Source organism: Leptodactylus fuscus, chromosome 6 (assembly GCF_031893055.1).
Source record: "Leptodactylus fuscus isolate aLepFus1 chromosome 6, aLepFus1.hap2, whole genome shotgun sequence".
NCBI classification, from domain to species: domain Eukaryota; kingdom Metazoa; phylum Chordata; class Amphibia; order Anura; family Leptodactylidae; genus Leptodactylus; species Leptodactylus fuscus.
The window spans coordinates 146,943,547-147,071,430 of record NC_134270.1 but is presented as its reverse complement, the minus strand read 5'-3'; the positions used below and the strand labels follow the sequence as shown (position 1 = coordinate 147,071,430).

Genomic DNA, 127,884 nt, shown 5'->3' with positions numbered 1-127,884 from the left:
TTGTCTCAGAGATTTAACCTGTCAGTTTCCACTGTGAGGAACATAGTAAGGAAATGGAAGACCACAGGGACAGTTCTTGTTAAGCCCAGAAGTGGCAGGCCAAGAAAAATATCAGAAAGGCAGAGAAGAAGAATGGTGAGAACAGTCAAGGACAATCCACAGACCACCTCCAAAGAGCTGCAGCATCATCTTGCTGCAGATGGTGTCACTGTGCATCGGTCAACTATACAGCGCACTTTGCACAAATAGAAGCTGTATGGGAGAGTGATGAGAAAGAAGCCGTTTCTGCATGTACGCCACAAATAGAGTTGCCTGAGGTATGAAAAAGCACATGTGGACAAGGCAGCTTCATTTTGGAAACAAAAATTGAGTTGTTTGGTTATAAAAAAAAGGCGTTATGCATGGCGTCCAAAAAGAAACAGCATTCCAAGAAAAACACATGCTACCCACTGTAAAATTTGGTGGAGGTTCCATCATGCTTTGGGGCTGTGTGGCCAATGCCGGCATCGGGAATCTTGTTAAAGTTGAGGGTCCCATGGATTCCACTCAGTATCAGCAGATTCTTGAGAATAATGTTCAAGAATCAGTGACGAAGTTGAAGTTACGCCGGGGATGGATATTTCAGCAAGACAATGATCCAAAACACCGCTCCAAATCCTCAGGCATTCATGCAGAGGAACAATTACAATGTTCTGGAATGGCCATCCCAGTCCCCAGACCTGAATATCATTGAACATCTGTGGGATGATTTGAAGCGGGCTGTCCATGCTCGGCCACCATCAAACTTAACTGAACTTGAATTGTTTGTCCAAAATCCCTTCATCCAGGATCCAGGAACTGATTAAAAGCTACAGGAAGCGACTAGAGGCTGTTATCTTTGCAAAAGGAAGATCTACTAAATATTAATGTCACTTTTCTGTTGAGGTGCCCATACTTTTGCACCGGTCAAATTTTGGTTTAATGCATATTGCGCATTTTCTGTTAGTACAATAAACCTCATTTCAATCCTGAAATATTACTGTGTCCATCAGTTATTAGATATATCAAACTGAAATGGCTGTTGCAAACACCAAAATATTTAGAACTAAAAATGATTAAGATTAATAGAGGTGCCCAAACTTTTTCATAGGACTCTATTTATCTATCTATCTATCTATCTATCTATCTATCTATCTATCTATCTATCTATCTATCTATCATCTCATATCATATCTATCTATTTCTTTCCTTATTTATCTCTCAAGCAATTGATCCCTTTCTATCCATTTATCCCTCTATCTATCCATCTCTTTCTTTCTATCTATCGATCCCCCTCTCTTTCTATCCAACCCTCCTTTCCTATCCATTTTTCTTTGCATTTCTATTTCTATCCATCTCTTTCTAGTTATCCCTCCCTCTTTCTATCAATTTTTATTTACATCTTTCTATCCATCTCTATCTATCCATCTCTATCTATCCACCTCTCTTTCTATCCATCAATCAATCTCTCTATCTTTTTCTATCCGTCTTTCTCTCTCTCTCTCTCTCTCTCTCTCTCTCTCTCTCTCTCTCTCTCTCTCTCTCTCTCTCTCTCCCTCTCTCCCCTCTCTCCCCTCTCTCCCCTCTCTCCCCTCTCTCCCCTCTCTCCCCTCTCTCCCCTCTCTCCCCTCTCTCCCCTCTCTCCCCTCTCTCCCCTCTCTCCCCTCTCTCCCCTCTCTCCCCTCTCTCCCCTCTCTCCCCTCTCTCCCCTCTCTCCCCTCTCTCCCCTCTCTCCCCTCTCTCCCCTCTCTCTCCCTCTCTCCCTCTCTCCCCTCTCTCCCCTCTCTCCCCTCTCTCCCTCTCTCCCTCTCTCCCCTCTCTCCCCTCTCTCCCCTCTCTCCCCTCTCTCTCCCCTCTCTCTCCCCTCTCTCTCCCCTCTCTCTCCCCTCTCTCTCCCCTCTCTCTCCCCTCTCTCTCCCTCTCTCCCCTCTCTCCCCTCTCTCCCCTCTCTCCCCTCTCTCCCCTCTCTCCCCTCTCTCCCCTCTCTCCCCTCTCTCCCCTCTCTCCCCTCTCTCCCCTCTCTCTCTCTCTCTCTCTCTCTCTCTCTCTTCCCCCCCCTCCCTTCCATGTATACGGTACTTTGTCTATGATCACCTATATGGTAATTTAACTCTTCTATCTGTAATACTTCCTTATACCTCTGCTTCAATTGAAAACAAAAACAAAACTATCCTATCTATCTAATCTGCTATCCTCACATCTATCTCTATCCATCCACCCATCTATGTATTCCTTCATTCACATTGTAAACTATTTTCCTCTTGCCTCCATTGCTCACTTGCTGCCATCCATTTTGAATGAACGCTGATGTCGGACATTTTGTCCCCTGTAATGTCAGCAGTACTTGTCATTTGGCGTCACACTCCCTCCCTCCGAAACTCCGTGGTGCGTTATGACCAGAGGGTTTCTAAAACGTTGCTGGAATAGTCTGTCGTGCTCGCCGCCTAGATTAGCTTCTCTGCTTCCAAGCCATTCAGCCATGGAAATGATGCCTCCGTTATCAGCAACGTGCAGGCCTCGCAGTTGCCAGGCAACCCAGATTGGTCCATTGCTGAGCCTATCCGAAATAACTGCGCCCTCCCCAAAAATAGCTTAGCCTTTCATGAGAAGCTGCGAGTTATAATAATGACGGGGGGGTCTGGAGATAGGAAGCCTTCTTCCTTATTGGGGAGGGGGAGCTCGGCCATGATTATAGGACTGTTTTTAGTCAGAAGGAATCTGTGCACGTCGTAGTCTGCCTGGAAGGAATATTGTAAGCCCGCTCGGCTCTCCCTATCCCTTCTGTTGTATAGTATTAACTACTTACATGGCTCTTCTATACTAGTTCAGAGCTGCTTTTATTTATTTTTTTTTTTTTTTGCAAAAATAAAAAAATCTAGTCGTTTTTCTCCTGTATTTTCAGACATCTGTGTTTGGGGAAAAAAAAAACCACTACAGTCAGATGTTTGCTTAGTTGCTTTTTGTGCATTGTTACGTTTTTGTTTTTTTTTTAAAAAAATATTTTTAAAATATTTCAAGCTTCGGATATTTTTTTCCACACATTTCTCTATAAACTTTAGGCCAAAACTTATGCAATGGAAGCATAAGGTTATGTTCACACGGTGGAATTTGGTGCTGAATTTGAGACGGATGTTGCTTCATGTTGACTCCACAATGGCAGGCAAATGCCTATCTATCTATCTATCTATCTATCTATCTATCTATCTATCTATCTATCTATCCGTCTATCTAGTCTATCTATCCCGTCTATCTATCTATCTATCTATCTATCTATCTATCTATCTATCTATCTATCTATCTATCCCGTCTATCTATCTATCCCGTCTATCTATCTATCCCGTCTATCTAGTCTATCCCGTCTATCTATCTATCTATCTATCTATCTATCTATCTATCTATCTATCTATCTATCTATCTATCTATCTATCCCGTCTATCTAGTCTATCCCGTCTATCTAGTCTATCTATCTCTCTATCTCTCTATCTATCATCTATCTATCTATCTATCTATCTCTCTATCTATCTATCTTTTTCAGCTAGATACAATTCTGCTGTGTGAACATACCCTTAACCCTTGACACTTTGGAATCTACCCGATTTCGAGACAGATCATGCCCCCAAATCAGCTGTAAATTCTCCCCTGATTCTTCTATTGCTTTCAATGGGAAGCAGAGAATGGAGCAGGATGTTGAAGAAAAAAAAAAAAAGCATCCTGCTCAATCTGGCCTCGGATTGTGCCTTGAAATTCCTCTTCATTTTCCGATGTGTGAATGGGGCCTTACTGTTCTTTCCTGTAGCATTGGATCTGTGGGTACCTCCGCAGTGGGACCTTGGTTGCAATTTCAGTGTTGCCATACTATGGTTACTGTTTATTAATTCTTCCAAATCCTGGGCAGGGTATTCACTGGCAGCAGACACACCTTGGACCTGGCACCTGAGTGAGTTTTAAGAGGACCTTTTGCTACCTCTGCCAAGTCCATCTCTTTGCATCATTAAATGGCTTCTGCTCCACTGTTTCAAAGCAGTTAGATTTTTTTCTCTCACCCCCACCGTTCCTGAGCAATCAATGCAGTTAGTTTTGGTGCCCGATAGACTATTTAGGCTCTGTACTGTCAGGAGGGTGGTGTCAGGCAGGAGCAGACAAGGAGTGTGTCTCTGAGCTCTGACACTGGCTGCCTCTGATTGGAGCTCTGAATCACACCCCCTGCCTGACACCGCCCACCCAACAGCACAAAGCCTAGCTGGTATATCATTCACCAAAACTAACTGCACTGCTTGCTCTGGAATGGTGGGGGCTAGAGAGAAAATTCCAGCTGTGTCAATCAGTGGCATGGCAACTCTTAACAGATGTGAAGAGGTGGTGAAAGGTCCTTTTTAAAGCCCCTATAGTAGACTGAAATGGATTACACCATTATAAATGACCCCTGCTATGATATTGAAGCCTAGAGAGCTTTGAATCATTCCAAATATATTCACCCAATAATGTCAATCATATCCAATGGATAGGAGCATGAATTCTGGAACTATTATTTGGCACTTGTTACAAACCATCTTTGGTGCAAGAAAGGGCCATGTTCCTCATTTACACCAGAATACTAACATAGGGGGAAGTTTATGAACCCATCTATGTCCTTTGTACCCCAAAAATATTATTCTAGGACTCCATTGGGATTCAGTGAAGTGAACATTTTCCCAATTTTCTGATCAGACTTTAGTGTATTATTTGGTCTCGCTGTCTGTTACTGGGGGATACACCAGCCTCTTATTGGGGAGGTTTTGCGTCACCTGCCAGTATGCCCCCACCTCTGTGCTCCCATGTAATAATGGCCTCCCCCTCCGCTCCTCTCCCCCTCTCACTCTGATTGTACATAAGTATAGAAAATTGTTCCATTACAGGGAAAATTGCAGCTTTGAAATCTGTAAAGAAAGTGGAGCAGAGCGAGCAGGGGGTGGGGAGAGCGTGTAAACAGGCAGGCGACTACCATTGTAGGACTGTGCCAGTAGTAAATTATAGGGAGATCTGATCATTATCTCTGTGGCTCTCTATCACATTGAATATGCATAATCCGCTTGTGCTACATACATAGTGCATGTGGTTAGTAGCACCTTATATTTCCAGGTGAACAAAGGAACGGGTTAGATGAAGTCATGGTCTCCGCAACATTCCTCTGTTCTCTAGTTTTCTCTCTTCTCCTGTTAAGTATAGGAGTATTAAGAAGTATATACGTAGCATACAGTCGTGCAAATACTGTATATGTGTTAGGAAAAGGGGAACATAGCCTGAGTCTCCTGGGCCCCTGCCATGCTGTATATTGGGTCCGTTTACCCAATGTGTAGTGCAGAGGGATCACAGCAAGGAAGGGCAAAGGCAGCACAATAGTCAAGTGTTCTGTAGCTATAATATAGGGAGACTATCACCTTTCCCAAGCTTATTCAGCTGCCCCCACCATGTTGAAGAGCACATCTTCATTTTCTGGATTTCCCACATGACCACATTTGGCTTCCTACTACTCATATCTCCTACCGACAAACTGACGAAGGTCTTCTAGACCGAAACGTTTTTTGTTAAAATAAATTTTCACCTTTGGAAGCATACCAATTGAGTGCCGGAAATTTCTTTGGTTATACTAATATGGCGGTGAGAGGCCATTTCCGAGCACCAGCATAACACCGAGTGACGGTTCATTATCTGTAGAATCTACATGTTGAAGAGCACATTACACTGATCGCCATCATACATCTGTTATGTATATAGCTTTTGTAGATTTGGAAGTGCACTGGGGGCGGGCCTTCAGCTCCCTGGAGCCCTGCTCTTGCCACTCAGACTACCACAATCTACAGCATGCACCACCATGTACTGTCCAAGTTAGTCTTCCCACGGCTATGACATCACCCATCCTACTTGAAGGGTAAGAGCAGTGTGTCCATAGTCCTTGTTCTGACCATACACACATAAAACACAGTTCACATTTAGCAAGTCTCAGATATAAAGGAACAAACAACAAGAATTGTGTTTACTCTGGTAGGGGTCTTATCCATACTTTATAGTCCTTTACGTGTAGGGTTAAAATCTAGTGAAGTACTGTCTCAGCATGGAAAACTATAGTTTAGGTTAGACTTACAGTAAAATGATAAGCTAGCCCATACACAATAGATGTGCACTGGCTAAACCCCCCCGACCGCGAATGTAGTCATATTGGGCAGTTTGATTTCACCAGACCCAATCCTTTTATCCTTGGGTAGATAGGCTTCCTTTCTCCCGCTTTAGTATACATGCATACCACTTGGCTGAGTCGAGCATGCACCTTGATGGATGTACTGGTCAAGGTAGTTGTCTGCTATCTAAAGTGTATGAGTAGCTTTACCCTTTGTTCACTCTGCGTTGGTATTCCGTCCGGAGGAGTCCACATGGAGAACCCCGAACGGAATACCGAATGCAACTGCAAGCGCTGTGCAGTGAAAGCACACGGACCCCATAGACTATAATAGGGTCCATGTGCTTTCTGCATGCTGCCCGCACAAATCATGTGGACAGGAAAGTGGATTGCTAACTACTTTCCTGTCCGCATGATCCCTGCGTAGATCTGGTAGCAAGCACACGGACCCCATTATAGTCTATAGGGTTCATGTGCTTTCACTGGCACACCACTTGCAGTTGCATTTGGCGGGGTCCTCATGTGGACTCCCCTGGACGGAATACCAACGCAGATGTGAACCAGGCCTTAGGCTGCCTTTGTAGGTGTGGATGGTTGTAGAGTAACAGGACGCTCAAGGCAGGGAATTCTAGAGATGGTCAAGAAATCCTGGAGGTGAATGTCAAGGGGGGCCGCGGATGGTTAGGTGTTTTTTTTTAGACTAAGGAAAACAATTTAGGACCTAGTCATATCGGGTAGAGCTCTGTAAGTAACAGTGTCATGGGTGAAAACAAGACCGTCTGTCGAAAAATCTCAAATATTTGTAGAGAAAATTTAGATGGTGGATGTCATGGGGGGCAAGGTCTGAGTAAGATTGTTTTCTGTACATCTCTATGGAATATTTTGCAATGTCTCGGAAATGACTCCTATATGTACGACATATTACAATAGATGCCCATACTCTGCCTGCTACCTCCTAGATCACTTTACAGTATCATCTGACTTTACACCACAATCCCATTTCATTGCATATATGTTCATTTTGCTGCCAGCTCCAGCCTACCCATTGCACTAAGCTCACATCTCCCCTTCTTCCTGCAGCGGAGTGTCTCTGTGCAGCGGGAGATAACGCCTCAACAATGCCCAGGACGCTTGTGATATGTGTAAATCCCCCAGTGCTGTCAGATAAGAGCATCCCAGCATCACACAGGGCCGAGACTAGAGCCCAGCGAGAATCCTGTCATCTGAATGTGTGTCTATTACCGCTTGTCACATGAAACACACTGTACAATACATCTACACGCCGCTCGCCATGGAATACATCCAAATACTATGTCTACATAAATACTCCAAGCATGGTATAAGTTATAAAACACGTGTTCCTTACCCGATATTGATTTTACTTAATGGCTATGGACACACTGGGGGGAGATGTATTAAGACCGGCGTTCTATACTGTAATCTTGATGAAGTCTATGCTGGCGGTATAATAATTCAGTCGCATTCCTGTGCACCACAATGGAAATCTGCGCAATCCTACGAGTTTTCAGGTGTTAGTTATAGTGTCCGCGACCCACCCTGCTATGTTTGTAAGGCGAAGAAAGATGGAAATGGTGCAAAGATGCACCGCAACTCTTCTGTAGAGCAAATAGTAAATTCTACCTTTTATCATGATCAAATACTACACATATAGAATCCCCTACCTAATACTACTAGTATACATCGAGCCCATAGAGGGTGCAGTGATTCCGGTTCCCTCTTCCCCATTGTGAGGAGACCTGCACTGTAAATGATTTTGGGGACTCAAGTCTAGGTGTATTATTGGGACCTTGATGCTTCAGGTTACCCCTCTGAGCCCAGATCACTTGCAGTATTATTAGCAGACCGGCAGGATATTTGTACATACAGTATATGCGTGATATTTGCCATATATGTGTGATCATAGCTACAGTCCTATGAAAAAGTTTGGACACCCCTATTAATCTTAATCATTTTTAGTTCTAAATATTTTGGTGTTTATAACAGCCATTTCAGTTTGATATATCTAATAACTGATGGACACAGTAATATTTCAGGATTGAAATGAGGTTTATTGTACTAACAGAAAATGTGCAATATGCATTAAACCAAAATTTGACCGGTGCAAAAGTATGGGCACCTCAACAGAAAAGTGACATTAATATTTAGTAGATCCTCCTTTTACAAAGATAACAGCCTCTAGTCGCTTCCTGTAGCTTTTAATCAGTTCCTGGATCCTGGATAAAGGTATTTTGGACCATTCCTCTTTACAAAACAATTCAAGTTCAGTTAAGTTAGATGGTCGCCGAGCATGGACAGCCCGCTCCCAATCATCCCACAGATGTTCAATGATATTCAGGTCTGGGGACTGGGATGGCCATTCCAGAACATTGTAATTGTTCCTCTGCATGAATGCCTGAGGATTTGGAGCGGTGTTTTGGATCATTGTCTTGCTGAAATATCCATCCCCGGCGTAACTTCAACTTCGTCACTGATTCTTGAACATTATTCTCAAGAATCTGCGGATGCTGAGTGGAATCCATGCGACCCTCAACTTTAACAAGATTCCCGGTGCCAGCATTGGCTACACAGCCCCAAAGCATGATGGAACCTCCACCAAATTTTACAGTGGGTAGCAAGTGTTTTTCTTGGAATGCTGTTTTTTTGGACGCCATGCATAACGCCTTTTTGTATGACCAAACAACTCAATCTTTGTTTCATCAGTCCACAGGACCTTCATCCAAAATGAAGCTGGCTTGTCCAAATGTGCTTTTTCATACCTCAGGCAACTCTATTTGTGGCGTACGTGCAGAAACGGCTTCTTTCTCATCACTCTCCCATACAGCTTCTCCTTGTGCAAAGTGCGCTGTATTGTTGACCGATGCACAGTGACACCATCTGCAGCAAGATGATGCTACAGCTCTTTGGAGGTGTCTGTGGATTGTCCTTGACTGTTCTCACCATTCTTCTTCTCTGCCTTTCTGATATTTTTCTTGGCCTGCCACTTCTGGGCTTAACAAGAACTGTCCCTGTGGTCTTCCATTTCCTTACTATGTTCCTCACAGTGGAAACTGACAGGTTAAATCTCTGAGACAACTTTTTGTATCCTTTCCCTGTACAACTATGTTGAACAATCTTTGTTTTCAGATCATTTGAGAGTTGTTTTGAGTAGCCCATGATGCCACTCTTCAGAGGAGATTCAAATAGGAGATCAACTTGCAATTGGCCACCTTAAATACCTTTTCTCATGATTGGATACATCTGGCTATGAAGTTCAAAGCTCACTGAGGTTACAAAACCAATTTTGTGCTTCAGTAAGTCAGTAAAAAGTAGTTAGGGGAATTCAAATCAATAAAATGATAAGGGTGCCCATACTTTTGCACCGGTCAAATTTTGGTTTAATGCATATTGCACATTTTCTGTTAGTACAATAAACCTCATTTCAATCCTGAAATATTACTGTGTCCATCAGTTATTAGATATATCAAACTGAAATGGCTGTTGCAAACACCAAAATATTTAGAACAAAAAATGATTAAAATTAATAGGGGTGCCCAAACTTTTTCATAGGACTGTATCTATAGAGGTGATCAGATTGGAAAAAATGATGCCAGTCCCATGATGGACATGTCTTATGAATCAGGTTATCTTGACTATTTATGCATATCAATTATTGGTGTGACTCACCATTTTCAGTCAAAAGAAGATTAACGTAATAGAATCGTCTTTCTATCTAAAGTGAACCTGTCATGTTGAAAATACTGACCAATCCAATTGATTAAAACTGGCATTCTGTACGCCAATCTTAATCCATTCTCCCGTGGTTGATAACTGCTCCTGAGTCTCCGGGCTCTTAATAATTCAGACGTAGACCCGTGTGCAAAAAAATTGATATTTATGCTAGTCAGAAACTGGCATAAATTTCAGGTATAGCTCATGCCAGTTCCGTTGGCATGAGTTATAATAAATTTGTTGACCAAGGTGTCCCTGCCTGCCCTGATCGGCCTCGGTCTCGGCCCCACTCCACCCATTTTCATAAAAAGTTCCAACACATGTAATAGGTGACAAAACTTCCCATCAATCACTATATACAGAAAAGTGACTGCAGCAGCACAATAAGGCGCTGAAGGGTACACTTAGGGCTCATTCACACGAGGGAATTGGGGGTGGATTCTGATGCCGAATCCACCTCAGAATCCGCCCCCTCACAATAGAAGTCTATGTAGACCCACGGAAAAAAGAAGCAAGCTGCCCTTTCTTCAGGCGGATTCCGCAGCTGAGTCAGCCCCGGCGTCCACCTCGCAGCAGCACCCTCCGGACTAGGCCCAATCAGGACCAAAATATGCGGTCCCATGCCCCATGTCAACTAGCCCTTAGGCCTCAAGATGGATATTAAAAAATGGATGAACTTCATTGGTCTATTTTCTTCTTCAGCCCACTGATCTGCTTTTAACGTCTGTGAAACGGATATATTAGCCAATGAACAGACGGGAAAATAGACCCATAGACATATATTGGGTCCATTAGGCCAGAACTATGGACAAAAATAGGACATTATTTTAATGAATGTTATTAATTTCTTTTGAACACAGACCTAAAAACTGACGTGTGATGGATGTTATAACAACGTCTGTCACACAGAGTGTGGATGAGGTCTAAGGGGCTTAATATGAAGTTTGAGGCTATCAGTTACTGTCTATTAGAAGTCCGTTGCCCATAGACTTCAATGTAAAAAAAATAATGGACATTTTTATAAAAAAGTCCTGCATGTAGGATTTTTTTGTCTGCTGGAAAAAACGGACTTGGGTGTAAACGGACACTAAAGGACACAAAATAAAATCCCATTGAAATGAATGGAAATTTTAATGGACTACTGACGATTCAGCTAGTGTCCATTGCTAAAATCTTGTAGTGGACGATAGCTGCAGATACTGCTGACGGTCACTAACGGTAGTGTGAATACTAAGGCCCCATGTTGTGGAAATGTAGTTTTATTTGTTGCAGATTTTGCTGTGTTTTTGAGCCAAAGCTAAAAACGGCTATGAAAGGAATGGTAAATATATAGGAAGTTTGGTACTCTTCTTTTATCGGGCCAGCATCGCAGTTCAGTACCAGTATCGGGAATGACATCCGAGGACTGCTGGCCCCATGCTGGCCCGATAACAGAGCCCGATGCTTGTGCCCTGTGTCTAGTACCCAGTACATTGATGCCCCCATCCTCCCAGTGCTGCCCCCCAGCTCTCCTTACATCTGCCCCGTACCCTCCCTGCCACACAACTAGACCTCACCTCGGCGTTTGGGAGGAAGACTGTCAAACTGGAAGAAATGGCCGGTAACAAGACCAGAAGGAAACACATTGGGGCTCAAGCATTAGTATGGGACCACCGACCATAGTAATGGGGAGCTAAGGAGAGCCGGAGGGACAAACTTCCTGCAGCGTCCGGTGACTAGTAGTATTGGTCAGTATTTACGGTAAGGCCTAGTTGTGTAGCAGGGAGGGTACGGGGCAGATGTGAGGAGAGCTGGGGGGCAGCACTGGGAGGATGGGGGCATTGATGTACTGGGCACTAGAGACAGGGCACAAGCATCAGCCTCTGTTATCAGGCCAGCAGTCCTTGGATGTAATTCCCGATGCTGAACTGCTGACTGCTGTCCCGATGCTGGTGCTGAACTGTGATGATGGCCCGATAATGGAAAAGTACTGGAAGTTCTTATACTTCTCCCTTCTGCTCAATCCATCTCTGGCTTTGGCTAAAAAAACCGTAACAAAATCTGCAACAAAAAAAGCAGCGTTTCCGCAACATGGGGCTTCAGCCTCAGGCCCCTCATGCTGTGGAAATGCATCTTTTTTTGTTGCATATTTTGTTACATTTTTTTTTCTTCATTAAAAGTTTATTGAAATTTTTACAATTTTTACAAAACCAGGAAGGGGGGAAGGGGAGGGGGGCAAGACCAAAAAGGCATACGGAAATATCAATTGAAAGCACAGCTTGGAGAGAAAAAAGAGGGGTAGAGGGGTGGGATACGGGGAGTGGACAAGAAACAGATAAATGCTCTGATGCAACAGAGCTGGCAAACAAAACATCTCAAAAACCTGGGACATTCGGGTGTCAATTGTCAAGTAAAATTAAAGACAAAGTTTACGATCAAAACACATAGGGAGACATCACACAGGGGACACCGAAGGAAACTGGATGCGGAAATCAGCGGAGTAGTAAAAGTGATTCCAAAGGAGCCACGTCTGTCAGTGCTTGTCATCAGTCTGGTGGCGCACAGCTACCAGGGTTTCCATAGTACGTAAGGCAAGAACCTCGTTCAACCAAGAAACGAGCGAGGGGGCCGCCACTAACAAAAACCCGAGGGTTTACGAAACTTCCGGGGAAATATAGAAAGAAGCAGTGGAGCAGGATCATCTTCCAAATCGATCCCTGTCACTTGTAGAATAACCTGCCTGACCCCAGTCCAGAAGGGACGCAAAAAGGTATAAGAACTTCCTATATACTTCCCATTCCTTTTGTAGCCAGTCCTGGCTTTGGCTCAAAAAACTGCAACAAAAAAAGCTGTTTTCTCAACTTGGGGCCTTAGCCTCAAACTAAGTTTCACTGACAACCATATATCAGTATCCATTACTGTCCCACTGATCACCGAGGACCCTAGCAATGAGTGTTTTTTCTTAAATAACAACTGCTGATCAGACAACATCGCCTGTAGCTCCGTCTACAAATCGTGGGTTCAATGTCCGTGTAGGGATTTTTATCGTGGTGCTCCATAAAATATGGCATTCTGGTTAATCCCATCCACACATTGCAGAAAAAAAATTTGCAGCGGAAATGCTACGATCTCCGAAAACTGTTGCGTTTTTGTAAATCACAGCATGTCAATTATACCCACATAAAAACTGGAGTTTTACGTATAAGTATAATAGGGGAAGAAAGTCTGCAGAGAGTCCACAGTGCACGGCAAGCACACGGACCCCATTGTAGTCTATGGGATCCGTGTGCTTTAACTGAACAGTGCTTGCAGTTGCAATTGTATTCCATCCGAGGACTTCCCTGGACGTTATACATAAGCTAATATGAACCAGGGGTCAGATTGGAAAACTCAAAAACGACCTTTGCGTATTATGCTGGTGACACAATTCCCAATTCTTTGGCCAGGGTCATATTCTCTTAGTATAGTGGCGTATGGTACCAATAACAGCAGTATTCATCTCTCTTTGGACTGCTCTTATTCCCTCCAGGCATCTCCAATCCAACAAAAAGCTAGAGCGGAGCTATTTTTGTGGCCCGCCATAGAAGGCCGATGGCTGTGAAGGCCTAAAGCTAGAGCTCCATTCCAGATGGGGAATAATTGGAGTATGCGCTTATTTATTAGCTTAGGGGAAATTAGGAACATTTTCTCAAGACGCATGAGATCTTAAGGAGCTAGTTTGTGGTTATTAGGACAATATAATGGTAATTGGTGACAACTTTTTGAAAAAAAAAAAAATTACATTTTTTTTTAGTAGAATATGGAAAATGAAAGCAAGCATCTGATTGGTTGTTAAAAATTAAAGCATTATTTCCCCCCGTTTGTAGTTTTCATAGAAATCCCCAAGTACATGTCTCATCTGCTATGGCTGTCCTTGTGTTTCTCCCTGAACTGATTTTTTTCTGCCCTGGGGCTGTGAAAGACTCAGTACGAAAAGCCAAATTCATTATCCTATTGATGTGTGTAACCCTTTCTATGTCAGGGATATGGCCCATCATAGCCAAGTGTGGCGAGGACAGAGTTAACGAGTCTCGCCGTTGACAGACGGAGGGGGGGAGAGTATAATTAGAGTCATTATCTGCTTCTGATTTTAGGCTCTATTTGATGGGTATGAGCTGGCACAAACGTAGCCCCTGCCTTCTTCTAATTTATCATCCATTTCAGTCTTTGGTTCCACTCTCTCCTCTCCTCCCTCCTCCCCACACCCCTCCTCTTATGTCCGTCGCTCTCCCACCCACCGCCAATCATCTTCTCACCGGGGAGCTTTGAAAATAGCAGCTTGCCTATTTAAAAATAAAATGAAAATTTAATGCCAACAAAATGCCACACACATTTTCAGATGGAGTGTGAAAAGAGGAGGGGGATTTGCCCGAAGCTATGTGTGTACAATATAGAATTCCCTCCTTGTAAACACAAATGACTTCTGTCACTTTCGGCTCCGTCACCTCGGGGCAATAACAGGTAGAGGAAGTGACATAATCTAGAATTGTTATTTTGAGTGGAAAAAAAAAAGACTTTTCTAAATCTGTATCCTGTGCTTATAGCAATGCGAGGATTATACCGAAGCTTCAGCCTGAACTTCAAAGTAGACTTCAATAGTCCGAAATATATTACTACTGTACCAACACAGAGTTATAGTCAGAGGAGAAAATATGATGACAATATTCATGATTTGTAGACAATTAAAATGTAATCATTTTGCAAATATAAAGAAATAAAAAAAGTCAAGCCAAAAGTTAAGGATTAACCATCTTAGTGGTGGCATCTTTGGTCTCAATAGGTTGCCAATGGACATGACCATGAATACAGGAACTTTCTATGATCTGGGACTTGTCAGAAACTCACAATATGGACATCATGGCTGGTTATCAGGAGGACACTACATGTATGAGAAGATACCCTGACCACAATAAGGACATCATGGCTGGTTATCAGGAGGACACTACATGTATGAGAAGATAACCCGGACACTACAAGGACATCATGGCTGGTTATCAGGAGGACACTACATGTATGTGAAGGTAACCCGGACACAATACGGACATCATGGCTGGTTATCAGGAGGACACTACATGTATGAGATGATAATCTGGCCACAATAAGGACATCATGGCTGGTTATCAGGAGGACACTACATGTATGAGAAGATAACCCTGACCACAATAAGGACATCATGGCTGGTTATCAGGAGGACACTACATGTATGAGAAGATAACCCTGACACTATAAGGACATCATGGCTGGTTATCAGGAGGACACTACATGTATGAGAAGATAACCTGGCCACAATAAGGACATCATGGCTGGTTATCAGGAGGACACTACATGTATGAGAAGATAACCCTGACACTATAAGCACATCATGGCTGGTTATCAGGAGGACACTACATGTATGAAAAGATACCCGGACACAATAAGGACATCATGGCTGGGTTACTGACAAGTCCCAGATCATAGAAAGTTGCTACATTCATGGTCATATCCACTGGTAACCGATCGAGACAAGAGATGTCACCACTAAAATGGTTAGAGAAAATCTTTAACTCTCTGCAAAATTTGTAATTACTTAAATTAGCAAAAATGTTTTAAAGATTTTAATTGTTTGCAAATTTAATTATATTTATGTTCATTGGAAAATCTCTTTAAGTCCTATGTCCATCTCAGAGTGGACATCGGTGAGTTCCTTGAAGGAGTTGTGCTGTTACAGACACTTATCTGTATCCAGAGGACAGGTGGACAAGAGTTCGATTGCTTTGAGGCCCGAACACTGGGTCCCCCAATGATCAGAATGATGGAGGAATGAAAGTCCCATTAAATCTTCCTTGTGAATGGAGCTCCAGTGCACTGATATGACTTGCACTCCATTCACTTCAATGTGGCTGTGGGTACTTCTGGAGAATACAGTACTGGCAGCCCTATCGAAATGAATGGATCACCAGTCATACAAGAACACTGGAGCTCAGTTCACAAGGAGGCTTTAGGGGCACTTTCGCTCTTCTTGATCATTGGAGGACCCAGAGTTTGGGCCCTTAGCTATGGGACACTTGTCCCCTGTCCTGCGTATATGGTATAAGTGTCCATAATGACACGACCCTTCAATAACTTTCTCACCCTTCCATATATGTGCACACTTGACTCAAATGAGTGCATCTGTGTAATAAGCAGACCGAGCAAAGAAAGTTACTACCAGACTCCCCTGTAGGTGGTAAATCTCCCTAAGAACAAATCTGATCCTTCTCTCCTAATATTTGCTATTGGGGGGAAGGTCAAGATGCCTCATACACATAGATATCCAGCTGGTCCCTCCAAAATAAGCCTCATCAGTATCAAAACTGGTCCCAAGTTTGGTTGATACCAACATCTAAGGTGGTAAAAATTTAGTAGTAATGTTCCTGAAGTCCAAGGTCATGGAAGGGTTAACAACTTATGGTTTATAATATTAAAGGGATTCTTGCCCACTTCTTTGGTAGCCTGGGGTAGTTACAAAGTTAATGTTATCCTTCCTTGTGGTCTAGAGGGCTGAAGTTACCAAAATCCTTTTGTTTAAAGGGGTTTTCTTGACTCTAACCTATCTATCTTGATAAACTGATTGATATACTGGGTTCTGGAGACCCTAACCTATCTATGTGCAGGTCTGGGTTGATATGCTGGTTCTGGTGACCCTAACCTATCTATCTGCAATTCTGGGGTGATATGCTGGAGTCTGGTGACCCTAACCTATCTATCTGCAGGGCTGGGGTGATCTGCTGGGTTCTGGTGATACTAACCTATCTATCTGCACGGTTGGGTTGATATTCTTGACTCTAGTGACCCTAACCTATCTATCTGCAGGGCTGGGGTGATCTGCTGGGTTCTGGTGATACTAACCTATCTATCTGCACGGTTGGGTTGATATTCTGGATTCTAGTGACCTTAACCTATCTATCTGTGGGGCTGGGTTGAAATGCTGGGGTCTGCTGACTCCCTTGAAAGATCAATTGTCCTTCAGGTGTCCTCAACCTAAAAAGGGCAAGGAGGAAAAAATAAATCTTTTGCATTTTTCCAGACTTCCATTTTCTATATCACCACTTAAGGAATAGCGTCTCACTATTACGAATGACTTTAAGATAGGCTATTGTTTATGCAGCAGGAGAAGTTGATGAATATGGAAATAATTCTCGGTGGACAATTTATCTGGAGAGGGCGAGAATCATTACAGACACTTCCAATACACACTTAGCACAAGCTGCCACATCTATGAAATCTCTCCAGAAATTCTATTAATATAATATGATAATGTCGCTCAGCGCCGGCATTCATCAAAGCCCATGGAACAATATTAACTTCCTATCTCTCTCAGTATAACCAACCTTCAACCATTATGTGTCCAATAGATTTAAAGAGCACTTACATGCCAAACCCAAGTGTGAGTACCGTAGGTACCAGAGCAACTACTATTGATATTCTGGGTAACGGCATAAGCTGCACATCAGACTTAGCTCAGGAAGGTTTCTTATAGAAGAGACACAGTGGTGTAGGGAGACTTAGAAACATAGAAGATTGACGGCAGCAAAACCCCTCCTTGGTCCAGCTTGTCTCCTATTATATTATTACCAGACATGGCAGACTTGTTTCTCCCCGCCATGCTTACATTTACTTACTGGAGATTTCCCAACTACATCTGCTTAAGTTTGTTCCAAGGCTCAACTACTCATTCAGGGCTCGTTCACATCTGCACCTGGGACTCCGTTCTGCAGGTTTCCGTTTCCTGCACAAAACAGGGGCTGGAGACGGAAACCTGCCGACATCTTTCAAACCCATTTATTTGAATGGGTTTGAAAAGTGTCCGGCCGTGAGCGGCGGTGAGCGTTTTATGCTCTCCGCGGCGAAACCGTTTTTTTTAAACCGGCCACAGAGACGGACATGCAGTACTCTGTGTCCGGTTTAAAAAGACCGGTTTCGCCACGGAGAGCTTAAAACGCTCACCGCCGCTCACGGCCAGATTCGGCATGACAGGTTTCCGTTTTCTGTATGCAGAAGACAGAAACCTGATAACGGAGTCCAGACGCTGGTGTGAACCCAGCGTCAGTGAAATAATATTTCCACTGATTCTACTGTTCCATCCAACTAATTTTAGATTGTGCCCCATTATGGATAAAGTTAATCTATCTATCTATCTATCTATCTATCTATCTATCTATCTATCTATCTATCTATCTATCTATCTATCCTGTATAGGTAGCGGACTAAATCAATATCTATCCATCTATCTATCTATCTATCTATCTATCTATCTATCTATCTATCTATCTATCTATCTATTTCTAAAAGGAATATGTAGACCTTGAAAGTGTCCCAAAGGTCCCCATGCCACATGAAATATACCACTATTTTAAATGCTACAAGGCAGGTAGGGGCCCCCTCCAGATTTTGCATTGGAGCCCAAGTTACGCCTCTGTTTTTGGGAAAGCAAGTATATAGTCTATGACTCTTCAATGAGAAACAGTACCCTCCGAGCTGTCGCTAAGAAATCTCATTCAGCAAACCAGTGCCCTGCTCTGCACCGATGAGGGTCAGAGAACCATAGACAGTGCTGTCAACAGATGGTGAGCTAATTTGCGTATTTCAGACATAGGAAAGACCCAGCTCAGGGTCAGCCAGTCCACTGCTTCAGTCCTTCAAGGTTCCTTATATGCTATCACTTTTACCAAAGCCATATCACAGTCAGATCCTGCATTTCATCCATAGCCCCACCACAATTGGGAGGCAGCGAGCAGCAGGACAGAGGTGAAATCATCAATCTCTTATCAAGTCTGACACAGAAAACGAGGCAATTATGTTGTAGTGTCCCAGGGGGCGTACTGGCCGAGAGCAGATAAACTGCTGGCTTTGTGAGGAGGCCTTAGGGGAGAGTAAGGTAGATGAAAAATGGTTAATATGGACAATAGTTATAGTATATGCAGAGTAGGGGGCAGGACGCAAGAAATGCATTAGATGGGACCTTATAGAAAACTGTACATAAGTTACTAAGCATTAGATTGTGTATTGTAGGGAGAAGGAGGATCAGACAGACCTAAGGAGTCAATAATTGGTGTCTACGAAGTAAAGAAAAGACATATCAGGATGCTCAGCAATGATCTGGAGGTGTCTATGTTACTTATGGGTCAATAGATATTGGTAGCTCTGAAAATATAACATATTTGCTTAGAGGTTTACTCAGCATGGGTCCAACAATCTGTGGGGGTCTGACACCCAGCACCCCATGATCAGCAATTCACAGGTATCCTTGGGTGGTGGAATTAGACAATAGACAGAAATGGTAGAATCCACTGTACTCAGTAGCAGCCACTACACAGTGGTCAGAGCTGTCTGCTTCCCGGCTCTGTCCACTGTATAGTTCTGAAGCCAGGCAGCCGCTGAGAATAATGTGACGTGTTTTTTGGCCACAATGCAGCTACTATTTAAGTCTGTACCCTTAGAATATATGTCTGAGGATGTCCACATAGCGCATACACTTTAAAATACTATTCTTGACATAATCTCCACTTTTCAAGCCATGTGATCTCACGACATGCCCTGTTCTGAGGAAATTCAACCTTGTCATCTAGATTTTGTAGGGACCCAAGTCGACCGACCACGTTCAGGCTAGTTAGCATGTAGACAATGATATCAGGGGTGATACGTGTAAAGAGAATGGCCATAACAGGTAGTAGTAGGTGTTGTCTGTAATTGCAGAAAGTTTTAAGAAACTCGGCAGGGAGGTTGTTCTCGCCATCATGGAGAACTAAGCACAGATCTTCTGTGGATGTAGGCTTGCTCCAATCCGTCTGTCTCTTTATGTAATCCAAGACAGACTGGAGGATGATGAGATCAGGGCTATATCTGAGGGGGCCGTATCATCACTTCCAGGACTCCTCCTCCAACGGGTAAAGGTCACACCAAATATTGATGGGATATAGATTTCCCTATTCTTCATTCACTTTCTTTGGCAAATTGACAAAATAAAGCATTAACCCTCTTATTTCCAAAAACATTTTTATTTTGCAGTATTTTTACATCCCTGCCTAAAACTTTGCCCAGTGCTCTATATCTACACAGTTATCAACGATGGGACTCAAAAAAGAGAGGAGACAAGCGCTCATAAAGCAATGGACTAGTCTGACGAATATGTAAAGGGTTAAACCTAGTTTACATTGCTGTAATAAACTGATAGTAATGGCTGGTAATGAAAAGTCCATTTACCTTTAATGAGTTGGCAGCGAAGCAATAAACATCATTAACCAAGGCTGGGGAAGGCTTTTAAGACGTCCATTCTACAGCTAGAAAAAAAAGGTTCCTTGCCTTCACGTCGTGCCGCTCTACATACTGTCTGCAATGTCCTCCTCATGTTAATCCACTGACTTATAGATGACTTATTAAGCGATGTCTGCAGATTCCTTCCAATTGTCTGGACTTATTATATTGAGGACACAATTGTGCCCAGTATCAGACTGGGCCCAGCCGAGAGAAGGGCTCATGTACATGGACATAACATGGCTCTATTTTGTACTGAGTTATTATAGGGGTTCCCATAGAGGTGTCTAGGACAATTTCATGCAAAAGTACTCACAGGGTTTTTTCTAAAATATTTGTATGGAATCTACACAAAAAAAACCCCAAACGGAAACCTGAACGCAGATGTGAATAGGGCCTTAGGGAACATTAACACTACCGTTATGAACGTCCTCCATCATAGGACAATGGACATTAACGGTTGTAGAGTGACGGATGTAGACAGAGCTTCTTACGTCTGTGCCCATACACATTGACTATAATGTAAAAAACATGAAGGAGATTTCCTGTGTGTATTGTCAGAAAAGTAAAAAACATGAGAACAAAAGGTACAGGCCTGTAGAAATCCGACTGCTCAATCCTTCTCTACTCCAACATTGTCCATGGTGGGGAGATAGTCGGCTTGTCCTGCTGAAACCAATTGGTCCATCCAACATTCACCTAATATATATGGCCATCTCAAAATGGTTATCTACTGTATATTTTAGAATTGATAGTAGGATTGAGCAATCGGGATCGGGAAAGATCGGATCCCAATCGGCGATCAAGCAAATTTCACAATCGCGATGGGGATCGGCTGGAAAATGATTGAAAATCGGATTTTAAAAACGATCCTGAAATCTCAAGATCGGCTCAACCCTTAAAGTCACTTTTCCCATAGAGAAAAATTGACTAGGGTTGAGTGATCGGGATTGGGAAAGATCGGATACCGATCGGTGATTGTGCAATTGTGATCGGGATCGGCTGGAAAATGATCGAAAATTGGATTTCAAAAAGGATCCTGAAATCTCAAGATCGGCTTAACCCTAATTGATAGTCAATCCTTAAAATATGCCATCAATTGCTAATGGGCGGGGGTCTGACCGTCAGGACCCTCCTGGAAAGAGTAATAGTTTATATGCTCACTCTCTGTACTTTCAGGAGCGCAGGTTTTGGTAACAACAGCTTTCCATTCAGGTCTATGGGAAACGGCTGCAGTAACCGTACCCTGTGACAGATACTATAACTGTACTGACAATGTCCTTATAACAGATTCTTTATATTTTTATACCAGGCCTGTACCATAGGGATGCCACTTATCACAGTCAATGCCAAGTCAATTACGATGCATATAATATCGAGGAAAGGGTTAAAAAGTACAAAAATGTTCTATTTCACACATGATACATTCAGTCAATCTAGACGATGCTCAGAATCTCCATCTGTAAGAAGTTGTCCACTTAATTGGTACGGATCCGCCAATCATAACCATGAGTCTGATGGGCGAGCATTGACAGGACATGACCATTTGCTGGATTTGAGCTGAACATTTCTGACTGTAGGAAAAAAAGGTGAGTTCTGCCTCTGTATACAGAATACTGAACCTGAACCAATTATTTCTATGTATTGCATTTATATTCAGCTACATCTCTTCTCATTCCAGTGCACAAGTTGGTATCTATTATTACAAATGATAGGGAATGGAAGACAAGACGAGCTGCACCACCAATAGTCCAGTTCAGTTCTGCATTTTATATCTATAAGGCCTTGTGCATATGACTGTGTGCATTCTGGCCCATAGTATCATGCCCATTAAGGAACCATATAGTGGGGAACCATATAGTGCAGCCCACAGTTTTGGGTGTGAGGTAGCATAACAGAGTTTTCCCACTAAAAGCAGATAGGCCCTTGGCAATAGAACTGTATTCGGATGTTATATGAATGCTATATGTCTCTAAGGGCAGGTTCACGTGGACAAATTTGGAGAAAATTAAGGAATTCGTCCAGTTGAGCTCTTCTTCTACTTTCCACTGCATACTACTTAGCCTCAGATATAATGGGACTTATGAGACTTGCACTGTTGTTTCTTTAAAGGGGCTCCATCTCTAGATTTACATGTTATGAGCTAAAGATATGCCTGAATAGCCTTTAAAAAGTCTCTTCAGGTGCTGCTATTAGTTTGTAAAAAGAACCCCCCCCCCCCCCCGTTTTTGTTTCTTACCGTGGAAATCGATGTGCAAATCAGATGGATCGTGCACAGCGGGCGTGCACCCCTTAGCGTCATAGCTTCTGGACGCCCACTGCTCTTCCTTGTGTCTCCACCCCCCCTCCTCCTGCTAATTCACCGCCCCCATCGTCTGCATTTTCTATTGAAATCACGCGCGTGCGCAGTAGCTCTCCCTCTGGCGCGTTACTGCGCACGCTCCTGTACCTGATGCTAAGGGGTGCACGGAACGCCCACTGTGCACGATCCAGCTCATTTGCATATAGATTTCCACAGTAAGAAACAAAAACGGGGGGGGGGGGGGGGGGGGTCTAATAGCAGCACCTGAAGAGACTTTTTAAAGGCTATCCAGGCATATCTTTAGCTCATAACACGGAAATCTAGTGATAGAGCCCCTTTAAGTGACTCAGCCGCGGAAACTGGGTTCTTTTATCAGCAAATGGCAACCAAGCAAAAAGCTTTATTTGCAATAGTGATGGAGTAAGTGTGGAATCACACATGCCAGTTTTGACGCAGTTTTGTTTTAGCCAAAGCCATGGAAAGCAATTGAAAAATAAAACAAGGACTTATACTTCTCATTCAGGAACTGGCGTGTATATTAGGTGCATAACCGTGCCTGACCTCTGGCTCAAGTTCTAATACATTTGTACGACTGATTCGTCCCCACCTTGACCCACCTCGCTTTCTGCCCTGCTTTGCCCATTTTTGCAAAAGAGGCGAGTGAGATGAAAAATTGATATGGCGTCTGAAAGAAAGGGCCGCGAGCTAAAGATGTGTCACAATTGGTACAATTGGGTTAGAAACTGTCTCCCTCCCGCCTAATGTAGGGCCAAAGGGACCATACAGTTAACAATGGCTGGTTCAGATATCTTAATAAATCCTATTGTTCCCCTACAAATGGAGACTGGAACCTGTTTTTTTTTTTTTTTTAATCATATTTACAATTAATTAATTTTTTTATTTTTCAAGGGCACATCATTAAATTTCAATACCTCCAGGTAAGACGGGGTTAATTACAGCAAAAATAGCAGTGGTTTGGGCATCCTTGTTTCTCAGCTCATCTATGGCATCATTGATCGCATTTAACGCACGGCTGCTCAAGTAGATAACGGAGTCCTTCTCCTGGACAAAGGGAAATAATATAAGACAGCGAGGTAATTACATGTCACCCCCTTCCCCCAAGGAAAAGAGAAAAACCTCTACACTTGATCTATGCTCAGTTCAATGTACCAGCTACCCTGACAAATCAAATCAGCTTCATGCGAGGAAAATATACTACCTATAAGTAAGAGTCACCGCAATGATGGAGACATGCAAAGCAAGACATCGGACGCAGTAATGAACCAAAGAATAGTTGGGTTAAATAGAAGTTTGAGGCATGGCTGTGATGGGGGAAGTTCAGAGTATGGTCAAGGGATGCATATATCTTAAAGGGGATATCCTCGGGTAAGGCTTTTATGGCTTATCCTTAATATAGGCTGTAAATACCTGATCAGTGGTGGACTGGACCGATCAGCTATATAGAGCCGCTTTCAACACCCATCACTGGTGTTAAATTGGTTGTCCGGGGTTAAGGATTTTATGGCCTATGACAATCCCCAGCACCCTTCCCGACCTGTAGGGAGCCTCTTCCTATACAAAACGGCAAGGCAAGTCTTCATAGCAATTATTGGGAGTATTCCATGACAGTCTATCCAAGGCTTGATTCACACTTACGTTGGAGTCTCTGTAGGAGACTCTGTCGCAGAATCCGCTTAAAATATAGAGAAGTATTGCAAGGAGGACTTTTCTCTCTGACGGTTTCAGTATAAAACCAGTAGAAACTTGGCGGACCACATTATAGTCTATGGGGTCCACGAGTTTCTGCATGTAACTGATTTTTAAGTGGACAGGGTCTCCATCTTTTGGGTTCCCATAGGGATCCCAAGGACAGAAACCTAAACACTAGTGTGACCTACCATAAGGATGACTGTACACGGTACATGTGTCTTGACTGCACATGCAAATTTGGACATCCCCAAGCAGCAGATATCAGAGAGGACAAGCATTGGGATGTTGTACTTTAACATGCCCATTGCTTTCATGAAATACCTGATAGCCATTTTCTCCCTACTCCCTATTCAGTACATATCCACTCTCTACCAAACCAAGCGTATATGTGACATGTGAAAAGACAGTGGTCAGCCAAACAAACTCATCGTGTGTCTGGCCGGCCTAGCTTTCGCCTTTTTGTCTATCAGTGGCTTTGGCTTCCAGTAAATAAACTTTCAGGTTACATGATCGAGACTTTCCACCCCCTCTATGAATGTGTAAATAGGCTTTGTATTGGGATTCAACTTGTCAAAAAATTTTTGTAAGAGGATTTCATATTTAGCCAAATCCTAAAATATGGATCTAGGCCATCCTTAGTTTACAACAAAATAAATTAAAAGAGCAGAAAATCTTGTTTCAATAATTAGACCACATACGGTCACGGTTTGGTTTTGTGAGCTAGTTTCTTGGTAAACTGGTATGTACTATTAGAAAGATGTAACTTAACCCATTTCTGATAAAAAAAAAAAAAAAAATGCTTTACCTTTTGCTTGCTCTGGCATTGCCATGGTAACATCAGAGTAGAAATCTACAGTTCATGAACTTCCTGTCATGTGACCTCTACTGCTGTAAAGTGTTCTAGTGAGTGGAGGTCATACATGTCTTTTTTTTACCCAGGTTTCTAGAGCACCAGGAGCTCTGTAGCCATAGCCTTTCAGCCGAAATGTACATATGTCCTTGTTACTTAGGCCTCCAGCGCCGCACCTCCCATGAGGCGACCTGAAGCGACCGTTTCAGGCGGCGCTATGCCAGGGCCCCAGGGAGGGCGGCATTTTTGCTAACCTAAGCCAGTCCAGGACAAGCTGTCCTGGACTGGCTTAGCACCGAGCGGTGGTTTGGAGAGGCCACTGGAGCAGCGCTGCTCCAGAAGCCTCCCCTCACGCTCAGGCAGAGAGCAAGCCCTCTCCGAGCCTGCTCTCTGCCGGCAAATGGCGCTAAGCTCCACTCCCTTCGATTCGCCACGCCCCCTCCGCTCAGCCACACACCCCGCTCCGCCCCCTCCTCCCAGCGGGGGTGAGGGGTGGGGTGGCGGCTTTCTGTAGTTCGCCTCGGGCGGCGAAAGGGGAAGGTTCACCCCTGCCTACATCTTAGAAGACATACAAGGATCTTACCATCTTCTACAACTGAGCATATCCCAAAAGAAGACTATAAATGAATTACAGCATCAATATATTAAATATGAAGCTTTAACAGGGTGATCTAGCTTTTCCAAAATGATGTTCTACTCATAAGTTAGGACATCAAATTTAGATTGACAGGGGTCAAAGTGATGGGAACTTCCCAGATCAACAATTTCCCCATGACAGCACAAGCTCACTGGCCGTACTTTTGATAGGGGCGGTTGTAAGCACTTCTGCGGTTGTCCTATTAAAATCTATGACACAACAACTGCAGTATTCGAAAAAGGCGTTTTTATACGAACAGCAGGTGAGCACTGCTGGGGACCCGTGGAGGTACCGCCATCTCCATCTGATGAATGCAACATCAATTTAGAAAATCTGGACAACTCCCTAAAATCCATCATAAAATAAATAATTCCCGTTCTTGAATAGCATTTACTCCACTGAGTATCAAACTAATGACAGTATCTTGTAGGGTGGTGTCTACACTTTCCAAAGATGTCTGACTTATTCTGCATTGCAGCTCCATTTTAATGAAAATCAGCATTTTATTCTTATGCAAATTATCTGATAAGGGCTTTTGGGGGGTTTTCTTCTCCTTCTAGAGCTTCAGTCTCTGCTCTAAATAATCTCCCATCATTGCCACCCATCTCTGCCCCCATTGCTTGAGGGACAACTTTGTCACATGTTGTCTGCATGTAAGGGCCGAGCAGAGAGTAAAGCCCCAGCAGCAGAGGAAACACCCCTAATGCCCTTTTACAGTTAATTTGCATAAGAATAAAATGTTGATTTTCATGAAAATGGATCTGCAATGCAGAATAAGGAAGTCATCTTTGGAAGGTGTAGAAGCCGTCCTACAAGGTACTGCCATTAGTTTGATTCCAGAATCCCTGTATTAACATGCCATGTCATACCTCCTATAAAATCAAGGTTCACACATTAAAATGTCTTATTCTTCTGCACCCCATGCCACTTTGTGATGGACAATATCTACGGTATTACGCTATTACAGTAACAAACAGGTGTGCAGCCACAGGGGATACAGCAGAATCAAGTAGCAGGGCCTGGACCCTGAGGAAACTATATAAAATATGCCACCATTTTAAATGGCATAAGTTAGGTAAGGGGCTCCATTACAGATTCTGGATTAGAGTCTAGAAGCTTCAAGTTTTGCCATGGCTCTCACATTCAGACTATCAAACCGGCTGTCACATTAGACCATCAGAGCTATAAGTCAGGATAGGAAATACTACAATGGTGACCTGCATCACACAATGATGGGCAAAGCTATTGAGTCAATGATGTAGTTCGTTTCTGTCCTTATATGCAAAAAGAGCCTGTTACCAGAACCAAGTATATAAACCCAGCCCTGCAGATAGATGGGTTAGGGTCACCAGAACCCAGGATATCAATCCAGCCTTATTGATAGATAGTTAGGGTCACCAGAACCAAAGATATCAATCCAGCCTTATTGATAGATAGTTAGGGCCACCAGAACCAAAGATATCAACCCAACATTGTTGATATATAGGTTATATCACTAGAAGCCAGAATGCAAATCCAGCCTTGCAGAAAAATAGGTTAGGGTCATCAGAACCCAGGATATCAACCCAGACTTGCTGATAGATAGGTTAGGGTCACTAGAAGCCAAGATATCAACTCAGCCTGCAGATAGATAGGTTAGTGTCACCAGAACCCAGGATATCAATCCAGCCTTGCTGATGGAAAGGTTAGTGTCATCAGAAGCCAAGATATCAACCCAGCCATGCATTACCATTGCTCCAAGGAGATCATTTGCACATATACAATTATAGCAATATCTCGGCAACTGAGTCACCGAATCACAAGGGGAAAACACTATTTGATTGAGGTGACCCTAACCTATCTATCTGCAGGGCTGGGTTGATATACTGGTGGCGGACCCTTGTGGTATCAGCTATGCTGTGGGCGTGAAGATGTGAATAGTGATTTGCACCAATCATATTATACCATGTTTTCAACTGTAATAAATTTAGCACTAATTGGAACATGTCTTTTGCTCACACATTCAGGTTTCTGACATCATTTCTGATTCCTAAAGTGTTGAGACAGAAATTTACTAAAAGAAATATATGAACAGTGGCAAAAGGGTTAATTGGGAGATCTCCGACCTCAGCAATGTGATTTTCTGGCATATATCTATGACATATCATATTTATACCACATTCCACCAGTCATTAGAGCGTAGTCAGCGACATTATTCAATACCCACATGCTTCAGCATAAAACACCGCATCTACGATCAGACTGGAATCGCAGCTTGGCCTACCAGCGCCTCAGGCTTTCATTTTATAAAGTGGTAGCACTTTGAAGTAGAAATCCCTTAGGATCTCCTACTGAAGTTAAACAGAAGCAATTCATCACCAGCCCTCAGAAAACCATACTGGAATTTACTATTAATAGTTTTTTTTAAAGGTGCATGGGTCAAATGGTATTGTAGTACTATAGTAGGTTTGGTAGTAAACAAGACTCCGAGGTTTGACATTTCCAAGCACAATATATAGTGTATGTTATTGCCAAGTTTTCTTGCACGGATGAACAATAGAAAATCATTTCCTCCTTAAAGTGTGAGGCGGGTTCACACCACATCTCCGCTTCCAGTTTCCGTCCAAGAAACTGGACAGGAGACGGAAACCGGCAGTCAGTTTTCAAACCCATTCAGTTGAATGGGTTTGCAAAGTGTCCGCCCGTGAGCGTCTTCTGGTCTCCGCGGCGAAACCGTTTTTCTTTTCTTAACCATACACAAAGTCGGACATGGAGGACTTTGTGTCCAGTTACAAAAAAATGGTTTCGCCGCAGAAACCAGAAGACGCTCATGGGCGGACACTGTCTGCCTGGTTTCCGTCTCCTGTCCCGTTTCTCGGGCAGAAGACGCAAACCCAGAAAGCATATATCGGGCGCAGGCGTGAACCCGCCCATACTAAACTTTTGGATAACTTTTGATTTTCTGGCAGGATTTGTGTCATTAATACATTTTCTAATACATTTTATTAACAAATTTTGGCTCCTTTATGTGAAACTCTGCATTTCTTTATTTTTCCCTTTGCTTCTCTATTGAGAGCTGTCCCTCGCTGTGTATGGACTTGTGCAAAATTTAGAGAAAATGAGGATGTGGGGGAGAAGGGGGCGATCACTTCAAACAGTTATGGGTGTTACATTATGAATCAAATGCGCTATATATGCATATGTATATATGCAGCTGTATAGAAATATCCTAATCCCGACTGTGTTTGCAGCCAGTGATCATTCAGGAAATAATATAGATAACACCTTAGTGTTATATGAAAGATAAGACTCTCCTCTTTCGTATGACACTGAAAGCAAGGGAAAGAGTAAAATGCAGGATTTCACAGAAAGGAGCCACAATTTGTTAATAAAGTATATTATAAATTTATTAATAACACAAATACTTGCCAGAAAATTAAAATTTTTTGAAAATTTTAGTTGTACTTTAAAGGTTGCCTCACTTTTCAAGAATGTTAGTACAAGTAAGTATAAGAAACTTTAATCTTATTAAAGAAATCTGATTCCTTCTCCACTTATTAAGCTTATCTCCCCCTCCTTATTATCACTCCAACTATTTATTTATATCTAATTAGTTTCTACAGTATATTCACCTTGCACATAGAAGTCTATGGAGAACAGAGGGGCAGGAGGGGGATGATAATGGATTTATTGTCTCATTCTGTGCAATCCTATCTTGAACAAAGCAGTGTAAAAATGGCGCCCTCGCTCATAGAGTAGCAGAGTGAAACAGCTGCAGTTATTTGTGTGCTTTTTTCCCAACAGCCTCCTCCTCTCCCCTCTCCATAGATTTCTATTTAAAATGTTACTAAGCCTGGAAGGTGTAGAAAAAAAAATCTGATTGGGGGCATTAGCACCGGGTCTCCACTGTAGGATGCTGTTAAATGAGGGGTACCGACAGAACTTAGTGGACCCCACTGAATATAATAGGGTCTTTTGGGTGTCCTTTTTTTTATCCAAAACTGCCAGACAAAAAAGTTGGACTTGGAGGACTCCAAATGGACTCTACGACAGAGTGTCCATATGGAGCCTATGATGCAGATGTGAACCCAGCCTTACTTTGTGGCATGTTCCTCAAGCCTAAAACTTATGCACAAAACAAGCACTGTTGTAGCAGTCTCTAGCGTGCTCTGATATGGCAGCCACATTCACATAGAGATCTACTTTACGTAGACGTATTACATTGACAATGAGCGGATCTTTTACCATTCTTCTAAGTATCCATTGGAATAAAATCCTGATACATTTTACATTTGATAGTGATCCATATCGGTGTGGGTCAGAACACGTCTGTGTGTCAGGCATTTCTCATTTCATGCCTGACAAAGCAGGAGAAATCCACATCATCATAAAGGGAAGGCTGCGGACACCGGGGCTGTTTGTCATCCATGTGTGACCAACACATTAACCGTATAATGGCTTCATTAGTTTACCGTCTGTGTTCATCAAGTCGCGCAGTCAACACATAGGAGCAGAGGATAAAGGGCTCTATTGTAGACCTCACAATGGCCAACCTGTCCCTGACATCATGTTGTTCTCTTACCCCAATAGATCCCGCACATGCACAAGTAATCTAAGTCAATGCACCCCACAATTCCTCCTCTGCTATAATATTCCTTCCCTTCCCAGTCTATTGCTGCCGGCATGTGATATCGCTTCCTCCAGAGAAATGGCAGGTTTGATATTTACTATTGGAAGGTCAGCATCTGTATAAATATGTGTGTGTACACGAAGATTCCCTTTCTGTTTCTATTGTGTGTACCCAGATAATGTGTCCACATGAATACATTACAATGAGGCAGCTCTGCCTTGTCTGTACACTATGGAGGGTAATGGAGTAACCTTTGGTTGGATCTAAGAGCTGTGGGGCTAAGCATTGGATAATATTTTGTATAGGGGAAGGCGTCATTGATATGCTATTACGTATTTACATAGAACAGATCTTGGTGGTGGTGATGGTGACTGCTGTATCATGTCAATTATTACACCTCACTAAATGATTTATATTATACTAGCTTTTACCCGCGACTTCGTCTGTGGTGATTTGAGAATTGGGCGGACACAGACGTGTGAAACTGTAAAAGTGCTTTAAAAAGTTTGGTGGGCTAGCAAATGTGATGTGATGTGTTGTATTGTGTATGTCGTGATACAGACAATGTGATGTGTTGTATTGTGTATGTCGTGATACAGACAATGTGATGTGTTGTATTGTGTCAGACAATGTGATGTGTTGTATTGTGTATGTCGTGATACAGACAATGTGATGTGTTGTATTGTGTATGTAGTGATACAGACAATGTGATGTGTTGTATTGTGTATGTCGTGATACAGACAATGTGATGTGTTGTATTGTGTATGTCGTGATACAGACAATGTGATGTGTTGTATTGTATCAGACAATGTGATGTGTTGTATTGTGTCAGACAATGTGATGTGTTGTATTGTGTATGTCGTGATACAATGTGATGTGTTGTATTGTGTCAGACAATGTGATGTGTTGTATTGTGTCAGACAATGTGATGTGTTGTATTGTGTATGTCGTGATACAATGTGATGTGTTGTATTGTGTCAGACAATGTGATGTGTTGTATTGTGTCAGACAATGTGATGTGTTGTATTGTGTATGTCGTGATACAGACAATGTGATGTGTTGTATTGTGTCAGACAATGTGATGTGTTGTATTGTGTCAGACAATGTGATGTGTTGTATTGTGTATGTCGTGATACAATGTGATGTGTTGTATTGTGTCAGACAATGTGATGTGTTGTATTGTGTCAGACAATGTGATGTGTTGTATTGTGTATGTCGTGATACAGACAATGTGATGTGTTGTATTGTGTCAGACAATGTGATGTGTTGTATTGTGTCAGACAATGTGATGTGTTATATTGTGTATGTAGTGATACAGACAATGTGATGTGTTATATAGTGGAAAGCTATATGTAAATGTGAGTGAGTAGAGTGAGGGCTACTCCTGAGGAGACAGTAAGGAGTGTGCAGGCAGGTTGAGGCAGGAAATGCCATGTAGTGTGTGTGAGTCTATAGCTGGGGCTAGGAGTCCTGCTTTTGTGAGTCTCCTGCTAGGAAGCCATGTTGTTTAGTGGCACCAAAAGTAGCCTGTGACTCAATCCTAAGGGAAAACTATGTTTGTGGAAAATTGCACGCAAATCCGTCCAGGCGTTTTAGCGTGATTGAGGAAAAAACATCCAAACTCACAAACATCCAAACACACAAACTTTCACACTTATAATATTAGTAGGACAAGATACTTGGCTGGTTTCGATCACATGTTGTCCATGTTACTTGTGGTCATTGACCTACTTACCCAGACCATCTTCTGGTGCACAGATTATTGGAAATGCACCGCAATTATTAAAGAGGACCTTTCTAGTCCCCAGGCACATGCGGTCGTATATACTGCTAGAAAGATGACAGTGCACTGAATTCAGCGCACTCTCAGCTTTCCCATTGTGTGCCCCGGGGCTGGAGATATCAGTGCCATTACCAATGTCTGCCCACTGTCAGAAGGGCGTTCCTGAGAGTCTAACAGGGCTGTGAGGAATGGGGCGTCCTTGACAGTACTTGTCCGTAGACAAGTACTGGAGGGCATTTCTTACAGCTTAGTGTCATCGCTGGGCAGTAAGGAACCCCCCTGACAGTACAAGGATATGGACAAGTATTATCAGGAGGGGTGTTCCTCACAGTCCAGCTAGACTATTAGGAACACCCTTCTGACAGTGGGAAGAGATCAGTAACGGCACCAAAATCTCCAGCCACAGGACACATAATGGGAAAGCCAACAGTGAGCTGATGCAAATGAGTTCTCTGGAGCAATGGGGAAGTTACCTGGGGAGGCAGCGATTCACAAGGTGGAAACACTGTTTGATTCTGGTGACCATAACCTATCTATCTGCAGGGCTGGGTTGATATGCTGGTTCTGGTGACCCTAACCCATCTATCTGTGAGGCTGGGTTGATATGTTGGGTCTGTTGACCCTAACCTATCTATCTGCAGGGCTGGGGTGATATGCTGGTTCTGGTGACCCTAACTTATCTATCTGCAGGGCTGGGTGATATGCTGGGTTCTGGTGACACTAACCTATCTATCTGCAGGGCTGGGTAATATGCTGGGTTCTGGTGACCCTAACCTAGCTATCTGCAGGGCTGGGTAATATGCTGGTATCTGGTGACACTAACCTATCTATCTGCAGGGCTGGGTAATATGCTGGGGTCTGGTGACACTAACCTATCTATCTGCAGGGCTGGGTAATATGCTGGGGTCTGGTGACCCTAACCTATCTATCTGCAGGGCTGGGTAATATGCTGGGGTCTGGTGACACTAACCTATCTATCTGCAGGGCTGGGTAATATGCTGGGGTCTGGTAATAGACTCCCTTTAAGAAGAAGCCTCCCTCATGTGGGTTGTACTGTATAGCTTAGTACTATGTACAGATCAGTAAAGATCAGGCACATGTCCAGACCTTAGTTACATATAGTACACTGCCTGGAACATGTTCACATCAGCACCATGGGCAGCGCCTCGCTGCTATTTACTACCCTCCACAACCCTCTGCTGTTCTCTTGGCAGCCATTAACCCTGTCACTCACAGTCTGGTCTCATTCCAGCAATTCAGCTAATTGCCTTTTAATAGTGTATTGTTCAGCTCTTTATTACCCTGTCATATCTCCCCCATGGGATTGCAGAAAGCAAAAAGGAGGGTGTCAACAGGACCGAATAAAAACAGGAGAGGGGGAATATTGCAGTGTATCAATGTGGCAATAATAATGCTCTTAGAATTCAAGGGTTGGGCAGGGATTGTAAGAAGCTGCACACCTGGGAGAAGAAAATAGAAAGAACTGCGAAGAGACAGAGAGAGAATATCTGAAGAGTAGCTTCACATGTGGCGGTTACACTGCAGTTTTTGTCCCAGTTTGGAGGTGGGAAAACAACAGCCTATTACAGTAGCAGCAAATCTCATCCACATGCTGTGAAAAATCCTGACTTTAATGCAGATCACCTAAATGCAAAATATCAATCCAGGTGGGCAGATAGATAGGTTACAAACAGTGTTTTCCCCTTCTGAAATACTGCCTCCTTTGCTAATAGATTTCTGTTTTCATCAATATCCAAAGGAGCTCTTTGGAGCAACCAGGGTATTACCATTGCTCCAAAGAGGTACATGGCAACACCCTCATTGCTTTAAAGAGGTACCTGACAACACCCTCATTGCTCTAAAGAAGTAAGTAGCAACACCCTCATTTCCAAATTGACAAAAACAACATTTTGGAAACACAGCCACCGATTCACAAGGAGATGCATGGTTTGATTGAGGTGACCCCCTGGGCCAATTCCACTTTCTTGTTTGCAAACAGTGCAGATTCCTACACAGGATATGACCACTCAGTACCCCAAAGGCTGAAACAAACCCCCTTTCATAGCAGTTGTATGGTTTGTCTCTGTGGTGCAGGATGGGCACCCATATCCCTGTTTTATATGGACTGGAGTAGGCTTATTATTATTACTATTGTCTGCCACATTAGTCATCACTACATATAAAGATGCCCTGAGTCATACAGACACATTGTAGTCAGAAGGACACAAAGCCTGGCTCCTAGCTAGCTATTCATGCACCTTGCAGCTGACTGCACTCATATTACAAGCCGGACAATACCTTACCTTGTGCCACACACAAGTGCCCTATAGAGATAATCCTCACCTCAATACAGCAACACATAGTCCTATTTTCTGTATGCTCCATATTATTGTTCCATATCCACAAGTCCAGTTATAATATAATATACCCAGTAAAGACTATAACAGTGTGCATACAGATTATAATCTGCAATATACTCGTACACATGATTCCCAGCCCATCATATCGCTGATAATAGTTTGACCATGTCCAGAAGATTAATTGTCAATTATGAGAACAATAAATTCTATTGCAATATAGTGGAGACTGGAGATAAGAGTGATTGATCATATAGTTTGCTGATAGTTTAGCAGGGGCTGAGGAGGAGGTGGATGTGCAGGCTATGCTGAGAGGCGGTGCTGTTAATCCTCTGGAGCTGCACCTGCCTTGTGTGTGGGGTATATAAGTGGCAGAGAGACCGGGCTGTGTGTATGCTGAGATGATGGAGGCTCAGCAGCAGAGCTCCCTGCAGGCTGAGAGTGCAGCTCAGGAGCTTCTTACTGCTGCACAGATGGACATGACACCAACTAGGTAAAGGGAGACTGCTGATTCTTCACTGTGTCTGATAGGAGCAGCACATGGCTTTACTATAACCACACTCACCTGCTCCGTGTCCTCCTCCTCTGCTTGTATATCCTCTGTCTTCCATTTCCATATGTCTATGACAGTCCTACTTACTGACTGTTCCCCTAGGTCTGTTTAGACTCCTCATCATTCATTATTTCTTCTGAGTTTTGTGTCGATCTGTCTCTATTGTGTGATCTGTCTCTTCTTTGCGGTTTCTTTTCCCTTCGTCTTCACAGTCCCTTCACTTCCAGTCTCTTTCTCATCCTCCTTCTCTTTTCTCCTCTCTTTCTCTTCACTTGTCTTCTCTGTCCTGTGCTTCTTACCACTTATTCTTACTCTCCTTCTCCGAGCATCTTCTATTCCACTTCTCTCTAGCTCTCTCTGCCATATTACTCTCTTCTTCCTTCTCCCTTCTATTTTCTTCCTCCCTTTCTTTACCCTTTCTCTCTTCATTCTTCTCTCCACTTTCTTCCCCCTCTTCTTTTTAATTTCCTTTCTGTCTTCTCTTTCTCCTTCCTTTCTTCCTCTCTCCATTCTCAGCTCTACTTTAGTTCCCTTCCATCTTTCATTTCTCTTTTCTCTCCCTTTCTTCCTTCTTATCTTCCCTCTTATTCTTTATTATATATTTTCCTTCCTTCTCTTCCCCATGTCCTTCTTTCCTCATTCTATATTACTTCTTGTTTTCCATCTTTTTTTGCTTATTTATTGTATCCCTTTATATTTTCATCCCCTCACTTCACCTTTCTCTTGTCCTTTTTCACTTTCTATCTTTCTGCCCTCTCATGTCCTTCCATTCTTCTCTTCTCTTCTCTCTGTTTGTTCTTTATTCTTTATGATTTCTTCCCTCTCTAAAATTCTTTTTTTTTTTTTTTAAATCTCTGTCCTTACTTTTTCTTTCGACCTTTCCTTCTCTCCTCTTTCTCTATCCCTTTCCTCCATATCTCAATATCCTAACCTTTTCTGTTTCTCTCTCCTATTTCAGTTGTTTCTTTCTCATCCTATCTTTGCTTCTCTCTTTCTTTCCTCTCTTTTTTAACACTCTCTCACTTTCTTTTTCCCCTCTCTGTTCTTATATCTTTCCTTTCCCTCTTACTCCCCCTACATCTCTGTTTTTCGTGTTATACTTCTTTGTTTTATACAATTTGTGCGCTCACTTTCTCAATAGACACTTTCTTATCTCTCAGAACACTTATGCCCAAAATATCTAGAACAACACAACCTGTCCTGGCTGAGGAGTCTGAGGACTGTCCTGTAGTTACTACAATCCCTGGCATAGCCTTCTCCTGGATTATCTGCTAAAACCTAACCAAATAAAATGCTAAAGTTATCAAGACAGAACATCTAATGTGGAATCAATCAGAAATGTATATTGGAAATATATGTATATATAATAGATGTATATGTAAAGAGGTAGCTAAAAATATGGATGGATAGATACTAACTGATAGATAGATAGATAGATAGATAGATAGATAGATAGATACATGGATAGATAGATAGATAGATAGATAGATAGATAGATAGATAGATATTGATTTAGTCTGCTACCTATACAGTATGTTACACTTCTTCTGAGCTGTGATTGTGGTTGAATTTACAGATATTTATTATATCATATATAAGCACACACACACTATATATATATATATATATATATATATATATATACTATATATATAGTAAACATATTTATATCTAACATGTATATACACAAACATATTATACATAGTAATTAATATTTATATCTTATATATATGCACTATATATAGTGAATATAGTAAAAATATTTATATTTATATCTAATATATATATATATATATATATATATATATATATATATATATATTCACATTCACTACACTACAGTAGAATAATCCCTAAGGTGCCATAGACAATAATATTGTTGCCCTCTCAGTTTAACCCTGCGTTCTCCTCTGTGTATTGTCTCTTATAACAGATTCACGATACAGGGCACATGTAGGAAATGTCACTGCTATTTACACAGAATCCTCTCCTGTGATCTGACTCTACATTACACAGCTCTCCTTCATTCCCGATGCATTCTTTTTCTAATTATTTATATTACATTTACAATTATGCTTTGTCCCCTTTATTTTATACACTTATTATATATTTGTTTCATGATTTCGTTCTTCTATTAATTATATAAATATTCCGAATCCTTAGTTTCATTTGGAAGGAAAAAAACTCCTTGTAACACAGCATTTACAATACATCCCCTGTAGGATCATCTGGAATTCCCTTCCCAGGAAAAATAATGTGATATTAGCAGACAAATGTTGACCTATTTGTGCAGTGAGATGTAAGCATGTGATTTGTAAAGGAGGGATCCGGCATGTCATATCTAGTTATACACGCCATATAATATAGCCCCAAACATTCCTTAGTCCTGAGCCCTCCAGATACCCCACAAACCTTATGTCACCCACATCCTCTATACCAGCCGAGGAAGAAGGAAGGTAGAGCTTCTGGAAGAAATCTTACAGAATATTCATCATCATAGTAATGAGCAATGGAGGGGAAATAATAAAGTGGAATAAAATATTGACTTTCATGTTATTTGTCCATATATCTATTTATGGATATGTCACTACCGTATGTTCCTTTATCTATCTATCTGTCTATCTATCTATCTATCTATCTATCGATCGAGATATCTCTTATCTATCTATAGAGATATCTCTCTTGATAGATTTATCTATCGATACATGTATATATCATTTGACACGTTAATATATATATATATATATATATATATATATATATATATATATATATGTTTGTGTGTAATCTATCTATATTTACCTGCTTATCTATTTCTATAGCTGTCCATATATCTGTTTAGCCATAGATAGATGACTTAATATTATTTTACACTATATATAGATGTCTATCTATAGATAGATAGATAGATAGATAGATAGATTTATCTATTTACCTACCATTCTTTTTTCCACTTATAGATACATGTATAGATACATCATATAATTTTACAATATATATATATATATATATATATATATATATATATATATATATATATATATATAGTCTATCTACTCCATCTACCTCTATCTATATTCCTACTAATCCATACATATATCTCATTCTATATATTTTCCATATATTCTGCACATATAGTGTCTATATACTGTGTTATTTCTTTCTATCGATATTCCTATTTATCCATAGATATATCTCTGACTATATATTTTCCATATATTCTGTAAATATAATGTCTATCTACTATGTTATCTCTTGCTATCGATATACCTGTTTATTCATAGATATATCACTGACTATATATTTTTCATGTATATTATCTATCTACTCCATCTACCTCTTTCTATCGATATTCTTATTTATCCCATACATATATCTTAATCTATATATTTCTCATATATTCTGCACATATAATGTCTATCTACTGGGTTATTTCTTTCTATCGATATACCTATTTCTCCATAGATGTATGTATGGATATATCTTTATATAATTTCACACATGTGTATATACACACCTATCCATATCTTATCTATCTATGTAGATGTTTATACACCTTGATATCATTTGACATAAGATGTCTGTTATATAACGTCCATTATTTCAGGACTCCTCAGTCCAGGCTTCTGCAGCATTGCAGAGAATCTCCAAGTAATTAAGTCTTAGAAGGAAATTACAAGTGATTTTCCAGTGAATAGAAACAAATTGTTGAGTATTTTGTGCTCCTTAGATCGTCAGGTTCCTCCAGTAGATGAATAGACATTGTCATTCTCCCTTTATGTAAAACATTGTCACCCCAAGCAAGGAGAGCAGAGGGTGGTGCAAATGTGGATGCACTGTGCTCTATAATACAGGGACAGGTATAGGCAGGAGGCCATTAGGGCTCCAGAGGTGATGGTTCAGCTATGGTTAAGGATGGAGAGATGGTTTAGATCACTAAAGGTCATGGATGGAGGTAAGATGATGGTGCGTTTATGGGAAATGTCACTGAGGGTGATGAATTGATGTAGGATGAAGGCTGATGACGTGGGTTTGGGACATTAGGGATTCTGGGGCATTGCTGGGAGGTGTAGTGGAATAATGGCCGAGTTTTGGTGGAAGGTTGGATTTGACTACTGCATGGGGTGACAGGATGGGAGGCTTAAAGTGTTGGAAGGCTGGGATTGTGCAATGCAATTGGTGACAAAAGGGGTGGGGGTGAACATTTAGACCCTCCCCCAGATATGCAGCAGTCATGCAGACACCCTCATTCCCTTAACCCTCCCCCCATCAAAATTTTTTCCCAATCTCCACTGGCTAGCTGTAGATATTCTTTGCCCGTGCTCAGCACAATACTAACATACTGCATTTCCCCCTCCCTATCTTAATCACACACCCACCACAGGATTTGCATTGGGCTCCTATTCCACTGAGGGAAGTCCACACAGAAGAAGAGTCTACCAAGTTTCTATTCATATCTGGAACCCAAATACACAAAGACAGAAAGATAAAGGTGCTGAACATGGCGATACCTAGGAGGTCCTAATTCCCTTTGCAGAAGGTGTCATGCTGAGGGGGGCTTTGGGGTGGAGAAGAACCAGTCTGAACAAGTGGAGGTAACAGTCTACATCAAGGAGATACCTGCAGACCAAGAAGGAGGACATTCCTGATCTCGTCGGGTCTTGACAAGCCAACATGGCTACCATGATAAGGAACAAACTGTCCAATGTGGCCACCTCGGTGTCCAACAAGTCACAGGCCAAGGTGAGTGGGATGTTTGCCAGGATGGGCTTCCAGGCGGCCACCGATGAAGAAGCTCTTGGGTTTGCTCATTGTGATGATCTGGACATGGAACACAGACAAGGTCTTCAGATGGACATCCTGAAGACGGAGGTGTCCCCTGGAGATGTCCCTGCAGAAGGAGACATCCATTACCAAAGAGATGGCACAGGTCCCCCTCCTTCTTCCTCAAAAGATGAAGGACTATGCTCTGAGTTCTCCACGGGTGGAAAACCTAGAATCACAGCATGGGAAGCTGGCTGGAATGTCACCAATGCCATCCAGGTAAGACTTCTATCATCCATCTCATCATGTCCTAAATAAGTGATCCAAGATGGTGGTGGTCATCACAGAGGGTTTGGACATACTCCATCATACCATAGCCTGTGGAGGTCATTTTTCCAAGGTCAAAAATTTCTGTTTCTATTAGTCCAGTTTTACTATAGAGTCAAATAGCCCCTCCCTGCAAAATAATGCTCTCCATCCAGCACTAAAGGGTAAATCTTACATACAAGTATGGCATTCCCTTAGGAAAGATAATCCCAATTATACATGGGTCAGGGGCTCTCAATAGGATTCATTCCATTCACGTCTCCTATCTGCAATACTTCAGTGGCAGGGATACAAACACAATATATAGGGGCAAAGGGACCCCAAATGTGAAGCCCCTAAAGAGAATCCATCTGTAGAAAATCCTATTACTAACTTAGAGAGAGATAGATAGATAGATAGATAGAGAGAGAGAGAGAGAGAGAGATAGATAGATAGATAGATAGATATGTAGAAAGATTATGAAAAGATGGAGGGATAGACACAAAGAAAAAATAATGGAATAAAAATCTATATTTTCGTTTGCCATTATTTAGATATAAATGGCAAATGTGTAAGAAAGATATATAGTTACCTGATACAGTAGAAATATCGGTATGAAAGGTAAATATCGTCAGATACAAGGCACCTCTGTCCTGTCTGTTAGCAGACATGATATATTTTTGTACAAACGAAATTTTGCACAAGAAGACATGACAGGGACATGGAAAAGTCGCATGAAGGATAGAGAGAAATTCACAAACACAAAGAATATCCTTCTGATAGATGTATACAATGTATAAGGATAGATAGATAGATAGATAGATAGATAGATAGGTTTATGAGTCAAACCCATCTATCTATCTATCTATCTATCTATCTATCTATCTATCTATCTATCTATCTATCCCTCTATCTGTATATATTTTATCGATCTCTTTTCTATGTAAAGTCTGTATTCTTTCTCTTTATCTGTAATTATTTTGTATTTGTTATAAACAAAAAAAATATAACAATTTTCTGAGTTTTATATAAATTTCCATCTAAATCCCCTCTCCTGGGTTCCAGACTCCATATTCCTGATCCTGATAACGTATTGACCACTAGTCTGGGCATGGATGAATTGCTTTTGTAGTATTCATGAAATGTAGACAAGTATCTCAATGACAATATAGAAGTGTAACTTTCTAATAAATTATTAACATATAAGGGGTATGGAGGCTTCACATAGTGAAGACCGAGACTAAGGCAGAACTGGGAAGATTGCAGTCCAGCTGTGAATACCTCTACATAGCAGAATAGGGTAGTCTGGGCACTTTTTCTTATGGATATTACCGCCCCCTAGTGGAGGAAAATTAAACTACAGGCTGCTATTATGTTGGCCTTGCAGAGATGGGCTTGTGATGGCTAGTACGATTGATATTGGAATTGGCTCCTATCTATCTATCTATCTATCTATCTATCTATCTATCTATCTATCTGTCTGTCTGTCTGTCTGTCTGTCTGTCTGTCTGTCTGTCTGTCTGTCTGTCTATCTATATATCATTTATGTATTTATCAATCCATCATCTATCTATCGTTCTTTATTTCTATAGACAATGTACTTTCTATGTACAATGTTCTTTCTTTCTTTCTTTCTTTCTTTCTTTCTTTCTTTCTTTCTTTCTTTCTTTCTTTCTTTTTCTTTATGGTATTAGGTGCAAGCCTCATGATCAGGCTACATAATGCCATTGGATTAAATTTCGATAGTTAGATAGTGAGTCAATCCCATCTCTCTCTCTCTCTCTCTCTCTCTCTCTCTCTCTCTCTCTCACCAACCCATCTATAGTATTTATTGATATATATATATATATATATATATATATATATATATATATATATATATATAGAGGCCTGGGTATTCAGTGTCACTACCATTTTGTGTGGATCTCCGACATGTCAACCTACATGCTGGAAAAGTAACTGATCTTTTGGTAACTCTTATACATCAGATTATTTGTAGATGAATGTTATTTATAGAGGATCTCAGTGCTAGGGGAACAGCAGAGAAAACTCAAGTAGATGAATCCATTTTCCATGCTTATGGGCAGTGTCCTAGATCTTAGATCTGTATTGCAATAGATTCAACCTCATTGCACTACATTTGCTGTTGAAATTTACTCATAAACTTATGGTGGACTTTATTGTAAGACCATCCAATATCATATGACGTCTCATTGCATTTTCACCTGGGTCAGTTGCCAGGGGTGTAACTTGTAGCACCTGGACCAGAATGCAAAATCTGTAATGTGGCATCTACCTACATTGTATTATTTAATATAGTAGTATATTTTATATGACAAAGTGACATTTGGGGTCCATCAGGGTCCCAGGCCCCTTACTGACTGTTACTACTTCACCCCTATATCCCTGATCTCTGCTTATGGACATTACTTAAGTATACTTACAGGTTTCGAGAGCCAGGATGATATTAGTGACATAGAACATGGGGGCAGGGTAGCACCGTTGCTTATGGAGCCATGTTCGCATTACCACCCTTTGACTACTTGACCATGCCTTCAGTGACTATATGGAAGGACGATACTGTCACGCTCTGTAGCCATACAATATAATGTATGCATGATATTTTCCAAGTGTCTTTTCCCAGACAGTGGTTCCTTTAGTAGTTCCAGTAGTTCAACTCTGTAGTTCTAATTTACCAAGAAGTGACATGAAATGAGTTGTCCTAACTCGACGAGCCCTGCCCGTATAACCTATAGGAAACATGGGCCTCATGGTGGAAGGATGTCCTTTTGCAAAGGATGAATCCAAGTCCAGGCTTTGTCTTTTTACACACAGACCAATAGAGACATAACTTGAAGATTCTTGTAAAATCCGTACTGGGACCCCCTACTTATGTGCTATCTGTGATAATGGTGTCTTCTTACATTGAAGGCTCCAAGGCCCAGTAGTGATTGCACCCTGTCTAGAGATATCCCTCAGGACATTAAACCTACATTGTCTAGGTTTCCCGGGCAGTTCAACCTCGTATATCCCTTCACTGGTTGATTTGCAATTGGAAATTTTGCAGCAAAAGTAGGAGTGGTCTTTGCAAGGTTCATGACCTTTACAACAGGGCCCAGTTCGATATGCTCAGACCCATAAAGAATATTGCACATAGATACTGGTTAAATAAAAGAAAAAATTGTGACGTTTTTATTTCCGCCACTTAGTAATCCTGAGGTTAGTAATGGTTAAGTTGACACCAAATTCATCTATGGTGCTTCCTATATTGTGAGACTGTTATTTAATAAAGCGTGTTATTAAAATGGATTTCTTGTAATTTTAGTTAATTTTTAGTTTTCTACCGTCGTGTTTTAGTAATTTATAAACTATACAGACTCCCAGGAAAGCAGGGTCACTTGACATGGCTGCCTAGTTATTTGTAATATGGCTGCCTGTCTCTAATGTGGTCTGTAACATGGCCGCCTGTCTCTAGGTGATTTTCATCCCTTAAGTACTATGATGGTGTCTATCATACACCACTATCATACACATACCATTATGATACTTAAGAGTTAATATGGCTTCCTGCATCTAGGCGAGACACTCTTCATGGCTGTCTGTCTCCAGGTGACTTGTAACAGTCGCCCTGACATCAGTTGTTTTAGAACAGGATTGTCTCCCTCTAGGTGATTTGTAACATGGCTGCCTGTCTCTAGGTACTTCAGAACATGCCTGTCTCCAGGTGATCTGTAACATGGCTGCTTTTCTCTAGATGATAGTAACATGGCTGCCTGACTGTAGGTGATAGTAACATGGCTGCCTGACTGTAGGTGATAGTAACATGGCTGCCTGACTGTAGGTGATAGTAACATGGCCACCTGACTGAAGGTGATAGTAACATGGCTGTCTGACTGTAGATGATAGTAACATGGCTGCCTGTGTGTAGGTGGTGATGTCTTCTTGTTAATAACTTCACTGTATTGTCCCGTTAGATACCTGGACAGAGGTAACTGAAGGGGTTTCGTGACACAAAGGAGGTCACATGACAAGGGCATTGCCAAGTTGCTTCCTTATTAAATAAAGGCTCGAGACCAGGATGGATTGAATTGGCCACAGCAGCCGTTTTGTTAAATAACCATAAATTACCATAAATTACAATTAAAAGTGCCAACATATTACCAAAACCCAATGTTAACTGCGTAGTCACTATAAGTGTCTACCCCCTACCCAGAATGTAAAACACTAGATCATAATGACCCAACGAAGGAGGACCTTGAAGCCCAAAACCCTCCGAAACCAAATATATAATATTCCCTTGGCACCAGTAATATTACCCCGAGTCCTTACCCACAAGCTCAAAGGCACCAACTTCGTAAAGCTCCCTGGTGCTCGTCGTCCCTTTCTGTTGACAATGAAGACAAACCCATCCAAAACTACCAAATGGCCTGACGAGTCCAGCCTCTACCACGGGGCCCTCTCCATCACAGCCATTTCCATACCCATCGTAATCCACGTCATAATCCACCCCATCACAATGGCGGTCTACATAGACCGCCAGGCTACTTATCCCGAGGCTGCCCTTTCTTTAGGCGGATTCCGCGGCTTGTTGAGCCGCGGTGCCCGCCTGGTGGCAGCAGCCTCCGGAGTCGGCCCATTCATTTGAGGCTGCTCCGGAGGGCGAAGCCGCGACTGTCAGAAGCCACGGCAGTCGTGGCAGGCGGGTTTTGACCTGAGTGTGACACAGCTCCCCGCGTCACTCTCTGTGCCAAAATCTGCCATACCGCCCCCTCTGTGAACTTAGCCTTATATAGTCCATTCCATACAAGTAATCAGAACCTGTTTGGACATCGAAAAGTAAAGAGGAATTTGAGGAAGACATCTGCCTCGGATTCTTCTTTTATATTATATGCTTCAGAGTGGACCCACACAGTATTATATGCTCTGCAGTCTCCCCCCCACACAGCATTATATGCTCCGCAGTGGCCCCATCAAAATATTATATGCTTCCCAATGGTCCCCACAGTATAACATGCTGCACAGTATTATATGCTCCCAACAGCTTCCCCCTAGAGCTAGTACTATTATTATACTCTAGGGTCACCTCAGATGCCAGAGTATAATAATCAGAGGGGAAGTGATTAAAAATAACAAACACTTATACTCCCTTACCTCACCCTTCCTGGGCATCCTTGCTCCTCTTTTGCCTTTGTGACTGAGTTCCTGCTCCCCAGACTTTACTACTGGGAACTGTGATTAGGCCTCAGCGGTTACGTGGGGTGTAATAATGTCATTAGCCCCACGTGACGCTGGGCCCAATCACAGGCCCCAGCAGTGAGGCGTAGGGAGTAGAGATGAGCGTATACTATTCGAAACTAGAGTTTCCCGCTCCCTTTCATTCCTATGGAGCGAGGTATTCGAAATTGCAGTTTCGAATACTATTCGCTCATCTCTACTAGGGAGCAAACACCGGTCAGAAGAGAGCTGGAGAGGATGCTGGGCCCAGGAGAGGTGAGTATGAGTATTTTTTTTATTTTTAATCACCTCTCCTGGGCTGGCTTTCCTTGACCGCTATCATGATGGTCCAGGATCCTGGCCATTCCCAGCTGGCCGAAGGCCCGTACCCTATGCCACAGCTGAGTGGGCCCCCTCAGGAGCTTGTGGCCCCAGCAGAATAGACTAGATCAGGAGATACTCAGAGGTGATGTCACAGCACAGCAAATACTGACATCTGAAATCTGGTTGAAAATGAACGTTTTTCTGGTGAGGGGAGTCCGATTCAGTTCTCCTATAGATACAATACATAACTGGCCATTCCATATATGTGAGCTATAGAAACAGATGGAGTCCAGCGTCACACCAGGCGATGTATAATAAAATATAGCTTTTACTCTTTATCCATTAAAAAGTCACATTGTCACCATAAAGAAGTTGAAGCAGATGTACAAGCATAAAAAGGCTACGCATTTCGGAACATGTTAAGTTCCTTCCTCATGGCGTATTCCGAAACGCGTAGCCTTTTTACGCTTGTACATCTGCTTCAACTTCTTTATGGTGACAATGTGACTTTTTAATGGATAAAAGTAAAAGCTATATTTTATTATACATCGCCTGGTGTGACGCTGGACTCCATCTGTTTCTTCTGCGAATGGTTTCAGCTGGTGCAAGTCTGCCTGTGTCCATGCTTCCCAGGAGGATGGTGTTAGGATTGGGTCCCGCAGGGTTTTCGCTCAGTGAACAGCGCCACCTGCGGATCAGTCTAACTTTTGCCCTCGGATAGTGAGGTGTCTAAATACATGCATATTAGACAATTGTATGACCTTCTATTTTCTAATTAAATAAATTATATCATAAAAACCAGAACGTCCCCTCTAACCCCTTCTGGACATCCACTGTACATGGATGCCGGAAGTAAGAACTTTCTGATTGTGGGATCTTAACTCATTAGATGCCTCAGTCAAATGCAACTAAGTCATCTAAAGAGTGGTGGCATGCAGACACCAGCATGTTGACTAGGACTGTCATCTCCAGAAGCCTATTGAAAGCTCCCAGGCAACCTGTAACAGGAGTCAATGGATTTTTCAATATAGTGGTCATCAGACCACAAAGGGTTTAAAGGAGTTCTCCAGGGCATCTATCAACCCTAACTTCCTCTTAGGTTTTATGTGCGAGGAATCAGGGGCTCCTGGCTGGTTTTGATCATGTATCACGTGACCAGGCCTTGAGCCAATTGTCTTCTCTCTTCTCCCGTGTTCATTGCTGGTTAGGCCAGGTTCACATTATCGTGCCATTTTTGGATCCAAACAGATGTACATGGGCAATTTTGCCAGCCAATTTGCATCCGTTCCATCCCATGTTTACATTTTTGATGGTTGTATTCACTTTTAATGGAATATGAATTTTATTGGTCTATCTTTTTTGACCAACCCACTGATCCCTTTCTAACAGACATTACTTTCTAACCAGATCCATTAATTTTTAATGGGTCCATGTGTCCACCGGAACGGAAAAAGATAGAGCATGTCCATTTTTTTAACTGACTTTTTTCAGTACATCAAAAAACGGACATGTGAATACACTCATTCACTTTCATGTGAATAAGGCCTTATCTGTATCATGGAGGGTGACTTCACTATTATAATAATGTATTTTGCCAAATAGTGGTGTGTATAGTGGTTTTTGCAGAGCACATTAAAATAGGAGCAGGTTGGGAGTTGAACAAGTTGGCTTTTTTCTATGAGTGAGGCCAAATGATCCAGCATACTGAAAAAAAGCCGGAATTCCCATAACTATGCCCGGTCCCCAGGTAACTATTAGTGAACATGGGAGAGCAGGGAGGAGGCAAAGCAACACAGGGGCTGGGCTAGTTCTGATCACGTGACCTGGGGTTGGAACCAGCCTGAAACCCATGGATCTGCCACTTGCAAAACTCATGAGGAGAGGGCGTTGGTAATTACAGACTCCTTGGAGAACCCCTTTGAGTCCCATAGGGAGTCCAAAAATTAAGCCAAAAATAAAATTATCACTTTTCACTCATTTTTCCATAGATCATTATAAAAAACAACCATAAAAACATTAGATATCTCCAAAAATTCTGAACTTGAATGATGGAAATATAAAAAAAGTTAACGGTGTCAAAACATGGTGACTCAAAGAATTATTTGAATTTTTGTAAAGGTATAACATAACATAAATGATATAAATTAGGTATCATTGTAATTGTAATGACCAGGACAATATAGGTAACGTCACTTTTACTGAACAATGAACTCTATACAACAAAACCATAAGCATATGGTACATCGCGGAAATGCAACATTTTTTTTTCTTGTTGAAGGTTTTGTTACATTTTTTTTTTGAGCCAAAGCCAAGAATGGTTACAAAAGGAATGGGGAATATAGAGGAAGTTCTTATACTTCTCCCTTCTGCTCAATCCACTCCTGGCTTTGGTTCAGAAATCTGCAGCAAAATCCGCAACAGAAAAAGCTGCGTTTCTGCAACATGGGGCCTTAGCCTTAAAGGAGTTTTTCAGGATTAATACAAATCCTGCTCTGAGCAGTCAGACATACACACAATTGAAAAAGGTAAGGGGTTCACATAGCGCACACAAATTACCATTAAATTTAACAATTTGATACCCAAAGGGTTCAGTGCTACATATCCCCCCCCCCTCTTCTCCAGACCGGAGGGCTAGGCATTTGTGGCCATCATACAATGCACCCTTGACTGGGCATCAGCGTTTCCCAATAATTTCCCTGGCTTGTGTTCTACATCAAACACAAGATTTTGCAGAGACAGGAACCATTGGGCAACCCTAGCATTTCTGTCCTTATTGATTTTCATCCATGTAAGAGGAGCATGGTCAGTGATCAATTTAAACTTTCTGCCCAGGAGGTAATACCTCAGGGCATCCAGTGCCCACTTAATGGCCTAGCACTCCCTTTCCACAATGGCGTAGTTTTTCTCAGCGGGGGATAGCTTCCTGCTCAGGTACATTACTGGATGCTCCTCACCATTTACAACCTGGGACAGCACCGCTCCTAGACCTGCATTTGAGGCATCTGTCTGCACTAAGAACTTTCTTAAAGTCAGGGGCTATCAGCACTGGCTGCTGGCCTAGAGCTTGCTTTAACCACTGGAACGCCGCCTCTGGTGTCCAGTGGATCATCACTGACTTCCCACCTTTCATCAGGTCAGTAAGAAGAGCTGCAATAGAGGCAAAGTTTGGCACAAACCTCCGGTAGTAGCCCGAAATGCCAAGAAATGCCCTGACTTGCTTCTTGGTCAGTGGTCTTGCCCAGTTCTGTATTACCTCCACCTTATTGATTTGGGGCTTTATTACCCCTTTGCCAATGACATAGCCCAGGTACTTGGCTTCCTCCAGCCCTAAAGCACATTTCTCAGGGTTAATAGTAAGGCCTGCCTCACTTATGGAGTCTAGTACTGCCTGCACCTTACAGAGGTGACTTCCCCAGTCTGGGCTATGAATGACCACTTCATCCAGGTAAGCCGCTGCATAGTCATGATGTGGCCACAAGATCTGATCCATCAACCTCTGAAAGGTAGCAGGTGCTCCGTGCAAACTAAATGGCATAACCCTGTACTGGAACAGACCTTCCAGAACAACAAAGGCAGTTTTCTCTTTGGCTTCCTTAAACAAAGGTATTTGCCAGTAACCTTTGGTAACGTCCAGTGTGGTTATGTACCTGGCATTACCCAACTTCTCAATCAGCTTATCAACCCTGGGCATGGGATAAGCGTCAAACTTTGAAATCTCATTCAATTTTCTAAAATCATTGCAAAACCTCCAAGTACCATTGGGCTTTGGTATCAATACAATTGGGTTAGACCACTCACTTTTGGACTCCTCAATCACTCCCAACTCTAGCATGTGTTTAACCTCAGCTGACACTACCTCCCTACTGGCCTCTGGTATTCTGTAGGGTTTGAGGTTTACTTTCCTCCCAAGTTCTGTCTCTACATGGTGCTCTATTAGGTTTGTACGCCCTGGTAGATCAGAGAACTTGCATCTATTTTTCTGCAGGAACTCTCTTGCCTCCTGTTGCTGGGGCACTGAGAGGGTCTCATTCACAAGGACTGGAGGCAACGAATCACCCACCTCTGTATTTGAGGCCACCAAGGATTCCCCTGGTTCCAGGGCTTAATCAAATTCACATGGTAGATTTGAAAAGGCTTCCTTTTCCCTGGTTGGTGAACCTTATAGTTGACTGGCCCTACTTTTTCCACAATTTCATATGGGCCTTGCCATTTCGCTAAGAACTTGCTCTCCACAGTAGGCACCAAAGTAAAAACTCTGTCCCCTGGGTTAAACTCTCGGACTCTGGCAGAACGATTGTAAATTCTGCTTTGGGCCTCTTGTGCTCTTTACAGATGTTCTTTTACAATTGGCATGACTGTTGAAATGCGATCCTGCATTTGAGCTACATGCTCTATGACACTACGGTATGGCGAAGCCTTTGTTTCCCAGGTTTCTTTGGCTATATCAAGTAAGCCCCTGGGGTGTCTACCATAGACTAATTCAAAAGGGGAAAAACCTGTAGACGCTTGTGGAACCTCTCTAATAGAGAACATCAGGTATGGCAACAGGCAATCTCAGTCACGACCATCTTTTTCTACCAGCTTTTTAAGCATATGTTTGATAGTCTTATTAAAGCGCTCCACTAACCCATCTGTCTGGGGGTGATACACAGAGGTCCGTATGTGGGTAATTTTAAACAGCTTGCATAGCTCTTTCATCACCTTTGACATGAACGGTGTGCCTTGGTCAGTCAGTATCTCTTTAGGTACGCCTGTTCTTGAAAACATATAGAATAACTCACGGGCAATACTCTTTGATGTCGTATTACGCAAGGGAACCACCTCAGGATAGCGAATAAGTAGCGTAATCTAAGACAACTAGAATATATTGGTGACCTCTAGCTGACTTGACTATTGGACCGACCAAGTCCATACCAATCCTTTCAAAAGGAACTTCAATAATGGGCAGGGGAACCAAGGGACTATGGAAATGTGGGGCTGGGGCATGTACCTGGCACGTAGGACAGGACGCACAGTAGTCCTTCACTTCCCTGTACATGCCTGGCCAATAAAATCTTTGTAGAATCCTCTCCTGTGTTTTCTCCGCCCCTAGGTGTCCCCCAAGCACATGATTATGGGCCATATCAAGCCCACACGGCGGTATGGCTTTGGTACGAGAAGCTGCTCCACAATTTCCCCATTACTTTTTGCAACCCGATACAAGAGGTCAATATTCATAGCAAAATGTGGGAATTGGTGGTCAGCATCAGGTTCCTGAGGCACATTGTTAACAACTGTCAGATTATCACGAGCATTAGCAAGAGTGGGATCTCTCAGTTGTTCAGTACTAAAATTATCTGGTGAGATTTCTAATTCAGGTATGTTAGGCTCAGGAGCTGGGGAAGAGGCATCATCCTCCTCTCCAGCTAGGACCTGTAATGGAAAGGTGTCGCTCTCCTCATGCACTTTGGGAGTAGGCAGGGTTTCTACCTTTGGCTGTGTGGTCGTACCTTTTCCCCACAAATCCCAGAACAAAGGGAAATCACGTCCCAAAATCACATTATGCATAAGGTTTTTTACAACACCCACTTCATAATAAACAGATCCTAATATAGTCTCTATGGTGACCTTGGACATGGGATAGTCCTTGACATCCCCATGGATGCAACAAACACTCATACATTTCTCTGGGATAGAGTCCCCAGCTATCAAGCTGGCATGCACCAGAGTGACCAGGCTACCAGAGTCCACTAAAGCCTGGACAGAATGGCCATTCACCACAACTTGGCAGACCTGAGGCCGTGCCGCAGCACAGACAGGTCTGGCAAATAATGATTGACGCCCACCAGCGTCACAGTCCATTGGCTCAGAGGTGAATGGGCACTGGACAGCAATATGTCCCCGTTCATGGCATCTCCAACACTGTACCAGCCCTGGTTTCTCCAGCAGAGAGCCCCTTCTTGAGCTGGTGGACTGCCTGGAAAACCCATCACAAGCTCTTTTCCCTCCACCCTCAAATATCGGAACAGTCTTACCGGGAGGTGCCCTCCACCGGGTGTTCCTGGGGGATGGTCGCGCTGTAGGGTCATCACAGAGTTCCGCCTCAGTTGTCAGGTACCTCTCCAGAAGGCTGACGAGCTGGTTGGCATCTTTGGGGTCTCCATGTCCAACCCAGCGCTGCATCGCAGGAGGAAGAGCTCTGGTAAACCGGTCTAGGGCCACCTTCTCCACCATCTTTACAGGGGTACAGGTGTCTGCTTCCAGCCACTTTTTCACCAGGTGAATCAGGTCGTACATCTGGGATCTGGCAGGCTTGTCCATCTGGTAGCTCCAGGTATGTACCTGCCGGGCACGGACAGCAGTGGTTACCCCCAGCCGAGCAAGAATTTCTGCCTTTAGTTTATCATAGTCCTGGACATCTTGCTGGCAGAGGTCATAATAGACCTTCTGGGGTTCACCGGTCAAATAGGGTGCAATGACGTCTGCCCAGTCAGCAGCTGGCAGTTTCTCCCATTCGGCCACTCTCTCAAACACAGTCAGGAAGGCCTCCACGTCATCATCTGAGGTCATCTTTTGCAAAGCTCTTTGCACGGTCCGCTTCTCATCTCTGTGCTCCAGAGGTCTTTGCGGGCTAGTGACAACAGTCTCTTTAAGGAGTGCAATTTGCTCCATCAGCAAACGATTCGTTTGTTGTTGCTGCACATTGGACTGTACAAGATGCTTCAGTATCTCCTCCATAGTCTGGGTCTGCATAGCGGCAGCAGCCTTCACCCAGGACATAAAAAAAAATTAATTTCTCCAGCAAGGAGTGGCCGTGTCGTTGCCCCAGCATAGACACACAAGTCCAGTTTCTTTAGTCCAAACAAAGGTAGAGTTTATTTTCACTCAAAACAAAACGGTGCAGCAACAAAAGGAAATAATACAAAAATAAATACCTGCCCGGCTAGGCTCTATCTGAACATAGAATAGATTACCTCACCTAGAATAACAGAAATCCAAAACCAGTTGAATAATTCAGGACACAGCTCCAAAAAAATGACCTCTCTGTTTGGCACTCCAGCCAAGCTCTGCCAAAGTATTGCTGCTGGAGCAACTTCTTAAGCCTCCTTGATGAGCAGACTCTCTGCAGCTGAGTCACTGCTGGAATATCCCCAAAGTGTGGACTGGAGGGGGTTGGAATGACAGGTCCCACTACCAACCTACCTGCCATTCCTAAAAATCCAGCCCAGTAACTGGAACTTTGAAATAACCCTCAGCAGACAATAGTTATCTGCTGAAAAATGTTCTTTCTGGAGTTTTCTCATCTCACCCACCTTAGTAGTCTGGGTGAGATGTACACCCCCTCCATTACCGGACCAGCCATCGGCTTACATTATATGTGTGTGTGTGTGTGTGAGACAAAAGAATGACAAACAAGCATAACAGTTTTAAAATTAAAGGAGACAAACATAATAAATCTAATAACTCAAAGTCCTTTTGGTTCCAAAATGTGTCCCATGTTCCAAAGCTCTTGGCTTGTACTTAGCTACACCCCCTGCCAGGGTGTCCTTCCTTCTTCTATGCCCTAAGGTGGGGGATGAGCTAATTGATCGTCAGGTGGGAAAGTAAGAATTGTATTGTTCTAGCTCTACCTTGGAAAGAGAGATACTCCAGAGATGGCCGTTCATACTCTCTTATGCCTGGCTGGCCAGGACATTGTAAAACAATAAACCTTCCATGGCAATATAACTGATCTTGATGGCAGGACATTACTTGTATACACACATACCAATGTAATATACTGTTGACACATGCATAAACACTATATTCAATAATGATATATACCTGAACAATATAATTCAGCAATGATACATATAAAAGTGGACTTCCTTCATGAAATGGGGTCCATTTGGGGTAATTTTTAAACAAACGGATGGAGGAAAAAGTCCTCTGTGCAAGGCTTGTTCCTCTTGCATAGATGTGAATGAAGCCTCAGTGTCTCTTCACCATCACTTATGATTGGTATCTTTTTTTTTTTAACAGACCCCATCATAATGGACATTCATGGTTTGTTTCATAGCAGTTATAAGATCAGTGCAAAAGTGAGAACAGGAAATTCAGCCATTTTGAATGTTTGGGTCCCAGGCACATCTTGGAAGTTCTCAAGCACACTGAAGATAACTCCTTTGGTTCTTGATGGCTTCTTGTGGCTCCATCTAGGAGAAGACACTTAAAGCTGTACATCTATGGTGTATTCCATGCTATGGGTGGGAAGTCACTTTACCTAAAGTCAAGAAAAAACTGTTTCATCATATTTTGGGAGTTCTGATAAAGTTAATGGTAATAGAATGGATGCAACGGGACAGCAAAAGAACAATGTGTGCAGTAGCAGTTTACAATGTGGTCTGTTAAAGGGGTTGTGCAGGCTTCAAAAACATGGCTGCTTTCTTCTTCTTCTCAGGAAGTGACACCATGTCCATTGGTCACATGGCAATGCCACATCTCTACAACATTAAAGAACAGAGTAGCAGCATGGTCATGTGAACAATGGACATGACGCTCCCTGAGAAGAAGAAAGAAGCCATGTTTTTGAAGTTGTGCACAACCCCATTAGTGTAAAAGAAGATATATGAGTGTATATATATATATATATATATATATATAGAGAGAGAGAGAGAGAGAGAGAGAGAGAGAGAGAGAGAGAGAGGTATAGAGTTTAGCTTATAGTTTAGTTTATAGGAGAACAGCAGGTAGTCCTACATAGTGATTGACTATAATTTCTGTCTCTGTAGTTAAAGGGATAGCCCAGTTTTTATTCTTATCATTTATTTGCCTACGGAACTGGGTATCATACAATTTTCTAATATGCATCTATGGGCTAACAGAATGGTATTAAACATGGTTCTGGTCAAGTGACTAGGTTACAAAATCAACTAAACAATCAAATAAAGGAAATGATGAGCTGATGCTGTAGTAATACTGTATGTTTTCTCCTCAATATCTTACTATTAACCAGTCTACTACACAATTAACTGAATGCCAGGGGTCACATGATCTGTGTGAGGACCACATGACTGGTGCATACCTCCCAATTTTTGAAGAACCGAAAGAGGGACAAAATGTGCGCTGTGCGTAGCCCCGCCCACTTTTGTGTTGACTCCGCCCATTCGCATTAATTTTTCATGTGCCCGTACACAGTATAATCCTCCTACAGTCACCCGTAAATTATATGTCCCCCCCCTCTATCTCTCCCCAGTTTCATATACACCCTTCATCTGCCCCTAGTTTCATGTTCCCTCCATCTCTGTTCCCAGATTCATGTCCCCCCCATTTCTGCCCCCAGATTCATGTCCCCCCCATTTCTGCCCCCAGATTCATGTCCCCACATCTCTGCCCCCAGATTCATGTCCCCCCATCTCTGCCCCCAGATTCATGTCCCTCCATCTCTGCCCCCAGATTCATGTCCCTCCATCTCTGCCCCCAGTGTCATGCCATCCTCTCCTTCATCTGCCCCCAGTTTCACATTCCACCACAGTGTACACATTACACTTACCTTCTCCTCGCTCCCCCACCGCACTCTCCGTGCCTCTCTCTCACACACAGTTGTAGATGCGATGTGACGTCATCACATCGCGTCTACACAGCCAGTAGGCGGCGTGCACCGGCGAAGCAAGAAGCTGACCTGTGACAGCTCCTTGCTTTAGCCGCGTATGTGTTAAACTCAGATCTGCGTCCTCTGGACGCAGATCTGAGTTGAAATCGGGACATACCTCCCTTCATTCGGGACCACGGGACACGTCACCGAAATCATGAATGTCCCGCGGAAATCGGGACGGTTGGGAGGTATGCGGGTGTCGTGTTTAGTCCGTTTTACTTCACCTATGGATGCATTTTATAGGACTCAAAATGGACTATGAATAATGTGTTGTGTGTCCAGCACTGCGACAGACAAATAAAACTTCACTTTTATCCCATTGCAATGCAATAGAAAAACCACTTGGACATTTGACCACATAGTTAGAAATCGACCATGTTTTTTTTTCTTTAGAGACAGAATAATGCAGGAGTGTGCGCAAAACTTTAACTACATGTATAGTAAAAAAGTATATGCTATTTTGTTTTCTGCAACACTGGTTCCCAAACTTTCTGAAAGAAGTATCTCTTTTTGCACAAGACTTTCATTCAGGACCCCATACTACTATACTTAGACCCATCTGAAGTCAGCTATATCAGGCATCCATTATGCTTTTCATACTGTCTCTGTCCTGCTTAATCTTCCTCCACACACGCCAGTTACACATAAAGGTCTACTACTTACATGTTCTCCCTCAAACATAGCTCTGCTACACCCACATTTCTTCACCCACAAACTCTAGTACATCTACTTTCTTTTCAGCTCAGCTGCATCCAAACTTCTTATCAAACAATCTTGGATCTGACGCATCCGGATTTATTCCTTCCACAAACTCAGTTCTGCTACATCCACATTTCCCCCATGACTGTGACATAACTAAAGATCCTTTTGCAGACGTGCAGTGTGTAAGAAGCTGTAAGACAGTGAGTAAGGCCCAAGGGGTTGTGATCCATGGTTTGGGAAACACTAATAAATTAAATCATGAAAACTGGAATACCTCTTTAAGCAAGAAGCCTATCAGTCACTCATAAGACCACCCACTGGACTCCTAGACTCTGAGGATGCAGGAATATAAAGAAATAATGACAAGTTATAAGACTACATGTTTAACGTGACAAGTTCCTCTTAAGATCTCTCCCCTTATGGGTGTAAATGAACAGTAAATCTATATCCCAGCAGGAACAAGTCCTCGTGTTAATTCATGTTTTGGCTGTTATTACCCCCTATATCTTCATTCACGTGAAAATGGGTGTTCTAGAGCAGGGGTGTTCTAGAGCAGGGGTGCCCAATACTTCGATCGCAATCTACCAGTCGATCGCAAAGGAAGTAACACAAAAAAATAGATGTCAGCCTATCAGACATCCTCACTATTAGACTGCTCCCCGCTCTCCGTGCCCGCCAGGTCCGCCCAGGTGACATTCTGTGGCAGCCAGAAGTGTTCATTCCAGAACCAGGCTGAGAGCGCAGACATCTTCCCTACACTCCGCCGCCAAAACACACGGGACAGAAGTAGCACGGTCACTGATACAGTGTCATTCACACATCTAGGACTTATCTCGTATACACTGTCACTTCCTAGGAAGAAAAAAGCAGCCATGTTTTCTACTCCTGGATAACCCCTTTAAATAGTGTGTAAGCATGGTATACAAGGGAATCATGGGTAAACCAATACTTCTGGAAGTATATAGATAGAAGGATTATCTAATCTCTGACTTGTGCTGTGCTTGTGTTTTACAGGGGATGTTCGTGTTGGGATTACCTTACGCAATTCTTCACGGTGGATATCTGGGACTGTTCCTCATTATTTTCGCTGCCGTTGTGTGTTGCTACACTGGAAAGATTCTTATTGCTTGCTTGTATGAAGAGAATGAAGACGGAGAGACTGTGAGAGTGAGGGACTCATATGTGGACATTGCCAATGCCTGCTGCGCACCGAGATTTCCAAAACTTGGGGGAAGGATTGTTAATGTGGCTCAGATTATCGAACTGGTCATGACGTGCATCCTTTATGTGGTGGTCAGTGGAAACTTGATGTACAACAGCTTCCCTACCCTACCAATTTCTCAGAAGTCCTGGTCAATCATAGCCACTGCTGTGCTTCTTCCATGTGCATTCCTCAAAAACCTTAAGTCTGTCTCCAAGTTCAGTTTGCTCTGCACCTTAGCTCATTTTGTCATTAACATCTTAGTGATTGCCTATTGTCTGTCCAGGGCCAGAGACTGGGCTTGGGACAAAGTGAAGTTTTACATAGATGTAAAGAAGTTCCCCATCTCCATAGGCATAATTGTCTTCAGCTACACCTCCCAGATCTTCCTGCCCTCTCTGGAAGGGAACATGCAGAACCCCAAAGAATTCCACTGCATGATGAACTGGACCCACATCGCCGCCTGCATTCTCAAGGGGCTTTTTGCTCTGGTGGCTTATCTAACCTGGGCAGACGAAACCAAGGAGGTCATAACAGACAACCTACCCTCTACTATCAGGGCAGTGGTCAATATCTTCTTGGTGGCCAAAGCCTTGCTGTCTTACCCGCTGCCCTTCTTCGCTGCAGTAGAAGTCTTAGAAAGATCTCTTTTCCAGGAAGGAACCAGGGCATTTTTCCCAAACTGTTATGGGGGAGACGGGAGACTGAAGTCTTGGGGCCTCACCCTCAGATGTGCCCTAGTTATTTTTACCTTGCTGATGGCCATCTATGTGCCCCACTTTGCTCTTTTGATGGGTCTCACTGGTAGCCTCACAGGAGCTGGGCTTTGCTTCTTGCTTCCAAGCCTCTTCCATCTTAAGCTTTTGTGGAGGAAGCTTCAGTGGCATCATGTCTTTTTTGATGTTTCCATTTTTGTCATTGGTTCTATCTGTAGCATTTCTGGATTTATACATTCACTAGAGGGTCTAATAGAAGCCTTTAGGTACAATATAGAAGATTAATGCAAAGACAGTGAAGTTTGGCATCAGCGTCACTAATAATTATGCATCAGTTTCTACTGACATCCTCATTTTGGCTATACACAGTAAGGCGTTTGCTACCTTAGATGGCGCCACCAATGCATCGCTTTGTTTTGTGTTGCTGGAACATCTGGTAGCTGAAAAGCTAGAACATGCTCGTATCATGATTTATTGACTCCATTTTCTATTCCCCCCAAGAAAAGCTTACAAAAAGATATCTGTATATGAATCAAAGGGAAATAATTTATTTTTGTTATATTTATTTAGAGGTAATCTAATTTGGATAAATTATGGTGGATATAAATATATATAGAAAAAAAAAACTTATCACAGAGGAAGTCTATAGTAAAGAGTCCCACGTAAGAAAAGCCTGCATGCAACATTATCTCACTGCCCACTCGTCCATACAGTCTGCTAGGCACACCACTGGCCCACCAGGGCATATTGCTATCATTCCTCCAAGCTGGTTTTCATATTGGTTATCACATTGTGACAGTTACTGTAAGGAGTAGAGTACGACAAAATCTCATCGGAGTCCACCAGTCGGACTCTATGAAAATGTCACTCGTGTCCTGGTTTTTCAAGCACAATTCAATCCAAGAGGTCACAGTCCACCTAGAAGCAGCAGCTGTGAATGCCTACTGAGTGTTTTCTTCCAATGTGGGGTTCACCTAGAAGAGTAAATACACACACAAGGGGTTTGTACAGGGGTGGAAATTCATCATGTGCAGTTTTTTCCAAAGTGCAAGGTTTGTTACCTGTGAGTGTGTGTGTATGTGTGACGTAACTGTGCTCACAGACAAGTGTATATCCTAAAATTCTATTGTGGTACCTTAATATATACAACAATAAAGAGAGATTCTCATGACTGCTTTGTGTCTCGGACAGCCACCTTACTCACAGTGTTGTATTGATACTTTACTCATGGCTAGTATACAGCTCCACTAACTGGTGACATGTTGGGTAAGTAACCAATGAATAAGTCTAGGGACCCATGGCCATCTACAGTCGACAAGCTAAAGCATATCAAAGCTTTCAGCAAATGTAAAGGGGTATTCTCGCCATGACAAGTCATCTCCTATCCATAGGATACCTTGCAGATCCGTGGAGGTTTGACTGCTCAGATTCCCACTGATCAGAAGAATGGGAGTGTTTTGCCTCCCGTTCTGAATGGGGCAGAGCGCACACTGTACCATTCATCTCAATGGCAGTGCCGAAGATAACTGAATGTTGTACTTGGGCACTTGAATTCGATGGATCAGTGTGCATGCTGTCCGGACCACTGGGACAACATGACCCCATTCTACTAATCAATGGTGATGTGAGTGGTCAGATAGGGGTAACTTGTTATGATGGAAATACCCCTTTAAAACAATAGTGTAATGTATATACATGAGGAATAACTCAATTACTGGCCATTATATGATAGTTAGGATGCCATAGAAAGCACACAGGAAGTAAAGAAAAATTTGCTTCATGACTCTCACACTCAAAAACTGTATCAGGATCCTATAGGAGAGTATATAGAAGTACTGATCTGTGTTGATGTGGTAAAGCACTTGGGGTGACATAGAAGCTGTCTTCTCTAGCTGCTCGCAGTCTCTTATCCACACGGATGCATTAGTTAATATGGTCCCATATATACGTGCATGTATTATCACTGATCTCTGTATGGGGATATGCACAACACTCATGACAGGTCTTATTCCTATCTGTTTTGTTGCCAGGGCTCACTGCAGGAAATTAATGGGTTCATGGAGGGCACAGACAACCCACAGGTCTTTGATGCACACGTTCATGTGTATGTAGCCTAAGTATGTCCCTACTATGTGATTCCAAAGTGTTGAGGTCTTTAAAGGATCAGTAGGCCGTGATATTATTATAGTTATAAGTAACATCATCAAAACCATTGGTCTTTTCCAGCAAAAAATGTCAAATTCATTCTATAGATCATAAAAATGAACAATATAATTTAAATGTCATTGAAAAGGGTGAAGAGTGATGACAATTATTAACATAGGATTGCACCACCTAGCAATATGCATGTCCTCCATTTGAGAGTTGGTGGAGATCTTGACTAGATGGAAGACCTCTGTATGGCTACGTTATCTGTCCGGAATAAATACTGTCACTCCTTTCTGTGGTGAAAAGCTGTAACATCCATATTTATTAAACCACAATGATATTAATTAGTATTACCACATTGCTTTAATCAAATACAAGAATAAAATACAAAGTACATTATTATTACTCTCCGACGCTAACCAACCTGAGGTTTCATAGGGTTCTTGAAGGCAGTCTCTATCACGAACATGTATATGATCCGTCATTCCACCATAACTACCCTCAGCACCTTTCTCTGACCAAAGGGTACCATACATAATTCTGTAAGGCAACTTTTTCAGGCAGGTAGATGCAGTGACTTATTTCTATGTATGATGGTATCGCTTTTAATGTATGGCAAGCTGGGGACTAGAACAAGATTTGTCTCATTTCGGGTTCACCTTCCCTCTTTCCTTTTGGGTCTCCTCGTGGTGCACAAAGTTCTCTTTTAGTCTATTCAGTGACATCATAAACCTGGAGTCACCACTGAGACCTGTGACATAACACCACTCAATAGTGACATGGGCAAGTCAAGCGTCATGATGTCATGACAGTCGGCATGCCCATGTCACCACTGTGGTCCAACTACTGTCAGGGCTCTTAACAAGCTATCTATAAAACATAGTGTAGAACACTGTCAGGGCTCCTAGGAACCTATCTATAAAACATAGTGTAGTACACTGTCAGGGCTCCTAGGAACCTATCTATAATACATAGTGTAGAACACTGTCAGGGCTCCTAGGAACCTATCTATAAAACATAGTGTAGAATACTGCCAGGGCTCCTACGAACCTATCTATAAAACATAGTGTACAACACTGTCAGGGCTCTTAGTAACCTATCTATAAAACATAGTGTAGAACACTGTCAGGACTCCTAGGAACGTATCTATATAACATAGTGTATGACACTGTCAGGGCCATTTTAGTTTTTCTGAGGTGAATCTCAATTTGTAAAAAAAGAACTTGAACAATTTGAAATATTTGGACTGAACTCGGCTTGGTACGAATGGAAAGACAATACAAGGCTCATCTCTAGTTGTGGCAGAAACAGCGGAGGGATGTTAGACAGTAAACCAGAACCTCATAAAAATGCAACATATAGGACCCCTAGGTAACAAAGTTATAGTGTTACCCCTATTCCCTTCACTATCCAAGGCTGACAACATACTACACCCTTGTGTTTTATTGGCTGACCCAATGCCATACATGCCTCATTGTACCATATAGTATCCATTTACTGATATGATCATTTACCTATCATGAAGTATCACACAATTTTCTACAAGTGCCAGAATTTGCTCATAAGTGCTATACAACACTCCAACGCACTGAACATTGGATGAATAAACAATTTTTTGGAGTTAACCTTGTAGTGTAGTTTAACTTTTGGGGTTTTATAGTTATAACTTCCCGTACCCTCTCTGTATATATCTGCAGAGGGTACAGAATGGCGACCAATATATTCTGAACATCTGCAGTAGTAACCATGCTGATGGTGATGCCTTGAATATAATTTACCTATAAGGAATAGTTCACAAATAAAAAAAATAATAAACACAACGCAAAGGTTTTTTTTTAATATCAAAAGCATAGAAAATTTATTAATATGCACAAAACTACTCAATTAAAAATCCAAAGACTAAAAGCAATCAATATAAAGGCAAGGTTACTGTGTCACCGACATGCATCACATAAAGAAAAAAAATGTGTCCATCAATGAATACTATACACTTATATTAGATAGTTCCCCATGCAATAGGTCATAGATTTGTAGTATGCACATATGTCTAGCTCACATATAATTCTAACAGAGAGCATCATATACAGACACAGATACAACTGACATAGAAGGACTATATAGAATTCTTACATATAGTGACACCGTAACCTCCACCTGCAGCCCCAATGCGCGTTTCGCCCCAGGTTTGTCAGGGAGCCACACAGTGGAGGGCACAAAAGGGAATCAATATATAAGGATTCAACACCTGAACCCACTTTACCTGACAGATAATGGCGCCATCATCCCCAGCCGTTAGCTACACTGCGTAATCTCGCAATGCTAGCCAAATCCTGCGCATGCGCAGATGCAGTCGATATACAAAACCATGAGCAGATGCAGTCAATATACATAACGGTCCCACCGAAAATGGCCACCTCCAAATGAAGACCCAGTGACGCACACGCCAAGTACATATAACCATCCAACTGCACCAATAACACCCAAAATATACTAAAGAGTATAAGGTAAGCTCACACTGGGTTTTTTGGTCCAGAACCTGAGGCAGAGGCATCCAGTCGCACACAACACTCCGGATTAGGCCCAAATGAATGGGCCTAGTCTGAAAGGAGTGTCTTCAGGCGGATGTCGCGAGGCGAATCGGCCTGAAAAATGAGCATCTCGCTTCTTTTTCCGGGAGCCAGAACAAACGGCTTCCGGAAGAAAGAACTGACCGCCTCCCATTGATTTCACTGGGAGCCATTTTTTTGGTCAGGATTTTGAGGCCGTGTCCGCCTCAAAATCCTGACCCAAAACCCCCCGTGTGAACTTACCCTAAGTGATGTGAAAAACTAATACCTAAAAAATAATTTGAAAAAGTTTTTTTATATACTATTCAGATAATATAAGTGAAGAAAAAACAAAGAAAAATAATTGAGCAAAAATGACACAAAATAACGTGCAAATTTATAATCAAGCAAAATAAAGTGCAAGTGCAAAATACTAAGTGAAATAAAAATTAATTATAAAAGTGACTATACTGAACTAAAAGAATATTATGTGCAAATACAATCAGTGAAAAGTGAAGTGCACAGAAAAGTGAAAAAATAAGTGAAAAGTGACCCACAAAAAACAAATGACAAATCTATATGTTAGGATAATAGTTAGAGATGAGCGAATATACTCGATCAAATACCTCCGTTGCATAGCTCCCGGCGCCAGGGAAGGTGGGAGAGGCGGTAAAAAAATCGAAGCCCCGGAAGTGTTTTTGCAACGGGAGGTATTTGATTGAGTATATTCGCTCATCTCTAATAATAGTGTAATTGAAAAAAAAAAAAAAAAATACACATGTATCATGCATTCGGTTACATAGATGGTGCACTATAGAGATTCCCCATTCATGTAACCAAAAATTACACATCCAATCTTCATAAATATTACATACATAAATATGATATCATATGCCATGAATAGTTTCTTTATATAGACACTGCACAGTGTCACTTCCTTTGGCCTATATAGAGACACCACACAGCACCACCTATCTCACCCTGTATATAGTATCTTGCCCTGTATATAGACATTGCAAAGTATCACCTCTAGACTATTGCCCTATTGACTGTATAGACACTGCACAGTACTACTTCTCTTGCCCTGTGTACAGACAGGAAAGGTATGTTCAGTTTCCCTTTTTCTTTCCTGTTGTCGTTTAATACCTCTGTACTAAAGAACATACATGTGCTGTCCTAATATATGGCACATGCACAACGCATGAATAATTTCTGTTATGCAGACAATCACGTGCTGTTTAGTACATGACTGCCCACTCTGGCCATTGTAGGCTGAAAATGTCATGGAGCTATGGGGGTGCAGATCTTGGAATTAGAACACATAAGAGATGGATATGGACCTAAAAAAACAAAAATGTGTGAGCTACTCTCTGTGAAGATCGATTGAATTTACACCAATCAGAGGGAAGCATTATTAGCCAATCAGATTAAATTATGCTGGCTCAATTTTCCACTAACCAGAAAAGTACAACGCCCAGAAGAACCAAGTAGAACCACCCATGAGGTAAAAATCATGATATGCTGTCAGCAGGCTTGAATTTCCTTCAATCAGAAAAGGAAATATGTATATTCACATAAGGGGTGTCCTCAAGACAAACGTTAAGGCAATAAAGTTCTTCATAGCACACAATGTGCGGTCAAAACCGCAGTTCTCGGGACCCTGGTGGTGGGTCCCGATACTTCCAGGAGGTCGACCGCTGCAGTGTAAGCTCAGTCCGCAACGGCAAACCGGAGGCCGGGAGATTTCTGAATGTTCAACAAAGGACACTGTAGCTTCTTTACCTTGTGTCACTTCAAACATGAGTGTCCATTTGTGGGTCAGCGCACTCGACTCTTCAATGTTTCAAGAGGGGCAGATCCATGAAGCAGGTACCCTAAAGTCTGAGGACGCCCGTGAGCATTCTAAGGATGCGCCCTTGTTAGACAGGTACCAGGAAGCAGACAAGTTGTCCCATTTAACATGTGATATTGACATATGCTAAGAAGGTTCCTTTATCTCGGCTGCAATCCCTTTAGCACAGGGGTCTCAAACTCGCGGCCCGCGGGCCGCATGCAGCCCCCCGAACAATTTTGTGCGGCCCGCACAAGCCTAGGGATGCTGGATCCGAGTTGAATACATTGCGAGATGATTATATCCACTAGCCGCTACGTTCCGGCTAGTGGACATATAGGCGCGATGTGATGACGTCACATCATCACATCGCGCCTACAGGTCTATTAGTGAAACTGCAGAGCGTGGCGGGGGAGCGTTGGATGGTGAGTATAAGTGTTTTTTTGTGTGTTAAAGAGGACCTTTCACCATTTTGCCCATAGGCAGTTCTATATACTGCCGGAAAGCTGACAGTGCGCTGAGTTCAGCACACTGTCGGCTTTCCCGATGTGGGCCCAGTGTGAAGAGCTTACGGTCCGGTACCGTAGCTCTTCTATGGTCAGAAAGGCGTTTCTGACACTCAGTCAGAGACGTCCTTCTTCACAGCACAGCCAATCGTGCTGTGCTGTGAGAGCCGGGAGGAACAACCCCTCCCTCTCTGATAATGCTCGTCTATGGACGAGTACTGCGAGCAGAGGGAGGGGGCGTTCCTCCCGGCTCTCGCATCACAGCGCGATTGGCTGTGCTGTGAAGAAGGACGTCTCTGACTGAGTGTCAGAAACGCCTTTCTGACCATAGAAGAGCTACGGTACCGGGACCGTAAGCTCTTCACACTGGGCCCACATCGGGAAAGCCGACAGTGTGCTGAACTCAGCACACTGTCAGCTTTCCGGCAGTATATAGAACTGCCTGTGGGCAAAATGGTGAAAGGTCCTCTTTAAACATTGAGGTGGAATGAAGGGGCTCATGACACTGGGGGCAGACAAAGGGAGGGGGGAGAACGGCATGACACTGGGGCAGAAATGGAGGGACATGAATCTGGGGGAAGAGATGGGGGGACATGAATCTGGGGGCAGATGAAGGGTGTATATGTAACGGGGGAAAGATGGAGGGGGGACATATAGTTTATGGGTGACTGCAGGAGGATTATACAGTGTGGGGGGCACATGAAAAATGAATGGGCAGAGTCAACATAAAAGTGGGTGGAGCTAAATTTGCCGTGGTGCGGCCCGCCGACTGGCTGGGATCTTGCTCTGCGGCCCACATGCTGAGTTGAGTTTGAGACCCCTGCTTCAGCATTAGCTGACCTTTGCTTGTCATATCTTTCCCAAGGGGAGAGTTTTTTCCAGGCTTTTGAACATGTCAACATCTGGAGTGAAAATATCTCATCACTTTGTCCGTATCACTACAAGTTTTGTGAGACAACTTGAAGAACTTAACTTTGCTTGAATTGTTCCCATTGTAGTGGCTATTGAATTATGGGGTTCCTCCATGATGAACAAATGGATTATATTTTGGAGTGATAATGAAAACGCTGTTCCTTGCCATTACTGGCTCCAGGGGTGCTTAGGGTGCAGTCGCATCGGGGCCCAGGAGCCTTAGGGGGCGCCTATAAGCACTGGCATTGGTCACTTTCACAGCTATTGGGCATCGGTCCGTCCGGGTTGTTTACAACAGGGTGGTTTCCATTGGACCACTGGCCTGGTGCTCAGGATTTGACTGCCATTGAAAAGGCGAGATGTTTGTTGAGCATGCGGATCTCTTGCCATGTTTGTTCCTGGGCAAGTATTGTAATTAGAATTTTGCATTACTATTATAGAATTGAGAGATTTTACTAGGTGTATGCAGTGCAGCCGTTTGCAGCAATGCCCCTGAGAAAGTTTTATTAACCCTTTCCTGACATCCGCCATACTAGTACGGCGCATGTTAGGTGTTTAACTATAGCGGCCGCCCGGGAGTCGGGTGGCCGCCATAGCCGCCAGGTGTCTACTGTGTTACACAGTACATACCCAGCGCTAATGCCTCTAATTGGTCCCCGCACCGATCGGAGGCATTAACTCCACTGGCGCCTCGGTCAAAGGCGCTGGAGGCGCCATTTTCCCGGCGGCGCATGGGCCACCATTTTGCCAGTGATCACCGGCGCCTGAAGCAAGCTCCAGGGCCAACGTCATGTTTCCACGACAGCCAGAAGCCTTTACAAGGCTCCCTGCCCAGTCTGCAGTCTCTTTCTTTTGCAGGCTGGTCTATGCAGCCTGCAAAAGAAATGATGATTTTTTGCAATGCATTGCAATGCATTAGCATCGTAATGCATTGCATTAGTGATCAGACCCCCTTGGAGTTCAAGACCCCTAGGGGGTCTAATAAATGCAAAAAAAAAAATTAATTAAAAAAAAGTAAAAAAAAAAAAAAATTAAAAAATTTAAAAAGTATTTAAAATTGAAATCACCCTCTTTCCTTAGAACACATATAAAAGTAGTTAAATACTGTGAAACACATACATATTAGGTATCCCCGTGTCTGAAATTGCCCACTCTACAAATCTATAAAAATATTTTTCCTGTACGATAAACGCCGTAGCGGGAAAAATAGTCAAAAGTGTCAAACCGCCGTCTTTTCACTGTTTTGATTCTGATAAAAATTAATATAAAAACTGATCAAAGCAAAAGCATTTCCCAAAAATGGTAGAACTAAAAAGTACACCCGACCCCGCAAAAAAAGACGCCCTATGCACCCCCTTACACGGATGTATAAAAAAGATACGGCTGTCAGAATATGGCGACTTTTAGAAAAAAATTTTTTTTAACACAGTTTTGGATTTTTTTTTTAAGGGGTTAAAATGTAAATAAAACCATATAAATTTGGTATCCTTGGAACCGTACAGAAACACAGAATACAGGGGACATGTCATTTTGGCTGCACAGTGTACTCTGTAAAACCAAAGCCCATAAGAAAGTCGCAGAAATGCATTTTTTCTACAAATCCACCCCATTCTGAATTTTTTTCCAGCTTCCCAGTACATTATACAGAATAATTAATGGCGGCATCATGAAGAAAAAATTTTCCCGCAAAGATTAAGACCTCATATGGCTCTGGGAGCGGAGAAATAAAAAAGTTATGGGGTTTAGAAGGAGGGGAGTCAAAAACGAAAAATCCATTAACCATCACAATACAATGTATTATGTTTCAAGTGTTCCCTCTTGTGGACATAGGTGATACTACAGTTCTTTTCACAAATTTTGTCTGTGTTCAGTAATCTTTCACTCATTTCCAAATGCTAGATCGATGTTTCCCAATCTTTTCAGACTTGGGGCACCACTGAGAAAAAAATTCTCACAGTATCCCAAGCAAGGAATTTTAACAGAAAGACAAAAACATGCAAAGATGAAAAACATGTTGAATAAATGTATAAGGCTATGTTCACATCTTTAGGAGGCTCAGTTGCAGTGTTTGCCCGAAAATAGAGGGAGGAAAAAGTCCCAGTGACCCCCACACAATATAATGCTCCTCAGTGACCCCCACACAGTATAATGCTCCTCAGTGACCCCACACAGTATAACGCTACCCAGTGACCCCACACTATATAATGCTACCCAGTGACCCCACACAATATAATGCTACCCAGTGACCCCACACAATATAATGCTCCCCAGTGACCCCACACTATATAATGCTACCCAGTGACCCCACACTATATAATGCTCCCCAGTGACCCAACACAATATAATTCTCTCCAGTGACCCCCACACAGTATAATGCTCCTCAGTGACCCCACACAGTATAATGCTCCCCAGTGACCCCACACAGTATAATGCTCCTCAGTGACCCCACACAATATAATTCTCCTCAGTGACCCCACACAGTATAATTCTCCTCAGTGACCCCACACAGTATAATGCTCCTCAGTGACCCCCACACAATATAATTCTCCTCAGTGAACCCCACACAATATAATTCTCCTCAGTGACCCCACACAGTATAATGCTCCTCAGTGACCCGACACACTATAATGCTCCTCAGTGACCCAACACAATATAATTCTCTCCAGTGACCCCCACACAGTATAATGCTCCCCAGTGACCCCACACAGTATAATGCTCCCCAGTGACCCCACACAATATATTGCTCCTCAGTGACCCCACACACTATAATGCTCCTCAGTGACCCAACACAATATAATTCTCTCCAGTGACCCCCACACAGTATAATGCTCCCCAGTGACCCCACACAGTATAATGCTCCTCAGTGACCCCACACAATATAATTCTCCTCAGTGACCCCACACAGTATAATTCTCCTCAGTGACCCCACACAGTATAATGCTCCTCAGTGACCCCCACACAATATAATTCTCCTCAGTGACCCCCACACAATATAATTCTCCTCAGTGACCCCACACAGTATAATGCTCCTCAGTGACCCGACACACTATAATGCTCCTCAGTGACCCAACACAATATAATTCTCTCCAGTGACCCCCACACAGTATAATGCTCCCGAGTGACCCCACACAGTATAATGCTCCCCAGTGACCCCACACAGTATAATGCTCCTCAGTGACCCCACACAATATATTGCTCCTCAGTGACCCCACACACTATAATGCTCCCCAGTGACCCAACACAATATAATTCTCTCCAGTGACCCCCACACAGTATAATGCTCCCCAGTGACCCCACACAGTATAATGCTCCCCAGTGACCCCACACAGTATAATGCTCCTCAGTGACCCCACACAATATATTGCTCCTCAGTGACCCCACACACTATAATGCTCCTCAGTGACCCAACACAATATAATTCTCTCCAGTGACCCCCCACACAGTATAATGCTCCCCAGTGACCCCACACAGTATAATGCTCCCCAGTGACCCCACACAATATAATGCTCCTCAGTGACCCCACACAGTATAATTCTCCTCAGTGACCCCACACAGTATAATGCTCCCCAGTGACCCCACACAATATAATGCTCCTCAGTGACCCCACACAATATAATGCTCCGCAGTGACCCCACACAGTATAATTCTCCTCAGTGACCCCACACAGTATAATTCTCCTCAGTGACCCCACACAGTATAATACTCCTCAGTGACCCCACACAGTATAATGCTCCTCAGTGACCCCACACAATATAATTCTCCTCAGTGACCCCACACAGTATAATTCTCCTCAGTGACCCCACACAGTATAATGCTCCCCAGTGACCCCACACAATATAATGCTCCTCAGTGACCCCACACAATATAATGCTCCGCAGTGACCCCACACAGTATAATGCTCCCCAGTGACCCCACACAGTATAATGCTCCCCAGTGACCCCACACAGTATATTGCTCCCCAGTGACCCCACACAGTATAATGCTCCTCAGTGACCCCACACAGTATAATGCTCCGCAGTGACCCCACACAGTATAATGCTCCGCAGTGACCCCACACAGTATAATGCTCCGCAGTGACCCCACACAGTATAATGCTACCCAGTGACCCCACACAGTATAATGCTCCGCAGTGACCCCACACGGTATAATGCTACCCAGTGACCCCACACTGTAATTCACTATATTGGTTTAAGTGGAAAATTCCATTTGGCTGAGCTGAGGAGATGGTACAGCCTGCAACATAATAATGAGGGGGGAAAGATAGTTACTTCTCCCCTTCCTCAGTCAGAAAGCAGTTGTCCAGGTTAGGCTGATACCCTGTTAGCTTCAAGTCAGAACACCTGTCATTCTGCAGTCAAGAAATGGGTCATCTCGCTGCTCACTATATAGACTTTGTGTACATGATGATGACTGTAAGTACCGCTTTTTAATTTGTTCGGTATTCCGTTTGGAATACTGAGCGAATTGCAGATGTGAGCCGAATGCAGATGTGAGCCGGGCCTCAGTGCAAGGAACACTACAAAAAAATGTGTTATTATTATATTATTATTACTACATAAATTTACAATATAGCATTCTGTTATCTTATAACCACCTCTAGAGACTTTCCTGCATACTGATTATATGTTATACTAGCTGGTACCCGCGACTTCGTCTGCGGTGATTGTAGAAGTGGGTATATACAGGCGCGGGTAAGGTTTTCGTACTGTGTATAAGGTCTGGGATATGAAATGTAACTTTGTATCTTGTTTTTGTTTTATTCAGAGAATACGTGAGACTTTTGTGTTGAAGTTAATTTGTATTAGAGCTGCTATATATATACGGTGTTGTGAGAAACTTTACATAGTGACTTTGGGACAGAAGTATTTGAAGTTAACCCTTTCCCGCCGATGGCATTTTTTGATTTTCGTTTTCCGTTTTTGACTCCCCTCCTTCTAAACCCCATAACTTTTTTATTTCTCCGCTCCCAGAGCCATATGAGGTCTTAATTTTTCCTGGGACAAATTTTTCTTCATGATGCCACCATTATTTATTCTATATAATGTACTGGGAAGCAGGAAAAAAATTCAGAATGGGGTGGATTTGAAGGAAAAATGCATTTCTGCGACTTTCTTACGGGCTTTGGTTTTATGGCGTTCACTGTGCAACCAAAATGACATGTCCCCTGTATTTCGTTACGATTCTGGGGATACCAAATTTATATGGTTTGATTTACATTTTGACCCCTTAAAAAAAATCCAAAACTGTGTTAAAAAAGTTTTTTTTGAAAATTCGCCATATTCCATATAGGGCGTCTTTTTTTGCGGGACCGGGTGTACTTTGTAGTTCTACCATTTTCGGGAAATGTTATTGCTTTGATCACTTTTTATTCAAATTTTTATCAGAATCAAAAAAGTGAAAAAACGGCGGTTTGGCACTTTTGACCATTTTTCCCGCTACGGCGTTTACTGAACAGGAAAAATATTTGTATAGCTTTGTAGAGCGGGCGATTTCAGACGCGGGGATACCTAACATGTATGTGTTTCACAGTATTTAACTACTTTTATATGTGTTCTAGGGAAAGGGGGGTGATTTGAATTTTTAATCCTTTTTATTTTTTTTTATATTTTTTTTTTACTTTTTTTAAACTTTTTTTTTGCATTTATTAGACCGCCTAGGGGTATTGACATGGGTGGGCGGTGTCGCGGATTGTCAGAGCGGTGGGGGTCGGCAAACATGGCTGCTCCGGAGCGTTATAGAGCGCCTCCTGGAGTATCGGTAAGGTGAGGGGCAAAGTGGTAAAGTATATGTATATGTGATTGTGTGGGGTTAGGGGCGAGGCTGTAGAGGGCAATATGAATTTTGTGGCTTGCTATGGTCCAAAGTGTGTGAGATTGCAGAGATGGTGGTATGAGTTTGGGTTTTGTGGGGCTCCTGGCACAAATGTATGTGCGCTATTGTGACGAAAAGTAGCCTATTGCGCAATCGGGTGTATTAACTATGTTTGTGGAAACTTTCAGCCAAATTGGTCGAGCGGGTTTTGCGTGATTGAGGAACAAACATCTGAACATCCAAACACACAATAATATTAATAGGATGCTATAAGACCCTAAACTCCCTCTAGTGGTGACTGCAAGAACAGAGCACATTAGGTTTGAAATCTGTATGCAGGGATTTGGAAAAACTTGAAAAAAAACAGAGCTCTGATATAAAGACATACCTAATGGCCACTTTATTAGAGACATCTATCTAGGAGCACATTGGACCTTCGCGGGCCTTTACAACCACCGCCATTCAATGTGGCATACACTAGGCATACACACTGATTCTCGATACACCAATGCAATAGGCATATCAATTGCACCAATTTTATTTTTACCATTTGATGATCACTATAAATATTGTGTTAACCAAAAAGTTGTCACAGCTCTCTGCTAGCATCAAGTGCTTTACTTACTGTATATAAGAATGAATGAAAATGAGGTTCTTGGTTTTATACTTTGATCAAACTGTATATAAGCCCATCTATGATGACAAAGCGACCTCTTGTAGGTGAATCCCTAACAACACTCACCTCTCTTATGGCCTCGGCCTCCCATGAATTAAGGACATGTATTTCAGCCATATTATGCCTAGCATACAGCACAAATAGCCTCCTCTCTGTGGACCTGAGCCACAATATAGATACAGTGTTCACTGTAATGTATGTAAGTGTGCTGGCATATAGAAATATATATGACATTTTTAGTCCCAGTAGCTCAGCTGGTAGGGTCTCTGCCCCCCATACAAAGGGTTCTAGGATTGAGACATGGGACAGAGGTGATAGAAAAAGGGGAGGAATAAATGTTAAAAAAAATGGGGAGTGAGGTAGGAGTCCCTGCTATGGTAGGAGTCTCTCCTATGGTAGGAGTCCCTGCTATGGTAGGAGTCTCTGCTATGGTAGGAGTCCCTGCTATGGTAGGAGTCCCTGCTATGGTAGGAGTCCCTGCTATGGTAGGAGTCCCTGCTATGCTGTATGAATTCCAATGAACTAGGTGTCTATGGAGTCAATCATGGCGTTGAACAGAGTGCCTCTTAGCATCAGGGGTGTATGCAGGATGCCAGAGGAGGGGGCTTAGAATCATACCCTAGCCCTCTACTCAGTATAACTCCCCCTTTAAGGGTTTATAGTCATCTTGTTGAGGTAGTGACCTCCGCCAGAATACGGGTCACTTTCAGTGGTCAGTCACCTGCTCCAAATCAATCATGCATGTGCGCGCTGATTAAGATAGACTCTGACACACTGAGTCAGTTTTCATCTCAGTCCATGCACAGGGCGCTCTGGCTGCTCACACAGTACTGAGGTTTATTGAGGAAGTTACAGTTTTTATACAGGAATGCAAGAAAGATAAGATAACGGCAGGCTGTAAGCATATACGTCTTGTATCCGAATACACTGGCGATCAGTCATTGGCTCTTAAGTTTCAACATCTCTTAGATTTCGATTTCCCGAGAAATGATACTGTCTTTCTTGTAAACCACATGACGATCGTGTACGTCAGCCTCTGGGTGCGGTGCCGGATACAGGCGCCATCTTAATGTATAAACGTTGCACAAAGAAAAAAATAATTTCTTAAGCAGTATAAAGCATGTATAAAAATAAGAATGGACATGGTCTACCTTCACATTCCCCCCTAAATTATATTTTTCTTTCCCTGAAATTTCTACACAGTGTTATCTGGAATGTGAGTACAACATTCTTCACCAATCATGGAGCAGACTCCACCTCTTTCTGCTGTGATCATATCTATAGCTAGTCGGTTTTGGAGAGAGGAGGAGGGTGTGGTAGAGTTTTTCATGCAGAAGTCAGAGCCAAATATGCCTAGTTTGACTCCAGATGTTTCATTGGCAGTAAAACAGGTATAGTTACCAGCATGTATATACACATGACCTTAATAGTCCCCCCTTGAAACAGCTCCAGACAAAGGGAATGCAGGGTGGGATGTCTGTCCCTATCTCTCACTACCGGACTGTAAGGAAATACCCTTCAGATCTTATAAAAAGCATATACATTGACTATTGTCAGACCTATAAACAATATGAATATAATAACTATAGAAACATAACAGGAATATAAGTTCAGATGGATCCAACAGTCTTCAAATTTTCTCTTCTCAAGGCCCATATCCTCTAACAGTTTATTGTCCCATTTATTTTTAAGAACATCATCAAGTGGGCAAAGGTTTAAGGTTTTCCTTGTACTCTCACAGCTGTACTGGCGATCAACAGGAACCGGAAGTGACCATTGAATCTCATACATCTCTTTATCAACATCCAATCCTTGGGTTTTAGTTTATAAGTTCCTTCCACTGACTTAGAATCTGGAGGGAAAAGGGAAAAACTCGAGAATATACATTAATCATATGTCTTTGATGATTCTTCACATAGTCAGTCAGCACAACATATTACATCTGGAACATTTATAAAAGAATACAATCCAAAGACAGGGCTAAATATCAATTTTCCTCTTTTCAACCTAGTGTGAAACACACCGCATACTTATGGACAATAGATTCAGGTAACCAATAATGACACGCGTAGACACGTCTGCCCCAGAACTAGTGGACTTTGTACACGGACTGTTTGTGATGGTTTTTCCTCACCAGATATGCCCCAAGCCATCCTGAAGGGAGACAACTACACCCAAGCACGTACTCATACCGTCTCACTGTATATACTCAACCTGCAATCTCTGGAACAGGTACAAGGGCTTCAGGCCTGGCTCACTGGCCTAGCACATGCCGTGCGGGCTCACATATATATCTGACTATAGTGATGCTAAATCCTGCAGCTGCCCATCCTCCGCTCACCAGGTCACACACGGCTACTTCTAAACAGTACACTTAGTAAGAAGCTGCTTATGCCATAAGTGGGAACAATGTTCTCAGTACATACTCATACTCTCTTACCACCGGACACCAGGACTTGTACATCCTCTTTCCAAGTCTCCTTTCCTCCTGGACCATCTTCGGTGCATCAGTGTCATAAAACCTGAAAAGAGAGCTAAAAGGTTTGGGTCTTATCAGTAAAACATGTCCCCTAGGCTTGTGCAGCTGGGCTAATGGCAGTGTCTGCCCACATGCTACCTCTACTTTCTTTCGTATCAGCCTTGGTGTGTGCCATGACTTCTGACTATACCACCCTATGAGCAGCCGCAGGGTCTCCATCACACAAAAGTTCTTGCCCTCCAGATCGGACCATAATTCTACTATATCAACCACCTACCCTCAGACATTGTACCATGTTCAAGCGATGGCTTCAAGTTCACCTGAGACCCGTGGAGTCCCATTAATAGGTCTCCTTACGCTTGGTTTACCTCATATACGGTGACTGTGGCATATCTGATGCAGGATTCACCATCTTTCCCAAATATAAGACCATCTATAATAAAGCTCAATCAAAAAAGTTATCAATAGATTCATATCAGCAGAATTTTCTTAAGTTATCTTAGGCTTCTTCACACCCCCCCCCCCTTGAAGATATTGATAACATCACGGTTCGGTTGTGTCAATGCCCAAACAACCATATACTGAATGCTGCATGCACTTCTATGGGAATGGGGTAGGAAAACTCTCCCTGACGCTACTGGCTGACTAGGCCCTGCCTGCGGGTGTTGGTCAGCTGTTCCCAAGCTAAACTTGGCCCCGACAACTTCTGGCTCTCTAAACACGAAGACCTAACAGACAGGTGGGGTGAGAGCTGAACGAGGCTAGGGACTGGGATACTAAAGATGGTCACCCCTAATGAAAGAATAGGTGCAGCTACCAACGGTAACAAATAGGATGAGGCGTGCTGGAAAACAAACAACAATGGCTGTGCTGTCTTTCCCCCCTGGAAAAAAACAAACAAAACAAAAACCTTCTAATGCAGCAAGCAAATGTGACTTGTCAGAGAAATGAACTTTAACACAATCTTAATGTTACGTGGACTGGACCTTTTTTTTTTTTTTTTTTTTCCCCAAAAGTACCTCATGTTCTGTGAGAGAGATATACAAAGTCTCTGCAAGGTCAAAGCCAGACAATACAAGAAGAGCCAATATTATCTTATCATGCTGCAGCTCACATAGCTGCCTATCCCACTCATAGCTGCGGCTGGGTATCCCCCCCTGTATCTCATAGCTGTGTCTTGTGTAGGACTACAGACCTCAGCAATCTCTCTTAAAGAAACAGAAACACACTTGTACAATCTCATAATATCAATACAATAAGGTTAGGCACATATTCAGAACACATTATATATATATATATATATATATATATATATATATATATATATATATATCAGCAGAGAAAGCAAAAACATTAACTGAGGGATCAAATCAATCTCCTGGTCACACAACAAAATCATACACACAGAACACTACACAACAGGTATGGGAGTGACTTCTAATTCTCTTAGTATAGACACAAAGGAATTTTTCTCTCTCTTTTTCCTTTTTCCCTAAAACCAAAACATCATTACAAAGATAATCTGTGCTACGTCTTTTTATCAATCAACATACACACACACGTTTTCAAATTCGGACACCTTACTGAGTTTCTAAGTTTCAATAACAGTTTTCCTACAATGGGGACAATCCTGGTTTCAATCAGCTTATCTCAACCTATGTTCACTTTCTTGCACAATCCTTTCCACTTGCTTCACCCTAAAATCCGATACCCATCCTATTATGTGCATACTATCACATCACTTTATGTTTCAACATTCCAAGTTCCATCTCTTTGACATCCTAAACTTAGGCAACATACCCAACATACCTAAACCTCCTGTTTCATACCACTTTCTGGCACCTTTTCATTACATTAACATTTTTCAACCATTCATTTCACGATTCACATAATCTAACACATTGTGACCGCTCATTGACTAAAATACATGTTTAACACAATTTCACACTATATTCCGGATTATGGGATGGACGTATCAAAATTCCAGATTATCAGAATTTTCCTAAAATTTTACTTTTAAAGTCAAAATGTCGCTAACAACACAGTCCTAACAAGAAAAACCTTCTACCGTACCCCTCTTATCGCACTATATGCTTTTCCAACTATCTTAACTAACTAAGGGGTCGGGTACGGCTTTAAAGAAGGCAACACCAAATGCTTTACTAAGACAATTCTATGTCGGATCAGTGACTACATAAAAAGAGAACGGAAGCTAGTGTGATATTGTGCACACTTCTGTATGATACAAATTATAAAAATTAATATACAAAGATGAAAATAAGAAGATACGTTAGAATAATTAGCATAACGGGATATAAAATTCCAACATACGTTTCAACACATAACTATGGGATAAGACACAAAGAAGAAGTTTCATCTCATTATTTCCCACTCCCATAAATAAGACATAAACACATAGAAATATAAACAAACAAGTAAAAATCAGAATATTCTCAGTAATACATAGATGATACCACTAATCCAATCTCTGTGTGCCTTGAACTTTTGCACAAAGATTTTAACTTGGGGTAAAACCCCAACTTGTAGGTTGGCGAGGCGACAGAGGGTGAGTGGCCGTCTCCCCCTCCGTGACCTCCCATACCCACGCTGTGAAGATTCAAAACTTTTCACTATCACCTTTTTGCTCTTTTGTGGATACAACAGTTTGAAAGACAATAACAGACAATAATTCAAAACATAACCATTACATCATATGCTTGGATATCCCTGTATACACATTGTCATTATACGTTACTCAGGTTAACCTTTTTGTTTGTACCAAATCACTTCTTTTGATATAATACATAGACTGTCTCTGGTGCTGGCACAAAGCCAAGTTTCGTCTTCTCTGTGCTTCCTCCAGCATCTGGCAGTCTATGAGATAAAACGACCTTGAAGCTCTTGGCAGTCAATTAAAATGCTTTGATTGCCCTCTACAGAAATAAAATAGGAATAAAACTCAAACAGCAGTTAATATACTGACACCAAAATTACACATTAATATTTTTGCGCAATTTTTTTATTGTCATAGCAAACCTCACTCTAGTAATTACCACAAGTGTTCAGAATCTCTTAAACTATACTTGAAGTTAAGGGAAATTTACCAGATCTTCCCAATTTTCCTTTTCTTTACTAGATCCCAACCAAAGTTTTCAACGTATAATCCTCTAAACATCATAATAGTGGTATACAGTGAGGTCTTTTATAGCTGAACTGGGCATAGACATTTGGACATTCGGAAAGGGGGCTACCAGGGGGTTTGACCTCTTCCGGGCTTGAGGGATTGTGATAGGAACTGGATGTGGCTATCACCGGATAAAGGGGGGCATGATCTGAGATCTGAGGGGCGGTGGGGGCCAGAGATGTTGGTCTGGGTGTACTAACATGGCTGCCAGTGGGAACAGCCATAACCTCACTTCCGCCATCCCTGGGCGTTGGTCCGGAAGATGAGACAACAGGGGCATGGGCAGGGAGCTCCACAGGCTACACAGACATCTTGCCAATCAAGATTCTGCCGTCTACAGACGTCACAGATCCACCCATCTCCACTACTCTCGGCGCCATTTTAGGGCAGTGGCGCGCAAGCAATTATACTCGGCATATTCTTTTTATCATCAAGTTTCAGATAACCAAATGAAGAAACAAAGGTTCAGCATTTTCATGTCCTCCCTCGCCTGTCAGTTCTGCATATCCCTCACGTTCTACAGTCCTTGCGACCCTGTAATGAGCTTGGGCGGCTTCCAGCAAACCTTTATCTTCTAACATTTTTCTCCACATACTAGGTTGCAATCGGCCCGTAGGAGGCACCTCAGCCAGTTTATACATTCTCAAAGCTTCTTTCACATATTTCTTGCCCTCCCTGACTCGAACCAAATCAACAGCAGTCTGTGCCCCGTCGGGCAAAACATGTTCCCTTTTGAACAACCGCAACATTCTCACGGTCCCAATATTGCTTATCTGCGTGCGCACTCGGCAGATATGTGACCCCACAACCACCAACAAAGTCACCTTTACCGGTCTCAGACTCTTGCTGACAGGTCCTCCTCCGACCACAGGTTGCAGTCACTGGGCAATATCAAATCAACCAATCCAACAGCACCCGTCTACTCCCTGACGGCCTCATGCTATGGATCAATAAATAAATTACAGCACCCGCCCTGTTTCCTGACGGCCTCATGCCCAGACCAAATGTTGCGATCGTCCAAAAGATCACACGCACTACTCTACATCAAAGAGGGAAAGAAATTCACTTCCTGGAATCTGCAGCACCACAGGTGACTGAACACTCGGTGATATATATATATACCGGTGAGGAAAAACAAGTTCAGACTACGGCTCCAGGACCCACCTATCCGTATCACTCAGACCGGACAATCGATCCAACTGGATCACCTGTCAGCCAGACAACGACACACCGACAGTCACAAGCAAATGACACATATTCATATGAATATGCATACACTTACCGTGACTCTAATGAGGGTGATCAGGCCTCGAGTCGGTGAGACACCGTCCGACATCCAGGGTCCGGCGCGGGTCGGTCATCCGCGGTGGTCCTATGGCCGTAGTCCCTGTTCGGGCGCCACTTGTTGAGGTAGTGAGAATCATACCCTAGCCCTCTACTCAGTATAACTCCCCCTTTAAGGGTTTATAGTCATCTTGTTGAGGTAGTGACCTCCGCCAGAATACGGGTCACTTTCAGTGGTCAGTCACCTGCTCCAAATCAATCATGCATGTGCGCGCTGATTAAGATAGACTCTGACACACTGAGTCAGTTTTCATCTCAGTCCATGCACAGGGCGCTCTGGCTGCTCACACAGTACTGAGGTTTATTGAGGAAGTTACAGTTTTTATACAGGAATGCAAGAAAGATAAGATAACGGCAGGCTGTAAGCATATACGTCTTGTATCCGAATACACTGGCGATCAGTCATTGGCTCTTAAGTTTCAACATCTCTTAGATTTCGATTTCCCGAGAAATGATACTGTCTTTCTTGTAAACCACATGACGATCGTGTACGTCAGCCTCTGGGTGCGGTGCCGGATACAGGCGCCATCTTAATGTATAAACGTTGCACAAAGAAAAAAATAATTTCTTAAGCAGTATAAAGCATGTATAAAAATAAGAATAGACATGGTCTACCTTCACAATCTTACTGACCCCACCATACAGTATATTTCCCCATTTTTGGCTGCCACTCAGTATTGTGACCTCATTTGGCCGCTACATTCTGGATTACTCCGATAGGTAATGGCTGATATTTATCACTCACTGATCCCCACCACCGTCCAGGCCATGAACTTCATCAATACGTGATCTCTGGATATTGTTCAATGCAAGGAAGTAATGAGTAGTTTACCCTTGAGGCAAAATGGAAGCAGGACTGAGCAGGAGATGGGGTGTGTAAGGATTAATATTGGTTGTTACCTGATGGAATAACCCAAACAACTGGTTAAAAAAATGTAAAAAATGGAATGAGCGCTTCCATCACAACTATTGAATCAGAGAAAGGGTTGGCATTCACTTATGTGAGATATGATCATATATACACGACTCTCTCTATTCTCTCTATTGGAGAACAAAAAGAAGATATAACTTCTGTACACTTAGAAGGAGATACTCTTATATATTTAGCCCTCTCTCTTATTTGCTTGTAACTCTATTTTCAAGATGCGAGTTCCAGAGGTGAGATATAGCAATAAATACCATCTTGCGAATATCCCTTTAACCCCTTCCCAGTGTCTCTGCAACACTCAGGAAGGTCAGGGCTGGTATCACGGGTAATATATTTCAGGGGGTCCCTGGGTCCCAAATGTGCACAAAATCTCCTTTTTGATGTCCCCGATTACCCGCCCCCACTCTGATATCTGACAATGACAACAGACAACCAGGCTTCGGGGGTAATCGTTGCTCTTTTTACTAGCAGGACGAGTTGATACAAATATACAGATGATGGAGTGATTCTTCACATACAATACAGCGATCTTTATAGACAGTGTCCACTTAATCAGGTGATGGAGCTTTGAGCAAGAATACCTTGGGCTTGGTTAACTCGTAGTAGCTTGGGAAGTTAAACTTGTATATACTTGTAAGGATGGCCTGTATCCAGGGGTTAGACCTCAACAAAGCTGGGTACACGTATATAGAAGAGGAGATACAAGTTGCCGACGGCGGGGGACCCTCAATTTCCATCGGACTAGCTATGGGCTCCTTAAATATAGATTTTTCCCAAAGACTTACTTGAATAGAGAGATACGTGTGGAGTTCCCAGATGTATGGATAACAGGACGGCCTACTCGTAGAGACGTGGAGCTTCAGAGGAAAACACTCCCTGAGGAACATCTTGGAGGCAGAGGAAAAGACATCTCTGCTTGGAGATTCAGAAGAAAGTATTCTCTGAGAAGAAGCTTGGGTACAGAGGAAAAGATGTCTCTGTTACAATTTCCCGGAGACTTAGCTGCCATTTTTACAGCTTCCCATGTGCTCAGCTCCACACCCAAGACAAAAGACCAAAAAGTTCCCAACCCCCGCTCTAGAGAGGGCGGTCACTCAGCTCCACCTCCAGGCCAGCCAAGCTCCCTTGAGTGGTCCTGGAGGTCACCTAATTATAATGGACACTCCCTTTACAGTGCCAGCTCAAATTACATTACAATGGTAAATATAGGCAGGTGTAGTACACAAAAACATCCACAAGATGGGGCATTAATAGACCCCCTGTGTGCTGGCTCTGGAAAAATAGAAATGAAGGAATGAAGGGGGAATAAACGCTTTACCTTATATGCAAATGTCCATATCATCTCGGTGTCACGGTACTAGTGGTACAGGATCAGGAGTCCAGTCGTCGGGTAATGCAGAGGAGGCTGGAGACAGCAGGTGGATAGCCCACAGGGGTCTGAGGCAGTAGTCCAAGAGCAGATGAGTAAAGACCAGGTAGAAGTCTGTAGTCTTTCAGGAGCTGTAGTAAAGCTACGGTGAGCTTGCAGCCAGCAGGTGAGGTTCCAAGGAACTGAAGAAGATCTCGCAAGGAGGTCTCCTGGGTGTTCAGGCTGTATCCGGAATAAACAGAACACAATACCAACACAAACAGGAAGTGTCAGAGTCACCTATATATAGCCAGTCCAATCAAGGTAAATACAGGGCGGGTTCAAATCATTAGCAGCAGCTGATGAGCCTCAGCAGTAGGCTCCACACAGAAGTCCAACAGGCCATGATTCCACAAGCCTGATAGCTCAGGTAGCAAGGAGACACTGAGCAAGACAGCAGGTCACAGGTTCAAATCCTGACATCACTCCCCTCCTAACGGCGACCTCTGGGCGCCACAGGACCTGGTTTTGTCGGGTACTGCTGATGGAAACGTCTAATCAAACGAGGAGCATTAATGTTAGATACCGGTTCCCATGAATTCTCTTCTACACCATACCCTTGCCATTTGATAAGGTATTGTAGTCGATTTCTGGATATACGGGAGTCCAGAATTTTTTCCACGACAAATTCTTCTTGTCCATCCACTTCCACTGAATCTGGAGGTTGAGAGGACCGTTCAGGAAATGGATTGGACGTAGCAACTTTCAGTAGAGACACATGGAAAACAGGATGAATTCTCATTGTTTCTGGGAGTTGTAGACGTACCGCCAGAGGACTAATTATTTTAGAGATCTTATAGGGTCCAATAAATTTCTGTCCCAGTTTGGGTGAAGGGACCTTCAGCTTAATATTCCGGGTAGAAAGCCATACTCTATCCCCCACTTTGAATTCAGGCGCTGGTCTCCGATGTTTATCTGCTGCTTTTTTATATCGCTCCTGAGCCGCTCCCAATGTTTCTTTCAACATTCTTAGATTTTGTTGTAGTGATGTGATTCTATCTGTAACTGCTGGAATTAGCGGAGCAACCGGATTTTTGGGGAGAATACTTGGATGGTATCCTAAGTTTGCAAAAAATGGTGTTTGTTTTGTTGAAGAATTCTGAGAGTTGTTATAAGAAAATTCAGCAAAAGGTAATAGGTCTACCCAGTCATCCTGTAAATGACAGATGTAACAGCGCAGGTATTGTTCTAGCGTCTTGTTTGTACGTTCCGTCTGGCCGTTAGTCTGGGGGTGATAAGCAGTTGACAGGTGGAGCTCAATATCTAACGATGTACAGAAACTTCTCCAGAATTTAGATGTGAATTGTACCCCACGATCCGAGACCACTTCATCTGGTACACCATGAAGACGGAAGATGTTATGGACTATTAAGTCAGCAGTTTCTTTGGCTGAAGGCAAACCGGTACAAGGGATGAAATGAGCTGCTTTTGTAAGTCGGTCCACAACTACCAGTATCGATGTCTTTCCTTTGGAATTAGGCAGATCCACTATGAAGTCCATTGAGATCGAACTCCAAGGTCGTACTGGAATGGACAATGGCTGCAGCAACCCCATCGGTGAGGAACGTGATGGTTTATACCGGGTACAAGTATCACAAGAGAGAACATATTTTTTCACATCTTCTAGACAGCTAGGCCACCAGAAGAAACGGGATAACAATTCATATGTCTTCTGTACTCCCTTGTGTCCTGCTAGTCTGGAATCATGTACAAACTGTAGGATCCTCAGCCGCATTGCTTCCGGTATGTATAGACGCCATCCATCAGTCCATACTTGATTCCTAAGGAATAGATGTACATCCCTTGACGGTTGTGCTAGAAATGGATCAGTGTCATAGGCCGCTTTTAAGTCCTCGAGCAAATCACCTTCATGGATAATACCTACCACCCTTGCCTCAGGCACAATGGGAGTAGGTGGAATTGAAGGATTAGAATCACTAGAAAACATTCGTGACAAAGCATCTGCTTTTCCATTGCGGGATCCTGGTCGAAATGAAATTGAGAAATTAAAATGGTTCAGGAACAGACTCCATCGGGTCTGACGAGGGGAGAGGCACTTGGCTGATCTGATGAACTCCAAGTTACAGTGATCAGTTAGAACTAGTATCTGTTGTGAAGCACCTTGAAGATGGTGTCTCCACTCTTTAAATGCCGAAACAATAGCAAGTAACTCTTTGTTCCCCACATCATAATTCTTCTCTGCAGAAGACATCCGCTGAGAGAAGAATGCACATGGATGTAACAGCTTCTTCTCACCTGATCTTTGAGAAAGGATGGCCCCAACCGCACAATCCGATGCATCTACTTCAACTACAAAAGCAAGTTCTGGATCGGGATGACGTAGTACTGGGGCTTTGGTGAATTTAATTTTTAAACGAGAAAAAGCTTCATCCGCTTGTGGAGTCCAGGAAAAGTGGGTCTTCTTCTTTGTCAGCTCTGTAATAGGAGCTACAATTTCTGAGAAATTTTTAATAAAGCGTCTGTAAAAATTAGAGAAGCCAATAAATCTTTGCACTTCTTTCACAGTCTTAGGAGTCGGCCAGTCGATAACTGCTTGGATCTTTCTGGGATCCATACGCAATCCCTGAGAAGAGATGATGTATCCTAGGAACTGAATCTCTTCCCGATGGAACTCACATTTTTCCAATTTGATGTAAAGTTGGTTTTCCCGCAATCGTTCCAATACACGTCTTACATGCTCCTGATGTTCTTCTAGAGATCCAGAGAAAATTAGTATATCATCTAGATAAACCACCATGAATTGATCTAGTAAATCTCTGAATATATCATTAGCTAGATGTTGGAAGGTAGCCGGAGCATTGCAGAGCCCGAATGGCATTACCAGACTTTCAAAGTGTCCATATCGTGTACGAAAGGCGGTTTTCCATTCATCACCTGGCCTTATCCGGATTAAATTGTAAGCACCCCGTAGGTCCAATTTGGTAAAAACCTTTGCTCGTTGAACTTTCTCCAATAGTTCGGGAATCAGAGGCAATGGGTAACGGTTTTTTACTGTAATTTTATTAAGTTCTCTGTAATCCACCACTGGCCGTAATGAACCATCCGATTTCTTAACAAAGAATATAGGAGCCCCTGCTGGAGAAGATGATGGCCGGATAAACCCTTTTTTCAAGTTCTCGTCAATGAAGTCCTTAAGGGCATTTAATTCAGGTCCTGATAATGGGTATATAGTCCCAAAAGGTATGGGTGCTCCAGGAAGCAATTCTATTGGGCAGTCGTAAGGGCGGTGAGGTGGTAGTTTGTCAGCTTCCTGTTTATCACAAACATCCTTCAAATCCTCATATACTGTTGGTAACTGATGCTGTTCCTGGTCTTGAGTAGAGACTGTAATGGTTGGTTCAGGTTGATCCTTTACCTCATTGTCTTTTGGGGGAAAACTCAGCATCTTAGTTCCCCAATTGATGGAAGGATTCTGTTTCTGTAACCAAGGTAGGCCTAAGATGACTGGAAAGTGTGGAGAAGAAATGAGTAGAAATGAGAGAGTTTCACGATGCTGAGGTTCAATGTGAATCTCCAAAGGTACAGTTTCCTGGTCTACAGGTCCTGAACTCAGGGGAGACCCGTCCACAGTCTCCATCACAATAGGTGAATGTCTCTTAGATGAATGTATTCCATGTTTCTGAGCAAAACCCAAGTCCATGAAATTTCCGCTAGCCCCGGAATCTACCATAGCTGATGTAGAGATCCACACGGAGTTGATTAGTAGTTTAAGAGGGACAAAGTAATGTGAATCCTTGTTCTCCTTTTTAACCTGAGAGGTCACTGATGATATGTAATGGACACTTTCTCCAGCTGATTGTTCCCCCTCTGAAGCTGAAGATTCCTCATTGGATGCATCGGGATCCATTACAGCGGCCACTGTTCTCCGGGGGCGATTCGCAGAGCGGCTTGGGCAATTTATAAGGAAATGTCCCGACTTTCCACAGTATAAACACAGATTTTCTTTGAACCTATGTTCTCGTCGCTCTGCACTCTCCCGTTTCTGAATCGCATCAATCTGCATCGATTCTGGTTGGGATTCTCGGGACTGCTGATCAGATGATTTTTTATAACCCAGTGGCAATGTGGTAGTATATTGACTGGTCATGCGGTTTGCATAGCCCCATTTCTCTTGTCGACGTTCTGTCAGACGAGTATCAATCTGAATGCAGTGATCAATAAATTCAGAGAAAACTGAAGGAGTTTTTGCTCGTGCTAGTTCGTCTTTAATACTACTAGAAAGTCCACTCTTGAAAAGTGCTAGTCTTGCGGAGTCATTCCAGCTAGTATCCACAATCCATCTCCGGAATTCCATGGCATAATCCGCAACAGAACGTCTGCCTTGCCGCAACGTTAATATGGTGGTCTCTGCTGTAACCATTCGGTTGGGGTCATCAAACATCCCTTTCATGAGGTCCATGAAGTCTTTGTAGTTATTTAGGCAGACGTCATCGGTTTCAATTAGCGGATTTGCCCAGGCAATAGCTTTGTGTGTTAACAGTATAATGACGCACAACACCCTTGATCTCTCAGTTGGATACTGGTTAGAATGTGCATCAAAATACAAATTGCACTGGTTTACGAATCCCCTGAACTTATCCCGATCACCATTGAATCTAAATGGCGGCAATCTTGGGGATGGAGCAGAGGTGGGAATCAGGCCTTGTGCATCCAGCTGTGCAATACGTGCTGTGACCGTATTCATGGATGTCTGCAATTCCTGCAGAGCTTGGCCTTGCATAGCGATTTTACCAGTGGTCAGTTGATCAAAAGTTTCCCATTGGTGCTTCATATCTTGGACCTCCGTATACATTGCGCCCAAGGCAGCTTGTACCTTTTTGAAGCGAGCCTCCCAAGCTTCTTTCCCAACGGACTCCATTGTAGGTGTTGGTATCCTGTCACGGTACTAGTGGTACAGGATCAGGAGTCCAGTCGTCGGGTAATGCAGAGGAGGCTGGAGACAGCAGGTGGATAGCCCACAGGGGTCTGAGGCAGTAGTCCAAGAGCAGATGAGTAAAGACCAGGTAGAAGTCTGTAGTCTTTCAGGAGCTGTAGTAAAGCTACGGTGAGCTTGCAGCCAGCAGGTGAGGTTCCAAGGAACTGAAGAAGATCTCGCAAGGAGGTCTCCTGGGTGTTCAGGCTGTATCCGGAATAAACAGAACACAATACCAACACAAACAGGAAGTGTCAGAGTCACCTATATATAGCCAGTCCAATCAAGGTAAATACAGGGCGGGTTCAAATCATTAGCAGCAGCTGATGAACCTCAGCAGTAGGCTCCACACAGAAGTCCAACAGGCCATGATTCCACAAGCCTGATAGCTCAGGTAGCAAGGAGACACTGAGCAAGACAGCAGGTCACAGGTTCAAATCCTGACACTCGGTCTGAAAGGACTATAAAAGGGAATTGGACTAGCAGTACCGGGACATTACATCTCCCACTTACATACCACCTCCTCGCCATTCCCTCTTTCTGTAGGTGTCCACCAAAGCTCTGTCCTAGGACCCCTCCTGTTCTCCATCTACACACTCAGCCTAGTCCAACTCGTAGAATCTCATGGTTTCCAGTACCATTGTTATGCTGATGACACTCAAATATACCCCTCTGGACCAGACATTACCTCTCTGCTGGCCAGAGTTTCAGATTATTTAGCAGCCGTAGCCTCCTTTCTCTCCTCCCGCTTTCTCAAACTCAACATGGAGAAAACGGAGTTCATCATCTTCGCCCCACCCCGTATGGCCCCTCCACCTGACCCATCTATCAAAGTTAATGGAACCACGTTTGATCCTGTCCCACGAGTCCGATGCCTTGGGATAACCCTAGACTCCAACCTATCCTTCAAGTCACATGTTTAAATCTTCAACTTCCTGCCACCTCCAGCTCAAGAACATCCATCGAATCCACTCCTTCCTCACCCCTGAAACTACTAAGATGCTCATCCAGGCCCTCATAATGTCCTGCTTAGACTACTGCTACACCCTTCTCCAAGGCCTCCCAGTGAATACTCTCGCCCCTCCAGTCCACCTTAAACTGTGCTGCTCGTTTAATTCACCTCTATCCCCGATCTTCATCAGCTGCTCCCCTCTGCCAGTCCCTCCACTGGCTACCCATTTCCCAGTGAATAGAGTTCAAGCTACTAACGCTAACATACAAAGCCATCCACAACCTGTCCCCTCCGTATATCTCTGAACTAATCTCCCGCTACCTGCCCACACGTAACCTCAGATCCTCCAATGACCTCCTACTCCGCTCTGCTCTCATCTGCTCCTCACACAACCGTCTCAAAGATTTCTCCCGTGCATCCCCCATACTCTGGAACTCGTTACCAAGACACATAAGACTGACCCCCACAATCACAGGCTTCAAGAAGGCGCTGAAGACTCATCTATTCAGGAAGGCCTACAACCTCCAATAACACTATCACCGCACCGCCATCTGTACAGTGTCCCCCTCTCCTTCTGTCTCTACCCCCCTTCCCCCATAGATTGTAAGCCCTCGCGGGCAGGGCCCTCTACCCCACTGTGCCAGTCGGTCACTGTTAGTATTATATCTGTTTGTATATTTTGTGTGCTGTATGTAACCCCCAAATGTAAAGCACCATGGAATTAATATAATAATGTACAGCACCATGGAATTAATATAATAATGTACAGCACCATGGCATTAATATAATAATGTACAAAGATACCCGACCCACTTTTCTTTGGTTGCATGCCCTCCTTTTTTTTGACTCTCCCCAACAGTACATGACCACCTTTTTCCCCCTTCCCCACAGTACATGACCCCTTTTCTTGGCCCCCCGCAAACAGTACATGACCATTGCCTCAGGTTGCCTTATGGAAGATGCGCTTCTGATTGCAATACATTTAAAATAGAGGATGGGATGAAAAAAAAAAAAGAATACGTTTAAAAAAAAAATGTAAGAAAAAAAAAATTAAAATCACCCCCCTCCTTCCCTGGATCTCAAATGAAAAAAAAGAACCAAACAAAACATCATCAAGTTTGCTCACGTCTGAAAATGCTGCAAACATATAAACATCTTTTTCCTATACAGTGAATTCTGTAGCGGAAAAAAAATTGGCAGAAAATTGGCAGAAACACCGTATTTTTGCAATCTCGCCTTCCAAAAAAACTTGAATAAAAGGCAATCAAAACATGAGACGTTCCCCAAATGGTATTAATAAAACGTACATCTGGCAAAAAAAGATGCCTTATGCAACCCCGAATATGGAAAAAATAAAAAGTTACGGGTGTCAGAATACGAAGAACTCCAAGAGATTTTTTTTTCTAAAGTTTCAGATTTTTGTTTAGATATCAAAAAGGAACAAAAACTAAATATATTGGGTATCGCCGTAATCATAGCGGCCCACAAAATATTGGTAACGTGTCATTGTTGTGCGAAGCTTTCTTCCATGTTTTAACATGTATATTTTCATTAAAAGCAAAGTTTTATTTCACTATGAAGAATTGGATTGCTGGATTTTTATTCTGCACACAATCATGGATTTACATGTTTTCAAGCCAAGGAAACGTTTCATTCGTGCACCTTCTTCTGTGGTAGCGTGAGTTTTTTCATCATATTCATTTTACATCTATCTTGCAGTGGACATTTATTTTTCCCTCCCTCTGTTCCTATTCTTTCTAACGTATCCTTATCACTATGCTGTGAATGCCATAAAAATATAACCCGTAAGTAAATGGCACAAATGCAGTTTTTCTCTAATTCCACCCCATTCTGAATATTTTTTTAGCTTCTCAGTGCATTGTATGGAATATTAGGGCTCGTTCACACGGGGCAAGAGGGGGCGGATTCTGATGCCGAATCCAGCTCAGAATCGGCCCCCTCACAATAGAGGTCTATGTAGACCGCTAGCTTCCTTTTCTCCGTGAACGGTATGTTCTGGCTCACAGAAAAAAGAAGCAAGCTGTCCTTTCTTCAGGAGGATTCTGTGGCTGAGTCAGCCCCGACGTCCGTCTCACGACAGCACCCTCTGGACTACGCTCAACAGTCGCGGCAGGCACATTTTGGTCCTATTCTGATGCGGCATCAAAATCAGCGTAATTTGTCCTGTTAAAATTAAGCCCCTGTGAGCGGAATGATGATGATGATGATAATAAATATAAATAATAATAATAATAAATATGAATACTACTACTACTATTAACAACAATATCAATTAAAATATTAATAACAACAACAATAATATAAAAATAATAACAAGAACAATAATATAAAAAATAATAACAATAATAATAATAAATATTGATACTACTATTAGTAATCTACTACTACTACTACTAATAATAATAATAATAATCATCATCATACTATTTGAAAAATAATAACAAATAATAATAAATATTAATACTACTACTACTACTAATAACAATAAATAATAATAAATATTACTACTACTACTACTACTAATAATAATAACAATAAAACATAAAAAAAGAACAATAAATAATAATAATAATAGTAATAATAATAATCCTAATAACAATAACAATAATAATAATAAATATTGATACTATTATTAATCTACTACTACTAATACTACTGCTAACAAAATATTATTAATAATAATAATCATAATCATACTATTTAAAAAATGCTAACAATAAATAATAATAATAATAATAATAATAATAATAATAATAAATATTGATACTACTACTAATAATATGGATTACATGGATTATTATGGATATAATCAGAGGGTTAGAGCTGGACATGTATATATAAGCGAACCTGTACTGAGCTGTGGCTTAGCCACGTGCACGAGCCCTTCAGGTAGCAAGCCTCTTTGATGCAGTAGCCTCCATTGTTCAGACACATCCATCTGAATTTCTTTTGTACGTAGGATCAATATTGATAGTAGGAAATGATTACCCCGGTGGTTAACCTCCACACATCACAAGCACAGATGAATATAAAAGGAAATGTAATGGCTCGCCGCCGTGTGCGCTTCTTCTCACACATTGTATCAATAACATTCCACAAAATAATAATAAAACTGTCAGAGATCAGAGGCAGATAACAGAGAGAACAGATTGATTTCCGACAAACAAGCTTGTTAAATGTATTGTTTAATTACACCCCGGCACCTGTGGAAAGTAATCCAATTATATCATCAGTACAAGCCAAGAGCTCCGCGGATGACGGCGAATTCACGCGGAGTCTAATATTTGTTGTTACAATGAAGATGGAAGGCAGCTCATTCAGCCAGATTGTATCTTACCGCATATTTATTGATCTCCTTGAGAAGAGTGGGATAAATGATTGCAAGACAACATGTGTCTGAGAATGGATACCAGAATTTCACGCTGCCCCAAGGGCTTCACGGACATATTACAGCGTCTATAGGCCCTCCAATGTAGCGTCTTCCAATAACTATAGCTCGGAACTATAAATTATTGGAAACCAGAACGGACCCCAAAAACAATCAGATCACAGACTAAGGGAGTTGGGAGCCTATTGAAGGTTTCCAAGCCTGTCATAGCAATATTACTATGGTCTATGACCAGCCGCAATAGTAATGTACAGAACTTCCCATAGACGGCAATACACTTATATCGGCGTCGTCTATGGAACTTGCTATCAAATGATGGCAGGTTCAAGCCCCCTTGTTTTTTTAATTATAAAAAATAAAATAAATAAAAGTTCTAAATCACCCCCCTTTCCCTAGAATACATATAAAAGTAGAAGATTACTGTGTATCCCTGTGTCTGAAAATGCCCGTTACCTGTCAATGTGGCCTTACAGCTGTTGGAAAACTATAACTCTCATATATTAAAGAGATTCTACCATTAAAAAACTTTTTTCTGTGGATAACACGTCGGAATAGTATTAGAGCCGACTGCGTATGCTCGCAATTGCGGCCTCGGAACTATGGCCGCGCATGCGCAGTCGGCTCTACTAGTGTAAGCGCAGGATCCTGTTCTCAGGCAGCGGTGGCGACGCCCTCATCGCATTTTCAGCGCTGGGGCCCGCCCCCATCGCTGCCAGAGAACTAATTTACATACCGGTAAAAAACGGTATTACTAAGGAACGGCGCGGCGGAGATCCCATCTAAAGATAGGAGACAAATAGCCTTTCTAAAGGCTATTCCGACGTGTTAGCCACAGAAAAAAGTTTTTTTTATGGTAGAATCCCTTTAAATATTTTACCTTTTTTTGCTTCAAAATTCTTTTCCCCTATTTTCGTCTTCTAAAACTTAGGTGCATCTTATAGTCCAGCGCATCTTATAGTCCGAAAAGTCTGAAAAATAATTGACAGTATTATTCAGTTATAACAATATAGTAATAAATTTTATAGTAGTATTAGATATTATTCAGCCATCATTTGGCGGTATTATTCAGTTATAGTAATTTAATAATATACATCATAGTAGTATTAGATATTATTCAGCCACTATTTGGTGGTATCATTCATTTATATTAATCTAATAATATACTTTATGGTAATCTTAGGTAATATTCAGCCATTATTTGGCGGTATTACTTAGTTATAGTAATCTAATAATATACTTTATGGTAGTATTCGTTAATATTCAGACATCATTTGGCGGTATTATTCAGTAATAGTAATTTAATAATATAAGTTATAGTAGTATTAGGTATTATCCGGCAATTATTTGGCGGTATTACTTAGTTATAGTAATCTAATAATATACTTTATGGTAGTATTAGATATTATTCAGCCACTATTTGGCGGTATCATTCAGTTATATTAATCTATTAATATACTTTATGGTAGTATTAGGGATTACATTATTTGGCAGTATTATTCAGTTATAGTCATACAACATTATTCAGAGACTTTATGATAGTATTATATATTATTCAACCATTATTTGGAAGTATTTTTTTCAGTGACATCATAAGTTACATGATATTATTGAGTCATTTTACAATAGTATTAGGTATTATTTAACCATTATTAGTAGTATTATTATTCAGTTATAGTCTTGCAAAAATATTTAGTGACTTTATGGTAGTATTCGGTATTATTCATCCATTATTTGATGTAGTTAATCATTTATAGCTATATGATATTTTTGAGTCACTTTATGATAGTATTAGGTATTATTTGGCGGTATTATTCAATTACAGCAATATGATACTGCCAAGTCATTTTATGGTAGTATTAGGTATTATCTAGCCATTATTTGACAGTATTATTCAAATATAGTAATCTAATAGTATAATTTATGATAGTATTAGATATTACTCGAGCATTATTTGGCAGTATTATTCGGTTATAGCAGTATATTACTGAGTCACTTGGTAGTATATTAGGTATTATCTAGCCATGATTTGCTCATTTCAGTTACCACATGGCGATATTGTTTGGTCAAACAAGTTAAGAGATAATGAAAATGAACAAGTTAAAATAAATTATGAATGCGCACATAGCGGGGTAAATTTTTTGGGATGTCCGCCCTGTACTGAGCTAAATAGTACCATATGACGTCAGTGTAAAAGCTGGGTCTTTTGTAGCGAGTTTTCAGTAATAACTGATAGCAATGACTAGTACGAAATCTGCTAAAAATGTGAGCAAAGCAGATCTAAAGTAATGCGGCACTTTAAGGGATAAGCATATGCTGGTAATGGTTATTTCAATATTAATGGGCCTCTTATTCCTGTGTTTGTGGCCTTTGGCTGACAGTAAAGACGCTCTGATGTATTTATAAGTGTGAGTAGGAGGCGCCATATTGCACCAGAATTTTTGTAATCTCATTAGATCTAAGTGTTAAAATTCTCAATTAGTACAACATTTGGAAAGCCGAAACAACATGCTAATGACTTCTAATGCTGGATATTTGGGAACGAATTCAAAGTCAATATTTCATCTGGTGCCTGGTTCTAATGTGTACTGTTATGTCAGTCCAGGTAGCTGCAACGGGGCTAAGGGATAGCAGTAGGAAATCTCGCCCTGCACTACTCCCACTAGCTATCCCGGTCCCTGCCTCACGGGTGTGGGTCGGCTGTTCTCAGGCTAAGCCTGACCCCGACAGCTCCTCTCTCACTGATTCCGTAGGCCTAGAGGGAAGGGGGAGAAGGAATGCCCTATAAGATCTCTAGGGACTGGAGACTAAAGGGGGTCACCCCTAACGAACATGTGAAGCTGCTACTGACAGGGACTGACAAGGGTGTGCACTGACTAACAACACAAGCAGCACACAGGAAACATGTGGGAAAGGATTTCCCCAAACCAATATGGGAAGGAACCTTACACTAGGAAACCAACACAGGGAAACTGAGTAGAAATCAAAGGATAAGGCAATTCACTCACACAGTCAATACACACAGAGGTAGGATTGGTGAACACAGAAGGGAAAACACACAAGCCAACTAGTTCACCCAAACCTCCCAAAAACCAACCACGGAACTTCCTCTATCCCAGATCACCACCTACTTCTCCTGAGTAAATGCACGGCCGCAAACTAGCGCGGCGCATACGATCCCCGCTCCCATTGAAATGAATGGGAGCGTGTACGGCACGCAAAGGGTCACGCGGCGTACACGTGCCAAATCTCGCGGGACGTAACTCCGTGTGAACGAGCCCTTACAGTCTAATATTGATAAGACCACAAAACTATGACTATCGCTATACTATTCAATAACATGTTAGTAAACTGCACATCTGACCGCAGATTGAATAAATGGATCCTTAGGTGAACCACTGGATATTTGGATGACGGAGCAAGCACTTATGGGTTTAATGGTTGCTGACTTCTAAGCGGCTCGGCTACTAACCCATTGGCCCACATTTGCCATGACTGGCGTATCTTACACCAGTCTATAGACGAAGGATTTCACAGGAGTGATTGGAGTGATTTCACAAATCTGGGACTGTCTAAAACTGTATCTCCATGACGGCCATGTTAATTTTTCTTGTCACCCTACAACAATGCTTTTTGCACATATTTGGCAAATCTCACAATTTGTGACTTTTTGCCATAGGTAAAACTAGATATGAGCTATTTTACGGTACTGGTATTGTCATTCTATAGAACTATCATTTGGACATTGATATTAAGTTTGCACTGCATGCAGGCTTGGACTGGCCCACTAGAGTATCAGAGGACCCTCTTACGGATCCAGGCACAATAATGGACCTCACAGTAGAAGGCAACCCAGTTTGAAGGCAATTAGGTCCTGTTTTCTACTTGTTGATGTAGGCTCTTGAATCATTTTATTTGGTGGGCCAGGGGCTGTTTTAACACATTGGTAGTGCAAAGGTTTCATAAGTACCCCCCACATCACCACAACTTAGAAATACTTGACTTACGCAAATTATAATGCCCCCTTTGTGGCCCCCACTCAATATAATGCACACCTAGTGGCCCCATACAATATAATGTCCCCCTCCAAATGCACTCATAGTAAAATGTCTCCCTCCAGTTATTCCCACAGTTTAATATCCCCGTCCCTCCGCACCCACAACATAATGTCACCCTACAAGTGCACCCACAGTTTATGGTCCCCCTCCAGCTACCCCCACAGTTTAATGTCCCTCTCCAGTTTCCCCCTGTTTAAAGTCCCCCTGCAGTTGCCCCCACAAGATTGTGTCCCTCTACTACCAACCAAACCACTGATACTCAGCTCTCTTCACTCCCCTGCTGTTCTGGTCTGGAGTCTCCAGGGAGCTGCAGGCGCGATGTACACTATGTGATCAAAAGTATCCGGACACCTAGCTGAAAATGATTTACAAGTTGGTGGCGCCCTCCATCGGTAATCCTAGAATTCAATATGGTGTTGGCCCACCCTTAGCCTTGATGACGCTTCCACTCTCACAGGCATACGTTCAATCAGGTGCTGGAAGGTTTCTTGGGGAATGGCAGCCCATTCTTCAAGTGCTGCACTGAGGAGAGGTATCGATGTAGGTCGGTGAGGCCTGGCACGAAGTCGGCGTTCCAAAACATCCCAAAGGTGTTCTATAGGATTCAAGTCAGGACTCTGTGCAGGCCAGTCCATTACAGAGATGTTATTGTCGTGTAACCACTCCGCCACAGGCCGTGCAGTATGAACAGGTGCTCGATCGTGTTGAAAGATGCAATCACCATCCCCGAATTGCTCTTCAACAGTGGGAAGCAAGAAGGTGTTTAAAACATCAATGTAGGCCAACGCTGTGATAGTGCCACGCAAAACAACAAGGAGTGCAAGCCCCCTCCATGAAAAATACAATCACACCCAGGGGCTAACCTGCCCCTTTCGCCGCCCGAGGCAAACTACAGAAAGCCGCCCCCCCCCCGGTCGGGAGGAGGGGGCGGGGCGAAGTGCAGGGGGCGGGGCTTAGCGCCATTCGCCGGCAGATAGCAGGCACGGAGACAACCTGCTCTTGCCTGAGCGTGAGAGGAGGCTGCTGGAGCAGCGCTGCTCCAGTGGCCTCCCCAAACCACCACTCGGTGCTAAGCCAGTCCAGGACAGCTTGTCCTGGACTGGCTTAGGTAACGAAAAATGCCGCCCTCCCTGAGGCCCTGGCATAGCGCCGCCAGAAGCGCTCGCTCCAGGTCGCCTCATGGGAGGTGCGGCGCTGATCACACCATAACACCACCTCCGAATTTTACTGTTGGCACTACACACGCTGGCAGATGACGTTCACCGGGCATTCACCATACCCACACCCTGCCATCGGATCGCCACATTGTGTACCGTGATTTGTTACTCCACACAACGTCTTTCCACTGTTCAATCGTTCAATGTTTACGCTCCTTACACCAAGCGAGGCGTCGTTTGGCATTGACCTGCGTGATGTGTGGCACCCAATCACCTGACCATGTTCGAAGTCCGTAAGTTCCGCGGAGCGCCCCATTCTGCTCTCTCACAATGTCTAATGTCTACTGAGGTCGCTGATATGGAGGACCTGGCAGTAGGTGGCAGCACAATGCACCTGATATGAAAAACGTATGTTTTTGGGGGTGTCTGGATACTTTTGATCACATAGTGTAAGTGACGTCAATACATCGTGCATGCAGCTCCAGGGCATGAATGGTGAAGTATGGAGTGGATGGCTCCCTGCTCCACCATTGAATGCAACACAATGGTGTCCTGGGCACACCGATGAGTTGAAGTTGGGGCAGTGGGACAACAAATGTAAGACTTTCCTGCTGTCCCAAGGGGGTCCGTCAACCATAGGGTTTGGTGCAAGTACACCGTTGGCCTTATGGTTAAAGTGGCTGTAGGTGGGCCCGAGGAAACACATTCTGACACTGACTGCACAACACTATTATGTGGACATTTTTAAAATCCTTTTTGGCACCATGTGGCACTATTATTCAGATATTGCCACTTTTATTTGCCCATTATTTGAGCACTGTTTGGCACTATTATAGGCATTCTCTATGCACTATATGGCACTATTATTTAGTGTTCTACATGTGTATTTTACAGCTAATTTTGCCAAGAAATTCTATCAATACTGAGATTATTCCAGAATCTTTTTTTTCTATTTTGGTTTTAGCGTCCTGTATCAAGGTTAAAGCCAGCGACATAAAAACCGCTAAATGTGTTCGGTTCTATTGGGTGGAAAGCAAAACGGGCAATTATCTTATTATTGGCTAATGTTTATTACTCTGTCTCAATGAATATATGACCTATATGTTCCTCTTGAGTTCCTGACTACATACTTGAATCTGACAGGCTTTCCTGTTTCATTACAAAAATTAGGTAGCTAGGTCTTGAGAATAATTACATTTTATCGGATGATCTGTGGATAGGAGAGAAAGACTATTACACCGTACGGCAATGTCATCACCGCTAATTTTATTTCTCGCAATGTGTTCATATTCTAGTCAGGCGGGATCCATATTTTGTTACCTAATAAAAATGTAATACGGTTATGCAGGAATATAAATGTGATGCTTCTTGCTCTTGACAAGGCCAGATATTAGTATCCCTGAACGTACATGTCAGTCTCAGGCTAGAGAATATCCTCACATAGAAAATTACTGAAATCAAATTATTCCGTCTCCAAAATTCTAAGCAATGAGATACAAGAAAAATAACGCCAACCTCGGCCTTACCTTTGCATACAATGGAGGATTTAGCAAATCCCGCTCTATAAACACAATCAATCTTAGGCTGAACCGCACATTAATCATCAAAGCTTAACTTTTGCTCAGAAATAGTTTACCATAGTGTGGAAGCTTAAAGGAAAGTTCTCGGAAAAACTGATGGACTGTTATGCCCGGTGCAGGGCCCGAGGGAAAGGACCATGGTGAAGGGATTCTCTCTTTGATGGACTTCCAGCGCTATGCACCGATCCCTCAAAACATGGGACAGGCATAAGACTGGCAACAATTTTTTGCCGAGAATATGTTCCTTGAAGGGTTTGTGTCATGTAGACATCTGCTGTCCATAAGCCCTATTATGACATATGGCTATAATTCTGCTCAGGATTCTCATCTGTTCGCCATAGTTACCAATAGTCCCGGAAAATGGGCAGGAAGTGCATGGCCAGTGGCATAACTACCGTAGAGGCAGCGGAGGCGGCTGCCACAGGGACATTAGAGGGCCCGGTGACAGCCGCTACCGCTGCGTTTTTTTGTTTTTTTTTTAATAGGCCGTTATGGGCCCTATTTACTTGCCGATCCTGGCTGGGCCGGGATCGTTAAGTAACACCGTGGGCCCCACAAATACTATCATTATACTCGGGGGTCTTTGCAGACCCCCGAGTATAATGATCGGAGGCCCGGGAGAGGTAAGGGAACGTAAAAAACACTGTTACTTACCTCTCCATGATCCTGCCAGGCCTCCGTCCTACTTGTGTGACGTCTCTGATGTCACATAAACCCGGCCTGCTTCCCGGGTCATGTGACTTCCGATGTCATAGAAGAGGGCCGACAGCGGACAAGACAGCGTAGGAGCCGGGAACAGGTAAGAAACAGTAATTTTTTATGTTTTTATTACCCCGGGTCTCCAATTATTATACTCTGGGGTCTAGTATGTGCAGGGGACACTATGGGCTATAATACTGTGTGCAGGGGCCACTAAGGGACATAATACTGTGTGCAGGGGCCAGTAAGGGACATAATACAGTGTGCAGGGGCCACTATGGGCTATAATACTGTGTGCAGGGGCCACTAAGGGACATAATACTGTGTGCAGGGCCCACTAAGGGACATAATACTGTGTGCAGGGCCCACTAAGGGACATAATAGAGTGCGGAGGAGAGGTCGGTCGAGGTCTTCGGCGTTGGTTGGGGGGGGTTATGTCAAAAGTTTGCCACGGGGCCCCGCCATTCCTAGTTACGCCACTGGGCATGGCCAACCATAAAGGGGTGGGATTTAGGCAAAAAATTTCAGATTATGGTTCTGAGTGTGAAAAGGGTGGGGTTTAGGAGGCAATAAAAACAACCAGAATTTTATAAGCAATGGTACTGTATGTGTACAAAAATCTCTTAGCATAAAGTCATACACTTTTATAATTACATTACACATTCCTCAACAATGGAATTGCAACACTAAGAAGGACAAGCCGTGAGTTACGCAAATCAATAAAGTGGCCGGTGTCACTAAGATCGGCAAATGATCAAATTTTCCAGCGCCTAGCTTCAATCTGTGACATGTGGCAGGGGTATAAAAGCCAGATTGATAGCAGAATTTTTAGTCACAAGAAGTTATGTGGGATGCCTTCTCTTCATCGACATGCCAGTTATTGCCACTTGGCCCAGACCACTGATCAACGTTGCCTGTCCTAATGGTTGGATTACAATGGCCTGAAATATCAGCATGAAGTGTGTGGAGATGAACCTCTACATGGACAGATCATCTTGCTTCTTCACCTGGTCCAGACCTTCATGATGACTTCCCCCAACCACTTCGTATCTCTGCAGCGTTTGCCACCTGTCTTCTCTCGCTGTATATGTAATGTCCCGGTACTGCTAGTCCAATTCGCTCTACTAATCCTTGCAGACCGAGATAGCATGGACATTTTCATATAAGGTAAATATTTTCCTCCCCCTTCATTCCTTCTATATATTTCTATTCTTCCAGAGCCAGCACACAGGGGGTCTATTAATGCGCCATCTTGTGGATGTTTTTGTGAACTGCACCTGCCTATACTTTGCCATTGTAATTTGAGTTGTTACTGTAAAGGGAGTGTCCATTATGATTAGCTGACCTCCAGGACCAATCAGGCTCCCTTGACTGGCCTGGAGGGAGAGTTGAGTGACCACCCTCTCTAGAGGGGGTTGGGGACGTTTTTGGCTGATGTCTTTTGTGTGGGGCTACAAGGCTAAGACATGATACAGCTAGCAGACTGAGCACATGGAGCATGGATGATGGCTGCCCACTATCAGGGTACACCAAGCAGAGATGCCTTCTCCTCTGTCCTCAAGGCCCTTCTCAGAGAGTGTTTTCCTCTGAAGCTCTAATCTTACAAGCGCTGAAGTTGATGGACTTGTCTTATCCGTACATCTGGGACCTCACACGTATATCTCTATCCAAGTAAGTCCTTGGGACAAATCTATAGTTAAGAAACCCATAGCTAGTCTGGCAGAAATTGAGGGTCTCCCGCTGCCGAATTGTATCTCCTCTTCTATATACATGTACCCAGTTTGTTGAGGACTAACCCCCTGGATACAGGCCATCTTTACAAGTATATACAAGTTAACTGCCAAGCAACTACTATCCAAAGCATTCTGCCCCATCCTCTGCTAATTGGACACTACCTACAAAGATCGCTGTATTGTATGTGAAGAAGTCCTCCATATGTACATTTGTATTACTTTGTCCTGCTAGTAAAAAGAAAAGCAACGATTACCCCCGAAGCCTGGTTGTCTGTTGTCATTGTCAGATATCACGCAGGGGAGGGTAGTCGGGGACATCAAAAGGGAGATTTGGTGCACATTCGGGACCCAGGGACTCCCTGCAAGCCGGCCACATCGGATATATTACCGTGATACCAGCCCTGGCCCCTCCTGAGTGTTGCATATACATTAATGCAGAAAGCAACACCCTAATAAAAAATGTCTCATGCTCCATGTTGTGCACACTAAATAAAAGTTGTCCTACTCTAGGCTGTGGAATAACAAACACTTGCCCTCACTGTGCTACTAAATTCATGAAAAGAGCTCCACACCGTGCACTAGAATGCCTAAACCTCTCCAGTATGGCAAAACATCCACACAGTCAGTTACTTACGTCTCCCTGCACTCTTCCAGAACGATGGAGAAGGTGTGATGGTATCATGCCATGCAACCTTGTCACTTTCCAGGCCATGTTCACATCTGTATTGGAGTCTCCATAAGAGACTCTGACGCACATTCTGCATAAAACTGAGAAGGGTCCTGCAAGGAAGACTCTATTTTAGTCTATGGAGTTTCAGGTTTCCGCAAGTGACCGCTTTTTAAGCAGACAGGGTCTTTGTTTTTCAGGTCCTCATGCAGACCCAAATGACAGAGATCATTTGGGTGAACCTAGCGTCACTTTCTAGTTAATCCTAAAATGTAGACACCTATTACAAACCTTAGTACTGAAGAAAGGGCCGGAGCATAAAATATAGCAAAAGGCCCGGCATGACAGGGATTTCTATTGTCAGGAACAGAAAGGGTTAGCTTATCAGGGGTTAATTGCTTATGGCGGGATCTAGGGTTTGTTTGGGGTTAGTCCTGGGCCAGGGGGGGGTTGTTTACAATATGGGGCTATTTATTAATCCCTCTCTCGGCCCTCTCTGTCATTCCTCACCTGGAACTTTACAAGCCATGTCGGACGAGCAGCTGCTTCAAGACTCCATGCGGCGCCTGGCCGCCATCCACGGTACTGATTGGCTCTGCCGCACTCTCCTAGCGGCTTTGCCTGACTCTACCTCCCCTCCTGCGGTTGCGTCTCCCCCGCCAGTCTCTTCAAGACCCACCAGGCCTTCTCGTCCTCCACAGCGGCTCAGCCCCTCTGCTTCTCCCCAGCGTCGGCGCCGTGCCCGGAGCCCCTCACGGGACCCGCCGCCTCCTGCAGCTGCCTCTGATGCGCTCCCTTCCACAAGGGAGGTGGCGCGGAGGCGGCGGAATCCAGCCGCACGGCGCCATAGCTCTGCTGCTCCTACGGCTGCTTCAGGCCTAGACGCTGATGCTCCGCCCAGTTCCGGCGCGGTGACGTCAGCGGCTGCGTCGGCCTATACTGCAGCCCGGACCTCCGGATCAGTAGCTCCGCCCACCAGACGACGACGCATCGTTTCCAGGGATATGGGGGCGGAGCCTCAGGATCCCGGGGCCCGCCTACCTCCCTGCTCTTCCTCCTCCACCCGACCCTCGGCATGCACAGCCACCAGCAGATGCCGCGCTGTTGCCTCGGATACGGAGGCGGAGCCTCAGGATCCCGGGGCCCGCCTACCTCCCTGCTCATCTGCTTCCACCCGACCCTCGGGATCCACAGCCACCAGCAGACGCCGCACTGTTCCCAGGGATACGGAGGCGGAGCCTCGGGACCTTGAGGCCCACCTACCTGCCTCCTCTTCTGCCTCCACCCAGCTCTCTGCAGCCACGGGCACCAGGGCTACCAGAAAAACATCTCGGAGATCACACACAGCGGCGCGCCCACGGGGGGCGGAGCCTCATCCACCTTTGTCCCCGGTGCTGGATGTTTACCAAGACGGGGCCCAGCATGCCACCTTCAGGGAGTCCACTATGGCCGAGCTCCAGGACCAGATTACTGGCAGACCTATACGCAGCGGCCGAAGGTTCCCTCCATCCCCCACTGATGATGAAGAGGATGAAAATGCCGGGGATTTGGACTGTGTTACAGAGGATGCCGGGACAACGGCTGCCTCAGCGCTCCACCGGAGCCAGCTTGGTGAGTCACAACACTCTCTTATCCCTTTACGGTCAGGGTTTCTCCCACCCCTGAACCATCCTTGCCCATCAGCTAATGTTTCCCCCTCCCCTGACCCTTTAGCTACTCTGTTTGCTAGTGTGCGTCAGTTTATTGATAGTTATGTGCCGTCAGTTAGTGTTCCTTCTCCTGTTGCTGCTTGGGTTGCTCCGGGTTCGGCTCCTTCTCCTGCGACGGCTCCCGAGGTCTCGGCGGTCACAATTGCGGCCGCGGCGCCTGATGCAGGGGGGACTTCGCAGGGTGAGGTGCCGGTTGACCCGGTTCGACTCGGCGATGCGGCGAAGGGTGAAATCTATCTTTGTTTTGGTGGCCCCCTTGGGGCTCATGTAAAACAGGAGGTGAGAGAGAAAATATGGAAAGACGAATACGTCGAGATATTTTCTCTTTTGCCTCTTGAAAAATTCAATTTGGATAGAGTCAAGCTCACTGAGTCAAAAAAAGAGGAGGAGGAAAGGCGTCGGTATCGCTTGATTCCGCGCACTTTCTCAAATTGGCTCCAAGCGTTTCATATACTAGCTAGCATCATTGGTGAGAAGGCCCCCCAGCACTGTTCTGCTTTATTTTGCTACGAGGAATCTATAGGTGAGGCCTACCGGGTTTATGGCGGGACCGCTTGGATTCGCTACGACGAGCAGTTTCGTCAGAGGAAGGCGGTCCGGCCGTCAATCCGGTGGGATCACAAGGATATTAATTTGTGGATGAGCCTCATGGTGGCGGCTAGATTGCCTTCTCAGCCGTTTCGGGCCGGCACAGGGGGGTCTTATTCGGGACAGGCGTCCTCAACAGTGCAGCGTCCCGGTTGTTGCTGGCAGTTTAATGAAGGGCAGTGCCGCTTCGGTAGCACTTGCCGCTTCAAACACGAATGCTGCCACTGTGGAGGATCTCATGCAGGGTCCCAGTGTTTTAGGAAGCATAGGTCCAAACAAGCAGAATCTACTGCAAAAAGGGATGACACCGGTTCAGCTAGATCCGATGCTTCCTTATCTAAATAGATATCCTGATAGAGATGCGGCTCAGTTTTTGTTGGCTGGTTTTAAGGACGGTTTTATTATACCTTCGGTTGTTCCAGTTTCTGTCCCATGTCATAGGAATTTGAAGTCCGCACGATTACGGCCTGATGTAGTGTCAGATAAGTTGGAGAAAGAGTTGTCACTAGGTCGCATTTCAGGGCCCCCTTGCACAATCTTCATATTTCTCCTTTAGGCGTTGTCCCCAAGAAGGAGGCGAATAGATTTCGCCTAATCCACCACCTGTCGTTCCCTAAGGGACTGTCAGTTAACAACGGTATTGACGAGGAGTTGTGCTCCGTGTCATACGTGTCGTTCGACAGGGCGGTGGATTGGGTGAGACGATGCGGTTCAGGGGCCCTTATGGCCAAAGTGGACGTAGAGTCGGCATTTCGCCTCCTTCCAATTCACCCTGACAGTTTATATTTGCTGGGTTTTCAGTGGGAAGGCTCTTATTTTGTGGATAGGTGCCTCCCGATGGGTTGTGCGATATCATGTTCTTACTTTGAGCGTTTTGCCACATTTGTTGAGTGGGTAGTTAAGGAGGAGTCTAGTTTGTGCTCTATCTTGCATTACTTAGACGACTTCTTGTGTATTGGTCCAGCGGGTTCTGCAGTGTGCTCGGTTCTGCTGGCTACCTTGCAGCAGGTTGCCCACCGTTTTGGCATCCCTCTTTCGCCCGATAAGACGGAAGGACCGACCACTAGGCTTCAATTTTTAGGAATTGAGATTGATTCCATTGCGATGGAATGTAGATTGCCTTTGGAGAAGGTTGTGGATTTGAGGAAGGTTGTGGATCAGTTGATCACGTATCGGAAGGTTAGGTTGCGCCAGTTACAGTCTGTACTTGGTAAGCTAAATTTTGCATGCAGAATCATCCCTATGGGGAGGATATTTTGCAGACGCTTGGCTCAAGCGACGGCGGGGATTTCTAGCCCTGCGCACTTTGTGAGAATCACAGCGGAGCACAGGTCCGATTTGCGTGTGTGGTCATCTTTTCTTTCTGCTTACAACGGCAGGTCTGTTTGGCAGGAGACTTGGTGTGATAACGTTGACATCTCTTTGCACACTGATGCCTCTGGCAGTTTTGGCTTTGGTGCCTACTTTCAGGGACGGTGGTTTGCTGGCGAGTGGCCCCTTTCTTGGAAGCGGGCTGATTTTACCCGTAATCTCACCTTACTCGAGCTCTTTCCAATTGTTGCAGCCCTTGAGGTTTGGGGTCCGCTTTTCAGAAACAGGCGAGTTAGGTTTTTATGTGATAATATGTCGGTTGTTGATGTGTTACGCAGCCTGTCTTCTTCTTCTCCTCCTGTTATTCGCCTTGTACGTCATTTGGTGCTTACTTGTTTGTCTTTTAATGTTTGGCTGTCCACACGCCATGTCCCAGGAGTGACTAATTCCATTGCGGATGCTCTTTCTCGCTTTCAGTGGGATCGATTTCGGGCCTTGGCGCCGGGGGCATCACTTCACGGAACTCTTTGTCCTGCTCACCTCTGAGATCTGGCGTTCGAACAGCTCTGACCTTAGTTGGGCGTTCCCTTTGTGCATCTACGTGGAAGGTGTATGTCCGGTTCTGGCAGGAATGGTCATGTCTTTGTAGTACGGTAGGGCATGATTGCTACTCGGGTGCTCCTGTTTCCTTGCTTCTCTCGTGGCTGGGATCTTGTTTTTCTCAGGGTAGGTCAAAGTCTGTTGCCCGCAGGAGACTGTCGGCCCTCTCTTTTTGGCTAAAATTTTACGGGTTACCTGATACCACCAAACATTTTTTGGTCCGTCAGGCCCTTGTGGGTTTCAGCCGTTCTCCCCCAACGCCTGATCCTAGGCGCCCGGTGTCATTCCACTTATTGGAAGACATGTTTTCAAGGCTGCCGTTGGTCTGCAGTAATGCTTTCGAAGCTCAGTTGTTTGGGGTTGCATTCTCCCTTGCATTTTTTGGGGCATTCCGTATCAACGAGTTAGTCAGTTCTTCTTGTAGTGCCCACGATGGTTTGTTGAGGTCCCAGGTTACGATTGACGGGGGGATGGTCTCTTGCCGGGTGCTACGTAGTAAGACGGATCAAGGGGGTAGAGGTTTTCTGGTCCGCCTGTTCCCTGTACCAGGTGCATATTCTTGTCCAGTTGTTGCTGTTACCAGGTTTTTGAAGCTACGGCCTGCCGTCGGCGGGGCCTTTTTGATACATGAGTCCGGTAAAGCTCTTTCTCGTTTCCAATTCATTGCAGTTTTTCGTAAAGTCTTGGGTAATTTGGGCATATCGTCTTGTCATTACAATTCGCACTCATTTCGCATCGGGGCCGCAACCGAGGCCGCCAGATGCGGATTGCCGGAGTCCACGGTCATGCGAATCGGTCGGTGGGCTTCGAACCGTTATCGCACATACGTTCGTCCGAATCTGCTGTAGGACCACTCCTGATGTTCCTGTTTGTCTTCTATTATTGCTGCTTTAATATTGTTAATTTCTGGTTCTTTCCATTTGGCTCTGTCAGTGTTTTGTACCTTATGCGTTCTCTTTCAGATACTGCCCCGTGCCTCGTTTGGATAGTTGGGCACTCGTATGTGCACTGGGGAGCCATCAGAGCTGATGTTAGGCCTAATGGTAGGCAATTGGGTTTGTCCCGTTCTCACGCCTTGGTAAGATGGATTGGTAGGAGGGGGATGCTTTGGAGTGCGTTGTTACCGGTGTTACATTTTCATTCCCAGATGGATAGGCCTCCAAACGTCCTGGTCATTCACGCGGGAGGTAATGACCTTGGTGTCCGTACATCCCGTGAGCTCGCAAGGGATATCAAGTACGACCTTCTTCGTATTTGGTCTATGTATCCGGGCATCGTGATAGTATGGTCCGAAATGGTTGCCAGGTTGTCCTGGCGACATGCCCGGTCGGTTGCTAAGTTAAATAGAGCCAGGCGTAAAGTTAATACCACGGTTTCTGCCTTTGTAGCTCGTAATGGGGGAATAGTCGTCTGTCATCGGGATTTGGAGGTGCCACACAGCGGTCATATGAGCCGGGATGGGGTTCACCTCAATGATGTAGGGTATGACATTTGGTCCTTAGCGTTGCAGGAGGGTGTTGAGAAAGCAGTTCGTGTGTGGGCGGACTACCATGCGTAAGGAATCACGCATGTTAGTGCTGGCGGTGGAAGGTCTGGCAGGGCACGCTGTAAGCCGAAGTTCCAGCGAAATACAGGGGACCCATGGTGAAGGGTACCTCCGGGAGTGTTTTGTGTATCATCATAATAAAGTTATGAATATGTAAAGGGAGTTAAGGCAGTACCAGGATTTTTGTCCTCTCCCGTGTCGGCGCGTTGCGGCTGGGAGATTTGCATTTGGGCTGCCTATCACTATGCTGGCCCTGCTCGACCTTCCAATAATAAAATGTTGTTATTATGTTTTTCAATAAATTGGCTGTTGTGGCCCTCTTATCCCATCGTATATTGGTGTGTGCCTACTTTATTTCCGGGGGGTGGGTGAGAGTGTTGGTTATACATGTTAGTCAATTCTTGTTACATCAATGACATGGGAATATCCCAGTCAAGAAAGGGCCGGAGCATAAAATATAGCAAAAGGCCCGGCATGACAGGGATTTCTATTGTCAGGAACAGAAAGGGTTAGCTTATCAGGGGTTAATTGCTTATGGCGGGATCTAGGGTTTGTTTGGGGTTAGTCCTGGGCCAAGGGGGGGTTGTTTACAATATGGGGCTATTTATTAATCCCCTTCTCGGCCCTCTCTGTCATTCCTCACCTGGAACTTTCCCGTCCGCCCTCCCCTTTTCATTTTCACTTTGTACATTTAGTTTGTGTTTTTGTGTTCTGGCTGTTTCTGTTTTTTCTTTTCAGGTTACCGTCATTTCTGTCACGACAGCCGGCGGTGGAAGGTCTGGCAGGGCATGCTGTAAGCCGAAGTTCCAGCGAAATACAGGGGACCCATGGTGAAGGGTACCTCCGGGAGTGTTTTGTGTATCACCATAATAAAGTTATGAACATGTAAAGGGAGTTAAGGCAGTACCAGGATTTTTGTCCTCTCCCGTGTCGGCGCGTTGCGGCTGGGAGATTTGCATTTGGGCTGCCTATCACTATGCTGGCCCTGCTCGACCTTCCAATAATAAAATGTTGTTATTATGTTTTTCAATAAATTGGCTGTTGTGGCCCTCTTATCCCATCGTATATTGGTGTGTGCCTACTTTATTTCCGGGGGGTGGGTGAGAGTGTTGGTTATACATGTTAGTCAATTCCTGTTACATCAATGACATGGGAATATCCCAGTCAAGACCGGGCCACTTACTTCAAAGAAAACATCTGTCAGAAAATAAACACCCAATTCGAGTATCCTAAATCCCCATCTTGTTCACTTTCATCCTTTGATCCAATTACAGAAAAATAAGTTTTGCTAACTACTGACCCATCGTAAGTCCCCCCTTCATCTTTAAATTCCTGGAATGTTCTTCACTACACTACTACACTTGTCTCATCCCCTGTCTCTCCACTTTCTTCCGACCCCTTACAATCTAATGTCCGCACATCACACTCTATAGACACACTCTTTACTAAAGTCCCTAAAGATCTCCCGACTGCTAAATCTAATCACAGCTATCCTTCTCAATCTCACCGCAGCATTTGACACTGTAGATCACCAACTATTCCTCAGTGTCTTCCACTGTATTGACCTTGAGGACCTTCCATTCTCTTAGTTTTCTCTTCCTACCTATGTGACTGCTCATTCCATGTGTCATTTACTAGCACTACCTCTTCTCCCCTTTCCCCTGTTGTCTGTAGCTCCTGAGGGCTTAGTCCGCTCCACCCTCTACAGACTATCCGCAGATTTAGCTCTCAGTCCCATCTTTATGTTAGTGACCTCCTATTATATACCTCTTTCGTTGACCTGACCCGTTCACTCAGGGCCGCCATCAGGAATTTTGGGGCCCCATACAGCCTAAGTGTCTGGGCCCCCCTCGCCATTTTAAAACTACCTTATTTTGCGACATACCAATTCTGTATTACATTTCCCTTTATTTAGCAGCATTACAAGGCTTAATCAGATTCTATTTGCAGGTAAATCTGCTACGTGTGACAGCGCCTATAGAGAGCCAGCACCATCTATAAGAGCCCTCCTAATAAATCCTCAGGGCTTATTCACATTGCGTTTTTGGCCTCCCTTGCCGGGATGCGTTGGTAACCAGTCAGAATCAGCTGTCAACTTATCCCTGCACAAAGAACTGGCCATTAAAAAAAAAAGGGGGGCCTGCAGTTCTCCGTGCAGGGATAAGTGGGTAGCTGATTGTGACTGGTTACCAACGTATCCCGGCAAGGGAGGCCAAAAACGCAATGTGAACACTCCTTTAAAGTGAAAGTCCCACCCCCAAACAGGCTGCAATGCTAGTAACATAGCAGCCTAGATCATTAATAATACAAAGCACACATACCTTTGGAGGTCTTGTGTGCTTTGTAGTTCTCCAGCTAAAAACTTATATATGATATATTATTGCCCCAGTTCCCTCTCCGCAGTGCCGCACACCCGATGCCCCAACAATCCCCCCCCCTTCTAACATCTTTCCATTGCCCCCTGTACCCATACCTCCCAACTTTTGAAGAACCAAAAGAGGGACAAATTGTGCGGCGCGCTTTGCCGCGGCAAATTTAGCCCCACCCACTTTTATGTTGACTCCGCTCATCTCATTAATTTTTCATGTACCCGCACACAGTATAATCCTCCTACAGTCACCCGTAAATTATATGTACCCCCTCTATCTCTCCCCCAGCTTCATATACACCCTTCATCTTCCCCCAGTTTCATGTCTCCCCCTCCATCTCTGCCCCCAGATTCATGTCCCCCCATCTCTGTCCCGAGATTCATGTCCCCTCCATCTCTGCCCCCAGATTCATGTCCCCTCCATCTCTGCCCCCAGATTCATGTCCCCTCCATCTCTGCCCCCAGATTCATGTCCCCCCTCCATCTCTGCCCCCAGATTCATGTCCCCCCTCCATCTCTGCCCCCATATTCATGTCCCCTCCATCTCTGCCCCCATATTCATGTCCCCTCCATCTCTGCCCCCAGATTCATGTCCCCTCCATCTCTGCCCCCAGTGTCATGCCGTCCTCTCCATCTCTGCCCCCAGATTCATGTCTCCACATCTTTGCCCCCAGATTCATGTCCCCCCATCTCTGCCCCCAGTGTCATGCCGTCCCCTCCATCTCTGCCCCCAGTGTCATGCCGTCCTCTCCTTCATCTGCCCCCAGTTTCACGTTCCACCTCAGCGTACACAACATTACTCTTACCTTCTCCTTCGTTCCCTCGCAGCTCTCTGTGCGCCTCTCTCTCACTGGCGCACAGTTGTAGACGCGATGTGACGTCATCACATCGCGTCAACAAGCCAGTAGCAGCGGCGGCAGCGAGGAGCTGACACAGGTCAGGTTTTGATGTTATATACAGATACATATACAGATACATATACAGATACCGCCTGGTGGCGGCTCATGCAGCTTTATGCGTGTTACTTTATAAAATATGGCTGGACCATTGTACAGGCTCTTCTATTGTACTCAGTCACTGAGTAGGACCGCTCACTGGACTCTTCAGCCCAAAGTGAGCACAGATGTAAATTATTTTGATAAAATACAAGTAAACTAAATCTTTTCCTCTGAAACCATAGTGATGTATTGTTCTTTATCTCTCCTGTTGATTGGAAATGTCCAGACATAACATTTCAAGACAATATTGTTTTGTCATATTTAATGTGTGTCTATGTGTGGTTTCTGGAGATAAGCCAGGTTTTGGAGGTTTACCATCCACAAATCCTTATACTTTGAGGTCTCTTCAGTCTCCAAATTATAATAATCAGAGGCCCAGGGTAGATGCAAACACTGATACTTACCTTCCCTGCTCTCCTGGGCTCCCTCATGACATCCAGCTTTCCATCGCAATCTCCTGGGTGATATCATGGGCCCCAGAGAGGCCTGTGATTGGGTCTCAGTAGTCACATGGGGCATGCTATCACCATAACTCTTAGGGCCCCTTCACACGGCGTAAGCACTCGGCTCATTCTGAGCCGTACACGCGAGCGCTTCTAAACATTTCCCATTCACTTCAATGGGAGCGCGCGTAAAGCCGGCTTTATGAGTGCTCCCATTGAAGTGAAAGGGAAGTGTTTAGAAGCGCTCGCGTGTACGGCTCGGAATGAGCCGAGCGCTTACGCTGTGTGAAGGGGCCCTTGTGTAAAAGCATCATGGTGCCCCCCACGTGACTCTTGAGGCCCAATTACAGGCCTCAATGGTCCCCCAGTGGATATAAATTCACCCAGGAGGCCAGAAGAGCACCATGATGAAGCATCAGGCATCATGAGAGAGTTTGCGAATGGTAAGAGAAAGTGAGTATCAACGTTTATTATTTTTTATTGCACCTCCCCATGTTTTTTAATGTAAAGTTAAACCTTTGAAGGCTTTTGATAGCATTGTGTGATATTGTATTGATATTCTTTCATGAAAAATTAAAACCGTTAAAACAATCCTCCAATTATATAGTACATTTTCATAAATTAATAATACAGGTGAATATAAGAAATTTTGTAATATATATTATTGAAGAAATATATTTTATTCTCTGCTTTTTAGTTACTTTCTACATATTAGCCTATGAAGAGGAGAGGGAGATAAAGAGACTACTAGAAAAGACACTTATAACTGGTGCGCCTATAATCTGGTACTCCGTGCTATTTTAATACTACTAGATTAGTAGATAAGAGGCTGCCAGTGCACAGAATGGGCAATAAATCAATTAACTAGCCGGCAGCAGCCTCCTACACCCCCTCCCTTCTCCATAGAATATTAATAACAGTCTGATTGAAGATAATAAGGAGGAAAGCAGCTCAACAAAGCGATGGAGGAAACAGATCTCCTTAATTAGATATATTCTAATGTTTACTCTAGGTACCAACTTGCGCTCAGGTTTCTGTTCTTTGGACTCGAAAAACAGTAACCCAATCCACTTACAGATTGCGTCTGCCCTGATTCTGCCCAGTTTCTTCCCACATTTTTCAAGCGGATTCCGTGACGGAATCCTCAAACTGAATTCAAGTTCGGCTGTGAACCCGGCCTTAATGTGGTTTGCCGCCATATTATACTTGGCCCTTGAGAGACAAGAGACCGCCACCTGAGAGAGGCCTTTGCCAGCAAGGTGCCAACTTCAGCACTGGTGTCGGGGGTGCTGACCCCTGATCTAGATGACTGGACACGGCTGGGGCTGAACTGCCCTAATAGGAATTAGTATCTACGAAGAAACCAGCGCCTGGTCCCATCATTGAGGCTCATCAATATTAAAGTAGTTTTCTGCAGGCCGGAGCTGTTGTGAGATTGTCTTAATGGCAGCAACAATTGATTCTACCGCATGCTACTCTTCATGCTGAGAAGTACTGAGAATTCATAATGCAAAGAGATGTCTTGGGCCCCGGTCAATGTATTTCATCATAATTAGAATCAATAAAATTTCTCTAACAAGTAGTCTTTCTGCCGTACACTTGTCATGTGTATTCCCCATATCCGCTGAGCAAGTGGTATTCTTATTACACACATTGATAATCAATAGCGGGATGTGTTTAGTGAAATGATCTCGCTGCTATTTTTGTTAAATAGATGTCCTGATGTTATAACCAGAGGACAAATATCAGACATGCAATGTCGTGACTCACAGGATGTATACAGCCGATAAACACCTTGCATAAAATGAAAATCTATGGCAGAAAACCCAATAACAACACCTTGTAAGAAATTTATTACGACTGTTAACTTTCTTCTAGCAAAAATTTGATTTGTGTATAAAATTGCGAGATTTTCTGCCTTGTACACCAGAAAACTGCCATAATAAATCAGCCCCAATGTGTCTATTGAATGTCCTCTTTAGGTTGTGTCCACATCCCTTTAAGATATACCTTCCTCTGTTGCATTATCAAATTTCTCATATGACAGAAATAAATGGATTCTGTTTATTGTGGTGTCCATCGGGTATTCGTTATATTGTCCGCTGCTGGTAGGACTTTTCATCTCGGATTTTAGACAACCAGCAACAGAGGCTCCTAATGGAACGTGGATCTGAATATAGCCTTAAAAAGGACCTTTCACCACTGCCAAGAAGTACAATTCTTCACATAATTTAATAGTCGCTGCTGCGCTGATTCCAGCACAGTTGGAATTTTCTTTCTGGTCCCCACCATTCCTGAGCCATCACTGCTTTTAGTTTTGGTGCTACTTTCTCTATACTGGAGGGCGGTGTCAGGCAGGAGCAGACAAGGGGTGTGACTCTGAGCTCTGACACTGGCTGCCTCTGATTGGAGCTCTGAATCACGTCCCCTGCTTGAGACCGCCCACCTGACATTACAGAGTTTAAATAGCTCATCAAGCACCAAAACCAACTGCGCTTGTTACTCAGGAAGGGTGGGGGCTAGAGAGAAAATTCCAACTGTGCTGGAATCAGCGGAGCAGCAGCTAATGCTAAGAACTAGAATTGGTGGAGGTGGTGAAAGGCCCTCTTTAATTGAATCTCATCTTTAAAGAACACCTCTAGTACAATTACATGTTATATCACTCCCCACCTCATTGTCCATCACTCTCTGCACATCTCTTATGGTTATGGTACTCACTTCCTTGCAGTTCACCTGACTACAGATTATCAGGGCAGGATCAAACAATGCTGTATATATATATATATATATATATATATACAGTCCTATGAAAAAGTTTGGGCACCCCTATTAATCTTAATCATTTTTAGTTCTAAATATTTTGGTGTTTGCAACAGCCATTTCAGTTTGATATATCTAATAACTGATGGACACAGTAATATTTCAGGATTGAAATGAGGTTTATTGTACTAACAGAAAATGCGCAATATGCATTAAACCAAAATTTGACCGGTGCAAAAGTATGGGCACCCTTATCATTTTATTGATTTGAATACTCCTAACTACTTTTTACTGACTTACTGAAGCACAAAATTGGTTTTGTAACCTAAGTGAGCTTTGAACTTCATAGCCAGGTGTATCCAATCATGAGAAAAGGTATTTAAGGTGGCCAATTGCAAGTTGATCTCCTATTTGAATCTCCTCTGAAGAGTGGCATCATGGGCTACTCAAAACAACTCTCAAATGATCTGAAAACAAAGATTGTTCAACATAGTTGTTCAGCGGAAGGATACAAAAAGCTGTCTCAGAGATTTAACCTGTCAGTTTCCACTGTGAGGAACATAGTAAGGAAATGGAAGACCACAGGGACAGTTCTTGTTAAGCCCAGAAGTGGCAGGCCAAGAAAAATATCAGAAAGGCAGAGAAGAAGAATGGTGAGAACAGTCAAGGACAATCCACAGACCACCTCCAAAGAGCTGCAGCATCATCTTGCTGCAGATGGTGTCACTGTGCATCGGTCAACTATACAGCGCACTTTGCACAAATAGAAGCTGTATGGGAGAGTGATGAGAAAGAAGCCGTTTCTGCACGTACGCCACAAATAGAGTTGCCTGAGGTATGAAAAAGCACATTTGGACAAGGCAGCTTCATTTTGGAAACAAAAATTGAGTTGTTTGGTTATAAAAAAAGGCGTTATGCATGGCGTCCAAAAAGAAACAGCATTCCAAGAAAAACACATGCTACCCACTGTAAAATTTGGTGGAGGTTCCATCATGCTTTGGGGCTGTGTGGCCAATGCCGGCATCGGGAATCTTGTTAAAGTTGAGGGTCGCATGGATTCCACTCAGTATCAGCAGATTCTTGAGAATAATGTTCAAGAATCAGTGACGAAGTTGAAGTTACGCCGGGGATGGATATTTCAGCAAGACAATGATCCAAAACACCGCTCCAAATCCTCAGGCATTCATGCAGAGGAACAATTACAATGTTCTGGAATGGCCAATCCAGTCCCCAGACCTGAATATCATTGAACATCTGTGGGATGATTTGAAGCGGGCTGTCCATGCTCGGCGACCATCTAACTTAACTGAACTTGAATTGTTTGTCCAAAATACCTTTATCCAGGATCCAGGAACTGATTAAAAGCTACAGGAAGCGACTAGAGGCTGTTATCTTTGCAAAAGGAGGATCTACTAAATATTAATGTCACTTTTCTGTTGAGGTGCCCATACTTTTGCACCGGTCAAATTTTGGTTTAATGCATATTGCGCATTTTCTGTTAGTACAATAAACCTCATTTCAATCCTGAAATATTACTGTGTCCATCAGTTATTAGATATATCAAACTGAAATGGCTGTTGCAAATACCAAAATATTTAGAACTAAAAATGATTAAGATTAATAGGGGTGCCCAAACTTTTTCATAGGACTGTATATATATATATATATATCATGTCCAGTGATCTCCTGAGTTCAGATTATGATGCCGTAAGGTCTCATTTATTGGCACAGAGATTACATGGTTGGATATATTTTGGAGATGACACGTCTCATGAAAATATTTTGCATCATAAGTCGATTATCTGTACACTGTGACTCGTACTTCTTTAATTTGTACTTGACACACTTGAGAAGTTTTTGGAAGTGATTGACATTATCGCAGTAAAGTAAATAATTGGCTTGGTGAGTAGGGAGTGCCGGGGAATATCATGGCAATGTATTAATTGAAATGTATGTGACTTTAATAATGATTTTATGGCTGCCATAACACTTTCAGACACCAGGTGGCAGCATGACATCATTGATAACAATTCTCTACTAATCTCACCTGCAGCCATGAGATCAAAATGTCAAACAAGGCGATAAATTGAAAGGAGACCCAATGACGGATCTAAGCGGCCGATATAGTGAGATAATGCTCAATATACATTTGGCATCCAATGTTTTATTTATTTAGGATCCAGATTTTCGTAGTTCTGTATATTCATGTTAGAAAAACTTTTATCATGTGGAATACTTTGTCTCTTTAAGGAGAACTCCTTGCAGGCAACATTTTTATATGAGAAGTCTTAGGGCTCTCTCGGTGTCTCTCGGTGTCAAAACCTGCGCGGGCAGTTCACGTGTGAACTAGCCCTTACAGAGCTACTAGGAATTCTGGGAATAGGATATGCAAATAAGCTTTCCTAGCTAGAAAACACGAAAACGTGCTCTGGCGCCACCTATTGGACATTAGGAGGGCGGCTCCCTATAGATGAGTGTCTGGTTTTCTAAGAAAACTGGCGACATTGATAGGGATTAAAGCCAAACTAGAACCAGTGGTGAACCTAGCCTCTCTGCTGCCTGAGGCGGACGATCAAAAGATGCAGTAATATTTTGTGCAGTAATACTCACAGGAGATGTCTTCCCACATTTCCCATCTCTTCCCTTTGGACCGCAATGACCACTTCTAAGGCTGTATTCACACTGAGTAACGCTGGCGTTTTTTGTGCTTATTTTTGCACATAGCGCCGCGTTAACGCCACGTAGCGCCGCGTTAACGCCGCGTATACGCAGCGTTAACGCCGGTCAACGCCACCGCAAAATAGCGCGGCGTTAACGTGGCGCTATGTGCAAAAATAAGCACAAAAAACGCCAGCGTTACTCAGTGTGAATACAGCCTTACAGCTGTGACTTGACTTTGTAAAGTTTGCACCACAGATATCTTTGACTCCTCACTTCTCCACGCACCCATCCCCTATATATATATATATTATGTCCCACAGCGGCCCCTGCAGCCTATATTATGCCCCACAGTGGCACAATAGACTGTGGGGCATAATGAAGGTTGCAGGGGGTCACTGTGGGGCATAATAGAGGTTGCAGGGACCACAGTGGACCCTTCAAGCTCTATTATGCCCAAAGTTATCCACCCAACTATTATGCCCCACAGTGGATCATCCATGAACTATTATAATAATCAGAGACCCAGGGGAGGTGAGGGGACATAATAAACAGTTTTACTCACCTCTCCGGGATCTGATGTTACTCTAGCAGGCTTCAGGCCTGTATGGTAATGTCCCAGACATCACGTGGTAATGTGCCTCTTTTTACTCGGCAATAAGACGTCTGCGTATCAGTGCAGGAGGTGTGATGACGCCACCTACGCTGAGATGCAGAGGTCTAAACCAGCTCAGGTGAGGGCCGCTCGGGTTGTTTTCAGAGCGGCCCTCTCTTGCGCTAGTTTAGAAAAAAAAAAGTAAAAAAAAAATCCCTCCGGAGTGCCGCCTCACTTTGCCTCATTAGAGGTGCGGCCCTGACTAGAACATCTTAGTCTATAGGGTTCTACATTCCAAAACGTGGCGCCAGAGCAAGTTTTCCTTTTTTCATCATGGAGAACTTCCTTGCATAAAAAGGTGCATTCTGTCCCCAAAAAGTTTGATATACTGTTTCCTATTTCTATTTTACAGAAATGCAATTTTTTTTTTTTGTTTTTCTGTACTTTTTTTTTTTAATACGTAATTCATTACCACTTTAATTAAGCTTGTAGAATTACGGCATACATGTATTTTTTTCTCTTTAATTAATTTTCATTTACATTTATATTCCCATGGGGAATAAAAATTAATTATTTATGATTTTACATACTGATGCATTTGCATGCATACATACTGTATATTTAACTATACATATATGCAAAAACCCCATAGAAGTGTGTCTTGAAACAAGAATCCTGGGCAGACAGTTCACACAGAGTTTTTCGGAGCGGATTTTGACATGGAATCCGCCTCAAAATCCAGCTCCAAAAACGGATCCCATTTACTTCAATGGGAGCCACTCGCTTCTTTTCTCCGCTAGCAAGTAGCTTAAAAAAGAAGCGAGCTGCCCTATCTTGCCGCAGATTCTGCGACGTCCGCGGCGTGAGGCTCCCTCCCGGAGCCTAATCCAGAGCGGATTGCTATGATAGGATGCAGTGCACTGCACCGACATCCCATCACGGGTAGCCACGCAGAAGTGTTCACACGCTGAATGCAAATTTTTGGCATTTTTTACACAGTTTTGCATCACTTTTTTTTTTTTTCTTTCTCCAGCACACAGTATGGACCTGGAAACGTCTCTATAAAAAAACGCTAGTGGTTTTTGAAGCTGTGTAAAAAAAAGCTCAAAAAAACGCGTCACATTTTTTCCGCCTCCTATTGACTTCAATGAACTGTTCCAGGCAGAATCCGCCTGAAGATAGGTCATGTTGCTTTTTCTTCTTGCTAGCTGAACCCCCCCCCCCCCCACACACTAGTATAGCGATTCCCATTAAAATGAATTGAAATGCTTTTTTTTCAGGCTGATTTTGAGCCCGGGTTCCATGTCAAAATCCACTTGCATAATACTCCATGTGAACTGACCCTTAATATTCTTAAAGAGGACCTTTCACCACTTTTGGGCACATGCAGTGTTATATACTGCCAGAAAGCCGACAGTGCGCTGAATTCAGCGCACTGTCGGCTTTCCCGATCTGTGCCCGGTGTAAAGAGCTTACGGTGCCGGTACCGTAGTGCTCTATGGTCAGAAGGGCGTTTCTGACCATTAGCCAGAGACGTCCTTCTGCCTCGCGGCGCCTATCGCGCTGTACAGTGTGATCGGGGAGGAACTCCCCCCTCCCTCTGCTCACAGCGCTCGTCCATAGACGAGCATTATCAGTTCCTCCCCGCTGCACAGCACAGCGCGATTGGCGCCGCGAGGCAGAAGGACGTCTCTGGCTAATGGTCAGAAACGCCCTTCTGACCATAGAGCACTACGGTACCGGCACCGTAAGCTCTTTACACCGGGCACAGATCGGGAAAGCCGACAGTGCGCTGAATTCAGCGCACTGTCGGCTTTCTGGCAGTATATAACACTGCATGTGCCCAAAAGTGGTGAAAGGTCCTCTTTAAAAGGACCTTGAGCTGTTTGCATATGGGTTATAGAATATCTCTGTGATGTGATCAAGAGGGGTACTTCTTAGGCGAGGTTCACACCTCTCCATCGTTTGCTTCCGCCGGTTGACGCGAACAAGAGAGAACCCATCCACTAAATAGCAGTTACCTGAGGACAACCGTGGGCCTCGTAGACTATAAAGGGGGTCCCCGGGTGTCCCTATCCTTTCCTCTTGTTTGCCATATTCTGCTTAAGTCGTGGTTCATTGATGGCGGTGCCAGTACCTTTGCGGCCAGGACGCTGTCCATAGTATGGCTCAGGTGCTCCGGATACTTCAGCCCGTACCTCTGCACTCCTGCCCCTGCCCTGCTATAGATACAGGATCATTATTGGGAACCAGCTAAAAATAAGCAGCACGTGGACAACATCTCTGCATCAGATGTGTGCACAGTGACATAATGTGTGGAGGACACAGCGGCAGGTGGGAAGCGCAGATTGAATAGTGAGTAATGGAAAAAAAGAAAGCTCTCCAAGAGCAGAGCAGTGCCATAAAGTGAGCCCAAACATGAAGACATGGTGAAGTGCCGATACATAAAGACGTGTATTTTATATCTGCAATGATTAAGATTGCTTAATATTAGTACCAGATCCATAATATGGCCTTATTCATAGTCCCACTGGTATATTTGGGCACTGTACCACTAAGGGCTCTCATATACACCGTATTGTCTCCGCATACGCGTGTCTGTATTATGGTTGTGCAATAATATGATGCTATGAGCTCACCAGGAGAAGTAGCCATGTGGGGTGCAGAGGTTGGGATGTCATAATTGAAGGCCATGATACAGAAACCTCAGAAAATCCAACACTTCCTGATCTTTATATACAATTGTAAAATGAATAATACTCATGTCACGGGATGGTTAGAGTCCGGCAATAGACAATGTGTAATATATATTTCATGTGGAATGTATTCTCTAACCTGTTGTAAACATCAGTGTGTAGTTGGCTGATTCGGGTCTAGTGTGTTAGCACATTGTATGCAAATACCTCTAACTAGTGAGGACAATGGGTGGAGATAATCTGATCCGTGTCTCCAAGAAGATGTTGGACTGTGCATTGTTCAAAAGAGACAGGGAGTCTGCTCTCCTTGGCATAGGTGAGGGGGGAAGGATCTGTGACTCAGCCCTTCCCACCCACAGATATAGGAAGTAACAGTTTAGTATATAGTATGTAGCTAGCAGTTAGTATGTGTTAGCCGGCCTGTGCACAGCTCTGTAGAGAGCCAGGATTTAGTTACAGGACCAAGGAGCCAAAGCTATCATTGGATTGTGACTTCTGTGGACTTATTGTTGTTACGGTTGATGTGACCGCCGCCGGCTACTAACTTTGTGGATTACAATAAATTGCTGTTGTCTCCCGACCTCTTGCGTCCGTGTTGATTCAAAAGACCTTCCGGAGGAAGACGTATACCTTTGCTCCGTGACAACTGGTTGGCAGCGGTGGGATCAACAGCGGACAGCGAGATGGACTACAGCAGCCCAGCGATTAATGGAGCCACAACCTCAGAATACAGGAACTGGACTATGGCAAGTCTACAAGTAAGGGCCCGGGAACTAAACCTGAGTTACCAGGGAAGAACGAAAGAGCAACTGATCGAGGCACTGGAGGAGATGACCCTGCAAAGCGACCATGAGGAGGGCTGCCCCCAGGAGACAGTAGAGATACGGGAGTGGCAGGTACAGACCCAAAAGAGCAGATGGGTTGTTTTGTATGAGGAGGAATTGGCAGTGCTGGGGCTAGAAGCAACTGCAGAGCAAAGGAGTAGAGCATTACAGAGGGCTCAGGAAACGGAGAAGGAGGAACAGAGAATGGCGCATGAAAAGGAAAGAATGGCGCATGAAATGCGAATGGCTGAGATAACTACGCGGAATTATAATCAAACGTCGACCCCCAGCCCAACAGTGAGAGAACCACCATATGTCTCCCATAAACACTTCAAGACCTTTGATGAAGCGGCTGGGGATGTTGATGGATATTTTCAGGACTTCGAACACCAGTGCCGCCTGATGGAAGTCCCAGAGAAGGATTGGGTCCGGTATCTGGTGGGGCACCTACGAGATGGGGCTGTGGAAGCTCTCAGAGCCATGGACCCTAGTGATCAGCGGGACTATGAGGCCATTAAAAGAGCGGTGCAGAAGTATTATGCAGTCACTCCAGAGACCTACCGAGTTCAGTTCCGCTCTTTGTCTTACAATGGGGGAAGCTCCTTCCACATGTTCGCCCACAAGTTGAAGCAAGCATGCAAGCGCTGGCTAGAAGGAGAGGAGGCTGTCACAGTCGATAAGATCCTCCAAGTCATACTTAAGGAACAGTTCTTTTCCCAGTGCCCCGCTGAGATCCGTGAGTGGGTGCTGGAACGGAACCCAGCCACAGTTGAGCAAGCTGCTTCTCTTGCAGATGAGGGCCTGACCATCAAGCCGCAGTGGAAGAGGTTGTTTGCAGAGGAGCGGAAAACTACCACAGTCCGCCAGACTCCCTTCATCCAGCCACCCACCTTTCGTGTCCGGCCTCAGGATTACAATTCCCCCTCTACCCCTGCCCCAGCCCATCGGCCTCCAGCTATGAACAACCCTGTCCCTAGACAACGACCCACTGGAAGAATGCTAGAGCGCAGATGTTTTGGGTGCGGGCGGCCTGGACATTTGCAAGCTAGTTGCCCTGCTAACATGGGGGCACGGGCCACCGTGGCATCCCGGCCTATTCACTACCTGGGAACCACCCCTAGGACAGAAAGTTTGGCCCCATTTCCAGATGACTCCATGAATGACCCATCTGTTCCACCTCCAGGGGTCTATGGGATTCAGCCTTCCGCCACACATCCCGCAAACCTTCAGCGGAAGCACTTGCAGGAGGTCCTACTGGATGGCCGAACAGTTGTTGGATTCCGGGACTCGGGAGCTTTCCTAACGGTAGCGGACCCCCGAGTGGTTCGACCCGAGGCCCTAGAGGAGGGCCCTGGCATTTCTATCAAGTTGGCAGGGGGTACTCAAAGACGTATTCCTAAAGCTACCGTGGAACTCGACTATGGTTATGGACCAAAACGATGCACAATTGGTGTGATGAGCGGGCTGCCGGCCGATGTTCTGTTAGGCAACGATGTTGGAAATCTACAGTGCCACTTTGTGGGAGCAGTGACCCGAAGCCAAGCTCAGGGAGAAGCCAACATGGATCCACTGGATTTTCTGACAGATGCCAGCCCTTCAACCCTACAACTTTACCATTCAGTACCGCCGAGGGAACCAACACCAGAACGCGGATGGGTTATCCCGGCAGGAGGACATATGAGCTATAGAGACTGATGTGCATTCCCCAATTTACCTGTGTAGGCCAATTGTGTCATGCACATGTTTTGAGAGGGGGAGGGGTTGTCACGGGATGGTTAGAGTCTATACTATAGGCAATGTGTAATATATATTTCATGTGGAATGTATTCTCTAACCTGTTGTAAACATCAGTGTGTAGTTGGCTGATTCGGGTCTAGTGTGTTAGCACATTGTATGCAAATACCTCTAACTAGTGAGGACAATGGGTGGAGATAATCTGATCCGTGTCTCCAAGAAGATGTTGGACTGTGCATTGTTCAAAAGAGACAGGGAGTCTGCTCTCCTTGGCATAGGTGAGGGGGGAAGGATCTGTGACTCAGCCCTTCCCACCCACAGATATAGGAAGTAACAGTTTAGTATATAGATGTAGCTAGCAGTTAGTATGTGTTAGCCGGCCTGTGCACAGCTCTGTAGAGAGCCAGGATTTAGTTACAGGACCAAGGAGCCAAAGCTATCATTGGATTGTGACTTCTGTGGACTTATTGTTGTTACGGTTGATGTGACCGCCGCCGGCTACTAACTTTGTGGATTACAATAAATTGCTGTTGTCTCCCGACCTCTTGCGTCCGTGTTGATTCAAAAGACCTTCCGGAGGAAGACGTATACCTTTGCTCCGTGACAACTCACCTTACCAATTCCCTGCTGATCCCATTCAGTCGCTGACTGATCCTTTGGCGGTCTCTATATTCTGGCCTCTTGTGATGAGGTGTTAGCATGGACATGTGACCACTACAGTCATTGAATATTCATGAAGTTCATCAAACCCGAGAGTATCAAAATAAGTGCAGGGCCAGGAGAGGTGAGTAAAAATAATTAGCAGTTATAATCACCTCTCCTGGGAATCCTTTTAGCGTCTGGCAGTCCTTCATCATCCTCTTCTATGCCTCAGGGTCACAAATTTCATAGGGCCTTAAGATTCACGTGGGACACGCCAACTTCATTATGACACTTTGACATCAGCCAGAAGTTGAATAAGCCTGAAGAGGATGCAGGGGATCGCCAGACTCCCAGGGTAGGTGAAGCAAGGTGAATATAACTGTTGAGACAAGGTGAATTTAATATAACTGTAATGTTACTCACCTTCCCTTGTCCTTCACTTGAAGAGACCCCAGAATTTTCTAGAGACCCCATTTTCTAGGTCACGACCCCCAAAATTTTCGAGTTCTGATAGAACCCAAACTTTTAGAAAATTTGGGTTGAAACTGGTTCTATATTGAATTGATTTGCTCATCACTAGTGGTGACATGCCAAACCATTGCGACCAGCAATTGACTATAGTGTCACATTTCGAGATGTTATCTCTGGAGGCCAAGATATAGAAACCGAGAGAAGGCCAATAATAGGTAGGGAATTTTTTTTATTGTTATTATTAATTTATACTGTTTTTTTTTTTTTTTTTACATTTTTGTTGGTGTAACTAATGTCTAGGGCAGGGGTAGGGAACCTTCAGCACTACAACTGCTGTGAAACTACAACTCCCATCATGCTCCATTCACTGCCATGGGAGTTCCAAGAACAGCAGAGCAAGTATGCATGCTGGGAGTTGTAGTCTTGCAACAGCTGGAGAGCCGTCCGTTCCCTACCCCTGGTCTAGGGGATGAAAGGTGTTTTCCAAATACACTACTTGACGCTCTTTCATAAGATTTGTGCACCTATATATCTGTAATCATAGTTACTCTTTCTTTAGCACTATTATATTTTTGCAGTAATTTTGCCCCGTTTCTGTATGTCAGTGACTGTTACTACACAGTCCAGTGTATGATGAAAAGCAACTTTCGACTGAGATCGACGTCTTTCCGGGACAAGGTCAGCGGGGGCTCTGAAGGTCACTCTGGGGCTGTGGCTGGGATACAGGATGCATGTCACATCTCTCCGTCCCAGACAGGCATTTATCAGCACATTTTGTCCTGACAACAGGACACTGCATCCAATCCGCACATCATCTTTTTCACTCTCCTGGCTTCTCTCTTCATCTTCAGGTATCTATCTGTCAATGTCACTCTTCCAGATCCATTCTCATCCTCCTTTCTTGCTCCATGGTCTTGTTTATACATTTCATGTTCTCGCTCCCTTCTACCTTTGCCCTTCTCGCTATTTTCTTGTCACAGTGTATCTCTCGGCTCTCTGTTTCCCTGTACTGCACGGTGACCTTGTCTTGCAGGAAATCTATCATAGTATTGTTCTCTAAATATTTTAGTGCGGTGCGGTCCTATATTAGAAGGAAAAAAAGTGACAGCTCCAGGCTTTAGTTAAAGTTTCACTGACCCGTAACAACACTTTATCTTTTGGAGAAGAAGACGCGGCGTCCCCTATTTTTTATTTGCGAAAAGCTAATTTATTTTTTATTATTTATTTATTATGTTTTCTACAGTCCTAAAAAAATGGATTATGAAAAGGTGCAGTTTTCACATCGGCCACTAGGTGTCAGCAACATAGGCCGACGTGCTAGAAAAGCCTTTTACAGCTTGCTGTGAAACTGAATGGTATCATTTCATTTTTAAGTACCACTTTGTGGCAGGTGGTATAATACCATATGGCATATACAGTATATTTTACTATTATATATTATAGTGCTTTTTAACTTAATATTTTTTCAACAATATATTTGAATACTTTAAGTATTTCTCTTTATATTTTATATTCAATCAAATGTAATACGTTTTACTCTCACATCAAAATATTCAGTTGTAGAGTGAAAGGAAGTGAAATAAAAGCTCATTGCAGTAGTAGATATCAGTAATTGTTCACTCTTCCAAATAATACATAATGTCTATGACTTGAAGTAAACACCTGTAAACTCATATAATGTCTGCAGCGCTTCCTCATTGTGTATGCCACAAAGCCTTGGTAGTTTTAGGTCACGTTAAGGAGGGGAAGATGAGGATTTTATGACATGCAGACCTGCTTATCCAAGGTCATGGGTCGCACATAGAGAAAGGCCAAACTCTCCAGATATGTTTCATTTCAGGATCTGGCAGTTTGGGACAAAGGTTTGTTTTGAGTTGAACAAGTTTGGCATGAATGACACCTTAAAGGGCTTAAAGCTCGCAATAAACTCCGTTTTAGGTCTGTGTTTACATACAGAGGTAATAGACTCCCTGTCTCAGCCCTTATCAGCAAACTTCAATTATGCAGACTGATAACTGGAAGAGCAGGGAGATAAACAGCTCAGAAATACAAGCTCCTTTGAGCACTCAGATCCCCCTCCCTCCTTGAGAGCAGGAAATTACGTCACTTGTCCTGGGTGGAGAGATAAGATCATCCCCAGGTCCATCCCCAGGTTATGGAAACACAGTGTAAACAATGAAGTGAATAATCTCAGATAGCGGCCAAACAAAGCAGTTTAGCTGTAGCAATGTATTGAGGAAAAGTCTTAAATCCACATGAGCTAGCAGTAGAGATAGGATTCTTGAGATGAGACAACCCCTTTAAATTATCAGGAATCCTAGGAATCTATCTATAAAACATAGTGTAGAACACTGTCAGGGCTCCTAGGAACCTATCTATAAAACATAGTGTATAACACTGTCAGGCCTCCTAGGAACCTATCTATAAAACATAGTGTAGGGCACTGTCAGGGCTCCTAGGAACCTATCTATAAAACATAGAGTATAACACTGTCAGGGATCCTAGGAACCTATCTATAAAACATAGTGTATAATACTGTCAGGATTCCTAGGGACCTATCTATAAAACATAGTGTAGAACACTGTCAGGACTCCTAGGAACCTATCCCAAAAACACAGTGTAGAACACTGTCAGGACTACTAGGTACCTATCTATAGAACATAGTGTAGAACACTGTCAGGGCTCCTAGGAACCTATCTATAAAACACAGTGTAGAACACTGTCAGGACTACTAGGTACCTATCTATAGAACATAGTGTAGAACACTGTCAGGACTATTAGGAACCTATCTATAAAATATAGTGTAGAACACTGTCAGGGCTCCTAGGAACCTATCTATAAAACACAGTGTAGAACACTGTCAGGACTACTAGGTACCTATCTATAGAACATAGTGTAGAACACTGTCAGGACTATTAGGAACCTATCTATAAAATATAGTGTAGAACACTGTCAGGGCTCCTAGGAACCTATCTATAAAACATAGTGTAGAACGCTGTCAGGACTCCTAGGAACCTATCTATAAAACATAGTGTACAACACTGTCAGGACTCCTAGGAACCTATCTATAAAACATAGTGTATAACACTGTCAGGGCTCCTAGGAACCTATCTATAAAACATAGTGTATAACACTGTCAGGGCTCCTAGGAACCTATCTATAAAACATAGTGTAGAACACTGTCAGGGCTCCTAGGAACCTATCTATAATACATAGTGTATAACACTGTCAGGGCTCCTAGGAACCTATCTATAAAACATAGTGTAGAACACTGTCAGGACTCCTAGGAACCTATCTATAAAACACAGTGTAGAACACTGTCAGGACTACTAGGTACCTATCTAAAGAACATAGTGTAGAACACTGTCAGGACTATTAGGAACCTATCTATATAATATAGTGTAGAACACTGTCAGGGCTCCTAGGAACCTTTCTATAAAACATAGTGTAGAACACTGTCAGGGCTCCTAGGAACCTATCTATAAAACATAGTGTATAACACTGTCAGGGCTCCTAGGAACCTATCTATAAAACATAGTGTAGAACACTGTCAGGGCTCCTAGGAACCTATCTATAATACATAGTGTATAACACTGTCAGGGCTCCTAGGAACCTATCTATAAAACATAGTGTAGAACACTGTCAGGACTCCTAGGAACCTATCTATAAAACACAGTGTAGAACACTGTCAGGACTACTAGGTACCTATCTAAAGAACATAGTGTAGAACACTGTCAGGACTATTAGGAACCTATCTATAAAATATAGTGTAGAACACTGTCAGGGCTCCTAGGAACCTTTCTATAAAACATAGTGTAGAACACTGTCAGGGCTCCTAGGAACCTATCTATAAAACATAGTGTAGAACACTGTCAGGGCTCCTAGGAACCTATCTATAAAACATAGTGTAGAACACTGTCAGGGCTCCTAGGAATCTATCTATAAAACATAGTGTAGAACACTGTCAGGGCTCCTAGGATCCTATCTATAATACATAGTGTAGAACACTGTCAGGACTCCTAGGAACCTATCTATAACACATAGTGTAGAACACTGTCAGGACTACTAGGTACCTATCTATAGAACATAGTGTAACACACTCTTTGAACTCCTAGGAAAGCAAGGTTATGTCAAAGGGAAGTGAAAGCAACATGTATGTCTATGGAAAAAAACAGATGGTAAGCAGTGGTCAGCTCTATTACAAAACAAATTTAAGAAAATATTATTCACTAACAGGACTGATTTTGTCAGTAATAATTATGTTAAATGGTCTGTGGACTGATCAAACTGTTCTATTGCAGAGCAGACTTGGACAAAATTAGGTTATTAACAATAAAAGGGTTAACTGTCCTTTATCTGTATTACTGCGGCAGTCTGGATCACAGCACAGGCATTCTGTTGTACTCCTAGCTCTGATTTCTATCACTAATCTGCCTGTAATAGATTTAATCTGACTATACTTTGTTCTACTTCTCCTACTCCTAAAGTTCTCTAGCTGTATTACAAGTGCTGTTTGTTGCTTAAGAAAATGGAGTAATTGCTCTGTATGATGCAGTGATGAATAACACATCCATCCTCTATCTCCACCTTCTTCCCTGTATAGTTAGGGGTGTAAGCACACATCACATGTAGGTTTCCCCTGTAAGTGCTTCTTCTTGTTTATTATCTTTTATTTGCTTGTTTTGATTTTCACCACCATCTTCATCCTTCTATAGCAGCCTCTCCACTAATTCAGGTGCAGTTGGATTTTTTCTTATAGTCCCCACCTTTCCTGAGCAATGCTATTATTTTCATCACCCAATATGCTAATTAAGTTATCTACATACAGTCAGGTGGGCGGTCCTGATTGAAGCAGACATACAGGGACCCCCCACCTGACAGAAAGCATATTAATTGCTGAAGCTTACACTGCAAAAAAAATTCCAACTGCGCCGGAATCAATGGAGCGGCAGCTATTGAAGGATAAGAAGAGTTGAAGTTGGTGATGGTGGTGAAAGATCCTGATTACATGAGTAGTGTGTTGCATTCTTGTTCTCATTATCCTTAGAACCCACTGTAACTGAAAGAACATTCCCACTGCGGCTGCGGTTACACAAGATTTACATTTATGAAGGAACTCAGCAAGGAGGTTGTTCCTGCCATCTTGGAGAA

General features: G+C 43.4%; 1 protein-coding gene across 2 annotated transcripts; it reads left to right on the top strand.

The window, feature by feature from the left end:
• The first annotated feature begins 34,816 nt into the window (after positions 1 to 34,816).
• Positions 34,817 to 59,003, top strand: SLC32A1 (solute carrier family 32 member 1). Of its 2 annotated transcripts, XM_075277562.1 has the most exons (3): positions 34,817 to 34,932; positions 39,377 to 40,035; positions 56,930 to 59,003. In XM_075277562.1, the coding sequence occupies exons 2-3, from the start codon at positions 39,667 to 39,669 to the stop codon at positions 58,115 to 58,117; spliced, it is 1,557 nt and encodes a 518-aa protein (XP_075133663.1). In that variant the 5' UTR covers positions 34,817 to 34,932; positions 39,377 to 39,666; the 3' UTR covers positions 58,118 to 59,003. The 2 variants fall into 2 exon arrangements, with proteins under 2 accessions (XP_075133663.1, XP_075133662.1); XM_075277561.1 differs by lacking the exon at positions 34,817 to 34,932 and having other exon boundaries at positions 39,268 to 40,035.
• Positions 59,004 to 127,884: the final 68,881 nt, after the last annotated feature.

What these genes read in the sequence shown, in the direction of transcription:
- SLC32A1 (XM_075277562.1), top strand. Translation starts at nt 39,667, where the DNA reads ATGGCTACCATGATAAGGAACAAACTGTCCAATGTGGCCACCTCGGTG. An exon ending in ATGTCACCAATGCCATCCAG is followed by an intron (nt 40,036 to 56,929) that starts GTAAGACTTCTA and finishes TGTGTTTTACAG; the next exon opens with GGGATGTTCGTGTTGGGATT.